General features: G+C 34.0%; 11 protein-coding genes across 14 annotated transcripts in view; 6 read left to right on the top strand and 5 right to left on the bottom strand.

The window, feature by feature from the left end:
• Nucleotides 1-4,481, bottom strand: part of LOC133305424 (CRM-domain containing factor CFM3, chloroplastic/mitochondrial) — a 4,807-nt gene extending 326 nt beyond the window's left edge. The window contains exons 1-9 of the mRNA XM_061505646.1: nucleotides 3,657-4,481; nucleotides 2,998-3,478; nucleotides 2,787-2,917; nucleotides 1,286-1,636; nucleotides 1,046-1,202; nucleotides 649-944; nucleotides 505-564; nucleotides 317-412; nucleotides 1-144 (exon numbers count right to left, since the gene is read on the bottom strand). The exon at nucleotides 1-144 is cut by the window's left edge and continues 326 nt beyond it. Of these exons, the coding sequence (XP_061361630.1) occupies nucleotides 82-144; nucleotides 317-412; nucleotides 505-564; nucleotides 649-944; nucleotides 1,046-1,202; nucleotides 1,286-1,636; nucleotides 2,787-2,917; nucleotides 2,998-3,478; nucleotides 3,657-4,481 (2,460 nt within the window). The 3' untranslated portion in view covers nucleotides 1-81. The remainder of the gene's footprint in view (nucleotides 145-316; nucleotides 413-504; nucleotides 565-648; nucleotides 945-1,045; nucleotides 1,203-1,285; nucleotides 1,637-2,786; nucleotides 2,918-2,997; nucleotides 3,479-3,656) is intronic.
• A 25,640-nt stretch (nucleotides 4,482-30,121) lies between these two features.
• Nucleotides 30,122-33,966, top strand: LOC133305508 (cytokinin dehydrogenase 3-like). The gene is made up of 5 exons (XM_061505747.1): nucleotides 30,122-30,758; nucleotides 31,793-31,920; nucleotides 32,595-32,870; nucleotides 33,124-33,392; nucleotides 33,556-33,966. The coding sequence occupies exons 1-5, from the start codon at nucleotides 30,122-30,124 to the stop codon at nucleotides 33,866-33,868; spliced, it is 1,623 nt and encodes a 540-aa protein (XP_061361731.1). The 3' UTR covers nucleotides 33,869-33,966.
• Nucleotides 33,967-37,658: 3,692 nt separating this feature from the next.
• Nucleotides 37,659-41,379, bottom strand: LOC133305525 (cytokinin dehydrogenase 3-like). Its single transcript, XM_061505772.1, has 5 exons — nucleotides 40,767-41,379; nucleotides 39,126-39,253; nucleotides 38,562-38,828; nucleotides 38,053-38,321; nucleotides 37,659-37,947 (listed from the first exon to the last, which is right to left on the bottom strand). The coding sequence occupies exons 1-5, from the start codon at nucleotides 41,377-41,379 to the stop codon at nucleotides 37,659-37,661; spliced, it is 1,566 nt and encodes a 521-aa protein (XP_061361756.1).
• A 6,749-nt stretch (nucleotides 41,380-48,128) lies between these two features.
• On the top strand, nucleotides 48,129-50,514 carry LOC133305469 (translation machinery-associated protein 22-like). Its single transcript, XM_061505698.1, has 5 exons — nucleotides 48,129-48,203; nucleotides 48,317-48,398; nucleotides 48,507-48,574; nucleotides 49,425-49,508; nucleotides 50,458-50,514. The coding sequence occupies exons 1-5, from the start codon at nucleotides 48,129-48,131 to the stop codon at nucleotides 50,512-50,514; spliced, it is 366 nt and encodes a 121-aa protein (XP_061361682.1).
• Nucleotides 50,515-53,779: 3,265 nt separating this feature from the next.
• LOC133305523 (pathogen-associated molecular patterns-induced protein A70-like) lies at nucleotides 53,780-54,745 on the bottom strand. 2 transcript variants are annotated; one of them, XM_061505770.1, is made up of 2 exons: nucleotides 54,553-54,745; nucleotides 53,780-54,441 (listed from the first exon to the last, which is right to left on the bottom strand). In XM_061505770.1, the coding sequence occupies exons 1-2, from the start codon at nucleotides 54,726-54,728 to the stop codon at nucleotides 53,976-53,978; spliced, it is 642 nt and encodes a 213-aa protein (XP_061361754.1). In that variant the 5' UTR covers nucleotides 54,729-54,745; the 3' UTR covers nucleotides 53,780-53,975. The 2 variants fall into 2 exon arrangements, with proteins under 2 accessions (XP_061361754.1, XP_061361752.1); XM_061505768.1 differs by having other exon boundaries at nucleotides 53,780-54,745.
• Nucleotides 54,746-68,815: 14,070 nt separating this feature from the next.
• Nucleotides 68,816-69,926, bottom strand: LOC133305492 (pathogen-associated molecular patterns-induced protein A70-like). The gene has a single exon (XM_061505728.1). It carries the CDS (start codon nucleotides 69,886-69,888, stop codon nucleotides 69,253-69,255), a length of 636 nt encoding a protein of 211 aa, XP_061361712.1. The 5' UTR covers nucleotides 69,889-69,926; the 3' UTR covers nucleotides 68,816-69,252.
• A 10,101-nt stretch (nucleotides 69,927-80,027) lies between these two features.
• LOC133305346 (zinc finger CCCH domain-containing protein 64) lies at nucleotides 80,028-85,753 on the top strand. Of its 3 annotated transcripts, XM_061505541.1 has the most exons (13): nucleotides 80,028-80,170; nucleotides 80,268-80,541; nucleotides 80,654-80,783; nucleotides 80,908-81,027; nucleotides 81,568-81,685; nucleotides 82,194-82,645; nucleotides 82,845-83,130; nucleotides 83,466-83,559; nucleotides 83,829-83,974; nucleotides 84,138-84,380; nucleotides 84,485-84,542; nucleotides 84,658-84,786; nucleotides 85,136-85,753. In XM_061505541.1, the coding sequence occupies exons 1-10, from the start codon at nucleotides 80,099-80,101 to the stop codon at nucleotides 84,264-84,266; spliced, it is 1,821 nt and encodes a 606-aa protein (XP_061361525.1). In that variant the 5' UTR covers nucleotides 80,028-80,098; the 3' UTR covers nucleotides 84,267-84,380; nucleotides 84,485-84,542; nucleotides 84,658-84,786; nucleotides 85,136-85,753. The 3 variants fall into 3 exon arrangements, with proteins under 3 accessions (XP_061361525.1, XP_061361524.1, XP_061361526.1); XM_061505540.1 differs by lacking the exon at nucleotides 84,485-84,542; XM_061505542.1 differs by lacking the exons at nucleotides 84,485-84,542; nucleotides 84,658-84,786; nucleotides 85,136-85,753 and having other exon boundaries at nucleotides 83,829-84,054; nucleotides 84,138-84,258.
• A 4,715-nt stretch (nucleotides 85,754-90,468) lies between these two features.
• LOC133305524 (uncharacterized) lies at nucleotides 90,469-92,316 on the top strand. Its single transcript, XM_061505771.1, has 4 exons — nucleotides 90,469-90,624; nucleotides 90,726-90,826; nucleotides 91,947-92,025; nucleotides 92,127-92,316. Exons 1-4 carry the CDS (start codon nucleotides 90,622-90,624, stop codon nucleotides 92,172-92,174), a joined length of 231 nt encoding a protein of 76 aa, XP_061361755.1. The 5' UTR covers nucleotides 90,469-90,621; the 3' UTR covers nucleotides 92,175-92,316.
• An 8,223-nt stretch (nucleotides 92,317-100,539) lies between these two features.
• Nucleotides 100,540-100,884, top strand: LOC133305468 (uncharacterized). The gene has a single exon (XM_061505696.1). It carries the CDS (start codon nucleotides 100,540-100,542, stop codon nucleotides 100,882-100,884), a length of 345 nt encoding a protein of 114 aa, XP_061361680.1.
• Nucleotides 100,885-107,719: 6,835 nt separating this feature from the next.
• On the top strand, nucleotides 107,720-109,608 carry LOC133305487 (probable polyamine oxidase 5). Its single transcript, XM_061505722.1, has one exon. The coding sequence runs from the start codon at nucleotides 107,826-107,828 to the stop codon at nucleotides 109,518-109,520; it is 1,695 nt and encodes a 564-aa protein (XP_061361706.1). The 5' UTR covers nucleotides 107,720-107,825; the 3' UTR covers nucleotides 109,521-109,608.
• A 14,036-nt stretch (nucleotides 109,609-123,644) lies between these two features.
• On the bottom strand, nucleotides 123,645-129,745 carry LOC133305327 (beta-galactosidase). Its single transcript, XM_061505507.1, has 19 exons — nucleotides 129,445-129,745; nucleotides 129,215-129,310; nucleotides 128,985-129,097; nucleotides 128,794-128,860; nucleotides 128,590-128,682; nucleotides 128,301-128,444; nucleotides 128,025-128,113; nucleotides 127,843-127,948; nucleotides 127,631-127,718; nucleotides 127,271-127,389; nucleotides 127,011-127,175; nucleotides 126,481-126,656; nucleotides 126,251-126,360; nucleotides 126,047-126,156; nucleotides 125,840-125,950; nucleotides 125,282-125,392; nucleotides 124,992-125,197; nucleotides 124,581-124,908; nucleotides 123,645-123,972 (listed from the first exon to the last, which is right to left on the bottom strand). The coding sequence occupies exons 1-19, from the start codon at nucleotides 129,628-129,630 to the stop codon at nucleotides 123,862-123,864; spliced, it is 2,529 nt and encodes an 842-aa protein (XP_061361491.1). The 5' UTR covers nucleotides 129,631-129,745; the 3' UTR covers nucleotides 123,645-123,861.
• Nucleotides 129,746-144,179: the final 14,434 nt, after the last annotated feature.

Below are 144,179 nucleotides of genomic sequence, written 5' to 3'. Positions count from 1 at the left end.
CTTCTCAGTCATCCAACGATGCTCAACCTCCGCAGCTATTGCAAATGCAATGCTTTACTATACCAAGTCAAGTAGCTTATTTTAATGTTTCTCGTCCTCATCACCATTGTCATCTTTGTCAAAATAAATCTTGCTCCATTCATTCTAGTTCACCAAAGAAAATAAAGGGCCAAGAAAATAAGAGGAAAAAGGAGAGCAATGTTAACAACCATTTCCTGAAAGTACTTTTAAAAATTGTTATCATATACTATAATTGGCAAAGTTAACGTTTAAACTACAAGCATTTGGAATTTGTTTACGGAAGGAGAATATATACCTCTTCCAAGTCATCATCATCTGAAAAAACGGGGTTATCCAGAGTTGAGTAAAGAGTTTCGTCACCATCAATCTCTTTTCCGTTCTTCATATCCTCCTGAAATCAACAACAAAATCTTACAAAAGAACTTATAAACTATCCAAAATAACTAACAGCAGATCATATATAAAACTGATAAAATATCATACTAGCTCAGATTTCAGCAACTCAATTCTCTCCTCTAAGTCTGAGATATGATGTTTTAGTGCCTGGAAAAAATTATAAACAAAAGCTTCATGAGATAAAAGAACAAGTATAAGTTCTCAGTTTAGCCTAAGTCATTGCTTTATTACCTCTCGTCTTTGAAGCTCAATAGAACGAGCCAATGCCTGTCTTTTTGTCAACAAGTTTTTGGGTCTCAGAGCACGTGGACGAAAATAGTTCTTGCCGCGATAAACAATAATTATATAGCTTTTGGTAGTATCCTTATCTACAGATACTAGCACCCCACCACTCTCAGCTTCCAAAGATATTGCAATATGTTTAACTTGGGCTAAATTTCTGCCTTTTACAATTATCTTCACCAACTCGCGATATTTCCAGTGTAGATGCATGTTTTCTATGGTGCCAGCATAAACATCTCGTCTCCCTGAAATAAAAGTATTATTCTTCTAACATTTTTAATACAAAACATTAAGCCCTATACAAACGCAGCTATTCATAAAGCTATAATAAATGTGTTGTTCTTACCTAGACATAAGAATGGCTTCATACTCAGACCAATCTTCCTATATAAAAATCTCTCTTCATTAGTTAACGTTTCCAAATCAGTTGGAAGATTTGATGGGTCCAGACCACGTTGCACTTTTGCTAAAGCCTTCTCAGCCTTCCTGATCTTTGCTTTTGCCTGTGACCATCAAAAGTTAGATAGATGTGGTAACAACAAATAATTTTTAGGAAGTTATTTCACTTTGTCCTTTTGTAACTTACTAGATCTAGTCTCTTCTCAAGGTTTCTGATGAAAGAAGTAAGTTTATTCAAGGCAGAATCTCTCATCATTTTCTCAACTTCTTGTTTACTTGGTTGGTGTCCCCAGTTGGTGGTTGCTGCCAGAGTCTCAGTAAGGGTGCCAGCAAATAAAGGCAGTTGATATTCTTTGCTATTTGATACAGTAATAGATGAAGCCATTTGTCGTGCTTTCTCTTCCTCATCTTGTTGGAGGAGGGTTAGTTTCTGTCTCTCAGTCAGTGTATTGGTGACAGCAGGAGGCAAGAAGTCATTGCCCCTGTAAAATACAATATATTCCTTATTTCTGGAAAGTAGAGTTCCCCCAGTCAATTTCTGCAAGCATGATATGCAACCACCATTAGTCTGAAGAAAGGAATATTTTATTCACTTTAATATGCCACGGAAAAAAATTAGGAACAAAAACAGCTGTCAAAGTATATATGTGTCAAGTGCCAACAGTCTTCAGAATCTTACAATGCTGAAACAAATATCTCCAGAAAGTGTAAGCCAAGAGCATTACAAAGGTCTAAATGCAGGCAGTCTTTAGGGTGTTAAGTACATGAATATTTTTTCTAGAACCCAAAAGTCATTAAAAAATGTAGAATAATAATGGGAAAAAATTCAAGGAACCCCCTTCAACTATAGGTCAATTGTAGCAAATCCCTTGTGGTACAAAACATAGCAACTCGATTCCTTGAATTTACCAAACTGAGTATATTGACTACCTATAGGGGGATTTTCTACACATGCACGGGGTTTAATTTATGCTCCTATGCTTAGTTTGATTAGTTCAAGGAGCTGAGTTAAAAAGTTTTGAACCACAGGGGAGTTTTCTACATTTTAGTTGGAAGGGGTTACACACATTTTAGCCCTAATAATGGTAATAAAAACACAATAGTTTCTATTTATTTGCGATCCAAAACAATGGCAAATGGCATGAAAGTCACACATGTTCAGTTGTTGACAGTCTGCATTAATCTTAATCATCTGACTTTAGTAAGTTAAATGAAGAAAATAAATAACTAAAGCATGTTTAAGCATTAACAACAAAATGCAGAAACATGGTACTTATTCCGGTGTTTTAGATTTCACCCAATACTTTCAAACGCAGTTGCTGGTTGAGCAAAGATTAAAAACAAAAGAGGCATTTAACATAAAATGCAATGGTTGTTTGACCCTTCTTATTTAGGGATGAAAATAATAAAGTGCAGATACACTTTGTGACACTGACACTAGACAGACCTCATTTTTATTGTTTCCTCTTTCCCTATGCTCACAGCCTCACACTTCAATCGATACATAAGATAAGGATTTAATGGGTTTAGAAACCCAATCTCATCCAAATGTTTTCATTTATAAGAGATGAAGGTCTCATTAGACTCAAAAGGCCAAGCAGATGGGTAGATTTTAACATGGTAAAATTTCAATAAGTTAAATTAAACAATGCTTTTGTTGAAATTCCAGGTGTGTTTATGAAAAATACCCTGAGTTCTTCAGCCATCCTGTCATTACATGTATGGGGAACACCACGTTTGATGGCTATTTTTGCAATAGCACTTGTTTCCCACAGCTTCACCATAGCACTAGCCAGACCTTGCAGTTCTCTGTTTCTACCTGCAGTAGTAAACACATAGTATCTTTTTGGAAAGAGGCATTCGCAATACATGACTGTAACTAGATAGTTTTTTGCATACCAAGGGCAAATTGGGGAGCCATTGTTCTTGCGATTCTACGGAAGTTAGTCATTTCCTTGTTGATTAAACAATGCTTTACCCCATAAGGAAGAAGTCTGAATGGGGTTTTATATCCCGGAACCACAGCAGGTAATAAGTCTGCATCAACAGGTAATGGCTCACGGCCTGTCCAATCTTTGAAGCGTGGGCCCAACTCATCTAACAAATGGTTAAGGTCACTCAATTCCATCAATTCTTCTTCAGTCATGTCCTTCAAATACTTTTCAGAGTCTCGGATAAATGATTCTGTAGTTCTAACTGTTTCTTTTACGCTTACTTGACCATCACTTCCACTTCCAACATGCTCTGAGCGGTGCACAACATTCTCCTTAGCATGAATTGTTTTTGTATACAATTCTACGCAGGGAAGTTTGTAACTCATTCCTCTATATAACACTATGGAACTGCCTGATCGCCATATCACTATACCTCCAGTTTTACTCTGAGTAAGCATGAGGATAATAAGGTGAATAATACTCCAGCAGTTCAAAAATTCTATGAAAAAGGACAAGTCATAAAAAATGACTACATTGAAAATGAAGGCTGCATTTCTATCTTTGAACTATCAGTTAGAACATTTATTCAAGCCTAGAAAACTAAAGGAATGTGTTAACACTGACCTCTAGAATGTGATGAGCCTTTTTCATGTTAACAGAAAGAGGAGCTTCAAACTTGAACTTGACAACTTCATTATCCCTCCACTTTTGATGAATGGAAGACACCAATTCCTGAGTGATGCCGGCCACTCCAACATTGAACCTCTCCATCGTCCTCAAGGCAATCTTTCTGAGCCTCCGCAACTCATGTTCAGGAATCAACCTCTCCGCCAACAACTCTATGTTGCTTCTCCTTTTCCTCTCTCTATTCACTCTTTCCCTCGAACTTGCTGATTCAGCAACGATTCCCTCTCTTTCAATAACAGAATCACCAAACCTGTATTGTAGCGGTTTGCCTTTGCCTTTGCCATTGTTATCGTCCTTAGCAGCATCAGATTCAGAATCAAACCGTGGATTTCTCGGGTTGGTTGCCTCGGGCCAAGGAGATAAACGCTTTGGAAACTGAAAATCCAAAGGAGAGCTCGTTGAAGACTTGTTCTGGAACTGGTCAGACTCATGTTCTTCTACTTTTTTTTCTTCTTCTTGTTCTTGCTGTTCTTCTGGTTCTTGCCATGGGAATTTTTCTCTTTGGGAACCCAATTTGAGGGACCATTTACCTCGAATTTTTTCAAAGAAGCTTGGTCTGGGGCTGTTCTTCTTCTTCTTTTTCTTCTTTGCTGATTCTAAAGTTACCTTCACTCGTTGGGTGTCAACTTGAGCTGTCTGGTTCGAACAGGAAACTTGGAATTTGAGAGTGACGTGGCTTTGGGGTTGGAAAACCAGAAAATGCAGAGAAGAGGAGCGACAAAATGTAGAAGATGAATTCAATGGAATTGGATGAAGCCCCATAGCACAGCATAACAACAACCTCTACCCTTTACTTTCACAGAGGTACTGTAAGTAAGACAGACACCCTCGGAACAGAGGTTTTTTGTTTTGTCTTTACGAAAACATGGCCCATGATTGCAATCAATTAGAACTTGGCCCATTTATTACTAAAACGTGAGAAGAACCCAACAATATAAATCCATATTATTACGAGAACTTGGGCCAAGCCTGTTTAGAATCTGACCCGTAGTTATTACTGGTTACAGGATTTGTGGAGCCATACCATAACATTTGTTTGCTTCGTTAATGCATATCAATTATGCATAAAATAATATATGATTACCTCATTGACAATAAAGACCATTTGGAGTGATAAAAAAAAAGGGTCATATTTGAGAATTTACTTTTTTTTAGTATTTTTTATGATCACTACATTTGTTAATTATGGTCAACATAATAATAATAATCATAACTATATTTGTTTTGATTATTATTTATTAAAATACTTAAAATATTATTATCAATTTACTTATATATTCTCTCACTTATTAATACAAAGGTAAAAAAACAATAGATTCATCAATTTTTTAAAACAACAAATAAAAAAGTGAATTAATATTTAACAATTTAAAATGAGCTTGTCTTTGTAATATATAAATAAAAGTATATTAATATTTACTTTTTTTTAGCCGAAATTAACATTTAATTTAATTTAAAGTAAATCACGATCTTATCCAAATAAAATTTGAAAGTAAATATACTTATATTTAGTACTAGAATTTTTTATTTTTTATTTTTTGCTTCATTTATTCCATGAACACAAAGAAGTCCTTTTTTAACAAGATTACAATGCATTACATTACACAGAATAAATTAAGACAAAAAAACTCCAGATAGATTTTATTTTTATTTTTCTTTAGATATAAATTTCTTGTTTATCAATTTACATTAAACCTTTTCTTAATGGGATATATTTTTCTTATGTTGTAGGAAAAGAATTATCTTATGTTGTAGAAACAAAAGTATAAGTGGGACCCACATGTAAGAGGAGAGAGGAAAAAAGTGGTGGGACCCAACCCTTTTTTTGTGTGTGTAAGAGAGATGTTTATCTCATGTAAAATGAGATAAACATAACCCTTTCTTAATAGGACGCTACTGATTCAATGATTTTGACTGATATATGATTTTTACGATGACTGCTAGAATTTCGTTGTGAAAAGTACCTAGAAATTACTCTCCACGTACAGCTGTTTATTCCTTTTCATTGTGAGCAAGCTTTTCAGATATACGATTCCATTGTAACAAGCTTATCAATTTCAATCGTTGCATTGTCTATTTATTATTTACATTTTGTATCTTTTGAGAGCTGCAAGCGCATTATGTTGCCTTAGATGGAACGTGGATCACTATATGAGTTCTGCCGATAATAGAGATAGAGATCAAGTTAAACGGCAGCGTCCCAAGGTCTGGATCAATAAAATGGGTTGAGAAAATAGTAGAGTAACAAGATAAATCCCCTTATCCGGTGATAGAGGGGTATTTATAGGTGGAAAAGATGTCCTGCTCACATAGGAGAGTGAGCCAGGTCAACTCTCCTTGGGGGATGCCATGGGTGTCTGACATTGCTGCAGTGGCAACAATGTAGTCTCTGATATGTTGATACTGCTGCTATATCTGGATAAGGGGAACTTCTATTTAATCCGAGGAAGTGAGTAGATATTTTGGTGTCTTACTTTGGAGATACTGTCCCGTGAGAGACAGGAGGATTGATAGCCTCTAATCAACAAGACTGACGTAAAGAAGAACAGAAGAGGATTTGGGCCTGTCTTAATGGGCCAGACGGTTGCGGGCCATCCAGAAAACATTCGAAATGTAAAATTACGGGAGGGATGATAGAAAGCAAAAATGAAGAGACTCTGCAAAGAGGTTTCTTCCACCGTACAAAAGTCAAAGAAATACTAGGCAAAGAATTTCGACCTATTTATATTGTTAATTAATAATTTAATAAACCAGTTAAATAGTCTTACGTGAATGATTTAATTTAATATATTTCCATGCATAGGAACACTTTGGATTTAAAGATTAGTTAATAACTCACTTTATTTTGCATCAAAGATTTTTTTAATGATAAGGAAGACAATGTTGGGCCACAGAAAGACAGTCAATTATGGATCAAGTGAGCAGTAATATTAAGTGGACTCAAAATATCATAATTAAACCCAAAATCTTGAGGCATTAGATATATGAATTCTTTCACCTATACGATGCTCACTTAGTTCATTCTTAACTAATATAAGATTTCACACACTCACACTTCTCAATAGACAATATAAGAAGTTAACTGTTGATAACTTGATAGTATGATTTTTAATAATTTTAGAGAAAAAAATCAACTCAACTCAAAATTCAAAAATGATTTTATCTATCAATGCAATTAATCTTTGAAAAATACTAATCTCATTTTACATGAGGTAATTATCTCATGTTATCTCACTTCGAAAATCTCATTCATTTTTGTTCATTTTTTTTATCCTTTAATGATAAACTCCACATGACTTCTCTTTGTAACATGTGAGAACTACTCTCATATAAAATGAGAGTTGCAATCCCCTTAATCTTTATATATAATTGTACAATGGAAGTTTCTTAAGAATTTTCAAAGTACGAAAAAAAATCCAATATTTAGTGTACACCAATTAATTAATAATATAAGAATATTAAAAAAATTAAAACCCATCTGTCAAAAAAAAAAAAAAAACCCACGTGCCTAAAATGATATATATTAAAATAATTTTGACAAGCACTAAAGAAGTTTCGCTGAATTCACCAAATAAAAAGAAGTTTCGCTGGGTAATGTGTACGGCAGTGCTAAATAATTATATAGGCACATGACATTTGTATTTGGTGGTAAAGAAATTTGCTGGCAAGCGGTGCCAAATGTCATGCTGTTGTGCCGTAACAGTTCTACTTATGGTTCAGTGAGTACGTCATTGTCGGGGCTTGGGCCTTGACCTTGGAAATCTATTATCTTTCATATATTCTATACTCAAAATTACATATTTGTCCAAATTGTAAAATTAGATTCACATATGTTATTAATTAAAGCATTAGAAAGTGTAATGTAAATGTTAACGCCTAGCGTAAGTAAAAGAAATTCTATTTTTAATGTACAAAAATAAATAAATAAATTTATTTTCGTGATTAACAACTTTTTAAAAATTTAATTTATTACATAAAAGTTTGTTGAAGAATTTACTATATCTCTAATTGGTAAAGAATTTTTTTTAAAATGGAAAATAAAGTCATTCGATTGAACCATTGGCAAATTAACGACAATTTACTTTTATCATATATTGTCCATCACGTGCTCGATAAAGATTGATCACTATTGACACTGGACCCGAGGCTATGTCTTTCACGATATTATCTCGCTGTTTGTTTCTTTATGACACATGAGTCATGTCATGTTCATATTATTTCAAACTTACATCGTTTTGTAAGTTATGGAAATTATTGAAGGTAGTTTTGATATTTGTATTTATTTATTTATCATATAAATTTCATCAAAATATCATTCATTAATTTTTTAATTCTCAAAATGATGTAATCTTAGGATGACATGATATATCTTTATGTCATGTGAAAAGATAAAAGATAAACCCTATGTTTATACTAATAATTGTAGAGAATTGTTTAAAAAAAAAATTGATTGTAGAGAATCACCACCGTAAGCCATCATCTCTAGATTTTTTTTTTATACATATTCACTTATTTAGTAATTGTTTGATTAATTCGATTCAAGTATTGTGTTCCAATATCATATTCTCGAATTATCACATAAATCAATGGTTGATGGTGGTCATTTTTAATGCTATTGTAGTACCGAGTCTTCAATTTACTGCCATATACCTACACTTGTAATAAATATCTTATAGGTGTTGAAATAAATAATTGTAGCTCATGTCAACAACTCAATCAGGTAGAATTTAGCTAGTGTTAAAATTATACTATTTTTTAAAACTCAGCTATAATATTAAGATTGTATCATAATATTTAAAGAAAATATGTATTATTTTTAAAAACCAACCAATGATAATATCCCGGCTGATCTCAGAGTGTTGGTGATACATGTATTTTTTTCTCATTCCCAAGACGATTAAATAATATATATGTATGCTTTTAAAGAATTTTTCTTAACAATGTATGTTGAGATATATAAAATCATTAATATAGTCTCACCCAATAACTTAAATTTTTGAGTTAAATTAATTCTTTAAGTGGTATCAGAATCTCAGTGTTCCGGGTTCGATATACATAACAGGATGTACCGATTTAATAGTGAGATGGTAGCATTGAAAATATTTTCCATCGAGTTAACTTTCAAAGATATGCAAGTCATATCATTTCATTAACTTCAAAAATATAGGGAGTAAAAAGTTATTTTATAGATTAAATTAAATTTGTGTTAAATATATTAATATAAATTTATTAATGTAATTTTATTTACAAATTTAAATTTTAAGATTAAATTAATCTTTTACATGATACCGAAGTTTAGTTTATGAAGAGATAGTCTCGAGTTCAAACCTAACCATTCCTATTTTCTATTAAAATTTCTTTATCAAAATTAGAAAAAATAAGTTAAAATGAGAAATCACCCATTTTGACATATGAAGACAAATGGAGATCGAAAGGATTTGTTTGCACCAACTAGCTGTCATCCACTGTAATTTTTTTCAAGCGGAATCCTAGCTAACACGATATGTAGCGTGGTCCAGAGTCCAGTCCTACTAGAATCCACCATTTTATTTCTGAAAATCTTGTTTTGTGAAGTATGTCGTAAATGTGAACGCACCCCCCAGCATTATCATTAGCTTTTTGATTTAAAATGCTTCATGTATGTGGTTCAGGTCCACACGTGAAACGTGGTTCCTCATAAAAGGCAGACATTGCTAAAGCATAAAATGAAATTCAAGCAAACAAAATAGCAAGCGAGTGCTCTCTTATGACACTTCATGTTTTTTCCTCTGCTCCTTGCTAATTATTATAGCGTCAAATTTGTATCTTTCTTCACTCGTACATGCGGATCATCTTTAGAATCTTTAGATATCATTACCATATTCTCATGCCATTTTTTTCTACACCACAACCCAATATTATAAATGATATCCACGACAAAATAATTACTATGAACTGAAAAATGTGATGTGATATGTCCAACTTTAATAGCCTTAAGTTTAAGTTTGTAAAAAATAAAATAAAATTGCACCTATGTATGAAGTGAACAGAAAGGCACGTTCTACAATCACCTACAGAGAATTGCCTCTCTTATGGGTGTATTTTTTGTTTTAATTCTTCAGTCACTTTTATTAGTTTGAGATTTGTTGCTAAAGTTCTGAAATTTGATTTTTAAAGTGGGTGGAATGTACGTCTTGTTAAAGTGACAAGCAGCTTTGTTAAAATTGGTAAGAAATTGTTTCAGATTAATCAGTAATTTTGAGTTTGAATTCCTAAATGTGGGTTGTATTAAAACTTGATAAAGAGAAATTTATCATTTATATGATCTTATCTAATTTGAAATAGACTAATCGAATAATTGATAAATAAATAAATAAATAAGAGTAACAATGCTGCTCTTTATATTCATTGAAACTTTGTGGAGGACATAAGTTCGATACCCATAAATTTTAATTTACTGTGGAAAATAAATTCCTATGGATATCAAACAAGAAATTTGACCAAGGATCAAATAGCCCATATTCGATCCATCTATAAAGCTGTCATGTCACTTCGTAATCGCAAGAGATCTCTTGCTCGATACTACAAGGAAATTTCATCTGTCACCCTCTTGTCGTTAGAAAGAGAGTACCCAGGCGACTGGGAAGTAGAAACACTACGGTCTTAGCTATTAGTCTTTACCTTAGAATTGACAATGACGACACACCCTTGTAAATAATTTATAAGTTAGACCAATATAGGTCAATTTTAGGTGGATAAGAATGCGAATGAAAATGGTAATTTTATTTTTATAAAATGACGGCACTTATATTTAAATTTATAATTTCATACAAATTATTTAAGTCTCGCCTCTTATTACTAATTCACCCCTAATGATAATTTTAAATTGGAATGTAAAAAGAATTCGGATTTTTTCGTAATGTGGACATTTTACCGGTCTTTTTGACCCGTTAATATGAACCTTCATGATGTGGCTTTTGGACATTGAGCAGAGTGAGATAAAAGTTTTCCAACGGAAACCGTACGTTTCTGCTATAAAATTCCAATTAATTTTATATTGGTGGGTAATGGACTAATCAATTGATATGATGGTATAACTTATTCGATTAGTAGTGGTCTCTATCACGAATTCTCCGTGGACTCAATGACAATGGTATTACAGTTGGGTTGGACTTTGGATAGCCAGTTTTGATTAGAAGATGACTTGAGTATTTTGGGCCTAAGATACTCGAAGAGAGGCGGAACATATCGAAGGAAGTACTGACTAGCAATATTTTTTAAAAAATGCGTGTCGGACACTGACACACGGTTAACATTTTTTGACACGCATTTTTTTTTTAGAATCCAAATTTTACTTTATTTTATCTTTTTAACTAAATATGAAAAATTAATTTATAATTCAAATATTTCCTGTTATGTAATTTGACAAAAATTAACAGACATGAAAATTTATTTTGCTTTATATTCATGTTATGGAATTTGAATATTTGATTAGTTATATAACTTATTATAGACTGCTATATGTATTAAATATAAATTATATTATATATATATTAATGTTATTTAATATCAAAATGTGTCTTAACGTGTCAAAATCTAATATTTTTTAGAATTAACGTGTCGGAGTGTCGTGTCCCGTGTCGGTGCAACATAGAGCATATTAATGGTGGGTTTTATCAGTGGCGGAGCCAGCATGGCAGGTTAGCAAGTGCCAAAAAATTCAGCTAGTGCCCAAATAGCTACGGTTCTAAGGCTACGACCAAAACGTGGCTAATTTTCAAATAAAATGAAACAGAATTTGCTACGTTTGAAATGTAGCTAAATAAACGTGGCTAAATAAGCCAGTGCCAAGACAACTGCTGGCTCTAACGTGGCTCTGCCACTGGGTTTTATACCATTGTTGAGTTATTAAAGTGTGATAAGTTGTGATTACAAAAAAAAAAGTGTGATGAGTTATTGGGTAGAAGAAACATATGTGATAAACAAAAAATTACAGGGGCAGACGATTCTGAAGCAAACCACAAGAGTATTAGTGAACTTTTCTCAAAAAATTAATATACTCTCCTAATATCTACATCCACCCAATACATATTTTTTAAAATGATAATTTTTTTTTAAGAAGTAGGATCCTTTGACACAGGTGTCAAATTTTAATTTTGACACTTTATCTGAGAGTCGTTAAATCAAAAAAGATCAACGACTCTGATTTGCAAGCATGTGATACTTTTGATCTTTTTTTATCTAACGGCTCTCAGATGATGTGTCAAAATTAAAATTTGACACCAGTGTCAAAGAATCTTACCTCTTTTTTTAATATTATGCTTATGTAATACCCATCGGGGGTGATCCTCTGCTATGAGTTTTTCTTGGACTCGCACAAGGAAGTGATTGATTATTATTTTTTTCAAATCTTTTTTTCCCAAAAATTTTACTGAATGTCCAAGGCTCATATAAAGGAAAAAAAATTGGTATACTCTAGTAATACCTACATCCACCCAATAATAAAAGAACATACGTGCTGATATATTTTCTAAAATGAGAATTTTTTTTTAAATATTATGTTTGTGTATTTTCAGAAATAAATAATTTATAATTTTATTTTAAATAAGAGTAATACACACTACTCAATGCGACTGGAATACTAAAAATATTCTCCACAAGAAGGGTAGTTCAGACGTCGGAGAAATCTTCTGGTGTGGAATTAATTTATATAATAATTTAGGTAAATTTAATTAATAAATGATCGATATACTATTACAATTATTTATGTATTTAATATATAATAATGATAAAAAAACATTAATTCGTCTACCAAATAATTTTGTTTTACTAATTCAAGTAACACAAACTACATAAATTAATATTGTGTGTTCATTCATTGTATTTAAAAAATATATATATTCATTGCAGTAGTGTTAATCAGAACTAGATCCGATCAGTTCAATAAGAAATTAAGGGCGGTTTGAATACTATTTTAAAAAAAAATTAATTTTTCAGAATAAATAAAAACCTCTTTGATAAGATCTGTTTCGTAAAATTAATTCTGAAAATTATAACTATTTCTTTTTAAATCAAATTTACAGAACATGTTTGAGTTATTTTTTTTTTATGTTTAGATTTTTAACTTTCAAATAAAAAACATAGAAATTATATATTTTTAATTAAGTTTTAAAAACAAAAAAACACATAATACAATTAGACTGACCCTAAATCATCAATTGATCCGGTCCAAGTTATTTAACTAATTGTGCATACGAATTCGTTCAAAATCAGAAAATTGCAAGTTCAATCAGGTCCGACCCGTATATGTAGTAAAATCATTTTTTGATTTTACTTTTGGGTTTAATGTTTCTCCCATGATTGAATATAAAGTTATTTCTAATAAATCAAAAATAACGTCGTTTTGAGTTTGGAAGATTAAAAAATTATAATAATAAAGACTAATATTATTCTAGAATAAATTAAAATTATAAAAATATTTTTTTCAACCTCAAAACAATATTATTTTGGTTTCACAATAAGTTATTTTCATGAAATTCATTAAACCGCTTTTATTTTTTTGGTAAAATGATTGAAGCTCTTGCAGACCAAACCTGCAACTTGATTGTGAATATGTCATATGTTTTTTTTTTTTTTTTTTATATTCTAATATGTCATATGTTTAGCACTAAGCCAACACTCTGTTAATTATAATACTTCAATTATTATATTTATTAACAGATTTGTAGAAATTCAATTTAACCAATTTAATGAACAATATAATGATTCAATATTTCAATCGAATTGATTATTGGTGCAAGTTTAATATTGGGTTTATTGAACGAGACAAGATATATTTAATAAATAAGAAAGGTTATTTTATTTACTTTTTTTTGCCTATTTTTACCTATCATTCTGCAACACTGTTAGATCAGAATCTCAATTATCTTTATCATTTTTTTCTTCTATTAAGATTTTAATCTAATGATGTTGGAGAGTGATAGACAAAAAAAAGGTAGAATAACCTATTCATTAATAAATTAAACATAATTTGATTAGGTCAATTTCATAAATTGAAACCCTGTCGTCTTATAACTAGCTAATAATTAAGTTAGTATCGCCACCACTTTCATAGTTAAAATTGTGACTTAATAAATAAGTAGAATTTTTCACATAACATCTGTTTCACATAATGAATCTTTTTATATTAAAATTTTATATAATCTGGTTTTACAAACATTTTATATTTATCTATTTCTTCATCAATAATAATTAAATTTTATCTATTTAATATATATAAAAAGAGAAATAAACATGGCTATAAAAAAACAAAAAAGAGAGAAATAAACATAAAATTTTTGCATGACCTACTAATATAAAATTTTAACATGGCTCCCCATCGTGAACACAATGTTGAAATGAGTAGATCGGTAAAGAACATAAATCACGGTATAAATTACACGCTAGCAAGATCTGTATTACTGACTAGTCTTGTAGCTTCTGCGACAGACAAAGTTGCATGCTACGAACTAGGAAGAGGGACAGTTCCCTACGTGAGGACGAGAGAGAAGAGAATTCAGACCGAAATCATAGTAACCAATTAAGTACTTGCAATCTGCTTCCGATCAACTTGAGACATCATGTCCTAGGATGGGATCACTTTAATTTATTTTTATTATTTAATATTTATAATTCAATCTATTATATTTATGTACTACCCACGTATTGTAATTTTAGTTCGTTAAATGCAATCCTCCTCTCCGGCTACAATTACACATCGCATCCGTACATGTTAATATATATATATAGAGGGTTATGTTTATCTCATTTTACATGAGATAAACAACTTTCCTACACACATAAAAAGAGATTGGGTCCCACCACTTTTTTTTTTCTTTCCTCTTATCTGTAGGTCTCACTTGTACTTTTATTTCTACAACATGAGATAACTTTTATTCTACAACATAAAAAAAATATATCTCATATATATATATATATATATATATATATATATATATATATATATATATATATATATCAGCATATTAATCAACGTCCACATATATAATTTTTTTTCATATTTTTGATTAAACTATATGATTCATTATCTACTGATTCTATATCAGCATATTAATCAAAGTCCACATATATAATTTTTTTTTTCATATTTTTGATTAAATTATATGATTCATTATCTATTGAAAGAATCAGGATAAATTTTTAAAAAGGTATTCAATATTTTTCAAAAAATAAATTATTAACATTTCTTAATCTATTTAAAATTTAACTAAATATTGCACAGAGTGGCTTGCCATCTGAAGGCTCAAGCTTCATTCATGAATTTAACTTCAAAGTCTGGGAGAGTCCCATACTCATTATCATCCCAAAGCTTTCTATGCCCCGCAGTTGATCTAAAGTTATTTAATTTCTTCTTAAGGGCCTTATAAACCTTATTTTAAATTGTAAAATACTTATTTAAATTCGCATGGATAATTTTTCTTTTTTATTTATATGGCGTACTTTTCTAGATTTAAGTAAGAGTTTAATTTTAATTTATTATTACTGTAAACAAATTTATTTTAATTATGTGTAGTTATATTATTAAAAAGTTTGACTTCTCATATTTAAAGAGTTTTTACATAACGTGATAGCACAGAATTTATTTGTTACAATTTTTCCTTTAATAATGTATTTAAATTAAGTTGTATATTTGCACACAACAAACACTTGTCTTAAAAAAAAAGAAAGCATAACGATCTTTGTAAGTCGCCCTATATTGAATTCCAAGGCCCGTATGGATTGAAAACTGTCGCCTTATTAATTTGCCGTCATGTATCTTATTAATATCCGATTGCAAAGAGTAAGTTCGAAGCATATTAATTGTCAGTGTAAAGTCGATGCTTGCTTAATTGAAGAGACACCAATGGTCCCTGATAATCATAGTGCTCAAAACATTAGAAAGTGAAACTGAGCACTAATGATTACATTAGGTGTATCATCTAACATGCTGAAGCAAATTTAATGTATCCCTACATTTTTTTTTATTTTTTTGGGATACCTGATATCAAATTTAATGTATCCCTACATTTTTATTTTTTATTTTTTTGGATACCTGATATCCTACAAACAGGTATAAAATATAGTTATTTTTTTTCGACTTCTGACAATTATCAATTTAACACAAGTTTTTATTATATCCGATTGCTGTAAGAATAAGATCGACGCTACATCGATCAATGCCTTATCAACAAAATATTTCTGCAGATAAGTTATATGTATTTATTTTCAAAACGACGTTGTTTTGAGATTGAAAGATTAAAAAATTATAATTATAAAGACTATAATAAACTCAGAATAAATTAAAATTATAAAAATACCATGATTTATCCGCTCAAAACGATGTCGTATTGGACTAACGGCAGATAACTTATATGCAGTAACTGCAGAAAAAATGAACCCTTATTTTATTATATGAGTCTTGGGTCTACTTGGAAAAAAATTCGTCGAAAAAATGTTGGGATACATAGGCTCTACTTGGAAAAACTCTCATCTTGTCAGTAATACCACCCCTCGAGATCTCTCATGTTGGGATATTCAAGTGTGATGAGTCTCATATTGAATAGTAATGTGCTATGTGAAGTGTATATAAGTGGGGGCCCATGAAGCCAAAGCCTTAAGGTTTTGGGCTGAAATGTGGTGTCAGACACCCTTGTTACGGTTGGTCTAGCTTAGGCCTTTGATGGTGATCCCCCGTCATGGACTGCTCTTGGACTCGTCTTATAGTGGTAAGAAAGCTGGCCTGGCCTCGAGTTAGCCGATTAGGGACCAAATTTGGCTAGAGGCGGGTTAAGTGCCTAGACCATTGGGTACTTGTGTAAAGAACCTTGGGATACACCACCCCAAAAGTTAGCTCAAAGGATGGGAGTGCCCAAGGCCTTATAAACTCCACATTAGTTGCACATACAACCAATGTGAGACTATATATCTCAACACGCCCCTCACACGAGAGCCCATTGGGCTTGAAGAGTGGACAATGCAACAGGCCCAGCCTACCTGTGCTAAGAAACGCCACAATAGAAAGTGAGGGACGGCGAGGCTCTGATACCATGTAAAGAACCTTGGGATACACCACCCCAAAAGCTAGCTCAAAGGATGGGAGTGCCCAAGGCCTTATAAACTCCACATTAGTTGCACATACAACCAATGTGGGACTATATATCTCAACAACTTGGTTGAGAGAGAGAATCCAATGGTAGATTTCACATTTGAGGAGGAGATTGTTGGAATTTTCAAATATGATGAGTCCCACATTGATTGGTAATAGACGAAGTGGATATAATTGGATGGACCTATAAACCCAATGCTTTAAAGTTTTGAGTTGTGACATAGTATCAAACTCACTTGATATAATGGTGTAGCAATATAGCTTTAGTCCATTAACGATGGTTTCCGTCACAAACTCCTCTAAACTCACCTGACATCTCAACCTTAACACACTTCTTTAATTATTTAATCCAAGTTCAATCTTTCAAAACCCCACATTATAGACAGTCTAAAGTTGTGATCATGGTAACAGTACATATAAAACTAATGAGCAAGTGGCTAGAAGCTCATGTTGTCGAAATAAATGAAAGAATACTTGCAACTGTTCCATGATGCGCATCATTGACGACCTTTGAACAAATAACATTTTTTTTGTGGGAGTACAGCAAATAACTTAAACATTTTGTGCGAGTTAAATCAAACTACACGTAAGACTTAACTGTTGTCTATGCATTAGACAATGTGCTGATATGATGTCTGATTTTCCCCCGGGCTAAGAAAATGAATTTACGGATTATGAGCATCTTTGACACTATTTTTTAAAGCAAAAAATTATTTTTAAATTAAAATTAAAAATAAAGTTACAACTTATTTAATAATTATAGACAAATTTTAGCTAAAAGTTACTTAAAAGCTATTCATTTAAGAAAAAATACACATTTCAAAAAAAAGGTGATACAACTTAATTTTTTTTTCTTCTAGGAGTTTTTGATTTTTGACTTTTTTTATTATAAAAAAAAACTTTTTTATTAAAAGAGTTTTTATAAAAACCGGTGTACCTGACTTTTTTATATATATCGGGTTACATTAATTAATTAATTATTAATTTTTAATTAATCATAATCGTTAAATATACAAAAATTAACTATTAAAATTTGGTGTAAAATTTATTATTCTTATACCAGTGTAAATTGATCATATATATATATATATATATATAAATTAACTTACATATATTTAAAATGGTTTACACTAAAACATATGAAGAAAGCTTACAAAAATTTATATTTTTTAAAAATCAAATAAATTCAAACATAATGTCACGTTGAAAAAAATTAATTTCCCTACACGATAATCCAAAGTTAAAACATCAACGTACACACCACAGCTATAACGTACTATATGCCTAACCATCTTGACCATTAACAAATATATGCAAGAAATTTTCAAAATACGATTATATGAATTTAGAACACAAAAGGTTTAAGTTTATTTGTTGAAGACATAATTTTTAATTTCGTGAGAGGCTCTTACTTCTTGCTTGCTCTGATGCTCCTGTAAGGTTGAAAAAAGCATGATCTTTCTTCACAATTCACATCACTTCCTGATCACAATCATCGATGGGGTGAATTGTGGAGTGACGATTTTTCAACATACTGTGAATACAGAGGGAACCTATCGAAACTTATTAACCTCAGTCCTCTTCCCATCATGGGCCTATGGATTTGGCCTACACTGTTACCCACACTAATCAATTTACAGATATCCAAATCCAAACCAAAGGATCACTTAATTAAAGGGGTTTTATACAGTGCACCCATGAATCATGACTTAGCCCGTTATTATCAAAATAAGAAAAATTACAATTGATTGAAGCCCATAGGCAGTAAGACCTGCAATTCTATATAGAGCTGAATGTTGGCCAGCATATAGGCAACATGAGCATAAAAAGAGAGTAGCAGAGATGAGGATGTTAAGGTGGATGTGTGGTTATACGAGGATTGATAAGATAAGAAATGAAGATATTCGACGAAAGGTAGGAGTACTACCAGTGGCTGAGAGGATGAGAGAACATAGATTGAAGTGGTTTGGGCACGTAATGAGAAGACCACTGGATGCTCCCGTAAGAACAGAAGCTTGTTACCAAGAGCTCAACACAAAAAAAGTAGAGGTAGACCAAAACTTACTTGGGGAAAGGTAGTAAAACAAGATTTAATGGAGTGAGATATAGATTGGCGGACGGTATGCCTTAGAACGGAATGGAGAAAATCTATAAGCATGGTGAAGGGTTAGACTCATTATTATTCCTATGTTCCAGATGATCCCTTTTTAGTCATTTCCCCTTCATTTCCCCCTCTTCTTCTTTTATATATATATATATATATATATATATATATATATATATATATATATATATATATATATATATATATATTTTTACTATTCTATTTATTCATTTTTATTTTTACTTTTCTTTTTCTTTTTTCAACCTTTTTGTATTTTTTTTATAGACACCTTTTTGTATATTTTATATGGGTTCATCTACCTCCGACCCCAATTAATTTGGAATAAAGGTGTTGTTGATGCTGATGTTGATTGAAGCCCACAATGATTATACAAAATTCTAACATTCTTCCACTTTGGCAAAATCAATTGTAAAATTTTAATTAAAAAAAAGGTAAAAGGAAAACAAGTTATTTGAGAATGACGCTCAGGTTAAGGATTAATTTGTATAATGCGGCCATATTTTAATAAAAAACACATTATTCAAGGTACTATATCTGTATATGACTCCATCAAAAAAGTCAAACAACAAGGAATCATGCGGTAATTACATCTTTCATTGATATAAGACCTTCCATGTTCACAATGTCATTTGACTCGTCGACTAGTCATAAGTGTGGAGTGTAGCAAAAAAATAGCATGCCAATGTGATCCAACAATAGCCAAATTGCCATTTTCTCTGTCAGTCCTCAAATTTCTCTCAAATGCCTTAAAGACAGAGAAATTTCATAGTTTATTAAAAAACCATCATATAATCAAATATGGTATTTACCACAGGTCCTGTAGTTCTAACAACAACAACATTATATCTCAAACTCCCATATAGTGTCAACCACAGACATGATGGTTCCAACGACACTGAGTTTTAAAATCATGCCTCAAACTCCAATATAGTGTCAACCACAAGCATGATGGACCCAACGACACTGAGTTCAAAAATTATGCCTCAAAGTCCAATATATATAGTGTCAACCACATACATAGTGGTCCCAACGACACTGAGTTCCAAAATCTCTCAAAATTGATAAACATAAATACATGTACTTAATATATACAATAATAAAAATCAAATCCTTATCAATTGTTCAAAATAAAATTTGTCTGCCAACCAAACATCAACTGTATTCAAAATGAATGGTTCAGCACAACAAAAAAATAATAAATAATTCAAACTCCCACTAGTCAACTAAACAAAAGGAACTCGCTATACCCATCTTCTTCACAAGCATTTCAAATACCATGGGCCTAAGTCCTTTGGTTAGAGAGTCGGTCAAAATGCTCAACAACAAAGTCATCCACAAAAATAAATAAATAAAATTCAAAGCCAAATAATAACAGGAAAGTTTAACATTATTTTTCCATCATCAAAATAAAAAATAAAATTCAAGGTGGCCAAAGCAGGACATAAAATTCAAAAATCCTTTTTATGAGGCCTTATAGATAGTTTATTTCAAAACAAACTCATATCCTGATGTAAAAAAAAACTAAGCAATATCTCCCACCGACTCCACAATAACTTCAAGATCACATAAAATCAATCATATCTCTCCCACTAAAAAAAATGTAAAGCATGCTCTTTATGTTAAATATACGCTAAAATCTAGATCTCATATTCATTCATTTTGATTCAATTCAGTCCACGTTTCAACAATATTAGCTTTGTTATTTTGTTTTTCAAAAGTATGTTTATCATATAAATGCAATTATATTAATTATGAGAAATAAAATAACTTTATGGAAATAATTAACATATTATAAACTCTCTTTTGGGCAGAGTATACCAATACACAATTATTTCACATTATTTAAAATTCAATCTCCATGTAAGTTTCAAAAATTTGCGGCATACAATAACCGCTTTAGACAGGTAATTGCAAACAATAAAATTATTATTATTTTATCAAAAAAGAACTCTGACAATTTACAAATAATGTTCCAAAAATCATGTCCAAATAATATGAAAAACCTTATAACCTATGCTTCCAAAATTCATATTGCATTTACTAAACTACAATTAATGCCACTAATTCTCATGCCCAACATCGATAATTATACATCTTAACTCACTAATCAAACTTAATAGATAAAATACATAAAATCAATGCTAAATTAGGGAGAGTAAGTAGTGACGTTATAATCACCATAATCTATAATAAAAAATTTTATTCATTACATTTTTTTTAAAAAAATAACAACATTAGGATTCATTTTTTCTGCAATTACTGCAGATAAGTTATCTGCAGTAAGCCCAATACGATGTCGTTTTGGAGCGAAAATCATGGTGTTTTTATAATTTTAATTTATTTCAGGGTTATGATAGTCTTTATAATTATAATTTTCTAATCTTTCAATCCCAAAACGATGTCGTTTTGGAAGTAAATGAAGATAACTTATCTGCACTAATTGCAGAAATATTTTTCTGTATATTATTTTTATATGTGTCAAAATTAAAATAAGTATTTTAAGAACTTTGAACAAGGAATTATAATTGATTTAAAGAAAAAAATAATATACATCTTTAATTAAGATATAATAAGGCAAAAAAGAAATGCATCAGAATATATTATAGGGCAATATACACCTTTAATTAAACAAGATATCATAATGAGGCCAACATAATAGTACATTCCCTTTTGGTAGAATGCACTAACCAAGGTTGTCACCAAGGTCAAAAACTCGGATGAGTTAATCAATGAGCACAACAGGTTGTCATAGAAGGCGAACATAATAGTATATTTCCCTTTGAGCAGAATGCACAAATTAACCAAGATTTAAACCAAGGTCAGTACCTCATATGAGCTAATCAATAAGAATAATATTGGGTTCAAAAATTCATCCCTTTTGGGCAGATAGATCCCTAGCCCAAATTGAGCCTACAATAACGTCATCTACAACCTTAAAGAAAAGTTGCTCAGTGAGCATACATTGGATTCACAGATTTGTCCCCTTTGAGCAGACATATCCTCTAGACTAATACACATTCATTAACTTCATCCCAAATAAGTTCACAGTTATAACACATATTTACCCCTTTGGGCCGGTAATTGCATGAAATAACCAAAATTATTTCTCAAATTTTCCAAAGAAATTTTCACAAATCAATATAAGTAATCCCGCTTTGGTGGTAATTACATATAGTAATTCATAAAAATCTAGCACAAGAATATGTTTAAATATAGTAATATTTTGTTGCCCAAAATCATGATCCAATCCACAAGAAGGTGAAACATCTCTATTGATCATGAATTCAAAATAATAGCATTCTTAAACAAGTTTTGCACTTAACCAATTCAAGCGGAAGCATACACCTTAATAAACAAAATATTAGAGAAAACATTACAGACAGAAATATGAAACATCATAATACTTGTCTCAATAGAATGAGCATAATGCAAATATTATAATTTAATTTTTTAATATCTTTTTCTTTAAAATGTATCTCTAGCCATCAAAATTTTAAGTCAAATATTGATAATAACAAAATTTGTCTATATATAAACACATAAATTTCATATGCATTATTCAACAAATTTATAACTACTTTTTTAAAAAAAAATAGCCAACGTCCAACAATAAAAATTTTTGACCGAAAATCCAGAAAAATAAATAGAGAAACACAATTAACAAACCCCCCTAAGCATTCAAGTATCAATTTTAATTTATTTTTTTTAAATAAAGGATCAACAATCATTCAAAAAAATAATAAAGCCACATATATTTTCATCCAATTGCCAAAGGCATAGTGCAACAATACACACGTTAACACCTCACGGTAATAGTTTTGTATTTGCATTTCTTCAATTTCTGTCATACTGAACAAGACATAAGTGGCTCATAGCATTAACATTCAAATCGATGGATACTGATAAGTGTCTAAGACACTATGTTTTTATGGCTAAAAAGAGTTTAAATAATTATTAAAATAGTTAAAAATATAGTATTAAAACAATAAAACAGTAAAACAGAATGAATTGCCAACAAATAAACAAATTCTAAATATTTGTTGTTGTTTCAGGTTGTTGAGATTGGAATACTGGAATAACAAAGTAACAAAATGAGGCAACGAATACGCGGAGCAACGGGGAAATCAGAGATTAAATAATAAATAAAATAAAATTGGTAACGCTCGCTCCACTGCTCGCTAAAGCGAGCAAATGGGCGAGCAGCTCGCAAAGTTCTTAGCTAAAGCGAGCAAATGGGCGAGTATCTCGAAAGATTCCTCGCACCAGCGAGTAAGGGAGCGACCAGTAACAAGTGCTCGCTGAGTTGCTCGCTTCAGCGAGCTCCTCAGCGAGCGGATTCAGGAAATTATAGCCAATGTTTTTCCTTTAAATACAACGCGAAGGAAGCCGTAAAAATTCATTCTGGAACACGGAGAAAGACGAAGTCAGAGACAAAGACGAAGGCAGGAGCGAAGAGGAATGCTGGAGCATTGCAGAGGAGAAGGAACGAATGCAATTTGCATCATCATTTGTCTCCATTAATCAAGTTTTACGATGAACCTTATTTCTTTTACTGTTTATTTCAATTCTGCATTTATAATTATGTCTAGCTAAATTACTTTCAGTAGTTAGGAAGATACAGAACCAATGGGTTCTTAGTTGATGTTTGTTTATTCTTATGAATTACATTCTTGTTTCTAAATTATGCAATCAATATGATATTTATGCTTAGTATTATTTATGACTTGATCACTCGTAGATAAACACATGAGTCATATATGACAACAGGGATCTTGGTATATGATTCTGATTGGTTGATTGCTAGAATTCGCATGATCTAGGGATAGACTTGTGAATTTTATAACTGTGAGTTCTGGCGTTAATGCTTGTTTTATGAAAAAGTACTAAGGGATTAGGCTTTGGATTAGAATAAAGAATTAAATTACCAAGGGATTGAGATTTAGTTAATTATAGAAAGAGCTATTAATAATTTAATCTTGAATGTAATCGTAAGAGTAAGCAAACTCGTTAAGAAACCATTGGGGAAGTTGAATCCTAACTACGCCTTTTTATTAAAAACTCAAAAACCAATTTTTAGCTTAATCAATTCTGAATTTAATTTCTTAAATATAAAAAAAAAACCAAAAATAGTTTACAAATTCTGTTTTTAATTTAATCCCAACATTCTCAAAAACACCTTTAATGATCGATCCAACTTTAGTTAAATAATTAGATTATTGCTTGGTCATCAGTCCTCGTGGGATCGACAACTCTACTTTATCACTTTATTACTTGTACGACCGGTGCACTTGCCGAGTTCGTCAACAGATACCCAATCCTTTTTGTTTTTTGGGAACAAACAAGTCTAAAAGCTCGAACAGCAATGTACACCAATCAGATTACATAGTGAGAATGCTAACATTGTACTTTTCATTTTCAGCAATAAGAATTTTAATTTTAATAACACACCACCATGATATGTGAGAAAAAATTTTCCTGCGCCTTTATTCTTTGTTCATACCTACAAATAGAATTTAAAATTTTCGTCGAATTACAACTCAGAATCCTTCAAATAACAAGACAATTAAAATGACACATAACCGATTCGAACGAATTCACACTCTAGTCATCCACGCTAAATTGCAAGACACAATGATAATTTAACTTGTTGGCTTCAATTTCTTAAAAATATAATAATTTAAAAAATCAAATCAAATAGTTAGCAAGAAACCCCAACGAATTCAATCCTGAAATTTTAATAACAAAAATTGGGTCCTATGATTAAAAGATGAAATTGCATTCACAAAATTCAAATAACTTTGAAAACCTTAGGTTTGAAACTAAAATTCAATAAAAAGGAAAAAACTTTTTTTTATTGACATATGCATTCACTATCTCTATTAATGGAAATTAAAAGAGACAAAAACCAGCTTCACACTTGCTAAGACTTGATCGACATTAGATAGCAATTTCGTTATGGTTATTTTTTTTTAAAAAGGAAAATTATAAAATAACGATATTAATAAATGCATTATCCTCTATTATATATTTGATTCAAATATTAATAAGTGCATTATCCGTCGCTACACGAGTTTTTTTAGTAGTGACAATCAAGAATCAAGAGCGAAAAGACTAAATAAATTAAGGAAAAAGTGTGTGTCATTTTAAAGGATGTAAAATTGTATCATTTTAAGTGAGAGAAAGAGATAGATCATTGAGGGGGAGAGAGTAGACAAAAAAATTGAAGATGTGGGTCTCACTTCTTTGTGAGAGTGAAATGACATAAGTTGTGTCATTTAAAAGGATAAACACTTTTTCCATAAATTAAATACTAAAACTATCATATCTGATAACTTCATATAATTTAAGCTCTGATACCAAATGTAAGAAATTTTTAAAATAGGATTATATGATTTTAGAACACATAAAGGTTTAGGCTTAGTTGTTGAAGACATAATTATTGATTTCTTGAAAGGCTCTTGCTTCTTGCTTGCTTTGATGTTCCTGAAAGATTGGAAAGACCAGAGTCTTCTTTGCAATTCACATCACTCCCTAAATACAATCGTCGATGGAGCTAGTTGTGGTGTGACGATTTTTCAACACACTGTGAATATAGAGGAGAACTAGCCAAATTTATTAACCCTAGTCCCCTTCCATCATGAGCCCTATTGGTTCGGCAGCTACACTGTTACCCACACTAATCAGTCTATAAATATCAAAACTCAAATGAAAAGATCACTTAATTAAATGAGCTTTATACTGCACCCCATATGGATCATGTCTTTGCTCGTTTTTATCAAAACAAGAAAAAATACAATTCATTGAAGCCCACAATGATTATAAAAAATTCTAACAATAAATCTATTGTAGCTCCCAAATATTTAAATATATGAATAATAAAAATATAAAATGCACATCGATCCTTAATAACATATAAGCTCTTCGATTATGCAGCTGGTTATAATGTATATGAGTTTACTCTCAAAATAATTTCTTACCCTTGAATATAAATTTTTGCTGTTGAGTCAACTCATAAATTAATCATGCATATGAATATTTCACCTTAAGTGAAGAAAAATAACTAGCTATTTGTTCACAAATATCATATTTTGTTTCTTAATATGTAAAAAGCAGCAAATCCTTGAATATATAAGCAAAAATATTTCCGAAAATTTGTCATAATGCATCATCAAGTTTATAGAAATTAGTGGCGGGGGACACCGTTAATGGGCTAAACTACACAAACCGTAGAAAGTCAGGCGGATCTAGAGGGGAAGCCCGTGGCGAGGGACACCACTAATGGGTTAAGCTACACCACTAATGGGCTAAGTTACACCAACCATAGCAGGCGGGTCCGACACCATGTCTCAATCCAAAATCTTAAGGCATTGAATTTATGGGTCCATTCTATTATATTCACTTCACTAAGTTCATTATCAACCAATGTGTGATTCATCACCCTTGAATAACCCAACAGATATGAATATTGCAAAACATAATGATTTCTTTTATTTTATTTTTGGAAAGCCATAATGATTTATTTTAAAAGATAAACCAATGATCTAATTGATCAAACTTTTGTAGGTCATAGTTTGATTAGTTGTTAAATTGGTTAATTTGTAATAAAAATGAATCAAACTAAAAACATAACCGGTTACCAAACAATCTAATCTGAATTTTAGAAAATTGTTGACAAACAAGTGATCATTGTATAAATAAAACAAAATAAAAGGGTAATCATATCTATCCTATATTCTATATGAGGGTAACTTGTACCTAGGACCGATTATATAGTGTTTAAGAATCCCTATGTTAATATGAAGAGGAGACACAAAACAGACACACATATAAAACAATTAGGTCCTCTCTCACGTAGTACTTCCGCAAATTCCGTGCACATAGCATGGATATTATTTAACCTATATGGTAATTGTATATTAAATTTTAAACGTATTTTTTTCACCTAAAATTTTATAACGTAAATTTTGTATCATAAAAAAAAGTTTAAATTTTACGTACTATTATTTGATTATTTTTTTATTTTTTTTTTAAATTTTAGTGATTTGGCTTTTACAATAACAAAAGCATTATAAAGCAATTATTAGTAAATAAATTGTAAGAAAATATATATTCAAGTTAAAAATATATATATATAAGAAAATATCCACCAATGATCACTATTGCACCTTACGTCATATATTAACAAAATTCGACACGGATAAGTGTTAACCGTAAGAAATTGTTGTTTCTTTGTAATATGTGATTTGAATGTTGGGATTAATATTTATTATGACGTAGACTATACACATAAAGTATAAGGGCTCCGTGGAGCCATGTAAAGAGAAGTGAAAAAAAAAATATGAACTTTTATAAATATTTATGTATATATTATAAGAGATAAAATTATCTTATAGAAGTTAAGAATTTTTGCGCTGACTGGCTTGGATCTCCACGAAGATCTCCAATATCTAAGAAACAGTCCCCACGTACCACCGCAGTACTGCTTGGTAACTGTCTTGTTTTCATTCCTTCTATTAGCATTAACTACAGCACGCGGAAACTAATGTGTTTACACTCAACCCTGTAAACTATTAGTAAAATCGATCTCTAGTACCACTTTGAACAAAAGGACCCCCCACTACTTCTTCTTTGTATTTTAGCGAAGATTTATATGTGCATCCAAAACTAAGTGTGTTAAGTGACGGTCTTTTTAATATTTTATATTATTTTCTAACAAAATAAATGAGGATATGACACAAGTTTCGTCTTGTGCTTTTCTTAATTTCAGTTAAAAGTTGGGGACGGTGAGGATCGAACTCACCTCATGATCACTGAAGCTTTGATACCATGTTAAAGAACCACTTCAACCCAAAATCTTAAGGTGTTAAGTGATGACCTTTTTAATGCTTTTTATTTTTATTCTCTAAACACACCCCCTCACGCAAGAACCCTTTAGACTTGGAGCATGGATATGGCACAAGTCCAATTTTTGGTCTACCTTGTGCTGCACAAGCCCATTTTTTTGGTCCGAGGATGGTGAGAATCGAACTCGCAATCTCGTGGTCCCTGAAACTTTGTTTGATACCATGTTAAGAACCACTTCAATCTAAAATCTTAAGATGTTAGATAATGGTCTTTTTAATAATTTATATTATTCTCTAACAGCGAATGTGACTTTTGATTTACTATAGGCCATTTACAAAGATTCATCAGAAATAATAGCAGGATAGTTTAAGTTGATTGTATTCTCATCATATATAATTCTTGAAAAAGTGTGTCAAAGACATATTGCATTTTTCTTCGGTACATAAGTTGAATTTGAATCCACCAAACATTTCCAAGATACAAATGATGATGGCACTACTTATCCAGATATTAAATTTTGAACAAGAGAATTTATTATACGAAGATCAACCCGTTTCCCTTTCTTGTAACATCTTTCAATTTCCATTGGCTCTATCCGATTTTAGCCGCGTAAAGTTTTCTTTTTTTCTTTTTTGGCATTTGTTATTAGTCATGCATGGAGCACAGTTGTCGTCAAAGATTACAATCTTCAATTGGAAGCATTAGTAGAATATGGTTCCACAGAGCCATGCATGGTGGAGGGTCTTGTTATCTGATAGCTCCCCCTACCTGCGAGATCTATAGGTCAAAGATTGTTCTTTGAACACCCATTGTTATTAGTCAAATTCGTATATGCACAGCTTAGGACCTGAGATCACTTATTTGTCTTTGGCTAATTTGTTTAATTTAGCTAGTAATCCACAAAAGAACAATTTGATTTATTCATTTAATATATATATGGTTCAAAATATCCTGACATTCTGTATACGCTATATATAAATATATATATATATATATATTTTGTACCTTTGCTAGCGTATATGAACTCTATCACCAACAAGAAGACCCCGGAAGCTAGCCAGAGCCAAATTAAATTGCTATCAACGATTATTGCGTGTGCATGGCATGCCGTTGTTTTCTTCCCATATTTTTATATATAGGATGCATACCAGGTGCTTGTGATATTTATGTACTCACATATACCATGAGACTTGGAAAGAACAATTGGTCAATTAGGTATACTTGAACCGGGAGCCAACTAATTATTAATGATAATGAACCTTCTCCTTATTAGCAATATAATAATGCCACGGAATCGAACATCTTCATTTTCTTTGGCTTTGAACAATTTAAATCTGAAGAAAAAAAAAATCATATCTTGGAAACGTGTCAAGTAATTTATAAACTGTAGTGAGACAGACACATTGGTGGGTATAATTATGGTTTCATTTCCCGCTTGACTTTTCATTGATTACATGTTGCCTTAGATGCTCACAGACAAAATCTTGGCCTGAAGAAAATCCGGTCTCATGTCTCCCTCAGTTCCCATTGATATTTACCCTTACATGAACAAGAAAAAAGTTGAGTGCAATCTAGTTTGATGAATGAGAAGTCCTCTGATCCCAAAACCAAATCTTTAGAGATCCTTTTGATAATTATCTAATTTTGACTCTCCTTCATCCTTAAAATAGGAAATACCAATACCAAGTGGAAGTGGTAATAAAAAATGACTGGGGGGTTATGTATTTTACTTGACAAAACTTGACCAATATTGTTGACCCTGAGATGATAACAATCAACGGCCAGAGTTCAATCCCATTTTGGTCCATGCAAAGGCCCACAACATTAATGGTAGAAATCTGTGGGTTCAAATGTTCAGATCAATTGCTGGGAATCTTCGTGATCATGATGGTGCATACACAATCACAAGAAACACGTACACAAAATATTACTTAATGTCTTTTTAATAGTTCCTTCACATGAAACTTCATGGCGTATTGGAAGGGGAAAAAAGAAATATAATCTATCATTCGGTTCCATCGTATCTTTGAATTTGGCGTTTAGCCACCCTATATCTTTGCCCAATGTACGATGTCGTTTATCCCTTTTCCCCAAAAGACAAGATTACCCACCCGCTTTTTGCATCCCAATATTTCCAATTCCAACCCTCTCTCTTTCTCATGCAAGCTCCTTCATTTCTATTTATAGCCCCTGGCTCCCTCCAACACCCTTCACCCACCACCAAGCCATAACACTAAAGTTTTCCTCTTACTCTCTTCAACTTCAACATATATAACTAGCTATTTCCAACTCTCTTTATCTCTCTTCAAAATGGCTGAAAATCACCCGTTTTCTACTCACTTCATACTAGTACTAATAACCATAACCCGTTTGATATCCACTGTGTGTGAAACCGAGCAATGGAAAAAAACTCTGCTGCCACCAGAGCTTGTCATCACTGTTGGTGATATATCCCACAAGCTCTATAACGATCCTGAAACTATTCAATTGGCTTCCAGTGACTATGGAAATATGGTGCGGGAATTCCCTGCAGCAGTGTTTCATCCATCTTCTATACACGATATAGCGAGCTTGATAAAATGCTCATACAATAGCTCTGTCCCTTTCAATATAGCTGCGAGGGGACAAGGTCACTCCACTCGAGGACAGGCCATGGCACGTGATGGGGTTGTGGTTGACATGGCAAGCTTCAGAAAACAAAGACATGGGATTGCAATTAATGTCTCTGAGGACCCTCTGAATGGTAATTATTATGCTGATGTTGGAGGTGAGCAACTCTGGATTGATGTGCTATATGCCACGCTTGAACATGGACTTGCACCGGTTTCTTGGACTGATTATCTGTACTTGACGGTGGGAGGGACGCTTTCCAACGCTGGGGTTAGTGGTCAGGCATTTCGCTATGGACCTCAAATCAGCAACGTTCATGAAATGGATGTGGTCACTGGTATGATGTTTTCTCTCTCTCTCTCTGTTTCACATAAGTTTTTTTTTTTTTTTTTTTATCTCGTTTTTCTTTGAGCTAGAACGTGTTCATGTTGAAAGAGAAGGATACAAAATTTTCTTAAACAGCAATCCACCGGTACTTATGTACAAAAAGGAGTTTTTGTTTTCTCTTTCATGACATGACACAGTGTGTCAAGAATGTTGTGCTTAATATTTTCATGATTTTAAAATGAGATTAATGTTTCTGCCACAGGCCAAGCCAAATCACAGGAGGTAACTATATATTTTCTCTATTTATATGGGAGTGGATGGGTGATAAATCCTGAGTTCATGATGTTTTGAATGCAAAAAATGGAATTTTAAAATTACTAAATTAAGGACCAAAATATAAATTTAATATCTTAAATTATTAATATTGAAATCATCAGATGGATTGTTACTGAGTTATCTTTTATATGTTTAATTAATTTAATTAAGTTAAGGGTTTAGTGTGTGTTATTAAAAAGGACACAAGTTGTGTCCTTTTAGTGATTTACACAGAGTACGACCAGTCGTACTCTGTGTAATTCTGAAAAGTTACTTTTTTTTTCACTTTACACGTCAGCAATGTAACTGGGGAGAGAAAAAAAAAAAATTTCAGTTTTACACAATCGTATTTTGTGTAAAACACTTAAAATGACATAAGCTTGTGTCATTCAAAACATACTTCTTTTTCCCTTAACTTAATTAGTTGTTGTTAATATGAGTATAGAAGATGAAGTTATCTTCTCCTTCTAAAGTTCTTGTTACATGTTTTATTTTATATACCTATGGATGAATAATGCAAATGTTTCCACACTTTGGAACCAATTATTCTTGGTTGACTTGTAAGTTGGTCCAAGTCTTACATATTTGGTCAATTCTTCTATGTAAAAAAAACTGAAATAGCTAGGAAGATGGAAAATTTTAATTACTGTTATTGATGCATGCAGTAATCTAAGTTATTTAATTAATAAATAGTTTTTTTTTTCATCTAATATAATTGGTTCGGTTCAGGAAAAGGAGATTTCGTTACCTGCTCTTCACGGAAGAATTTGGAGTTATTTCACGCCGTTCTTGGAGGTTTAGGACAATTTGGGATTATAGCAAGGGCAAGAATTGCGCTTGAGCCAGCACCCAAAAGGGTATGTTAACAGAGAATTGACTAGGAGTTTGTCTCGTCTCCTTTTCTCTCCAACAATTCATAGTGACGCCAAATCGAGTAGTCATTATTCAACCATCACGTTTTATGAGAGAAGCTAAATGTCCTTGTCAAAAATCCACTGTGTTATCAATTTTATTTACAGTTATAGCACCCACGTATCATATATTTCACAGTGTGTCGGTGCACTAGTCATCCATTAAAGACAAATTCACAAATAAGAATATGATGAGTTATACGTACGTAAGAGTTTGAACCACTGAATGTGGAATTTCGAAATTGAAAGCATAATACTAGTTTGAAAAAAACGCAGCCAATAGAAGGGCTCATACATATTATTAATGATCATATACTTTCTCGTCAATGACTCAGAATCTTTCTGTTCTATCTAACTCAAGAATCAACTCTATTTACATGCATTATGCAAATATATATATTCTTACATACTTGTGAGACTTCTAACACGTGTAGCATGAGAAGATTTGAAGTTTAGACATACAAGGGATTCAGCACGAAGTATTATAGTGCCATGTTATCTTTATCCTTCCAATTTTGATGGGACTCGTTGCATATGGAGAACGCATGCATTATATTCCATTTCATTAGTAAGTTAACTAGTATAAGACATTAGTAATGATACATTTTGTTGGCATGCAGGTTAAGTGGGTCAGACTGCTTTATAGTGACTTTTCTGCTTTTACCAAAGACCAGGAACGATTAATCTCAATCAATGGAAGGAAACAAAAAACAGCATTGGATTTTTTGGAGGGGATGCTGCTAAAGCACCAAGGCCCCATAAATAATTGGAGATCCTCTTTCTTCGCTCTATCTGACCATCCCAGAATAGCTTCTTTAATAACTAAACATAGCATCCTCTACTGCCTTGAAGTTGCTAAATATTATGATGACCAATCCGAAAAAAAGGTCGACAAGGTACCCTCTAGTCATATCTATTCTAAGATAATATATACTTTTTTTTAAGTAAAAAACCTCAACTATCCCATCTCTAGACAAGAGCAATTAGCTAGATGATGTGGGGTTTTTTTTTTTTTTTTTGGATTACACTTTAATAACCCTAGCTAGATTTTGAATCTTTGCTAGCTATAGCAAAAGATAAAAGATAGTATTTACAAATTGTAACTAATAATGGCAATAATGTTTTTTTTATTTTTCTTTGTGTGTATAGGATATTCAAGTTTTGCTCCAAGGACTAGACTATATCCCTGGATTTTATTATGAGAAAAATGTCTCATATGTTGAATTCTTGAATAGAGTCCGAAGTGAAGAGTTGAAGCTTGACTCACAAGGACTGTGGGATGTTCCTCACCCATGGCTTAATTTGTTTATACCAAAATCTCAAATCTTTGATTTTGATTTAGGCGTATTCAAGGATATTATTCTTAAAAGGAACATCACCAGTGGACCTGTCTTGGTTTACCCCATGAATAGAAGCAAGTAAGCCCTGAACGGGTCACACTCTCTGTCATTAATTATATGTATACAGTATGTTTTTTTTTTTTTTTTTTTAACCATTCCAATACAACTTTTTTATTTTTCTTCAATAATTAAAATTCAGAAAAGAATATATAATCAATAATTATATGAAATTTAATTCCAGGTGGGACGATAAGATGTCAGCATCTATACCAGATGAGGATGTCTTCTACGCAGTTGGATTTTTGCACTCCAGTGGTTTTGAAAATTGGAAGGCATATGATGCTCAAAACAGAGAAATTTTGGAGTTTTGTAGTGATGCTGGCATTAAGGTTAAGCAATATCTTCCCAACCACAGCACACAGGAAGATTGGGCAAATCATTTCGGCAATAAATGGAGGAGTTTCCTAGAAAGAAAACATCAGTTTGATCCAAGAATGATTCTATCACCAGGACAAAAAATCTTTCACAACAATTATAACCATAGTTTTAATTAAACATTTTACCCAATGAAAAATAAGAATGTTTATGGTGGGACTACCTCAATTAGCTGGCTAGCTGGGCCCAGGCGTAAATACTATGACCCAGACTCGGATGATAGCTTTTGTGTTTTTTTGTCAGAGAATGCATGGTAGGGTTATAGTGGCTGCACTACTTATATTCCTGTTTTATTAATAAGTAATTAAATATTATAAAGTTTGTTAATATAAATATGTTTGAGGAAATTCATTTTGGTGGTCTCTACGCCTTAAAAAAATTAGTCTTTGACTGTGGACAGAAGGATATCTTGTGAACAGAAGGATATCTTGAGGAAATTTAAAAATATGTAAACTTGTGTATTGTCCGTGCTTTAAATTTAATATAATATAAAACGAGTTATGTTGCCTTCGTTTAACATTTTAAGTTTGTGTGGTTCACAAAATCGTATGTACAAGGAGCACATGTCTCTCTGTGTCCCTCACATTGTTTGTCTCACAGATCAGTAGTCTTCGAACCTTGTGTAGAGAAAACGATTATAATGAGGATTTTTAAGGAGTTCTAGTCCTCCATTTTTTTATTTGGAAAGATAGTCCTCCATTCTTTATTTAATAATTTTGTTTTGCTTTCCTTTCATTTAGGGGCAAACCTATCAATTTAGGTATAGGTTAACAAAGATAATAATTGTGCCCCCAGCTGTACGCCATAATCAATTATTCGTAGGTTGCTAGATAGATAATGATAGCCTCAAATGCCATCAAATACTATAATCTTAACTGCAAGATTTTTCTTTGTAATATATGCAGAGAAGAAAACTCGTGCTGCTCAGAGAATACTAGAAACCACGTTACTCGACAAAGAGGCTAAACTATTAAAATAGGGAGTGTATTTTCTTACGTGGAAAAATGGTTATGTGATTATGTTATTTGATCACGATTACTTATTTAAAAATTATACATTTTTTTCTCTCTTATCTCATCATCAATAAGTGATTGTGATCAAATAACATGATCATTTTTCCACATAATAGAATCCACTTCCATTAAAACACAAGGTATTGTAGTCCCTTTTGAGACTTCATAATAGTTAAATAAATGAGTCTAGATATTAATTAGGTTACGTCTGAATAGAGAACCTATCTCTCTCACTTTTTTGTGGGGACTTAAAGTTTCACTACGGCAAATTAAAGCACTAATGAATACTTTAAATTGAAGTTTCAAATTCTGAAGACATTTTTCATCTTTCCAGCGAAGATAAAAATTATTGAATAAGTCAAAAAACAGCTTAGGAGTTGGTTTAAAAATAGAAAAAGTTCTATATGAAGGTGTAATAACCCCATTCAAAGGGGCGATTTTCATAGGAAGTTGGTATGTTAGATTTATGTAAGAATAACAAGACATAAAATCCATTTTTTGCTCAATCATATCAACTATCAATTAGGTAGCTTTATATAGTACTTATACACACACACACACACACGAGTGCTTTTGTTGTCACATGCAAAGTATAAAGTAATGAGTTCATCTACAAATCAAAATGATCATTGAAATAAAGTAAACCGCATTTAGCTGTCATTCTTGTCATTATATATTAAAACGATAGAAGAGTAGTATGTTACTTTTTTGTTATACTATATTGATAATTAACTCAGAAGATTTGATAATAGAGCATGTCGATCGGCTCCAATCACATGACTGCCTTTTGCCCCATTAGATATGTGAACACGAGAAATTAATGAATAAAACAAGTTGATTAATTAACTAGAGGTAATGTACTTTGCGGCCTCCACTGGGATCAGAGACAGCCTATTTAAAGGAGTGCATAATTTTGTTGCAACTCTTAATTCCAGCTTGCAGGCAATCAGGAGACAGATAAAGTTAGCAGCCCCCATTAATACTTTTTTTTTCTTTTTTTCTTTTTTTGTAATACAATACTTTTTTTTTCGTGTCTACATTGTAGATATGCTTTACGGATCGATATGTCTGATTGTTGTGGAAAATCCAAGACATGATCCCAACATTCACACACTGTGAATTATACTAATGTTGACAATAGATAGAAAAAAGGAATGAATTGAATAATGTAGCATGGAATCATAATTAACCCTAATTCTATTCTTCTTTTCCAAAATATGGCAAGATATGTCTCATTGCTAAAAATCATTTTGTCCCCTTTCTCTTTTCTACCTAACCTCCAAATCTAATTCAAGGGAAGAAAAAGAACTTACCTTATTTATAACATAAGTTTTAATGCGTCTTCTTAGTCTATGGTACGAGATATTATAAACTAATTCATGTGGCTTCAGCCAATGGTTTAATTTTTTGAGAGAGTAGGTTGCGTGACATGATATCAAAACATATAATCAAGTGGTCTAGAATATAATTCTTATTGCACTCATTCATCAAATAAAAAATTAAATTTAAGCATAAGGTAACAAAAAAAATATGTGAATCTTTGTGTTATATGCGCGCTTCGAAATCCAACAAAAAAAATGAATCTATGCGTTATACGCGCGCTTCAAAATCGAAAATTTATTTGTGTGATGAGATCTGTTAAGAGATATACTAAACCAAAGCATTTTAAAAGACTTGTGTGACAGCCAAAAACTATCAAATTGTGGTGAGAGTATTCTAGTGGCCAAATGATTCAATTTACATTGGAATATATCTGGGTGTGTATGCGTGTGTAATTAAGATTGTGTGTAAAATTTATTATTTTTATCCGATTGTAAATTGATGTGCCCTATATATGTGTTTGTGTTTGTGTTTATGTGCAGGGTTATACAAAATTATAATTTCTATTGAATTTTCAGTTCCATTGTAAATTTAAGAAGAATTATCTCAACAAGCCAAATCAATTTTGATATCAAAATTAATGTTGAACCGATTAGCAACTCATTTAGAGTATTGCGTGCATCAATAATTAAGTCACTGCTTCAATCGGTAAGTTATTAATTAAACTAGCTAGTGGAACTAAATTTATATAAAAATATATAATAAATATTATCAGAGAATTTTTTTGACAAACAAGTGGTTGTAGGTTGTGATAAGCTATACAGGCAATTCGACCTACAAATTATTTATAAAAAAATTCAAAAGCTGTTCTACGCAATTGAACCTTGATTTATAAGCGGTTCATCAATTTTATACCGATTCACTTGCATATTCAATCTAATGACTGGACTGGACCAATAATCATCCAATTCCCAATTGAACTGATCAGACGGACAAACCCAGTTTGATTTTAATAACATTCATCAAAATTGAAAAGTATAGGAATATATGCATTATATGTAAATTACTTTTTTAGTACATAAAGTTTAGAACTAGTTAAATAAATTGGGTTACAGACGTTCAAATATTTATGACAAAATTAAATACATAACGGGAAACATCTTAGTTAATTACTGTAGAACAAATGACTATAAAAAAGATTACAAATAAAAGACAGGAAAATGAAACCGAGCTTATTTTTTATTTAATTGAAAATCCCTTGTCCAGGAGACAATATTCTTTATTTAATTGAAACCGAGCTTATTTTTTAGAGCAAAGCATATTTTGTTCCCTACCAAAAAATATGGTTCCTACTTCAGTCTCTTACAAAAAATAATTAGTCTGGAAGTCCTTAAAAATTCAAAGTGGACCCATTTAGTTGAAATCATGGTTCCTTACAAATTCAAAAAAGACTCACGTTAGTCTCTCAAAAAGACTAAAATGGGTCCACTTTGAATTTCATAAAATCCATGCGACTAATCTTTTTTGTAAAAGACTAAAGTGATAACCATATTTTTTGTCATACTCTATTCTTTATTTAATTGAAAATCCCTTGTCCTGGAGACAATATTCTTTTCGGATCAAAATGACCTTTTCTTTCTTTGAAAACTTCCCATTTGGGGCCAAACTGTTCCACCCATTCTTCATGAGTTTTGTTTTGGGGAAGATATTCTTTGATCCCAATATCAGCATCCGCACAGAACTGTAATATCTGTTGGTTTTGAGCCTGAAATGCTTCCACCTTGTCAAACCCAGTTGAATGCAGGAGAGACACTATGTAGAAAACATCTTCATCAGGTGTAACTGCTGACATCTTATCATCCCACCTGTGAGTAGTTAATGCATTTTAAAAATGTACTTCTTGTTACGATACGTACGATTGTAATTATATTTATATTCTTACTTTCATTAACCAAACTCATAAAACTTACTTTGTTCGGTTCGTGGGGTAGATTATCACAAGTCCTGCAGTAATATTTTGCTCAAGAATAATTCCCTTGAACACACCTTCATCGAAATCCGAGATTCGAGATCCTGGAACAAAGAGGTTTAACCAAGGATGAGGGACATCCCAAAGTCCTTGTGATCTAAGTACAAGTTCTTGAGCGTGAACTCTGTTCAGAAACTCTTCGTACGACACATCTTTTTCGAACATAAACGTAGGAACAAACTTTAACCCCTTGACCAAAAGTTCAACTTCCTATTCAAGAAACAACAACATAACTACGTTAGATCTTTTCATAGATAAATAAACTTTTGGGTTGAGTGGCTCAGGTATCACATAAAGAAATAATTCTCTCAAAAGCTTAGGCTATTATGTAAAGGTACATTATCGATCTTATATTTAATTTATATCATATTTATGTGACATTAATCATAAAAAAAAATCGGATATATATCCTAATTAAGAATTGAAAAGAACATAACTAAAGTTAATTACCTCGTCCACATGCTCTTGAGAATTATTGTCGTAATATTTGACAAGCTCTAGGATGTAGATGATGCTATTTTGGGTTACCAGGGAAGTTATGCGAGGTTGATCAAGTGGTGGATAAAACGAAAGGTCCAGTGGTGGCTGATTTAGCAGGAGCTCACCTTCTACATAATCAGCTGCATTAGTTTCGTTTCTTCCATTAAATGAGATTAAATGTTCTTGGTCTCCAGAAAATGCAGAGAAGTCGTTGTAAAGCAAACGGAGCCACTTCACCTGCAAGCAATTAAGCAAACCATTTTTTTTATATTAGTTAATTAATGGAAATAATGAAGAATGATTATCATTTGTAAACATTTTTCTAAGTTTGACATGTAATAAATTAATATGAATTACTGGCAAGCAACTAATTTTGATTGTGACTTACTAACGACAAAGATGTATGCATATGGAATTGTTTTTTCCTTTTTCAACTGATTAATTATTGGTAGTTTTGAAAATTGAACAAGCTAGACCTGCATGTGTTGAAAAATAAATAAATAAATAAATAAAATAAGATAAGATGATACTTGCCCTCGTGGGTGCAGGTCCTAGAGCTATTCTTGCTCTGGTTATAATCCCAAATTGACCTAAACCTCCTAGAACGGCGTAAAATAACTCTGAGTTCTTCTCCGCAGAACAAGTAACTAGGTCTCCTTTCCCTGTGGAAGCCATGTATAAAAATGTATGTACAGTATGCCCAAAGAAAATGTGTATAGAAAGAGATGTATGTTCAAAGATTAAAAATATCAAAACCGTGCCTAACATCTTATTTGATATTTTTTGGAAATATTCCAATCGGTTCATCGCTTCGCAACTAATCCGATTCGGGGTGGGTTCAGGATTAAGACTTTAAACCCCTCTTATTTGATATTTGATACTTCTGTTTTTAATTATTGTTATTATTATTATTATTACGCATCTAAATATCCACTTCGTATTCATATTTGTATTTACTCTAACATCAAGGTTAAATGCGCACCAAACTCGCTTAAACTTTAATTACATTCAATTAATTTTTTAGTTATACCAATCTTTATTATCTTTTGACCACTTCAAAATCTTTTCTCAATTGTCTTACCACAGCCATTAAATATGTAATACATTTAATAAATAAATAGCATACTCAGCAAACCAGCTAGACTATATCAAATGGCAAAAATAGAATGCAGGAGTATATCACTCCTTAGACCTAAAAACATCTTGACTTCTATGTTTTTTATAAAATAAACTTCAATTGTTAATTTTGAAGAGATAATTTTCATTAAAATGGAGAATATATTAAGATACTATAAAAAAAAAAAAAAAAGCATGAATGCGTGCTGAATATTTGTTGGCTGACTTAACGACATAAATTATTAGCGTATCCAATCCAAGCCGGTCGAACAGGATAATAAACAGGTGTAGTATTTCATGTCGCACTCTATTGATTTAATCATTCATTATGGAATCTTGGCAAATATACGATGATGTCACGTGACAATTACATTCATTCTAATAATATAGTTTTCTTGTCTTTGCGTAGATTCGATTTTTTTAAGATTTTTAAAGGACCGACCATAAACAAAGTACATCACCAAAATAAAGAATCAATACTAGTCTAAACTCTTATTTTTTAATGCTAAAATTCTTAGCAAAAGACTACCTAGAAAACAAACGGGACTAAATTTATTCTTTTCTGTTAGATAAAATATATTACAGTACAAATATTTTAATCCACTATAGCGATAAACATTACGTTGTAAATCAAGAGATAAACCTGAACTAGCTAGTAGACATCATTAGATTTTAAACCTAGCAAGTGACGAAGAAATACTAAATCTTATAATTAAGCAGGTACATAACCCTAAATCAATTTTTAATGACATGGTCAATTTTCACTTCATAAAGAGACAAATTTAAAATCTTCAATAAAGATATGATGTGACTTATCAAGTTAGCTTAATCAAATTGTTACATCATATCTATCAAAATTCTCTCTTTCTCTCTATCTCTATATCTTGACTCTCAAAATTCTCTCTTTCTCTCTATCTCTATATCTTGACTCTCGAAAAATTTTGACCTAAATTGCTAAAGGGGTGTAAGTCATAAAGAACTTCAATAATCATGGAACTTAATATAAAAATTTAAAGGATTTCATCTGGAAAAGTTATTAAGGAAATGAATAATACATACCCGTAACAACATCCAATTCATGAACATTGGAGATTTGAGGACCAAACCGGAAGCCTTGGCCACTGATCCCAGCATTGGAGAGAGTTCCACCAACAGATAAAAACAAATAATCAGTCCAAGAGAGGGGTGTAAGTCCACGTTGAAGGGTTGCATTCAACACATCAATCCAAATCTGCTCACCACCCACATCAGCATAATAACCAAATAATGGAGTCTTCTCATCAGACACTATAATCCCAGTCCCATTTCTAAAACCGTTTAACTCAGTCATATTCACCACAACCCCATCATGTGCCATGGCTTGTCCATGAACCGAGTGGCCTTGCCCTCTGGCAGCTATAGTGAAAGGGATGGGAAGACAATTTGAGAATTTTATCAAATTCGAGATGTCACTAATGGACGATGGTTCAAAAACTGCCACCGGGTTTACGTGAATTATGTGGCCGAAATCGGTTGAGGCTAGTGAAAGGGTCAAAGGGTCACGACTAAGATTCTGGATTAGTTCTTTGGGTGCTTGTAGTGCTGACCATGGCTGTGATTGTGCTTGTGTGACAACGATGCTGGTTAGACATAGCATAACCAAAACTTTTGGTACTATGAAATACCTTGCCATTTCGGATTTAATTTTGTAATGCTATTGCTTTGAATAGGTTATGAGAGTTTTCTAGTTTATGTCTCAACTCTCAATGGCTAGTTACATATATATAGCAAACATGAGGAAGAGGCAGAGTTTTTTTTTTAGGCGTGTGTAATGACGTCTTAGTCTACTATTGTATATGGTGCTTTGATTTGTACGCCTTGTAAGTTGTAATCTTGGATCTGTAAATTTCATTTTTCATTTGTACGCTTTGGGAAGAAATTTTTTTCTTTTACTTGTTTAGTTGCCTTAATTATCATTCTCGCCGATCATAACATTAATTAGTCCTTGGACGACGGAGTTTAAAAATTCAAGTCAAATGTTACGTTGAAGAGTGTACATTATTTTTTCTTTTGTAATGGGAAGACTTCATATTAATTTAATGTAGGGTTTTATAATTCTCAAAGTTACATAAGAATTGAAATCTTATGTTGTAGAGACAAAAGACATATGAGACCCATGTGTTAGAAAAAAAATTATGTACGTCAGCACAGAAATCAAATAATTTGTAGAAAGATTTCAATTTTCACGTTGGACGAGAATTGTAAAACATATGGTGTTATTTGTGACAATTTGTCAAACTCAATAGTTGATTTGCTAATCATTTGACACAGTGTGTATCTATATGATACGCGAGGAGGTTTCTATATACAAATTAGTTTCTCAACGGAAAACATTTCTGACACACAATTATTATGAATATATTTGGTCAGAAAATTTCGTGTATAGAACGATGTTTATATGTGAAATACAAACATGCTCAATTATATTAGCATTTATGTGAAATTTATTAGATATCCACCAATGTTGTGAGTGTCCCTCCATGAACACTTTGTACGTATATACGTGGTTCCTTGACTTTTTTTTTTAAAAAAAAATGTATATATAAAATATAGTTTTATATTAATCTTTCTTAACTAAATGTTGCTTATTTTGTAGTTTAAGTAGTCATTTATATGTTTTGCTTCTTTTTCTTTGTCCTGCAACGTGAAGCCTTACATTCAGGAAGATTTTATACAACCAAGTCCAGTCTAATTAGACGGCTTTACACTTCATCACGTATATATGCGGTAAATGTGATATATTTAAGTATAGTTGAGATGTGTTTGAAGAATAGAATTAATAAATGATTTTGCACATGATGAAAGGGTTGATTTAAGTTGTATATGCTTAATTCCGCTTAAGTAAGTTCTTAGATTCAAGTAGTCCTACCATAATGTGGATATTCCCGGTTCGAACAGTATTGCTTCCCATGAAGGATACCTGTGATTTTTTCAAAAAATAAAGAAAAATGTAAAGTCAAAAAAGTAAAGTCATTTTTTATTTTAAGGGAAATAATAAAGTGAAAGTTGTTAAAAGAAAAATATATGGGAAAAATGTTTCTGCAGAGATAAATTATCTGCATTTATTCTCAAAACGACGTCATTTTGGTATTGAAATTTTAAAAAATTATAAATATAAATATTATTATAACCCTGAAATAAATTAAAATTATAAAAACACCATGATTTTCGCCTCAAAACGACGTCGTATTGGGCTTACTGCAGATAACTTATCTGCAGTAACAGTAGAAAAAGCGAATCCAAAATATATATATATATATATATATATATATAAAGGTTGATAATTTTAAACATTAAAAGAATATATATATATATATATATATATATATATATATATATATATATATAGTTGGCATGATTCATGATTGAAGGAGGGGATGAAAATTGAGGGGTTTCTTGACTATAGATACATGTCTCCATTAGTTTATCATTCAATTTTCAAGGGATGGTATAATATATTTTTTCTATATAATTTTATATATATTCACGTTAAATATTGTGCTTCACTTCCTAATTTTTCTCAACTCTAATTTAGCGTGTGATACGTAACGTAACGAACAAAACCAATATATGATAAATCTACCCAATATATATATATATATATATATATATATATATATATATATATAGGAAGAAGTTGTGTCATTACATTCATTCACTCTCACAAAGAGGTGAGACCCACATCTTTAAAACTTTTTTCCTGCACTCTCTCCCATGATTTATTTCTTTCTCTCACTTAAAATGACACAACTTTATATCTTTATCGTTTAAGATGATACACATTTTTCTATATATATATATATATATATATGATAAAAGTATCTTGTATTGAACTGCATAGCTCCTCGGCAAGTGCGGATAGTGTCTTCTAACCTTGTAAAGAAAGAGGAGTTTCCCGTGAGAAACAACAAAGCCTACTGGGAAACCAGATAGTGATTTTTGGTGTTACACTTATGTTGGAAATTCACAATCGCACAATACACACAAACAGAAAACAAAACAAAAAAGAGAGAAAAAAAAAATTGACAAAATGATTTATCCTATTCATCCAACGTAGTTTACGTTCATTTTGTTTGTATTATATTCCCGTAACTATCACTCGTTACAAGTCTAGCTTGCTTTTTTGGTGATCCTACCAACAAGGAGCCTCGTAAGTATACGAAGAGCTATAACCATGTGTTTATTGAGGCATGATTTAGATACATACTAAACTTAATTTAAAATCTTTGATCATTTGTAGCTGTTGCCAACAACCGCTGATATGTCGAGATATATGACACAACCAATTAAGAAAGATTTGATATATTAAAAAGTTTGACCAGTATTTGTGGTTATCTGCTGTCTCATGTGTAGACAAACAAGAGGGAATTTCTCATAGATGAACTAATCTTCGGACTGGGACCATCACTCTAGAAAGTGTACATACAGTTGCCAAACCATTTACGTAGGCCTTTGCTGACCTGTACACTATTGCTCAAAATGTTTCAAGTGAAATGATCCAACCGATTTAGCGCTCATTAAATCTCCACTGGACTAAAAAAAAGTAGAATGTTTAAAAGGAATTTAATTTGAAACTTGATGTATAGTTAAATATTCTTGGACCATGTGGAATAGAATTTCTGAGGAAAAGAATACTCCTTTCTTTGTGTAAATTAAATTTTGATAGACGAAAACAAAAACAAAAAAGGAAGTGTCGAATATGGTAGTCATGTTGGAGATAATGAATTTGAGAGAGAAAGATTCACAGGAAGTGTTTGAAGTATTACACTAAGAAACATCAAATTTTAGAATGCTTAACTAGAGATAATGTAAGTTATTGGGTTCTAGCTCATATAAATCCAAATAAATATGTTTTCACCTATTGAGCATGTAAGTGAACATATTATTGGACTATATAATTAATATATCCAACATATGCCTTTCAATTTTCAAGACAAACATACCAAAATAAATATTTAGAATTTTAGATTCAATCTAAACTCATCTAAATCTTCACATCCAAAATAAGTCTCAAAATCAGTTCACAATCGACAATGTTTATAAAATAAAGATAGCAAAATGTAAGTCTCAAATAAATTAACTTCATCAAAATGGGCAATAGCGGATGAACGGTCAAGTCTCCACATACTCTAAATGATATATTCACTCATTTATCCTTTTCTTAAAAACTAACATTCAAGGGTCTGTTTGGATGGATTTTTTTTCTCCAAAAGCTGATTTTTTTAAAAAAAAAAATAATATTTCTCAAACAAAGTTTATTGACGTGCTTTTAAAAAAAGTAGAAGACATAAAAAAAATTAAAAAACCTATTTTTATGGAAATTAAAATTTTAAACTTTTAAAAAAAGTAGAAGTGAAAAGTAAAATATTTTTTTTAAAAAACATTTTTTAAAAAAAATCTAAATAGATCTAGCTTTTATAAAAAAAACACTTTTAAAATAGCTTTTATGGACATTTTTGAGAAGGCAGGGGCTCCAAATAGCAGAAAAATTTCAAAAGCCATTGAAAAAAAATAAATTAACTTTTAGCAGTGTTATTAAACTCGGACCGACCTTGCCGGGTCGACCCGGGTTCCGGTGACCCGGTGGGGTGACCGGTTGGAGTCACCATTCAGACCGGACATGCATTCAGCCCGTGAAGACCCGCACGACCCACCCGGTTTTTTCCCGGGTTCCGGTGACCAAAAAGAAAAGGCAGCGAAAAGGCCTCCCTGAAAGGAAACAGACAAGCTCACTAGAAGCTTCGCCACCTAGGGGGAAGGGGTCTTCAGTCATGGTCGTCAGCAATCCACAAATTGGGACCGTTTCGGCACCATTGGGGTTGTGGAATTTGTAGAGTGTGGGAGAAGAGGAGATGAGAATCGACGGAGAAAAAGTGTTTCCTTAGCGAGCTCATATCCTTAGCACCATTATAGGACATTAGGACCTTACAAAAAGTTCCAAACTTTGCCTCATATTGCTTTCCTTGTAAGGGTTTCATCCCCCAAATGCATAAAATTCTGAGGTTTTCTCATGTAGATCAAGTGATTGCCAAATGGGTACACTCCAGATTCAGCCTTCCATAGAAACATTGAGTGAAAAGCGCTCTTGGTTGTAGGATTTGAGAGAGAGAGTACAAAAAAAGGAGAGAAGAAAAAGTCATATGAAAAGCAGAGAGTTTTGGCCAACCAAAAAGCATCACACGGATCTGTGTTTTCTATTCTCCTAATTCAAGTGAATTGATCAGCATCGTTCTTTCTTAAGCCAAAATACAATCTGGTCCGTCCATTATTAAATGCTCATTATATATATTTATATATATATATATATATATATATATATATATATATATATATATATATATATATATATATGTATATATATATATAATATATATCCGGGTCAACCGGTTCGACCGGTGACCCACCGGTCCGACCAGTGACCCAGTACCCTGACTGGTTCGATGTCCGGGCCGAGTTTAATAACACTGACTTTTAGAATGGAAGAAGCCCAATTTCTCTTACCTAATATATTTCTCCCCTTAGCATGTAGTGACATGAGCAAACTACCCACCCCCTCTTTCTTTATGTTGCAATTTTACGGTATTGTAAGTATGTTTATTCTTAACAACTAAAAATTTGATTAAAAATTTATTAAATTATATTTTAAAATTGTTTTGTTTTTATTGAATTCAACACATAACTTTGAGAACATTTAAGAATGTTTTAAGGCACTAAAGATGGAGCTTGAAGACCGTACCCGATCCGTCATGTACGCAACAAATAACAATTTGTAGAGCTAAATTATAACGTCGTATGGGTTTTTAATTGTGATTCTTGCAAATTGCAATTGATATAAATTGCAATTGATATAACAACACATCCTTATGATTCAATAATAGCTTGCCAGGGTTTAATCTCTTCTAATTATATCGGAAGATTATTATTTGAATATTGTATGGATTTGAGTATATTCTAAGCAGTCTTGGCCTGTTTGGATCAACTTTTGAAAAATAAAAATAAAAATTATGATTTACTTCTTTTAAAAGAACTTCTTTTAAAAGTTAAAATTATTTTGCTTTTGAAGGTAATATTAACAAGTATTTTTAAGTAAAAATATCATTTGAATGTTAAAATGATAAAGGACTTTTTAAATATAAAACCACTTGGATTCAGCTTCCTTTCAACTAGGCAAAAAATTTGTGCGAAACTGAAACAGAAACTATAAACTTTGGTTCTTCAAGGTTGAATATTTTCAGAGAGGAAGTGGGAAACAGGCCGGCGGCAGCAATGAGTGGCGGCAGGGGTTATTATGTGATTGTTGAATTAAAACCAAAAATCAATAGCATAAAAGGTACACAATAGAAGATATCATAAACAACTTTCTTGGTAAAATTCAAATGCACCGTTACTTTCCTTTGTAATCCTCAGTCGTGAACCAAGCAAACCAATAAGAACTGTTCATAGCCAAACCTGAAGCTATTTTTCTGGAAAGTGGCTTCACGATGGGGATGGGGTACCGTCGAGGTCGCCGTCTCCGCCAAACAATGTGGATGTTAGTATTGAGAAGTCTGATACGAGTGGATTAGGGGTTGCTTAGAGGATGACGGCGAAGATGTATTTGAAGGAAGGGCAAGGGATTTGAAACAAGAAGGCGTAAAATTGCTTTTGACTTTTGCTTCTTTTAAAAGTTAAAATTTTTAGCTGAAAAGAAGAAATTTAACTTTTTATTAGATTTTGCTTTTTTAAAAAGTTTCCATCCAAACATCACATAAATTCCAGAAGCACTTTTTTTATTAAGAAAAAGCCCATCAAAACATCACCGGTTCATTTTTTTTTTTCTACGTAGTTTTTTCTTTTATGGCATTGATGAAGTTCAAGATTCCACAAATTTCAAAGCTGATCTGTCAATGTCATCATGAATTTGGATAGTTTGTTTGGCTGTCATCCATCGTATGAATTCTTTTTTTTTTTGGATAGAGAAAGGAAAGCAAAATAAACAAATTACATTCTAATCATTCTGGGATACGAGGATCCCATCCTATCGTTGTCTAGCAATAAAACACATCCCTGATGTGGAGACTCGAAGACCTGCATGCTCCAAACTCCAGGCATATGGTTGAAGGCTAACCAATCAGCCACTCCATTGGCTTCCCTGTATATATGGTTTACTTTGACAGTCCAGTCTTTACAACCAGCCTAGCATAACTTTGATACTCTTCACACCCTTTTTGGATAATGTCCACCGTTGTCATGGAATCAGACTCTAGCCATCGTATGAATTCTAATTGTGATAGATGTTTAGTAGTGATTTGATTACAAACTGAATATTGTTTTTTCAGTGCCAGTGTTACGTTGCTAACTCCTTGCCACTAGATTAGTACAAAAATATTTGAAGTCTCCATCATGGTATCTTTTGATGTTTTAGCACCTAAGCGAGAAGAGGTCAAACGTCTTCCTGGTGGGAAGATAAAGAAAAAGGCATGTCTTGGAATTCTTCTAGGCTCTCAAATTATACATACTCATCATTTGATACTCAATATGATAATCCCAATATTTTGATATAATCAGAAGTGGCATCTTTTTTATTTCAGGAGAAGCAAGAAGTTGTAATTGAAAAGGTCATACGCAACAAACGAAAATGTATCACCACTGTGAAAGGCCTGGACCTTTTTGGTGAGCTATACGTAAATCATAAAAAATTTCATTGTCTTTGGGTTATTATTTCATTAGTGCCGTTGATATTAAACTGACAATAACTGGGTCTCTTGTACTGCATTTCAGGAATTAAGCTTAGTGAAGCTTCAAAGAAACTTGGGAAAAAGTTCGCCACAGGAGCTTCTATTGTCAAGGTTTTTTACCTTTTAAGTTGTGGGCATATAATTAGTTTTTAACAGATGTATCTAATGTCTTATACTATTTTGGTTTGATTTGGAGCGGGGGACTCTTATTGAAAACAGTGGGTGATATTACATCACTAATAGATTTGAATCCGTGTATAAACAGAGGAGGTAGATGATCAGAATTATCACTGTGCAATTATAATAATTAAAACAAACTTACTTGAAGAGTGTGATAAAGCAGACAAAATCAGAGGAAGGAATATATGCAGTAGAGGAATAAAATCAGAGGAAGGAATATATGCAGTGGAGGAATTTAAAATCCGAGCCCACAGAACGTGCCTCCTTAAGACAATTTTCCCCCTCACAGATGCCAAAGGTTGAAGGACACTTGTCTCCCAGGATAGAACGGATTTCGTCTGAAGAATGGTGGCACTACCAATCAACAGCCCAAACGAACACAACAATTGCCAGAGGAAAGTACACCGGAGGATGAAAGGCAGTATGCAAAAACCGGAAGGAGAAAAATTCCGGCAGAGTTTCAGTGCATAGAAAACTAGATCAATTTCTGAAGGTGTCTGTCTATTTATTACACACATATGAACCGAACCGCGACGCGCGTGTGGTGAACCAAAGCCCACCTAGCTCCTCCCCTACATAAAATATGTAGTGACCCAAGGGTCAAACTATGAGAGTGAGGTGGGAGCTTCTATGCTCTCTCACTTCCTACTAATTGTCCAATGTGGGACTTGTTAAACCCACACACCTCTTCATCTTCTTTTTTTCTTTTTTCTTTATTTACCCACTTCTTATTCATAACCAATGCATCATTGTACATTAATTCTTTCATTAATTCCAACAGGGACCAACTGAGAAAGAGCAAATTTATGTTCAAGGGGATATAGCTTATAATATCGTGGAGTTCTTAACAGAAACATGGCCTGATGTAAGTCATTTTCATTTTCAGTTGTTTGATATTATAACTAGTCCTTTCACCATGCAATGCTCAGATTGTTATAGTTTTGTCTTGTTGATATTTGTTGAATTAATCTTAATAATTTTTAGTGCTTAATTTTTCGTATGGAAGAATAGGAAGAACAATTTAACAATATTGAAATTATAGAAGACCAAGTGGACTATACTATGATTCAAAGATGTATTTTCAGTTTTCATCAAAAGAAGCAATGAAAACAGCTTGAGAGTGTTACCCACATTTTAGTGATATCATCTCTGTGCTTAAATTGCTTAATCATTTGTAGATGATACTTCCAAATAAAATGAGCTCGGTCTCACACCATCCGCATCAGCCATCAGGTCGGTTGAGGACTAGTCATAATTTTTTGGGCTTTCCAGTCCAGTTTTTGTCAAGCGGTGAAAAATTCAGACCGAAAAGCTAAATGACCCGGCCCAATGGGCGGGCGTATTTTGACACCTCTAGCTAACTGGTGAATGTTATACTAGAATTTTGGAAAATATGGATGTTTGACTTATAAAATAAGGAAAAAATATTTGTCATTCTAAATGACACAAAATTATGTCATTTTGGTAAGTTTTAACATTTTCTCTCCTCCATTTTCTTTTTATTTTTAATTTTATAAATTAGAAAAAATAACAAAACACTCCAAAACGATGTAGTTTTATTAAAATAACACAAAGTTGTGTCATTTAAAATGACAAATACTAAACCCATAAAATAATAATAATAATAAAAAAAGCAGTGAGTTGTCTTATTTTAGGTTGTGTGACCAATCTTTACGCTTTATCTATGCCATTCATATCTCATCCTTTTATTTTATTTTTTGGATAACATATCTCATCCTTTTTAAATTCGTTACTTCCTTTCCTCCAAGAATTTGGATCTTTTAAATGATTGAAAGACTATTTTCCGCCTGTAGATCCCAGAAACTGCAATTTTCTTTATAGAGGATGGAAGAAAGGTTCCAGCTGCTTGACTTTGAAACCTTGGCATAAATAACGTTTTGACCTGATGGCTAGACCAGCAATATTATTGTACTTTTGAGGTAAAGGGCTGGTGAGCTTAATGATAACTGTTTAAACACTATCTCTGGCCAAATCAGGTCCCTTGCCATTTTATCTCATTACTAATACGGCATGACCCTTTAAAAATATATTGTTAAGCCTTTTTTATCCTCCCCATTCCCCAACCCCCAAAAAATTTATATCCTAATCAATGTACGAAATGGTTTACTGTAGATATACAATGTGTCTTGACACTTTGACTTGCATATGCAATTCTGCATATGCTCTGTGTACCACTTTTATTTGAGGAATAAATTTTCACTATTGATGACTCGGTCAATATTTATCTTGCACCGATATCGACACGGGACACGAGATACGACATGATTTTTCGACACATTAATTTTAAAAAATGTTAAATTTTGACATGTTAGGACACGTTTTGATATTATATAATATTTTTAATTTATGTAGTATATATTATATTTAGTATTCAATAATTTAACAAAAAAATAAAGTTAAACTTGTAATACCTATCAATTTTGCAAAGAAACATAATATATCCCAAATATTTATATTAAACTCAATAAAATCGTAATCGTAATTTAACAAATATAATAATTGAAACTCAAAAGGCAACGCAACGTAACCTTTGAACCTTTTTTGAGTCTTTACGACGCGTATTGGAGTGTCAGAAAGTGTCGGTGAGTGTCGAAAAGTGTCGGACACGATACGTCAAGATTTTTTAAGTGTCGGTACTTCATAGGCCAATACTAGAGCTGGCAAAACGGACTCGGCTCGGCGGGCCAATCCGCCCAATCTGCCAAATGGGGGGGACGGGCTGAGTTTTTCAACCCATCTTAAAAGCAGGGCAGGGCGGGGCAGGCTCATTTTTTGGCGAGTTGATGGCGGGTCGAGGCGGGTCAGAGTAAAATAGGCTCGGGCTGGCGGGCCATCTCGCCCAACCTGCCAAACGGGACGGGGCAGGCTGAGTTTTTCAGCTCACTTCCAAAAGCGGAGCGGGACAGGCTCACTTATTTTTTGGCGGGTTGATGGCGGGCAGGGCAGGCAGGCCGCCCACTTTGCCACCTCTAGCCAATACTACAGCTATTAAAATTAGAAACAAAAGATTCTTCTAATTACATTTATTTTATTCAGTTTTTATTTTTAATACCACATCAATTCCCATATTTTTAAATGGGGTTAATGTTTTTCTTGTAAATATAAGATAAATTTATGTTCTGCACACATATTAGTGTTTTTATTTCCTATATTAGAGATAAACATAGAATATAAAAAAAAGTGATAAACATTAAACTTTTTTTTTAATTTTATTCTAGATCATGTAAAATCCAAGTTAAACGTACCTGCGTTAAGCACTTAAAAATATTTTATCAATTGGGACCAATTCTTTTATCAATTTATCAGTTTTAATATTTAATAAATATTTCTTATAGAGTTATGAGTCTTATGACTTTTAGGCTTGGTGGATAAGATATGATAAACATAAGCATGATAAAAAGGTTGGATAGAAGCAGGAAGCGATAAAGGAATGATAAATACATATCATATCCTGCACTAAATAAGCAGAACTATAGAATTATATAATCTTATCATATATTTAATCTGAATCAAAGAGTATTGGAATATGATATAAATGGATAAAAATATTATTTGTAACGTAATTTGACTAATTTCATAAAATTTAAAAAATTATTTTTTTATTAACTTGTTTATAGATTAGTTCTTGTTTTATTTTTAAAAATTGAAAAGTCAGTATTTTAAATAGAATTATAAGATTATAAAAATTTACAAAATAAATAAAATGATATTTTTATTCAAATAAATTCTTAAAAATAAATTTCAAATTAATTGTTCATATTTATATATGAGGTAGGATATTCATACTACCAAATTTTTCTACTACCACTTCACTACCACTTTAATTACCATTGGATTAGAAGAAAAGTGAATGAAAAGAGAGAAAGAAAAATAACTTTTGAATCCAATGATGATTAGAGCGGTAATGAAATGGTAGTAGAAAAATTTAGTAGTATGAATATCCTACCTCTTTATATATATATAGCACGAAAAAAATAAGAAGAAGTCACATCAAACACAAAATAATTAAATGTAGATTATAATTCGAGCTAATTTATTTAGTTGATAATATAATTATGGGCTTTATTAATCTCGTGCAACAGGAGAGAAATTCTCTTATGTTATAGAGATAATTGTATGTGGGACCCACTCATTTATAAATTTTTTTTTACAGAAATCGATATATGTATATGAGAGAAAAACAGTCTCCTGCAACATAAGAATATATTTTTCATATAATTATTCACTATGTTAAGCAGACGTGTTATGGTGGCAGTAGCAGCTGGTGAGAGTGACAGGACTAAAAGCTTCAAGGAGGCACCGAGCTATTTTCAGAATAAAAATTTGTATCATATTCTTATGAATTCTAATTCAGTTTCCCTTTTATGATAGTTTGTCGCTTTTTTAGTACAAAGATAGTTTATTGTTTTTTTAGTACAAAGATAGTTTATCGTTTTATTCATGAGGATATAGTGTTATTATTATTTATCTATTTTATTTATTTATTTATTTATTTAGTAGAAAGATAGTTTATCGCTTTATTTGTATCATAGCATTTTGACGGACATATCCTTCAATTCGCATTTAAAAATTTATAATTACAAAATAAGAAGAAAAAAAATGTTTTTAAACTATTATGGTTATATACATACGAGGGAGGTCACGCCTTTTTTTGGACGTGTCTCTCTCTTCAGTCACGCCTTATATAGGGGTGTCTCTCTCTTTGGTCATGCTCATATTAACGTATTTGAGTGCAATATTTTCGTAAATAATTTCAAAAAAAAAATTATTAAAAAACAATAAATTAATTTTTTTTTGCCAATCTCAAAATAGTAAAGAAAATCAGTCCGGTTCAATTTTTGCCAAAAATGGATCAAGTTAAACCGAAACCACACCGGTCTGTCTATCCGCTAACTAGCAGAGTTTATTGGTAACACTGTAACAGTGTATAAAAGTGCATGGAAATGGAATTGCTTTTTCTTTTTCTCTCTCCTCCAGCATTGCAACAACCTCAAATAAATCCCATGTTTATGTCTATGTTTATCAGTAAAAAACTTTAAACCCACATGCATTTTATATACCATTGACAGTGAAGAAATAAGTAGCAGTAGCTGGAAATCTTTATTCCATGACTTCACAAAACCAATTAATCCATGCATCTATTGTTATTTTTCAAGCACTAATACAACAAACTTAACCAGTTTTTTTTCTGGTTTGGTACAATAATAACATCACCTAACTACGAAGAGACACACATACACACACGCACTGACGATCTGTTCTGTGCTTTTCCTTATTCACCTTCCATGAACAGTGATGACTTCTTCTCTTCTCAATTTCCTCTGAGCATATCTCTGTAACGGAGAAGAGAATCAACCCTCTGTAACCTCAGTTGCTTCTTAAACCTGTTTATAAAATCATCAGCTTTCGCGTCTACCTCTTCGTCTTCTCTTAACGACGTCGTCTCACCTCTCGCCGTCGCCGGCCTCCGCCGCTCCACCGCTTCTTCATCCTCCTCCCGCTCACACTTCATTGACCCCGCCCTCTCGCTCGCCGATTTCCTCATCTCCGCATTACCCGAATCACGACCCGGTTTTGGATCCGGACCCTCACTTTCGGGTTCTTGCTCTCGACGCGAGAAGCTCATGGACCGAAGCCGCTGCAAGAGAGAGGGAGTTCGAACCAGTTGCGGGTTGTCCGGGTTCGGGCACGGGTTTTCGGATTCGGGTTGGTGGGTTGGGGCATACTCTGTTTCTGCGTGTGTTGGTTCGTATTTGTTGAAGGAGAAATTGAAGGACCTGACTCGCTCTAACAGGGAGGGTGTTCGAACGAGTTGTTGGGGCTGAGTGAACTCGGGTTCTGCAGCAAATGTTGGTTCGTGATGGTTATAGTGACCGAGACTAAAGGACCTGACTCGTTCTAACAGGGAGGGTGAGCGAACGAGTTGGGGTTCGTGGTCGTGGATTTCCCTTTTGGGTGCACCAAAGCGAGAAGTGATTGCTATGGTTCCGATGACGAGGTTTACGATAATAAAAAGGGAAGAGGGTGTGAACCAGCTAGCTATAATAGCTGTTGGGTCAGCCATTGTCTCGCTTGTTTTGGAGTCTCTCTCTCTCTCTCTCTCTAAGGTTATGGTGTCTATGGATTAATATATAGATACGAGACTCTAGCCGCACTATTGTTGAGCATTGACGTTTACTTTTTAGCGGTTTGTCGTTTTCTTTCCTTTTGTTTGTGCTTTAAGGGCACCGGAGGGACTCCACCAGTTTATTCTTTACTCTTAATTAAGCGTGAGTTTTGTGAGTGTTATGTTACATAACTTAAGTTTTGTTTTTAACACATATAATACAAAACAGAGAGAAAGTAAAATGGTGAAAAAAAAAAAAATATGTGAATTCTATCTTTTAATGTGTGTGTAAGAAAATGAAATTGTGTTACATTACATAATAAACATAAAACTCATTAAGCATACTTAAAATATCTTCTCGTCGTTTTATATTATATAATCTTTATCTTTTATTTATAGTTTTAGGGAAAACTCATATTTATAAATTTTTATTTATAAGCACACAATAAATTATTTCTAGTATATAACATAATTTGTAAGAATTTGTAAAAAAAAAAAAAAAATTAAATATAAGCTTCCCTATAATTTTATACTGATTTTGTTTTATTTTATGTATTTTTATTCTGATTTTGTCATCCATAATAATGCAAGGAAACGTGACTCATTCATGGGTAATATGTGTAGGGTATGATTAAGAAAAACATGTTTTGTCCAATTCACATTTGCAAGTTAGATTCGCTATTTGTTGCTATTTGGGTGAAGCCCTACTTGAGCCTCTCTCTTTTTTAATAATTAGAACGATAACACTTGAATGAAAAGATAATATTAAAATGACGTCCTTTTTGTCATAAAAGAGAAAGCAATATATTGGGTTAATTTTGTACAGGTTGTCAGAATTTAACATGCAACGACTGGTTTATTGTAGGTTTGTGTGATTTCAATTTAACTCGCATATCAGAAAATTAGCGGAATGCTGTTGGCAATGTATATATGCTCCTCCTGAGAGAGAGTAGACTTTAATTAAAATTGGAAAGGTCTGGTACCATCCTCTGAAAGGAAATAGACAAAACAACTGGATAATCTCTTAATTGGGAAAAACAAGAATTTAAATTGTGTTTGTCTTTAGAATTAATAAGTAAAAATATATTTATTTTAAATTTTAGTGAGTTAAACTATATGTACTTTAAATTAAACAAAAAGTGATATTCTTACTACAACAAACACTCACTACTTATCTAATTACTGTTGGATCAGTATTTTCTTTTTCTTCAGAATTTTTTTAACATTCTTTTTTTTGATTCAATGATAATTAGATAGGTAGTGAGTTGATAGTAAGAATATTCTTCTCAATAAAAAATACACCTTCATATATTCATTTTTAAAAACAAGTCAAATTTAAAAGCGTCTTACCCCTTAATTATTGCTAGTTACTCCAATTATTAGATAGTAATAGTGATCCAGAAACAGGGATATTTTGCATCATTATTTTCCATGGGAATCTGCTGGCTTAGAAAAGAATTTCGTTATGTTTTTGTGCAATGAATTTATGTATGGGAATATACCACTTTTCTGCTTTTAACCTATTAGTTTAGGCGATACTTTTAATTTAAAAAACATAACTCCTCGTCTCCACATGTCGGTTTGGTTCGCATTTGGAATAGGTACACGTAAGTAAAGTATGTGACGCAATCACCGGGGTAACGCATGGGTCATTCTACGGTGCGTCACATGTTCTTGAATTTATTAGAAAATAAATTGTTCATTATTTATGTTGACCATATAACAACCCCTCGTTAGAGTCTACTCTGAGAAGTCCCTTTAATTCAATTCTACCGAGCATTGTACACGAGTATGTCTTATTTACTATTGAACTTTCTTTCATCATTAACATGCCCTATTGCCCTTAATGTAATTTTCTTGTATCATAGACTACAATATGAGTGATTTTGCACATTAGGTGTGCAGTGAACTAGCCAAAACACTTAGAATTTGTGCAGAAACTTTTTGAGCCGCACTCGTCGCAAAACACTTACTCAAGTAGCTAGCTTATGGAGGTATGCATGCATCTGCAATTCTGCATACATGCATGAAGCATGCTTTTGGTATTATGTAATTGACAGCGCTATAAATTTTACCAATTAGATTCAGCAATTTGTATTTATATTTTACACACAAACTATAGGCAAGTTACGACAGCAAAATATGGTTTCGGAAAAAATCTTAGAAAATTTGAGAATAATAATGATCAGTAGATAATTAAGAGTTACTGTAGATTTTATATCATACTTCAAATTTGATCTAATAACATATATGAGTAAAGTGTTCATATTATAACCTGAACGTAATATTAGAATTTAGGGACACTTTGGCTCGGCCTTTTGCACATAACCTAAATTAAAATTAAAAACGTTATCTGCAGAGGAATAGATGTTGTGGTTCTTTCTTATTTTGTAAGTTAAGTTGATAATACTAAAACACAGAAACTTTGGCATTCGAGCTTCCGCTTTTGTTACGTGGGACCTCCACTGATCATAGGCTCATAGCGGTTCTGTACACGTGAAACGAGACACACTAAACCCGTTAATTCTCAGTATAGTCCTTGAAACGTGGCATATTAATATTTGTCTCCTAACCTAACGATGATATTTCGATAATTAATTTCAAAAACCGTGACACTTGGGTCGTTACCACATAACTAGGCACATGCCCGTACCACCTACTCAGCCAGCAAAGTCAGTGTTTTCACATTCATTCATTTCAGTTCAGACCAGTACCGTATAAAGCTGAAACTTTTCCTATTATTATTACGATACAGGTAAGAATGAGGGTAAAATGAAAGCAGCTTAAAAAATTATTAATGCGCTGGTAAACGCGTGACCAATCAGAAGTTTCCAGTGAATTAACTGCATGCATAAATGATATCCACTGTGGTTTGTGAACAAAACACTATCAAATTATTTTTTTAGATTTTCTTTTTTTTAAAAAAACTATTTTTATAGAATTCTAGTAAATGGTCGGATCGCCTACGGTTTTAAAAATTATAATCTCAATCTTTAATTATGAAAAAAAATCTAAATATAATTAAAATATTATCTACCATGAAATTAAAAGAAACTTAATACATAGTTCATCGATACAATAGCACTATATAATATGGGTTTTATAATTCTCATTTAACATGAGAATTTGAATTTTTCTACACACACTTCGATTTCCGTATCAACGTGGGTCCTACATATAATTTTTTCTAACATACAGATCCCACATACTTTTTATCTCTACAACATGAAAATTCAATTCTCATGTTGAATAAGAAATATAAAACCCATATAATATTTAGACATAATAAAGTTTAATGACCCAGCGACCAGAAGAAAAAGTATGAGTAATTCAACTTTTTTAAAAGAATGATATAATATTCCAAACATTTTAAATATATTTTGATGATGTCACACATACTTATCTTTAACTATGAAAATTTATATTAAAGAGAACATGTGTTTGTTAAACGAAACAAAGTTGATGCTAATCACTTTTAAAAAATGCAAGGTGAAACCAAGCCGCTGTTAGTAGTAATTAGTATGGGCGGAAAATTCCACCAACTATATCAATCCCAGTTGGCGATCGGTATTTTCTTAAGAAAATAGATAAACAGTTCGACGCAACCAATGTATTCCATCTCAATGGATGCTAAAAAATTTGGTAATTAATACGCTATTATAATTGAGTAGAGTTATATTGATAAAAAAAAATTATAAACTTATAAATTATATGATGTCTTATCGATAAGATTTCATTCAAGAATATCTTACCGATAAGACATAATGTAATTGGTAAGAATTTATAAACAAAAAATTTATAAATATAACATTTTCCATTATAATCAAGAAAAATAAAGTCTTCTATTGCTCAAGTCAACAAAAAAAAACTGCGCGCACAATCAAAAGTTGTGCAACTCCTTTTTTTTGTTTTTTTAACTATGGTGGGTCTTATTGTTTTTGTGTCAGTTGAACATAAAAAGTATCTCTTATAACAAGAGAGACATAAAATCCTTATAACTATATTCATTATGCTAAAATCATGTAATCTAAATGTAAAGTTGCATCGATCTAGAAAAGGGATATCCGACAAAACCTTCACTTTCTATTTGGCTCTCTTCAAAATTGTAAGATAAATGTTATATTAATGGTTTCAAAGAATGAATAATGTATGGAAAAAATATTTGTCCTTTTAAATGATATAATTTGTATTATTTTACTCTCACAGAGATATGAGATTCATACCTTTTTTTGTCTACTCTCTCTTCTCTATAATTTATCTCTTTCTCTCATTTAAAATGACACAACTTTACATCATTTAAAACGACATATACTTTTCCTATAATGTATTAGGTTCCACTTATGTTAAAAAAAATTATAATATTTTTTTAATAGAACGAGCGTGATGAATATCAAATTTTTGGTTAAGTGGCTAAAGAGACTCTAATATCATATAAAAAATTATTTTACCTTAAATGCTTATACTTATTTAGGTAAATGTCATTTATATTATATTTTTCTAATAATAATTACAAAAAATTACTATTAAGGATGTGATTGGATTAGAATTTAAAGATTTGATTTTAAGTGAATTTACTTTTTGATAAAAAAAAAATAGAATTTCAAATGAATAATTTGTAGTTGACTATTTTTCTTTCAAACATAAATTTTAAAACATCAATGTTATTTGAATTATATTCATGAAAATTTATTTTTTTAATATGTAATTACTTCAAACTATATAAATTCTTTGTTACTTTTTCTAAATTATCGTTTTATTTGATTTAATAATTTTTATACATGCCTTAACAAATGACATAAATAATTTTATAAATATTTATTTTTAATAATCGGTGAAGTTATCAAATTAAAAATACTGGCAAAACTAGCAATATATATGAGTTTAACTTTTTTTGTAGTTGCTGCTGAAAATTGTCTACTGTACTCACAAAAAAGAGTGGATCTCTACAATACAGGGTAATACAAAAGTGTAACAGATAAAAACTTTTGCAATAATTGTAAAAATATTTTTTCATATATATACATAGAGGTAGGATTTTTTGACACCAGTATCAAATTTGAAATTTGACCCATTAGATTAAAAAAGATCAACGACTCTGATTTGTAAGCATGTGATACCATTGATCTTTTTTGATCTAATGGCTCTCAGATGAGTTGTCAAATAAATTTGACACATAATTTGAAAGTCATTAGATAAAAAAAGATCAACGACTCTGATTTGTAAGCATCTAACATAACATGTATTTCTTAAACGAAATTCTTCAAATTTCCAATCAAATTTTCTAAAAATTTAGCAATTCAACCAAGACTCAAAATGGAAAACTATAATTAATTAGCGGGGGGGGGAACACAAATATAGTGATAAATTTCATTAATATCAAACCAGCTGTCACTTACAAGAATATACTAGAGGATTGAAATTTTCATTTCTGTCGAAGAGAAATGATAACTTATCGGACCAAACGGATGTTTATGGATGGAATCGATTTGGAAAGGTGGTTTTTTTTTTTTTTTTTTTGGAGGTTGGAAAGGTGGTTTTAACATGAAATAAAATAAGAATATTGTTTTACGGCAAAATTTTGTTTTAGTGGACGAATCACGTTTGAATCGGTCAAACGCCCACCCGTCATTAAGGTAAGATCTGGCTCTTCTAAAATACTTAATTATGCACTTTAAAAATTAAAGCATGCATGGTCACACCTCAAAGTTCAAACCACATATACCACTTGACCAATTCAAAGATAGCGAAAAATAAAATCGTGCTGATCACATCCATCCTCGTCATCAGACCATAATTGAATTTTTATGTAGCTCAAATAAGCTCCCAATGGTTTGCTTTTGTTACGCGTTCAAATTTTGATTGAAGCAAATTTTTGAAAAAAAATTAGGGGTCAGACAACATGGCCTCTCATCCTTTTTCTAGTGGCAAAATCTAATGTACTCACTCTTATAATAAAAAGGTAATATATTGAGCCGTACTCTAAAAATAAGATGGCCAGAACAGATTGAATGGAGATACCTCTATATTAATTAATAATTTGGTATCGAACTGACTTTTATTTGAATCAATTGAGTTGCCTTTATAGGCATTACAATAGCTGTTATACATTTGAATACAAACTTATCTACAACTATACTATCTTATCTTTTACTTAACAAACTCATCAGAGAAAACAAACTAAACAAATAAAATATTCTGCAACAGCTAACAACTACTAAATATCTAACGGCTAGATGACTGTTACAAACAGCCTACTAATTGCAATAGTTAAGCTAACGACTTGATGACTTTGATGACTGTTACAATCCTTGCTAACAGCTTGAGCCTACTAGTCCAATATCCTTGCTAACACTCCCCCTCAAGTTGGAGCATGGAGACAAGAAATGCCCAACTTGGGAAGAAATGTAAGAAATGATGTCTTGCCCAATGCTTTAGTGAAAATGTCAGCAAGTTGTGAATGAGATCGAATGTAAGCAGTGCGGATGGTGTTGGCTAGGAGATGCTCACGCACAAAGTGACAATCTAACTCAATATGTTTGGTCCTTTCATGGAAGACAGGATTGGCAGCTATATGCATTGCTGCTTGATTATCACAAAATAATTCCATTGGTTCAGTTTGATCAACACCCAAGGAGGCGAGGAAAGACTTTAACCATATGAGCTCTGCTGTAGTTGCAGTCATTGACCTATACTCTGCCTCTGCGGAAGAGCGTGACACAGTCAATTGTTTCTTTGTCTTCCACGATATAGGTGAGGTGCCTAGCATAATAAAAAAACCAGATACAGATCGGCGCGTCAAAGGACAACTTGCCCAATCTGAATCACAATATGCATGAATTTTGAGATCACTCGCACTAGGTAAAAGAATTCCTTGGCTGGGGTTAAGCTTGAGATACCGTAATACCCGTATAGCTGCATTATAGTGTGCTTCCTTTGGCGACTGCATGAACTGGGATAGAATGTGGACGACGTAACTGAGATCCGGACGGGTTATAGTGAGATAAACAAGTTTCCCAACAATCCTGCGATAACGCGCAGGGTCACCAAATTCAGGACCATCATCAAGAGCAAGGCGATGGTTTTGTTCCATAGGAGAATGAGCTGGTCGACAATCAGTCAAACCTGTGTCACGCAAAATATCTAATGCATACTTCCTTTGGCATAGAAATATCCCATCCTTGTTCCTTGCTATTTATATTCCCAAAAAATACTTTAACGTGCCTAGGTCCTTGATTTTGAAGCAATGATTAAGGTAGGTCTTTACCTCTTGGCAAGCTTGGTGGTCATTCCCGGCAAGAACGATATCATCAACATAGATAAGTAAGGCAAGAAAAGTAGAGCCACGTTGTAATGTAAACAAGGTGTAATCCGCATGTGATTGAACAAATCCATAAGCTTGAAGTGATGAACTCAGCTTTGCGAACCAGTTCCTTGGGGATTGTCGTAGCCCGTATAATGATTTCTGAAGACGACAAACTTTATTCTCATAACCTGAACTGAAGCCTGGCGGAAGTCGCATATAGACTTCCTCGTCAAGATCACCATTAAGGAATGCATTGTGTACATCCATTTGATGAAGCTCCCACCCTTTTGCGACAGCAACAGCCAAGAGAGTTCTAACGCTCACCATTTTTGCTACAGGAGCGAAAGTTTCAGTGAAATCCTCACCTGGAATTTGACGATTCCCAGCAATAACTAGCCGTGCCTTATACCTCTCAATACTGCCATTAGAATGGTACTTGATCTTATAGACCCACTTACATGGAAGTGCATGTTTTCCAAACGGCAAGTCGGTAATACGCCAAGTTTTATTTTCCTCAAGAGCACGTATTTCAGTACTCATGGCATCCATCCATTCCTTACTCTTCATTGCCTCCTTAAAAGAACAGGGTTCAGATCTTGCATCAATAGCTGCAACAAAGGCTTGATGTTGATTAGAGAATTTAGTTAACGTGACATAATTATGTATTGGATATTGCATACCTGAGATGGGAGTAGGTGAGGTGATATCGTGACTTTGTGCATGTGTTTCCGCCAAGTTACATTGATATTCACTAAGATATTGAGGCAGCTTACGGACACGTGTAGGACGTGATGCTCCCCTTTCCTCATGAGCTGCAAGTATTGGTGTTGTTGGAATTACATCAAGAGGACTAGGCTCTGGTGTGCTCCCCCTTTCCTGCAATGGTTCTTGGTCTGTCTCTGTGGTACCTTCAAGAGAAATGGTAGCTTCATCATCCTCATTGTCAGCAAAAAAACCAGCCACTGGTCTTTCATCAAAAGGCATTGTCAAAGGAAGTTGAGGAGGAGAGGAAGTGACTGATGTTATAGCAAAAGGGAATTCTGTTTCGCAAAACTGCACATCTCTTGACACAAAATATTCATTTGTCTCAAGATCATAAACTTTCCACCCCTTTTGTCCATAAGGATACCCTACAAAGACACATCTCCTTGAGCGCGGACTAAACTTATCTGTGGGTTTGGGTTGTGTAGTGGCGTAGCACAAACACCCAAATACTTTTAAATTGCAATAGTTGGCTGCATTGCCATGAATGAGCTCATGTGGAGTCTTTCCACCAAGGACCTTAGAAGGCGTTCTGTTGATGAGGTGTGCCGCAGTTAATACACTTTCTCCCCAAAATTCGATTGGCATATGAGCTTGGAACAACAAAGCTCGTGACACATTCAATATATGTCTATGTTTGCGTTCGACTCTCCCATTTTGCTGTGGAGTATACACACACGAAGTCTGATGGAGAATACCTTTCTCACGGAAAAGCTCAAGCATATTTTTAGACTTAAACTCAGTTCCATTGTTTGAACGAATGATTTTTACTGATTTACCAAATTGATTGTGCACCATAAGAAGGAACCTGCGCATTTTCTCATAAGTTTCACTCTTCTCGCTCATTAGACAAACCCACACTGAACGGCTAAAATCATCAACTATCGTTAAAAAATAATGAGCACCAGAATGAGAAGAAGTACGATAAGGTCCCCATATATCACAATGAAGAAGTTCAAAACAATCATTGCTATGATGATTACTGACAGAAAACATAGTTCTAGTTTGCTTGGCCCGACATCACACATCACAGGCCTTATTATCTACACTATCAAATTTAAATTTTGCAACAAAAGGAATCATTGAAACAGCTTCAAGAGAGGCATGACCCATCCGTTTATGCCATAGCTCTAGAGATTCATGGGATCGAACTGCAAACGCTGTTGTTTGGTTCTGGCGAAACACATACACTCCGTCTTTGAGATCACCCAACCCAATCACCATCTTCAGCTTGCGGTCCTGCAAAACACAGTTCTCATTAGTAAACAACACATCTTCTTCTTGTTGTTGCACCAATTGAGACACAGAAATCAGATTGCATCTCAGATTGGGTACAAATAATACATCAGATAAAAGAAAATGTGGATTGAGTGCAACAGTTCCTTTCTTTATGGCATGTGTTACAGCTCCATTAGGTAGCCCTACTGCAAGTGATTCAATATTTTTAACATTCTCCAACAGTTCAAGTGAGCCAGTCATGTGACGAGACGCACCACTATCAATGAGCCAATCATAAGAAACAACGTTACCAGATAATTTTTCAGCAGGAGGATGAGGTTTATCCACCAATGAAAGCAAGCGCGTCACCACGTCTGTCACAACTTCTGGAGTTAGAGCAGAAAAGGCAGCAACATGTTCCTGTGACTCCTTAGTTGTTGCAGCATTTGCACTATTCTGTGCAGTGTGAAAGTTGTTAGAGTTTGGATGACTTCGTCCTCCTGCAAAGCGCCCACGTCCTCGCCCCCTGCCACCTCCACGATTGGGATAGCCAAAAGTTTGCCAACATTTAGATGATTCATGGTTAGTCTTTCCACAATGGCGGCAAGGTACACGCTCAGCGAACTTCTCCATCCCTGTAGGTGCTACAGTTTGTGCAGCACAACCTATGACATCAGCTCTTTCATTTTGTGTACGAATTATGGAACGATGTGTTTCCTCCTGTGTGACAATGGCATAAATCTTGTTCAGTGATGGGAGTGGTGTGGTATTCAATATCTGTGTGCGTAGGTGCCCGAATGTGGCTTCATCGAGTCCCATAAGAAACTGGTATACTCTATCGTTTTCCTTCTCTTCCTCTACTTCTTTTGCATATGCGCATGTATCTCCACAAGTACAAGACTTGTACACTTTACTCCCTTCAAGCTCGTCCCATACGGCTCGCATTTTTGTGTAATACGCTCCCACACTGCTACCTTGTTGTTTAATTGCAGACAAACTTGCTTTAAGCCGATATACTCTTGGAGCATTTGCAACTGAGTAACGCTCTTTTAAGTCGTCCCAGAGGTCCTTGACATTATCAAAACACTTGATGAATGGCTGAAGCGTAGGATCAATAGTGTTGTGTATCCAACCATTAATCATTGAGTTACACATCTCCCATGCATTCCACTCTTCAGTGTCATTCTTTTCTGGCGTCTTCACAGACCCTGTAATGAACCCCAATTTGTTTTTGGCCTTGAGTGCGTTTTTCATGAGCTTAGCCCAATTCTCGTAATTGGCTTCACCTTTTAGCATCACTGTTGTCAACAAAATCCCGGGATTATCAGACCCTCCCAGATAGAAAGGAGAGCCATGATCCGAGATTATTTTTGTTTTGCTACTTCCCTCCTTAGCCATTCTCAACTGACCAAGCTTTCGCACTTGACGTAAGGCACTCACTCAGAGTTTCAATTTTGCGGAAGTGTTTAACAGAGATCGTGCTCTGATACCATAATAATTTGGTATCGAACTGACTTTCATTTGAATCAATTGAGTTGCCTTTATAGGCATTACAATAGCTGTTATACATTTGAATACAAACTTATCTACAACTATACTATCTTATCTTTTACTTAACAAACTCATCAGAGAAAACAAACTAAACAAATAAAATATTCTGCAACAGCTAACAACTACTAAATATCTAACGGCTAGATGACTGTTACAAACAGCCTACTAATTGCAATAGTTAAGCTAACGACTTGATGACTTTGATGACGGTTACAATCCTTGCTAACAGCTTGAGCCTACTAGTCCAATATCCTTGCTAACATTAATAATTAAAAAAAAATTGTATGTGTTTATTTATGAACCTAGTCAGAAACTTGAAATTCTCACTTGGAACTTGAACACGTGATGATCCTGATAAAGACTAAGACTCAAGGTAAATCTGCTTGTTTTATTAAGTTTGGTTGTTGAGAAATAAAAGAAGAAGAAAAATAGACGGCATTTCACTTCTTTTTAGCGAGATCTTTTTAATTAATATACATGTTGTCCGGTTTATGAAAAGATTAGAAAAAAAGAATAGTAAAAGAATAGACAATTCATCACGACTTTCATACACCAAATGATGACTGATTAGGATTGATAAGCGACTAAAAACAACTAGCTTGGCACCATATATAGCATATAGATCCAGTGGAAGACCATGACTCAAGGCAAATCTGTTTATTATATTAAGTTTGGTTGTTGAAATGAAGACTATGGCTACAGGCAAATCTGTTTATTATATTAATTTTGGTTAATTGTTGAACTGTTTATAAATATGTAATAGAATTACATTTTTATGATAGTTTAAAAATGTATATTTTTATAATAAAGTATGTATCTGTTATGGACCCGTATAAGGGGCCCATTAAGTGACAGGCCTAATAAGGGGCTATCTAAGATGTAAATCTAATCTAATCACTGATAGATATCCATCAAGAATACTAATGCTAATACGTCAGCATAACAAGTAGGCCTGGGCCCTTATCAAAGGCATCAAAGACCCATCCACACTACCCACAGGTAACCTCTACAAATATAAGATAAACTCTAAAGGTACGTTACGCTCTTTCTCTTACTATTATGTTGTCACTGTGCGCACACACACCCAATTGGCTAACCCCGTTAACAGTATTATGTGCACAGTGATCTGCTTGACTCAAGGATATCTCTTCCATAAACACCTTGGAGATGGCACTAGATCCAAGAGTAACATACCAGCCTATTGGGCTGGACATCTCTGTAACAAGGACAGAACATTGGCGCCGTCTGTGAAAAACTCCTGAACTTGGAGTTTGATATTCCTACGAATCTGACTAAGGATGGTAGTCCACGTAAGGATATAGTGTTATTATTTGTATCATAGCATTTTGACGGACATATCCTTCAATTCGTATTTAAAAAATTAATTACGAAATAAGAAGAAAAAAATGTTTTTAAACTATTATGGTTATATATACTTTTATTTACTATATTTCTATTATTTGAGTTTGATTAATTAATGATAATATTTGGAAAAAAAAATGTGACCAAATAAAATAAAAGAATCTCTTTTAAAATTAATTTTTTTAATAGTTTAAATAATTAGTTTAATATTAAAAATAGTAAGAAAAAAATATGACCAAATATAAAAATTTTCCCATTATCTCAAAATAGTAAAGTAAATCAGTCCGGTTTCAATTTTTGCCAAAAATGGATCACCGGTCTGGTCTGTCGATCCGTTAACCCGCTCAAACTCCGATTCTCGGTTCAATCCGACGGATTCAAGCAGAGTTTATTAACAGCGTATAAAAGTGCATGGATTTGCTTTTTCTTTTCCCTGTACTCCTGCAATGAGCTCACATGAATCCCGTTTTTATGTATACACAAGTGATAACGATAATGATGATAGTTTGCTTGGTATAAAAAAGCTGAGAAGATAAAAGTAACAATATGTATTTAATCTTCTTTAGTATTATTTTCAATAATATTTTAAAATAAATTTAAAATCTTAATCCTACACTTATTCCAAATAAAATTGGTTTTTTTTGACCCTTATAACCTTTTATTAATAATTAATTATCAAATTGACCTTTATCGTAAACTATTTCAAAAATTTAACTTCCTAAAGAAACATAACACCAATTTGTCTCTTTTGACCGTTGATCACCAAGTCTACTCGGGTACTCCCTCCCTACCCGGGTATTTTTTGAAAATTTATGCCTACCTGGTTATGGAGGGGTGTACCCGGTATATTTCTTGATATCTCGAAAATTGTTTGAATTATTTACCCGGGCAGGTAGGGGTGTGTACCCGGATAAATCTCGACGGTAGGCCATTGTTGAGGAAGAAGAAGCACAAACAACACAAATAACAGAAATGAGGGAAATTGTTGAAGAGGAAGAAGCACCAATAGCACAAGTAACAAATTTATATCTGTTATGCTACTTCTGCACAACATAGACCCCTCAGCAATTGCTATTTGAGTTTTGTGCAAGCAAAGGTTTTTTTTTCTTTCCCCATTGGGTTGCTTCTTATAAAAGATCTTATCCTACCCTACCCTCTTCCACCCATCTTTAGAAAGTTTCTTTGTTTCTTTCTTTTCTCTCGGAATTTTTCATATTGATTCACCAGCTTTATCACCTATCACCTTGACTTTTTTATTTTAATATTTCAAAGTGCACAAAGACAGAATCAACCAGAAAAAAGCATTTAACAATGGATTCGAATTCGCGTTATCATGTCCAACAACACCAACCAAATTCTGGGCTACTTCGCTTTCGTTCTGCACCTAGTCCAGTTCTTGCAAATTTCAAACAAGGTGAAGGTGCTTCTGATAAGGTTAACTCCTGGGAGGACTCTGAACCAGAGAGGTTGGTTTTGAGGTTCTTGAATTCCGGTGACAGCAGCAACGATACAGCTTCAGCTTCAATACTAAATCTCAACGGTAGGCATCCCTTCAAAGGCTTGGGTCGAGATTTACTTTTTCAGATCTCAAGAACTATATCCGGGTACACCCCTCCTTACCCAGATAAACATAAATTTTCAAAATATACCCGAGTAGAGAGGGGTGTACCCGGATAAGCTTGGTGGTCAACGGTCAAATATATGCATTGGTGTTATGGTTTTTTTGGAGGTTAAATTTTTGAAATAATTTAAAAATAAAATCAATTTGATAATTTATTATTAATAAAGGATTACAGGGATCAAAAAGCCAAATAAAATTACTTCTCATGAAACATTTTGAAAGGGGTTTAACTTTAAACTCACCCCAAACAAAATTATCTTCAGTTAAAAATATCTGTGTTTAAAAAAAAAAATGATAACTTTCTAAGTAAAAAAATTTAAACCCACATATTTTCCATATACCATTGACAGTGAAGAAATAAGTAGATGGAAACCTTTATTCCATCACTTTACGAAACCAATCCACGCATCTACTGTTATTTTCCAAGCACTGATACAACAAACTTAGCCAGTTTTTTTTCTTGTTTGGTAAAAGAACATCACCTAATTACGAAGAGACGCACACGCATATTCCATATACCATGATGATGATGACGGACGACGAGCCGACGACGACGACGACCTTTTTAACGTTTTACAAGAGACGTTAAGCCTGCCTTGTTTTGTGCTTTTCCTTCTTCACCGTCAATGATGACTTTAAAGTGAAGAAGGGTTTCTCTTCTCTTCTCAATTTCCTCTGAGCATATCTCTGTAACGGAGAAGAGAATCAACCCTCTGTAACCTCAGTTGCTTCTTAAACCTGTTTATAAAATCATCAGCTTTCGCGTCTACCTCTTCGTCTTCTCTTAACGACGTCGTCTCACCTCTCGCCGTCGCCGGCCTCCGCCGCTCCACCGCTTCTTCATCCTCCTCCCACTCACACTTCATTGACCCCGCCCTCTCGCTCGCCGATTTCCTCATCTCCGCATTACCCGAATCACGACCCGGTTTTGGATCCGGACCATCACTTTCGGGTTCTTGCTCTCGACGCGAGAAGCTCAAGGACCGAAGCCGCTGCAAGAGGGAGGGAGTTCGAACCAGTTGCGGGTTGTCCGGGTTCGGGCACGGGTTTTCGGATTCGGGTTGGTGGGTTGGGGCATACTCTGTTTCTGCGTGTGTTGGTTCGTATTTGTTGAAGGAGAAATTGAAGGACCTGACTCGTTCTAACAGGGAGGGTGAGCGAACGAGTTGGGGTTCGTGGATTTCCCTTTTGGGGGCACCAAAGCGAGAAGTGATTGCTATGGTTCCGATGACGAGGTTTACGATAATGAAAAGGGAAGAGGGTGTGAACCAGCTAGCTATGATAGCAGCCGGATCAGCCATTGTGTTGCTCTCTCTCTCTCTCTCTCTCTCTAAGGTTGTGGAGTTGTGGTGTGCATATCGTACAGACTGATATATAGATACGAAGCACTGTAGCGGAACTACTGTTGAGTGTTGACGTTTAATTCTTCTTGCGGTTTGTCGTTTTCTTTCCTTTTGTTTGTACTTTAAGGGCACCGGACTCCACCAGTTTATTCTTTACTCTTAAAATATCTTCGCGTCGTTTTATATTTATATAATCTTTATCGTTTAATTATACTTATTTTGTTTCGTTTTTATGTATTTTTATACTGATTTTGTCATCCATAATAAGGGTTATATGTTTATCCTTTTAAAAAAAAAAAATCTTTCCCCCACACATAATGTCTTCCGCAATTTTTATTTTAATTTTAAATATGAGTAGATCTCACACTTCAACAAAAGGTTTTGTTTTTATCTACCAAAAAAAAAAAAAGGTTTTGTTTTTCCTGTAAAAGGATAAACATATAACCCCCGTAATAATAGTTGGAAACCTGACTTATTGATGTGTAATATGTGTTAGGTTTGATTAAGAAAAAATGTTTTGTCCAATTCGCATTTGCAAGTTAGATTCGCTATTTGTTGCTATTTGGGTGAAGCCCTACTTGAGCCTTTTGTTTTTTTTTTTTAATAATTAGAACGATAACACTTGAATGAAAATATAATATTAAAATGACGTCCTTTTTGTCATAAAAGAGAAAGCAATATATTGGGTTAATTTTGTACAGGTTGTCAGAATTTAACATGCAACGACTGGTTTATTGTAGGTTTGTGTGATTTCAATTTAACTCGCATATCAGAAAATTAGCGGAATGCTGTTCGCTATGTACAAATGTATATGTTAATTAAAATCTCGATTTAATTTTTTGTTTTTATAAAAAAAATTAATCAAAATAATTTTATCAAAATTCAAAATGCTTTTATATTTTTACAATTTTTTATATTAAAATTTTGTGTTTTATAATTTTTATCCTCTTTTTGATTTTAAATAATATACCAATTTTAACTACCATGACAATGTATGGTCCTCCCAAGAGAGAGTAGATTTTAATTAAATATGGAAAGGTCTGGTACCATCCTCTTAAAGGAAATAGACAAAATAACAGGATAATCTATTAATTGGGAAAATAATAATTTAAATTGTGTTTGTCTTTAAAGTTAATAAGTAAAAATATATTATTTTAAATTTTAGTAAGTTAAAACTATTATTTATACTTTAAATTCAATAAAAAATATACCTTTATGTATTCATTTTAAAAAACAAGTCAATTTAAAAGAGTCTTACCCCTTAATTATTGCTAGTTGCTAGTTGGTTCATTATCTTCCATAAGAGTCTGCTGACGCAGAAAAGCATTTCGTTATGTTTTTTAGCAACAAATTAACGTATGGGAATATACCACTTTTCTCCTTTTATCCTTTTAGTTTAGGCAATGCTTTAAATTTTAAAAACATAATTCCCCGTCTCCACATGTCTGTTTGGTTCGCATTTGGAGTGGGTACACGTAAGTATGAGACGCAATCACCGGGGTAATGCATGGGTCATGCTAGTCCCATGTGTCACATGTTATTGTTTTTATTAGAAACTAGGGTAATGTATTTTCGATGTGTTGAATGAAGAAAAAAAAATTAATTTATTTGTTTCGTACAAGTTAATGTAAATTATAAAAATATATCGCTGTATTTTATTTTGTCCTTTAGTCATTCAAAAATTATAAAATTTAACTCTACTTCTTTCAATATTAAGCCAGGATGCAAGACGAGATAATGGAGAACCTGGATCTGAACAAAAATGGCTGAGATGATAAAATAAAACTCAAGTGAGGGAAGAGGAATAAATCGAGGTTAAAGGTGATTGCTCTCATGGCGGAGGAGAGTGTGAGACCTGGTTTGGTGATGAGTTTTGCACAGATTAATTTTGTAAATTTAGTCCACATTCCCAGTAATATTTTACAATCAATTAAATATAGCATTAGGAAAATTAACATAACATTTCGAGTAATATTTTAGCTTATCAAATGATTTTGGTAACATTATCGGAAAACTCACTTTTCCACTATATTTTAGGATAAAATTTTGTTTTCTTTACCAAACACTCCCATGAGAAACTAGAAGTTTCTAGTGAAATTGCATGCTCATCCGATGTAGTTTGTGAACAAAACTATGGGCGTTTTGTGGAGGAATTTTTTTTTTATTAGAGAATTATGATTTTCGAGAATATAATGAAAAAATAAGTTTTTTTTTGGAATGTTCCCAAAAAATTGTTTGGTAGGTCAAAATATTTTTGAAAATGGATAAATTTTTCTGATATTATGTTTGATTATTTTTATTTAAAAATTTAATCCATATTTTCTTATCATCTAGATTCATAAAATACCACATCGGGATGATATTTTTCGGTGATATTTTGGTTTAGAAAATACATATAAAAAGAAATCCTGAGAAAATAACTTTCTTGGTGAAAATTTCTCCAATATGCTATCAAACATGAGATTCTAAGAAATCTTCCCCACATTCTCGAGGCATTTAAAAATATTCCTCTTATCAAACATCCAATATAGAACTCTAGAAACGGTCGGATCATCTACGTTTTTTCAAAATTATAATCTCAATCTTTAAAATTATTTTATTTAATGAAAAAAAATCTAAATATAATTAACACATTATCTATCATGAAATTAAAAGCTGCATAATACATAGTTTCATCGATACAATAGCACTATATAATATTTAGATATAATAAAGTTTGAATGATCCACCGACCATAAGAAAAAGTATGAGTAATTTAACTTTTTTAAAAGAATAATATAATATTCCAAACATTTTAAATATATTTTGATGATGTCACACATACTTATCCTTAACTATAAAAATTTATATTAAAGAGAACGTATATTTGTTAAAATGAACAAAGTTGCTGCTGATTACTTTTATAAAAATGCAAGGTTGAAATAGAACCAAGCCACTATAGGTATTAGTATGGGCGGAAAATAGAAAAAGAGTTCGACGCAACCAATGTATTCCACCCCAAAGGATGCTCAAAAAATCAGGTAATTAATACGCTATTATAATTACATTCACTATACTAAAATTATATTTCAATTATATAATGTAAATGCAAAGGTCTATCAATCTGAAAAGGGGATAAGCGAGGAATAAAGTGAATGTCATATTAATTGTATGAAAGGTGAATAATGTATTAAGTCCTGTTTATCGTTTATGTTAAAAAAATTCATAATATTTTTTTAAAATATAATGCGGGCGATAAGTAATTGAATTTCCAACCAAGTGGTTAGAGAGACTCTAAGGTGGTGTTTGGTTCATGGTTTTTGGAAATTTTCCTATGCAAATGAAGCAAGCATTTCAGTTTGCACTTGTTTGGTTCAAGGGATTCACTCAAAATTCTCATCCATCCAATTTGCATTGCTTTTTCAGTTTTTTCAATTTGCATAGCTTTCTGCACTATTTGGAAAGACAAAAGATAGATGGTTTTATTTGGAAAGCAGGCTAAGCCACTTTCTTCCAGACCATTATACCCTTGCGTGGGTTGAAGGTTGAACTATGCATGACACACGTTTATTCTTTAAAAACATGGTTAACAGTGGAAAAGCTTTACAAAAAGAAATCTCCATTGAAGTAACGACCAAATTATGAGCTCTAAGGTGGCTTACATGAGACCTCATGAATATATGATATATATATATTCACATGAATTGGTACCCTGGTTTAAAGGGAAATAATATGCATGAGGGATTGTGTTTGAATCCTCCATTATTGTTCGAATCTCTTAACATGTTTATTATCTGGGTCACAAGGGTCTCTGCCCTTCCCTCGCTTAAAGAACAAACTATAACATTCTGAAACACAACATGCAATAGGAAAGCATAACAAACACAACCAGGCACCATTCATTGATCATATATATTATACAATAAGCTCGAAACATTTAAACTTTGTGAGTAATGGATGACCCGTGTTGTTGTTCTCCGTTGGTACTTACAAGAGCACGATACTTAGCAATAAAGAATCCCAAGGTATGGCCAGCCACAGCAGCTATGAAGATTCCAAGGTTGAAGGACATGACAGCAAGCATCACCAAGTAAAGGAAACTAATGCGAAAGACATAGAAGATAGCCTGAATCAACCCTCCAATTATGGGACTTGTCCCTCTTTTGATGATGGGTTGGTTTGACATAACCTCAGCAATCAAGGCAAGGAAAAACACAAACAAGATAGCTAATATGTACATGCCAACACTGTGGTTAGGCCACCCAGGGGAAAACAATGGGGCTGTCAACGACGGCTACTCTTTAAAACAATTGGGTTGATTTAAAGGTAAAAAACACATAGATTAAAAAAATAAAAAATAACAATAAAACGAGGTTATTTTCGTAAAAACAACTTTTTTTCCCATCTATATTTTACCTACCCCCAAACATAGACTTTATAAAAGTTACTTAATTTTCCCATCAAAATTTTATCTAACCAAACAACTTTTTTTACATTTTCCTATCAAACTCACATTCCAACTATTTTCCTAGTAATCACATTTCCCTATTATTCATAAAATTTTCTCCTCAACCAAACGCCCCTTAAAAATAACCCAAAGACTTAAGTTTATTAAGAGAATGTCACATTAATAATTTTATTATATTTTTCTAGCATAAAACAAAGAATTATGATTAAGAGTGTGGTTAGATTAGACTTTATAGATTTAATTTTTTATATTTGACTATTTTTCTTTCAAAAATAGTTTTGAAAACATTAATGATATTTGAATATTATTCATAAAATTTTCTTCTTTAATATACAGTTACTTCAAAATGTGTGAATTTTATGTTACTTTCTCTAAATTATCTTTTTATTTAATTTACATTTTTTTTGATACATGCCTTAACAAATGACATAAATAATTTTATAAAAAATTATTTTTAATAATTAGTGCTTTTATTAAATTAAAAATACTGGCATAATTATTAAACCCGAAGCAGTGATCGACCTGGTAGGGGTACCGGATCACTGGTTCATCGCATGAACCAGATATGTATATAAATTTATATTCTATACTTAATTATATAATAAATATTTTAAATGGTGCAAGTGAACCAATAATTAAATATAGCTCAGTGGTAATTATTATAATTTATATCTTCATAACAAGGGTTTCATCCCCACTAGATTCAATTTTGAAATAATTATATTAAATGATATAATATATATTAAATGATACATATTAACTAACAAACAAACTCAGCCCAATAATAAATTATTGTTGGGCATCTTCATAAAACTCGAGTTCGAATTTCAAAATGGTCGAACCGGTCGGGCCGGACCGGTTCTGACATTATTGGGCCGAACTAGCAATATATATATATATATATATATATTATTAGAAAGAATATGTTTTGTATATCAGTAATATATAGATACATCACCCCTCCATTTTTATCAAAAAATAAAATAAAATATAAACCTATAAAAAAGTAAAAATCATAAATTCTTAAGATCATTATTCATGTTCTGAATATGAAATTATAAATGATTTATTATTTCTTATGTTATAAAAAATAATTTAATTTCCTACACATATAAAAATATTCGTGGCTTGCAATTTTTTTTCTCATATGGATCTATATAGATCCCACATATTTTTATATATATATAAAAATAAATTTATCTCATAGAAATAATAAACCCAATTATAAAATAACGTACAGTCCGGTTTATAAAAATATTAATTAAAGAAAGAGAAATAGTAAAAGAGACAGCTCTTAGCTACTTTCATACACCAAATTATGACTCATTAGGATTGATAAGCAAATCATATATAAAAGCTACTTCCGTTGGCGTCATAAAATTAAGTAGTTAGGGGTAAAAATATTATTTTTTGAAGAGATTTAAAATTTCGTAATTCATGTCGAATCAAAATAACATAAAATAATAAACTGATTGAAATATTCACTAAATATTAATAAACGACCAATAAAAACTAGCTTTGTGTGTATAAAAAAAAAATAGCTTCGTACCACGTAGCATATAGGTCCAGTGGAAGACTATGACTCACGCATTTAAAGAAATGTTTATAATAGAATTATGGCATAGGAGAAATTTTCTTGTGTTTCGTTATTTAAAGAAACGTCAATATAGAGACGTATGTATAAAGGATAGAGTCTAATCTTAAATTGCAACTTCGAGAAGTATATCGGTGGTATAAAGTAATTAAATAATAAAAGTAAGGTTGTCGATTTTATGATGATTGATTATCAAGCAACAATTTATCTAAGTGATTAAAGTTGAATTGATCTTAAAATGAATTTGTTGAATATATGAATTTAACTGTAAAAAAGGAATTTTAAAGAACTTATTTTTTTTACTTTCAATATTTAAGAAATCAAGAACTGAATTCAATAATGAATAATGCGAACAGAACAATTTTTAACTTTTAATTAATAAAAGGCATAGTTAAGAACTCGATTTTTCCGGTAGTTTCTCAACGAGTTCAACTTTCATGCATTTAAATTTTGTAATTAATTATTGACAATTCTTTCTAATATAACTAACTTTCTATCCCTTGGTGGGTTTAGTTCTTTACTTTATTCTAAGGTTCTAATCTCTTGTCTTTTTTCTAAAGTTTAAAGGTCAAGAATTATGCATAGTAGCCTTGATTAAATCCTGGTTATAATTAAACGAGTTACTAGGGGAGTTAACGGGCTGAGTCGAGCAGAGCTTTGGTCTTAAAAGGCTAAGTCTGTGTTTAAATATGTCAGCCTGTTACCTGTTAGAAATATAATTATCGGCATGTGGTCTCACTTCTTTACAAAAAATAAAAGTCTGATTTGTAATCAGCCTGTTTAAAAAAAATAAGACAACAACAATTTATCCAAACAAAATAACAATCAACAACACTAGTAATTTCATTAATATTCATAAATTAAATCTATATCAAAACAACATAATATAGAACAAAATCATTCAAAAGGTCTGTTTAACCAATAAAATAGGGCGAAATGGATTAAGGAGAAAGATAGGGCTTTTGACCCTTATAACCCTTTAGGTATAATTAATTACCAAATTGATCTTCATTATAAACTATTTCAAAAATTTAACCTCCCAAAAAACATAACACCAATTTGCCCCTGTTTGACCGTTGACCACCAAGCCTACCCGGGTATTCCGGGTAGGGAGGGGTGTACCCAGGTATATTTCTTGACATTTGGAAAATTGCTTGAATTATTTACCTGGGTAGAGAGGGGTGTACCCGGGTAAATTCTTGACATCAGATGAATCTATGTTGAATAGGAAAAAGAAAGCTGGTGTAAGTTCCACTGTTTTTGCAGTATGCCCTATTTGTAGTTTGAAAGAGTCATTAAGAATACATTATAATTTTTCCTGATGGAAGCATATTATGATCATGTGGTAGACCTTAAAGCCCAAATTATCTACTAAAGCCAAGTGATGACGCCCTGCGGGCAATCCTTTTCCAAAATCATGTAGGCTCTGAGAAAGATTCGTAAATAAAATTACATTTGAATAATACTTTAGTTCCATAGAATGATCTGATCAGAAAATACACTTGCTGTCATTGCATGATAAGACATGAAATGTTACTCGATTTACTACCCTGATAACTGATTACTATTTTTCAATTTCTGTAAAGCTCCAGTTGGTGTCTAGTCTACTGTGTGGCTTGATGAACTAAATTTAAGTTTTGCAGGGAAATGAACTTTGTAAAGAACCTTGGGATACACCACCCCAAAAGCTAGCTCAAAGGGTGGGAGTGCCCAAAGCCTTATAAAGGCCACATTAGTTGCACATACAACCAATGTGGGACTATATATCTCAACACGCCCACCCTTAAAGCCCAATCAAGTTTAGTTGCACATGTCAGTGGCTGTCTAGTCTACTGGCCTGTTGCATTGTCTACTCTTAAAGCCCAATGGGCTTTTGAGTGAGGGGACATGTTGAGATATATAGTCCCACATTGGTTGTATGTGCAACTAATGTGGCCTTTATAAGGCTTTGGGCACTCCCACCCTTTGAGCTAGCTTTTGGGGTGGTGACCCCAAGGTTCTTTACATGGTATCAGAGCGTCGCCGTCCCCCACGTTCTCTTGTGGCGTTTCTTAGCACAGGTATGCTGAGCCTGTTGCATTGTCCACTTTAAAGTCCAATGGGCTCTTGTGTGAGGGGGCGTGTTGAGATATATAGTCCCACATTGGTTGTATGTGCAACTAATGTGGCATTTATAAGGCTTTGGGCACTCCCACCCTTTGAGCTAGCTTTTGGGGTGGTGACCTCAAGGTTTTTTACAAACTTCATAATCAAGGAAGGTTCAATGATGCTTTACAGAAGTATATGCTTGCAAGTGTTTGTGACTTCTTAACTGTCTTCCCCACACCTTTTTATCTTGTTTATCCCTATTTTGGAGACTCTAAGGAAATTATCAGTTTTTTGGTCTGTTTTCATTTTTTTATATTATAGGCAATGGAAAACATAAAAGATATTCCATCTTCTCAAAGTAGGAAACTTCTTTTGGCATGCTCACTTAACTTGATGTCCTGTTACTTGAAGACAAGGAAGTATAATGAATGCATAAATGAAGGTTCTGAGGTATTCGTGATTCTTTTTATTTTGCCATTTCAACTTGATGTTAATTGTTAATTTTAATAGCCAAATGCTATATTTAAGTAGTGGTATTTTGGGAAAATTTACCAGCTGAGAAGATTAGAAAGAACACTACATTGTAATTGTAATATTTAAGAATTTAGTTACTCCCAGTTGTGCTGCTTATGTAACAATATGAATATTGTCTTAGATTTATCCGGGTAAATAATTCAAGCAATTTTTCAGATGTCAATAAGTATATCCGGGTACACCCCTCCCTACCCGAGTAGGCAAAAAATTTCAAAAAATACTCGGGTAGGGAGGGGTGTACCCGGGTAGGCTTGGTGGTCAACGGTCAAACATGGATAGATTGGTGTTATGTTTTTTGAGGAGATTAAATTTTCAAAATAATTTATAAGGAAGGGCAATTGGTAATTAATTATACCTAAAGGGTTATAAGAGTCAAAAAGCCAGAAAGAGAGGGCTATTACAAGTAGCATAAAAAATATAAAATAAAAAAATAATATACTATGTCAGCCTAAAGGTTCTAAGGCCGGGCTTTTGAATTGGTGTCTGAGGCCTTTTTATTAAATGAATCTTTATACAAGTTTAAGTCTGGTGTCAACAACCAATTTTAGACATGTAAATTCAAATCTTTACGAGTCGAGGCAAATACGCCTAATTTAGTACCCATAGGAGTCACGTTGAAATTGGGCCAGCCCAATCGATGGGTTGTTTTATTAAATAAATAACTTTAAATTCTGTACCAAAAGAAATTGATTTTAAATTTCATGAACTTAACGTTAAAATTTTGTTCACATGTGTTTATATTGAAATTCTATACAAAAAATTATAATTAGTAAGTTTTTAATTTAAAAATTCTTTTATTATTTTACTTTCCAATTGAAAACATTTATTAAATATCAAATTAATAGATGCAAAATGTAGTTCAAGAAAAAATCCGTTAAAGAAAAATAATAAACAATAAATAAATTTAACGATATAAATTCAAGTTTCGCATTTTTAAATAAGTAAATTCAAAATTTTTAATTAATTCATTTAAATGAATAAGTTAAGGGATATATTATGCTTATTGTCTTCTTTTTTTTTTAAATATTTCAATCGCTTTATTGCTTCGCAATTAAACAGATTCGGACGGATCCAAGATTAAGACTTTAAATTCCGGCCAAAAATGATATTATAGAGATTGGAACACAATTTGATATCGTCTTTTTATTCTTACCGCCTTTTACAATTAGTTTGTTGATCAAAATAATAAAATTTAATAGAATTAATTCTATGATAATGAAAGTAATGATAAGAAAAAAAAATTAATAAATATAACCTGCTTGATTTTGATTTTTCTTCGTAATGATCAAGCGTGTGTTTAAACTTTAAAGTGTTGAGCTTGAATATACTCGTTTTGTATTTCCTCCGAAGTGTAAGCGACATCTCGTTTAAAGTGCGTCACATTTAAAATATCAATGTCGTTTAACGCGGGGTCTGCTAAGCTAAGAGTGAAGAAGAGCTGCACGTAAGTTGAGTGTGGTCTTCGTCTGTATCAAAGCTCCTTTTCTCTATTCCTAGTTCTGTTAATGGCTCCTAGAATCCTACTATGCGGCGACGTTTTGGGCCATCTGAACCAGCTCTTTAAGCGCGTGTCATCGGTCTCTCTCTCTCTCTCTCTCTCTCTCTCTCTCTCTCTAGGGTTTTGTTTTTTATTATGAGTTGCACTTAAATCGAGTGATTGTTGTTTTATTTTAGGTGAACAAATCTGCGGGTCCATTCGACGCGGTGTTGTGCGTGGGTCAGTTCTTCCCTGAGTCACCAGAACAGGTCGATGAGATGATGGCTTACATTGAAGGTGGGTCCCAGATTCCCCTCCCAACTTACTTCATCGGCGACTACGGCGTCGCTGCCCCTAAAATTTTATTGTCAGCTTCCAAAGACATCGCCAACCGTGGTTTCAAGATGGATGGCTTGAAGGTTTGCGATAATTTGTATTGGTTGAAAGGCAGTGGCAAGTTCTCTCTCTTCGGTACGCTTCCTATACTTAGCTTCTGCATATTGCACTTTTATTCAATTTGAATTTCATTCTCCCTCAAAATGCTTCGCTGAAAATATACTTTTGCTATCGCTCTTATATACAGGGTTATCCGTGGCCTATTTATCTGGTAGGAAATCACCAGGTATTCAACAGTTTGGAACATTCAGTCAGGATGATGTTGATGCTTTGCGAGCAATAGCTGAGGAACCTGAGATTGTTGATTTGTTCTTGACATATCCTTGAATTGATGTGCACTAAGTTTTTCCTATTCTCATTTATGCTGTTTCCTGGCCTCAATACCACTTGCTAGTTTTATAGGAATTAATCTATTTGTTAACTTCCTTGATTCATTGTTACTAACGAATGGCCAAGTGGGGTCACAAATAGAGCAGCTACTTCAGACATTCCTGCTGGGCTCTCGGATTCTACAGGCAGCGATTCAACCATATCAGAGTTAGTAGAAGAGATTAAACCGCGGTAATTGTTATATAGAAATAAAGAAAAGAGCATCGGATACAATTTCTTGCTAAAAGTTTCACGTGCAATCATAGTAGTGTTAAAGGACTTGAGCATTTTCTATTTAACATATGGAATTGTATGCATAAGCCTTATTTCATGATTTTTGGTGGGATTGTGCACTTTAACCTTTGACAGGATAGGGCATCAGGTGCCTTTGTGACTTTTGTGTTCTATCATATTTATTATATCTGTAATAGGATAGAATTTTTGTTATTATATTTGTAATCCTTCTCACAAATTGTAAAAAGAAAATGGGATTTGGTTGGACTGATGGCCAGAAGATTAATTAAAATTATAAGACTTGGAGAGAACTTCATGACGATCTTGCTCATAGGAGTTTAAATCCTATTCACTAGATCAGGATTTGTGTCTTGTTTTCTGGAAGATGTGTTATGCCAAATGTGCCTTTTGTGGATTCTCTTGTGGACTTTGTAAAAACAGGCCTGACTTTGATCATTGTATTTATTTTTCTTATGATATTTTGTTTTTTTTTGGTAGCTATCACATTGCAGGCACTAAAGGTATATACTATGTGCGTGAACCATATTCCAACGTTGATGCTGTGCACATCACTCGTTTCATAGGACTTGCATCTGTTGGAAATAGAGATAAGCAGGTTTGGCTATTCTTATTTATCATACATATTTCTGTTATTGTTTTTATTTAATTGAAACTTACAAATTCTTTAACATTGGTGATAGTGATTACTGATTAGTTGTTCATCGACATCATGATTCTTCTTTTGGTGGTGCTTTTGATATTTCCTGCATAGGAAATGGGTTATTCTTTAAAGGAATGCCCATGAGCTGCTATGCGCAAGTGTCTTCTCCCTCTATATGTGTGTGTGTCACCAGTTGCTGTTTATTATATATACATATATCTTTGTTTAGACTTTCTGGAGAGTGGATAGCTTCTTCTTTTTTTGGGGGGGGTGGGGGGAGACGAAGAGGTAGGAACTGGGAGACGAAGAGGTAGGAACTAATCTAGTAAATAATTAGATATGGTATTGTTATTTCAGATAGTACTGTATTTTTCTGATGGAGAAAATAAACTAGCCCTTTTATCTCTCTCTAAATGGTTAATAGCTTTTCAAAGCTGTAAAAATTTTCGCTTCTGCATTCCAGAAATTTATTCATGCAATTTCTCCCACACCTGCATCCACCATGTCTTCAGCTGAGATTGCCATGAAAACCACAAATACCACCTTATCGCCATACACATTTGTGGATAAAAAATCTTCTCCAAAGGATTCCACAAAGAGATCCAGCGAAAGTATATCTGATTCTCAATATTGGAGATATGATGTTTCTCAAAAGCGACAGAAACACAAATCTGGAGATGGTGATAAGATGTGTTTCAAATTTGTATCTTCTGGCTCTTGTCCAAGAGGAGAGGAGTGCAATTTTCGACACGACACAGATGCTAGAGAGCAGTGTATGAGAGGTGTTTGTTTTGATTTTTTGAACAAGGGAAAATGTGAAAGGGGTCCAGATTGCAACTTTATGCACAGCTTGCAGGATGAAGGTGATAGGCTTCCTTCCAGGATGCCTGGATCTGAAAATACTAGGTCTAGCAGGTATGTCTTTTGACTTTATTTATTCTATAATTAATGTGCATCATGTTACATAGTGATACTTGATTTGTGAATTTCTAGGTTATACTGATACTAATAGACTAAAATTCGATTTTTTATTCTCCATCTCTGTTTATTTGATTTTTTCTTGCTCACTCAATCTTTTTGTTATTGACAAATCTATCCTACAATACAACTGCAGATCAAAAGAATGTTGGTTTTGCTTGTCAAGCCCCAATGTGGAGTCGCATTTAATCATAAGCATTGGGGAAAATTACTACTTGGCACTGGCTAAAGGTCCACTCGTTGAAGACCATGTGCTGATAATACCAGTTGAGCATATGCCAAATACCTTATCGCTGTCTTCTGAATCTGAACTTGAGCTCTTTAGGTTTCAGAACAGTCTCAAAAGGTACTGCAAGAACCAAGGAAAGGAAGTCATCTTTTTTGAGTGGGTTTCCATACGTGGCACTCATGCCAATCTTCAGGTAAAGGAAGTTTCTGTTGCTAATAGCAAAGCTTGTTGAAATCCTGACAAGTACATGCTCTTTGCACTTCAATTATTTAATGAGCTTGCTTGCCTCCCCGTCCTCCCTACCTTTCATGCCTGTCCACTTTCCTGTTTTATATAATTTGCTTAATTCCACTTTGGATATCCAATCTGTTCTCCGTTTTGCTGGTTTGCTAATTTCAGCTCTAACAGTAGTGATTTGTTAATTAAGTTTCATTTTTTCCCTCCTTGATGACTATATTAGTTTAAGTTTTATTTGGTTGACTATAGTTTTATATTGTCTCTCTCATTGACTTTCTATCCTTTGTGTAGGCCATTCCCATTCCATCTTCCAAAGCAGTTATTGTTGAAAAAGTATTCAATTTAGCTGCCCAAAAGTTGGGATTTAAATTCGTGGCAAAGAAATGTAAGTATTAATCTTCAGGGCATGCTTCATATTTCATTGTTTATATTGCTCACTTCTGACCTGAATCCATTCAGTTCTTCTTAACCCTGCTTCCCCCTTTACGTTCTTCTTTTTCAGTGCATTGTTACCAATCCTCACTTACTGTTTATCTGACTTGAAAAAAACCAACTTCAATTTATTTATTTGGGAAAATGCTCTACATTTTGAATATATTTTTTTTGGTGTTTTTGGGCTTTTGCTGCATCCTTATGTTCAATTTTGCGACTCAGTTGATAGTATTTCTGATGGAAGAAAGTTTTTGAAGACACAAATCGATGGGAACTCAAGCTTGTTCTATGCTGAAGTCCCAGGAGACACAATTCTGCTGCATCATGTTGAGGAGAAAGAAAGATTTCCTGCCCAATTTGGACGTGAGGTAGCCTTCTAAACGCGATGTACTGAGTAAATACAGAATCACATCAACATATTTCTTATCAATTTCTTTTTCAGGAAGAGGTATCAATGGTTAGCATGCTTTTGTTATAAGCTTACGACTCTTTTACCTATCCATAAGAGTTAAAACTTGTGATATGAATCAGGTTCTGGCGGGGTTGCTTAATATGGCAGATAATGCAGATTGGAGGATTAACAAACATAGCAAAGATGAAGAAATGAAAATAGTTGAAGATTTCAAGAGCCGGTTTCAAGAATATGATCCAAACTGTTGATTGTTCATGCATTAAATTCTCATTTTACAGCGATGCCATCATTATTATGGTGATTCCAAGTGCAACTTTGGGTTATATGTCCAATTGCTTGGGTGCTGAATACCAAACTGAAAGGTGCACACTTGTTTAATTTTGTATTCATCAAATTCCAGTTTGCTTGATTATTGGAACAAACTGATTTTGCTATTTTTCTTTTTTACTAATTAATTGGTTCTTAGGAGACTTAATAGTCTTTCTGCTTTCCAATTTGTCACTTTTTTATCAGCAGTTCCTATGGTGAGCTTCACTTTCCGTTAGCTTGTAACTCTTTAAACCTGGGTGGCAATTTTTGTGTGACTATAATACGCAACATTATATAGACGCCTCAACCTTGCTGTTCTATATATTTCAGGCTAAGAATCACCAAGCTGAAGTGGCTATTCCATCACTTAGGCGATATGCATCTGTTGACGAGCAGCCGTAGCAGCCAAGTTTGGAAACAGGCTGGATTTCCACCTTCTTTATATAAGAAATTGAGAAGGTATTTGTATTTGTTTTGAGAGGCAGGGAGGTTGAGGGTGAGAGGAGATTTGTTTTGACTTTCAACTAGTGAATTAATGTCCTTTTATTCAATGTTTGATCTTAAAATGTTTGTACTTGCATTTGCCTAGAGTTAAAGTTTGTATTTGTTGACAAATAATTTGTGTATTTTCTCATCGGCTTCAACCCATTTATGGATATTCAATTCTGTAGATGCTAGTGGTTTTGGTATATGTAGTCTGATTTATGTTCTTGTTATTGTTCTTATGAAATTAATTGTGCCTTTTCATTCGTATTTTTCTAGTCATATGATATAATCAGAGACTAAAATAATCCTAATGTTTGCCCAGTGGCCCTGAAGGGACCATATTCAGCCACTCTACTAAGCTTCGATGGACCCGCTAATTCGAATGACTAGAGTCAAGAGACCACTAGACTGCTGGAGGCCCAATTTTCTTCAATGTTCGGCCTTGTTGGATGGAGTTAACGACTATAGGAAAGAGCATAAATGTATCTGTGTAATATAAAACTATATTGGAAAAGGAGGTGGCAATTCATTTGGATCTTGCAAGTGGTTTGAATCATTGGATGAAACTCTTTTACCCTATGGGCTATTCCATGAAAGTTGTTAAGCATTATTTTCTGAAACAGTAAGGAGCGGTACCAAAGGACAAAGATAAGAAAGGGTGGAGTAAGTGGAAAGAGAACAAAGGGATGCCCAGGTCTTTGGTGCCATGTATACACTGGTCGTCGTAATTTGCTCCTTTGGGTTCATTGTCCAGGCTTCTTTTATTTTTTTGGTCTCAATGTGGAAAATATTTAATTCTGTGGGGTTTGGACTTTAAAAACCAAAGAGAGTATTTTCATAGATTGAGTGGACTTGTCTATATGGGGTGTATTCTTCGTTCTTTGCATTGATGTGGAGTGGACTTTTAGAATGCCGAAAAGAAAAAGATAATGGTCTTTAACGGCCTGTGCTTTATAAAATATTTATTCCTCTTTGTGCGTTGTGAGCCTAGACATATGTTTTATAAAGGGACAGGAGAATTTTTTTATACCTTAAGAATCATGATTTCTAGGAATATATTGAAAAAATAAATTTTTCAAAAATGTTATTAAAAAGCTGTGGTCAAAATTTTATCAGAAATATTATCAAAAAGTTGTGTGAAATTTTTTCATGTCATTGGAATCCAAGAATATTACCCTCTGGTGGTATTTTTGGATAATATTTTGGTTCAAAAAGCTTTAAAAAAAGTTATTTAATTTTTTTTTTTTTTGGGAATCTGATTTTTTTTGTAATTTTTTTAATAATTCTTATATCAAATGTGAGTATATAAGATTACCAATATCAATTTTCTGGAATTCAAAATTTCTCCTTTACTAAATGTGATGAGATTAATGAGCTTGCAAACCAAACTTGCTGACTGGATGGCGGTGAAGCTGTTGGTGGATTTCACGAATATTTCTTAGCTTTCGCAAACTTGGGCTTTGTTTGATTACTGTTTTTAAAAATAGTTTTTTAGTTTTCAGAACAAAAAAACTCGTTTGGTAAGCCTGTCTTGTAAAAAAAGTTTTAAAAACTGTAATTATTTTTTTGTTTTTAGAATCAAATTTAGAGAACATGTCTGAGTTGTTTTAGTTTTCTGCTTTGATTTTTAACTTTCAAAACAAAAAAACAACTGTTTTCATAATTATTGAACAAAACAGTTTTAAGAACAAAAAAATCAAAACACAATGAAACACTTCTAGTTTTGGAAGCCCATCAGCAATTTTCATAAGGTTAGTTTCTATTGTCAATATCTTACACCGCAATTCCGTAAATATCAAGCTCAAACATCTGCAATTTTTTTTGTTGAAGTGGCCCAGTCGTATGAGATAAAATTAAATCTCACTCCAAAACTGCCTTTTTTTTTTGGTTTCATTTGAGGTATGGGCTAAAATTAATTTATGTGAGGTACTATAAAATGCTGTCTTTGTCCTACCTCCATTTTCAATATTTCATCCTGCCTGAAACTGGAAACAGCATCTGAGCAATGGAGTCCACTAATATAATAATGCTTGGTGAGACAACTCTCTTAATGAAGGTTATTCTAAATATGTTGGCTTAGGACCCCATACGACCAATCCTGTTATGTTGCAATGATGCATGTGGACCGCAAAGCTTCCAGTGTACCACACTAGCACTTCAGGATCAGCACCTTGAGGCTGGTGCCTTTCACTACAATCCAAGAAAACAATCACGGAGATATTTTGTTAGTGGGGAAACTAAATACTAGCCGTCAAAATCTGCACCGCCCTTGTTTCATGTTATGTTTGGTATTTCTTGTCTCTCTATGTCTCATGTACAAGTTTCTTTCCTCCATCAATGACCCTGCTTTTGTCTTCTTTTGGTCCTCATTTTTTGTTTTGCCGGTTTTCATATGCACACGAACCTATCAGTGTTCAGGACTAACGATTCTTGTGACATTGTGAATCTTAGCATAAGCTTCCGTGGGATGGAATCATTGAATTTCATAGTATAGTCCTAGTCGAATTTTAGCCTCTTCAATTGCCCGTGTCCCAACTCTCGGTTGTGCCAAGAAAGTTTTGTGGATCATTATTTAATAATTGCAGTGTTCGTCAAAATTCACTGACTAATTGTTGGGCAATAATGAACCTGAAAATATCATTGGATGCAGCAACCTAAACTGCCATAAGAACTCTTGGTTTAAGGAGGACAGGGTCATTATCTAATTCCTCACAATCTTTGATTTTGATATTTCCTTTGCTGACTGATTAAAAACATATACCGAAGTTTTGCTTCGTGTCTAAGGAGTGCCACGGGCTCACATTTTTCATTTATGTGTCGCAGTGGATTCTTCTCACCAACTTCCATTTATACAATTTTAAAATCCTTTTTTCCCCTCCCGTTTCAAACGGTTGGGAGTGAATTAATTGGCACATTGACCATACTACCATGTTTCTTTATAAAATATACTTGAATGTCTAGAGATTCTAAATATTTTTTCAAACTGTCATGATACCACAATGGCTGAGTGATGTAGCGACTATAAACGGGGCACATGCCACATTTTCAATAGAGTGAAAAGCCTGAGAGGTCTGAGTAGACCAAAGTCGTTATATGATGTAGCAATTTTATTGTGTATGTGACAAGTGTAGTCCATTTGACCATAATCATTGAGTAATGTAGCGATTTAGGCCATCTGCAAAATTATTTTTTATTCCTTGCACCATAGTTGCTCGATAAGACTTTGGCCTATTTTTTGTCTAGCAACTATGGTCCGTGGACGAGCAATTCCCTTCATTTCTTTTTATTTGGGTAATCATGCGTGTTTTCTTCTTCACTCTTTCTCAAGGTTCCATCTCTCCAATCTCCACACCAATCAATGCCTTTTTTCTGTCCTTCTCTCTGTTCTAGCTTGGATTCGTTATCTGAACTTGACTGATTTAATAGTGTACATGACTCTGCAAAACTACCCACATACTTCCCTACCTTTCTCTAAATATATTCTGTTGTATATGTTAAAAATGTAACCTTTCTTTTGAGTAGGGAGACATTCTTGTGTTGGAACCTCGGCCATAGAAGTCATATGAAAGCAATCATAATGCCTTGGAGGTAATAATTTGCTTGACTTCTTTTTAGTGATTATCAATTTTATATTTCACGGGAAGTTTTACATAATATGACAAATGTCATTTATGGACCAGACAAAAAATAGGCCAAAGTTGATTCCTTGTCTAGCGACTATGGTGCAAGGAATAAAAAATAATTTCGCAGACAAAGTCGCTACATCACTCAATGACTATGGCCAAATGGATACTTGTCACATACACACCAAAGTCGCTACACCATGTAGCAACTTTGGTCCACTTAAGCTTCACACGTCATTGAGAATGTGGCACGTGTCCCGTTCATAGTAGCTATATCACTCAAGGACTATGGTACCATGACAGTTTAGAAAAATATTTGGTATCCGTAATTTATGTAAAATGACGTCAATATAATCAATGTCCCGAAGTAATTAGTCACTTAACTCCCTTCTTCTGAATACTGAGTCCTTTTATTTAAATCTTTATCTTTACCGAGACATATGATTGGATCCTTTCTTTTTTCCTTAACTATCTATCTCTCTAATTTAAAACATCACTTTTTTTAGGACAATTTATTATGTGTCACAGAAGTCACATTAACGATTAATAATCTGAAAACACGTGAGGTGATTAATGATGTTCCAGAATGTTTTTTTTTTTCACATGAAAAACACTTTATTATCCATAAATCACTATCTGAAGAAGATGGCCAGCAGATGCTACCAAAAATGGAGAAAAGCAACTAGGCAACCTCCATTGAACTGAAGCATTTCACATGAAAAACACTTTATTATCAATTTTGATTTTTAAGTTTTTGTTCATGATTATAAAATTCAAATTTTTTTGTGAGACAAAATATGCCAAATGAGGTGTCATTACGTAGATCTCGAAAAGTTATATGGAATAAAAAAAAATCTAATTCGAATACCCGAGTCAAAAGTTATTGACTTTCAAAGTTTTATGATCAAATTATTGACTTTTGTGACACGTGACAGCACCTAGTAAAACATGCCCAAATAGGGCATGTCTCCCTCCAACTTGGTCACGCCCCATGTGAGCGTGACTCACGCTTAGGTCACGCCCCACATAGGCGTGTTTCTCTTTATTGGAACACGCTCATGTTGACGTGTTTGACTGCTATATTTTCATAATTAATTTCAAAACGACTACATTTTCGTGATTTTTTATTAAAAAAACAATAAATTAATTTTTTTGCCGTGTGCTTTGCTGCTAACTTGCAAATTATTCTGTAAGTGGTACCAACTCTGAAGAGGGGAAGCAATGCGACTTGGCCTTGATGGTAAAAGATGACTGAAGGAGGGATTCTTACTTCCTCATGAAAGAAATGCTCCCCCTTCCTCTTACGTCCAATTAATATAAGTAGTTAATCCAAAATAGAAGTGGATAATTGGACTGAAATTTATCCATAATTTGGTTAAAAGGTGATTTGTCATGTTTAAATTGGTATGAAGGAAAGAGGAGAATTTCCTCTCGGGAACCAATAATTTCTTTAACTACTGAAGTTGTGTTTTTACTTGATTGGGACGAGCGAAGCTACACTGCTCTCGGACAAAAAGGTTAGGTGGGATTGAGGTGAGAGAAAGAAAGAAAAAGTTGAGGAGAGAGAAGAGAATTTTTTTTATATGTGTCAATTTTTAAATGGAAGAACTACGATGGTCCTGGAGCACATTATAAAATTCAGACCAGGACTTCCATTGTCCAATACAACACACAAAATTAAACCAAAGAGGTACGATACAAGAATCTAATGTAATTGCTAAATTAAACCTCCAGCCAGGAATTATAACTTCGTCATATACGTTTTCATAAGTTGGTGACATAGTATTAAAATTACCTAAGATCTTAGAGAAATAGCTTCGTACACAACACGTCGTCTAACTAAATTGCCCTTTTATCTTAACTGATTAAATCAATATTTGATATTTCAAATATAAATCATAGTCATGAATTAATATTTTTCATTTTAGAGTGAGTAAACCACTTTGAAGTCACTCTCTTAAGTTATCATCATGGAATGAGATAGAATAGAATTTAATTTGTTAACCCGGTTTGGGCCTTGTAAGTTGGGCTTATAGCTGCTCTTGAAGGCGAGGAGAGGAAACAGTAAATATACGTAGAGACCGAGAGTCAGCGAGTGTGGAGGGTTTATTTATTCTTTGTACTCACTCTGCAGCAGTTGTTGAAGGTTAGATCCGAGGCTGTAATCTCCACATTGTCTCATCTCATGGTAATCCTCACAATTTCAATTTCGTTTCTAGGGTTTTTTTTTTTTTTTTTTTTTTTATTTCAATTTCATTTCTCTATCTAATTTTGGGCATTTTCTGGAAGGCTCCAAAAGCGATCACTAGTCCCGTCCCTGATTCCTGGTACCCCACCCTCTCCGTGTTCACGCTCGCCATCGGCCTCGTCTTAACTGCTTCTTTCTTCATGTAAGTTCCCATCTCGATCTGATCCCTATTTTTCTTATTCCGAATTTAAAGAGGATTTGTATGTATCATATCAATTAGGGAAATTAACCTGCAAATTGTAAAAGGATTTGGATGGATTTATGAATATTAGGAATTTTACTGAACATAATAAGGAACACTGGATTTGATTTACCTAGCGATCTTATAACTATTACGTGCGTATCAGTGAAAATGTTATCAGTTTGTTGCTTCGGTGGTCCAAGTTAGTGGTAGCGAATACCAAGTCAAATTTTGGTTGCGAGATGGAGGGGGAATTGTTAGTTATGGAGGAGTTTTTTGAGAAATGCATTTCACTAGTGGGATGCAGATTTTACTCGTTGGTTCCCAAACGAGGAACAATCTTAAATCTGTTGGCTGCATGGGGTGAGAGATTTTGCATGTATAGGATGTAATTCATCAAGTTTGAACAAAAGTGCTTAGAGAAGAACATTCTTCTATGCCAAGGGTAATCCTATAGGTATCCTTTTCAGGATGCTTAAGTAGTTTATTTGAAGCAAAATTGTCTTCAACTTTTGGTCGTTCGCATATAAACCCCTTCAACTGAATCGGCCCCTTTTGTCCATCTGTTGTTAATCAGTTAATGCACAAGCACCTGATTGCTTATACACGTCATGAGCTGATTGGATCTTGCAATTTTTTTAAACTCCCATCTGTCTTAAACATGCCCCATTTTCTCTCTGTAACAACAACAAATTGTACTTCAAAAATCCAAAAATAAAATAAAATCTTTGTGTGGGTTTATCATCCTCTGTTGATTGGTTTTGTGTAATCTCATGAGGCAGAGGTGATTGTCGTGAAAGGGTAAACTTTTGTAGTTGAGGTAGGCATATATATATATATGTCTCTCTCTCTCTGTGTGTGTGTGACCCCGGAAATGAATGTTATTATTGGTTTTGTGACGTATTAGTGATAGGTAGGTATGTGTTTTGGCTTGGACTTTGTCGTATGTTTTTTGTGAAATATTAGTGATGCAGTGTGATCCTTGAAGCTTTAATCATATCAATGAATGTTCAGGTGACAGCTTATCATTGTATCTTACTTCCTCTTTATTCATTCAAACAAATGGATGTATTATTTGCAGTTATGAAGCAACCTCTTCTCGTAAAACCCGTTCCCTTGTGCAGGAGCTGATAACTGGAGCAGTGGCATCAGTCTTCTTGGTATGGGATGTATTATTTGCATTTCCTTTTTTACAGTCATTTTTGTCATGAAACTGGTATTATATTGTAAACTTATGCTTATGTGTCTATCTTCTTGGCAGGGATTTGGGTCCTTGTTCCTCCTACTTGCCTGTGGCGTTTATGTCTAATCATTGAACATTGAATTCAATGAAATTTTTGCTAAGCAGATAGCTTTAAATGAAAATTACACTGGACGTTTTAGTTTTAATATCTGACTCAAACTTATGTTGTTCTTAATCTATCAATGACAGTGTTGGTTGTGTCTGCTAAGATAGTTTTTAAGCATGATTCTCTGGGGAAAAAAACTGCATTTCTATGAGCTGATGAAGATCATGGTTGATAAAATACCTAGCAATTTTTGGGGCTCCCTGAATGAATGGATTGGGTGTGGATTTTATGTGTACATTTTTTATCCCGTCCGGTAGATATGCATGTTTTTGTATCTTTCGGAAATGTCGAAGGGGTTGATCATTATTATTATTTTAATTAAAAAAAATAAAAAGAAAGAAAAATGAGCTTCGGATCTATTTGTTGCGTAAAATTTGGGTAGAAATAAAGGGAAGATAGGAAATGAAAGGTCAAACGCCCATTATTATCAAAAGGCATAGAAGAAGTTATCAATTTTTAGTTCCTTGCTTGGGAGGAAGTGTTTGAAACGCATTATTACTAGAGATTTCTGGGGAGAAAAGAATGGATATATATACATGCACACTCTGTACACACAAAGAGAAGAAGGATTATATATTGACGCGTGCTATATACACGAAAATTTCCTACACCTTTTGCATTTTTGAAGCTGACCTAGAACTATATATTTCTGAAGATGAAATATCATTACCAAGGATCTTGTCAGTAGTCTATGTTTGATTTATAAAATAGGTGTCAGGTTATTTACGGCAATTTCATTTGTTTTTTCCTTCATTCTACTTCGATTCGGCAGTATATTCAAATAAACGCTGTTAATTGCATACATACCAGTCATCTTCTCCATGTCGTTTCTTTCATTAATTTTTTGTAATTGCATATAATATTATGATAGGGATCGAGAACGGCCTTTTGTGTATAATAGATGTAATGAGCTCCCCACAACTTATTGTCGCAAAGTCCTTCGTAAAAGCATAATAGTAAATACCGTTGCAAAATCCACTGCAATTTACGACGGATAAATCCTCACCACTGTCGCAAAATGGGCTCCCTAGTTTTGCGCATGATTATATCGTCGAAACAAAATCTGTCGCTCACACCTGTCGTAGATTTTTTGTTTTTGCGACAAAATGTGTGTCCATTTCTTCGCAACTAAAAAATGAACAGACTTTCGTCGCAAAACAGCTGCTATTTGGTCATTTTCTATTAGTGATATATATATATATATATATATATATATATATATATATATATATATAATGTAGAATAAAATTATAAAAATAATAATATAAGTGACGAGTAAATAATATTGTTATGATAACATAAAAAGAATATAACTATAGTCTCTAAAGCACAGACACGAAGTTTTTTAAAAAATTTGCGTGTCGGATGGACACGTCCCGACACGTTCGGACACGCGTCCGACACGTAGTCAACATTTGAGGACACGTTGACTAGTGGGACACGCAAATTTGACTGAATCCGACACGCGGTCAATGATGTGGACACGTTTTGATTTTTTTTAAAATAAAATAAAATTATAATTAAAAACTGTAGAAGGTACAGGACGTGGTGTACTTGTAAGCTGAATCTAATTATATTGACCACTGGTTTATTGAACGCTGGTTTATGTACCACTATCGTTTGAACGCTGGTTTATTTCCGTCATCGGCTGCTGGTTCTGGTTTGGGAAATTGAAGAGAGAGAGAAGGGTAGGAGGAAGACAACTTTATAAAGTTGATCCTTTTGTGTTTGTATCCATTTTCAGAAAGACAATAATACCCTCCCTCCCTCTCTTCTGCAATTAAGAAAGCTAGGTGACATTAAAATTTAGTAAATATATGTTCCCTTATTTTATTTTTATTTTATTTTATTTGTAATCAAAAGTTTTTTTTAAAGAATATATGTAATTGATCTGTGTGTTATCATAACTGAAATAATTTTTTTATTTTTCTATACTCTACACTCTTGGGATGTTCTATTTTTTTTAATAATTATGTTATGAAATTTGTATGTTTGATTAGTATATGAGTTATTATGAGTTGTTATATGTATTAAATGTAAAATATATTATATATATTAAAAATATTATTTAATATCAAAACGTGTCCCAACGTGTCAAAATTTAACATTTTTTAGAATTAACGTATCGGGGTGTCGTGTCGTGTCGTGTCTCGTGTCCCATGTCCGTGTCCGTGCATCATAGATTATAGTCGCTTGCCAAGCAATGTGGGATTGGTTTAGGAATAATAAAAGAAGGATAATTTTGATTAAAAGTGATTATGTTCAAATTTTCAAATGTTAATTTTTTTTTTTTTGGTGATGTTTTGTGAAACCTTTGAAGGAGATAGCACACATTATTAATTTTTATGTCTTTGTGAAGAAAATAAATAGTTGTTGGTGCCCCAAATCTTTATATTAGATTAATTAGTAATTTTTTATACAAGTAAAATAGGAATAAAATGGCCAAATTAATTCAATTACTAACAAATTTAAAAGTAGACTTGGATAAAAAAATTCACAAGAGTAACTAATAAGAAAAAAAATAGGGATGTAAATGATAAAAAATAAATTACAAGGAATTTATGAACTTTAACTTCTTTTTTTTCTTTTTTTTGGTATGGACTTTTACCTTTTTATAATAATCATGCAAGGTGTTACGGAAACCAATTCGTGATTTTTGCATGAATGGTTTTGGTTGCAACGGTTTCCTTTGATTTCTATCTCTCCTACCTTTTTTTCTCACCTCCTGGTTTTTGTTTTTTGTAGATCGGTACATTTCGTATCACAAAATAGCACCACTTTTTTTATAAATGAAACTACTCAATATCAAATGCAAACTCAGATAATTTTTTTAAAAAAATAAATAAATCAAATGCAAGTATATGTCGCAACGGTACAGGTACGGTACTGGCATTCGGTATGGATACAAGTACAGGATACGACATTTTAAAATAAAATAAAATACGGGTATGCCAATATAAATTTCAAAGAATAAATACGCATGCGGTATATACGAGATATATTCAAAGCGTACTCGTATCCGATACGTATCAAGAATGTCAACGGCTCAACACCTTGTGTTTAAACGTAAGATTTGGATGTTCTCATATTACAAAAAATGATTTTAAAAGATTCTTAAATAGTTGCTGGAATAATGAAAAGGATACAAGAACAAATCTGCAAGACCTGACGCCAAGGCTCAAGAATTGGAATAAGACAGTCTTCGGTAACATCTTCAGCAGGAAAACTAACCTGCTGAACAGTATCGAAGAAATTCAGAAGCATGTTGACTATCATTCTGATCTGTCTCTTCATTCCAAAGAAAAAGAGTTTAGGAGGGATCTCGATACAGTTTTTATTCAAGAAGAAATCCTTTGGTTTCAAAAGTCCAGAATAAAGTGGATAAATGATGGGGATAGAAATACAAAATTCTATCACATTAAGACAGCATCCAGAAGAAGTTGTAATAAGATTCTTGAGCTCAAGAATTCTGATGGAATTTGGGTTAGGGATGTTCGACAACTGCAGAACCTGGCAACAGATTTCTACAGTAATTTATTTTGTGAAGATATACATATTCGAGACTGGGTGAAAACAAAGAATACTTGACCTTCTCTTAATGTGGATCTCTTGCCAAATATGTCTCATAATCTTGCTGATGAAGAAACTTCAAAAGCTGTTTTTAGCATCAATGGCTCAAAAGCTCCAGGAGAGGATGGGTTCCCTGCTGTTTTCTATCAAAGGAAATGGAATCTTATTAAGGCTCATATTCTTCATGATATTCACATGATGTTTCAGAATCCTAATCTAATCCATCTTGTCAATACTACTCTTTTAGTTCTCATTCCTAAAGTCAAGAGACCTAAAAGTGTGAAGCAGCTTCGACCAATCTCTTTATGCAATGTATCCTACAAAATTCTCAGCAAAATTCTGGTTAACAGACTGAAGCCTTTAATGGAAGAGATGGTGTCTCCTTTCCAAGCTAGTTTTGTTCCTAAGCGGCATATCCAGGATAATATTATCATCACCCAAGAGCTGATCTATTCAATGAGACGGATGAGAGGTAAGAGATGTTTCATGGCAATTAAAATTGACTTGGAAAAGGCATATGACAAGTTAAGCTGGGATTTTGTGCACAAAGTTTTGGAGGAAATCCAAATCCCACAGTGGCTTATAATCCTTATCATGAATTGCATCAAGTCTGATAAGGTATCAGTTTTGTGGAATGGAGCTATCGCTGGAGATTACCTTCCTTCTAGAGGAGTTCGGCAAGGAAATCCTCTATCACCATATATTTTTGTTCTAGCCATGGAAAAATCATCCCATATCATCCAGGATGTTGTTGATAATAAAAGCTGGAAGCCAATTTCAGCCGAATCTAAAGGCCCTACAATTGCTCATCTCATGTTCGCTGATGACTTGATGCTGTTTGCAGAAGCCTCTCTAGATCAAATCAATATTATCTTGGATTATTTGAGGACTTTCAGCTCCATGTCTGGGTTACAGGTTAGTATCCCAAAATCCAATATTTTTTTCTAAAAATAGGGATCCTCATATTGCTAATGAAATTATGCAAGTGTGTGGTTTCAAGAAAACTCACAATATTGGGAGATATCTTGGATCCATGATGAAGCATGGCCGCGTTTCTAAAGTCCATTATGCGGATGTTGTTGAGAGAATTCGGCATAAGCTGGCTGGGTGGAGTAACCAGGTCTTATCTTTTGCCGGTCGTGTTACTTTATCCAATTCTGTTATTTCAGCCACTCCCATCTTCCAGATGCAGAACAGCCTGCTACCTGTAGCTATTTGTGATGAAATTGAGAAGCTGCAAAGAGGTTTTATATGGGATGACACACATGATCAAAGGAGGACTCATCTTGTTGCTTGGGATAATCTTTATAAGCCTAAGTGCATGGGTGGTTTAGGGGTGATCAATCTTAGAATCCAAAATAGAGCTTTCTTTCATAAGCTTGCTTGGAATTTGATTAATTCGCCTCACTCATTGTGGGCTCGTGTTATATCCAGCAAATATAGGCGAGGGGTGGATCTTCGAAGGGAGGTGATTCACAAAACCTATGATTCATATTTCTGGAAAAACCTGTGTAGTGTGTGGCCTTCGTTTCTTCAAGCAACTCGTTGGCACATTGATGATGGTATTGATACGATATTCTGGAAAGATAATTGGCATGGTCTATCAGATAGTCTCATATCTCTTGCTACATCAATGCCTACGTTGAATGATATGCATCTTCCTGCTAGCCATTTTGTGAGTAATGATGGTCAATGGAATTATTCGTACATGCATCAATATTTCACTGACCATGTTATTGCTAGAATTTCTGCAATCCCTACTCCTTGCGAGTCAGCTGGACCTGATCGAGTTATTTGGAAGAATAAGAAGGTAGGTTTTTCATTGGTAAAAATTGCTTATTATTCTATGCTTAATTTCCCTCTTGAGAAGGTGCAAAATACTTGGTCTAGCTTGTGGAAATGGAATGGTCCTCCGAGAGTTAAAGCATGCATGTGGATAATTATGCATGGGCGGCTTCTCACTAAGGATCGCACAACTACTTGGAGTGGTGCTCACAGTTTTTGTTTGTGTTGTCTTGGTGAGTTGGAAACGAATCTCCATGTCTTGCGTGATTGTAAGCATGCTCGTGGAATCTGGGACTATCTAGTATTACCTCATCATATGATCTCATTCTATAGCGTCGACTTGAGAGGTAGGGTTGAGAAGAATATTACAATGTCATGGGGTCATGAGAGCCTAGATGATTGGCATGATTTATTCTTCATCTCTTGTTGGTTTTTATGGGGTTGGAGAAATAAAATTGTCCATGATTCTAGCTTCACTCATCCCACTCATGGGTTGAAATTGATTCGTATGTATATTGAGGAGATGTACAACAGTAGGGGCAGGAAGCTTTTGCAGACTGGTAGCTCCAGTAATACCCGATCTGTTAAGTGGATACCACCGAGAGTAAATTGGGTGAAGATCAATGTTGATGGAGCGATCGAAAGGATTGGCGAAAGGGCTGCTTGTGGCGGGTTAATCCTTTCTGTTGATGGTTTATGGCTTGGTGGTTTTGAGTATCATATTGGTGCTTGTACTCCAGTTATGGCAGAATTGTGGGGAACCCTTAAAGGTTTGGAGATATGCTGGCAATTGGGGTTTAGGAAGGTGGAACTAGAAGGAGATTCTTCTAAAGTTTTCTCTATTCTTGCAGATTGCAATGCAGCTTGTCAGCCGCGCATCGTGGCTAAGATACAAGCACTTATTGCTCAAGACTGGGAGGTTACTCTTACTCATATTCCTAGAGATGCAAATTCATGTGCAGATTGGTTAGCTAAGTCTGCTCTTCAGAAAGGATCTGGATTTTGGCATCATCAAATCATGCCAAATCAGCTTGCTCATCTTTTTGATCAAGATCTCCATGGGATTATTGACCCTGGATAGTTTATAGTTTTTGTTTGTTTTCTGTTGGTTTTTGTTTGGGGCTATGCCCCTTATTGTTATAAAAAAAATGATAATAAAAGAAAAGAGAAAAAATATTAAAATAAATAATTACATAATCTTTGTATAGTTATAATCTTTTTATGACCATATCCTTTTTTTTTACATAATAGGATCCATTTCCATTAACATATCCTTATTTCATATATACAAATTATAAAATACAAATGGTAGCACGTTATAATGAGTAACGCTGGGTCCCAAACCATGAGACAGTGAATGCATTGTTTGTGGGTAATAGGAACCGTTTTTAGTTGTGTGTCTGGATGTTCAAAATATCCAAAAGAACCAAATCAATTTATAATCAAATTGCTTCATATTTTTTTTTTTAAATCAGTTTTATATAAAACTGCAAACTGGTTATTAACCAAACCATACAAATAAATGGTTATCCATAATCAAACCAAGCTGCTTATCTCAAACTTGAACTCAACACGAAGAATTCCATGGCGTTGGAGATTTTAAGCACCTCAATTTTGTCATGTTAGGGGAAGTTGGACAACATTTCTGATAAAGCATATAAATTAGCGTATATGTACAGTACAAGTCGTATCTTGTGTCTCTTGATTTGATGCCGACTAAAACAAACACCATGGATTTCATTCCATACCTCTAATTCGCAAATTTTTTATATCATCATCATGTGCGCAAGGCTGAAAGATTGAGAATGAAATTTGTTGCCATTGAATTAGTGGTTCTTCTCATCAAGCGTCGATGACAAATGCAAGTTGTGCTTGTACAAAATCCCTTGATCATATAAAATAGCACAATTCATAAAAAAAATGATTTTGAATTTGTTGTAAAATCAATTTTTAACTTGATAACCGGTTTATAGTTCATAACTGGTTTTGATTTAAAATCGGTTTTGAATTAAAACCAGTTTTAAACTGGTTTTAAATCAAAACCGGTTTTTAACCATAAATCGATTTTGAAACCGTTTCAAACCGGTTTGAAAAATTGAAAACCGATTTTTTAAAAAAATCAGTTTGATTTTAAAACCAAATTGTTTAACATCGATTCGGTTCGATCTTTGTCAAAATCGATTATGAACCGCTCCATGCACACTCCTACCTGTGCAGTATCGATTGTTGCCCAAAATGTGATTTGCAAATAAGATAGGTAAATTTCAAATGTGTTAAAAATGATAAAATTTGAAGAAAGTTTATACTTATAATCTATTTTTATTTATAATTTTTTATAATCATATTTTAACCGTTGATTTTCGTCCATCAATAATTATTATTTATTATGAATTAATAATTAATCAATGTGTTTAATTTACAAAAACAATAATTATAACAAAAATCAATAATTAAAATATATTTACAAGATATTATAAACGAAAAAAATTATAAATACAACTTTACCTAAAATTTATATAAAAAAATGATAAAATTTAAAGTACGGCGTTTGTTTGGAGGTGGAGGTTACTGTGGTGTGGTGTGGTCCACACCCTCGACAGTCCACACATTCAAAAAAGATGGGCGTTACGTTTACGTACGTACTGCACGGACACGATGCCGTGACCTTTTCCTTTTTATTCGTTACATGTCCCTTCGCGTCGCGCCTTTTTACTCGGCGGAGAGTTTATCTACTCTCCGACGCGCCACATCAACCTTCATGGTCGTTCCCACGTGGCACATCAAAGCGTCCATTGATCTTTTAAATCAAATAGTATAATAATAATTAGGGTGGGATCCATCGAAAGACGTTGGGTCTGGAATCATCTAGATACTTCATTTTCATTTCTCTTTCACTCCCCCATTCTTATTCTTATTCTTATTATAACGCCATTCATTCCTCCTTTGCTCTCTGCTAACTGATATACTGAAATGAACATCCACACCAACGACGAAAATTGGGGATTCGAAGAAGATGACGACGATCTTTTCAGTCTATTAGAGAACGATAATCTTACCTTGGAAGTAGCGGTGACATTCATTGATAATCCCTACTCTTCCCTCCTGGTTTTTCAATCCTCCTCGTCGTATATCACCATAAACGGCAATGAGGAGAGTTGTGGCTCGTCGTTTTCCGATTCCGGCACCTCCGTCATGGCCAGCGTTGACATGAGCGGTTTGAGGTTGAGTCCCAAAGGCAAAGCGGTGGAGGACGATGACGATGACGATGAGGTACTAGCAACATTTCTAGGGATCGGTGAGGATCTTTTACTTTGAAGTTTGAACGGCTGGGCGATTTCACTTTATTCCGTTTTGGTTGTAGGAATGCTAATGGTTGTGAATATCTGATAGTTAATGCCAATGACTGTGAGTCAATTACAGGGTTTGTTTGTTTGTTTGTTTTGACACTGTGAATAGAAGAATACAAAAGAAAAATGAAAATGGAAATCTGCTTGTCTTTCATTTCGATATTGCTCCATCACTATCAGTTTCTTCTTCCTCTTTCTTGTATGATACATTGCTTTCTACTTTCCTTTTCACATTCTTGCGTGCAGCTTTTTTTCTCACATACTGATATAATTACAGACTAGCATTTATCTTATTTAAAAAAAAAAAAAAAAAAAACCGTTCCTACTGTTTATGTTGACCAAAAGGAATCGCTCTTTTCAATATTTCCTCACATTCTCCATCACTGTCAGTTTTATTTTTTATTTTTCAACCGGAGAGTTTATTTTAGGGGGGAAAGGTTGTGTTGTTTCATGCAACAGGTTTCAATAAAAGTGATACTTATAAAATGTAAGTACTAATTATATGTAATCAAATAGCTAAGTAAATTATTTAAAAAGTATTTATTGATATTTAATTCCTGACAAAAAAAATATTTATGATTTTTAATTTTATTGAAATTTGTTTCGTATTGTGTAACATGAAACAAGATTCAATAATTTAAAAGATAGACAGTCGTGAGACAGCACTTGGTGAAGAATGTAACCGAACCTTAGTCTTGGACCCATATGAATGGTTCCAAAATTTTGCCAACAACCATTTATTAATATAGATTTGTATAGTAATAGTATTCCTCGTTCCCCATGTTTTGTCATGGACCCATATGAATGGTTCCAAAATTTTGCTGTCAAACCTCATGTCTTTCTCGGCCTTTGGGCTGAACAACCTATAATTGGGCCTCGAAGTGCTCTCTGTTTCCGTGTTCCTGTGTTTTGCCATAAATTCTGATATTTGATTTTTTTTTCATAATGTCTGAAAGTCTTACTGCAAACACAAGTTTCGAAATAGTTAAATATTTATACGGTTTTAGTGAGGAGTGCCCTTATTGCACTTGTTAAAGAGCATTTGGTATTGAGTTGGTTAGATTGAATTGGTTAAAGAGCACTTGTTAAAGGCCAACTCAATTCAATGAACTGACCCCAATTAACATTTGTCTGAATTGGTTAGATTCGATTTTCTTAAACAAGTTTGCTTGACTACTGAAGAAAACAACTATTTTTGTTGTTGTTGCTAAAACCGAGTTTGTATTTAAATCAATTTTAACTTCTTTTTCCCCCCCAAAACTCCGCTCATTTATATGCTCAACCATTTTCTGCTTAACAAAAGGACTCTAAGGAACGAATAATGTGTGTAAAAAATATTATTTTGATTGTGTTTTGAGATGATAGCGTGACTTGGACTCGGGGTTTTTTTTTTGGTATTATAAGAGTAATCAACTCGGGGCATTTTTTTTTTAAATGAGCAAAGTTTTATACTATTTGAATCCATCTTTTTTTTGGCTTTAAATCCTAATTTTTTTATTCTTGTTTGGAAATAATGTTGGTACTATCCGAAAAAGCACTTCTTGGATTAGGGGTGACAATTTGGGTTGGCCCATCCCGATCCGCTAAAAATGAGGAGGGACGGGTTGGCCCACCATTAAATATGGGTTGAAAAAATGAACTCATTCCGTTTTATGGTGAGTTGACAGGTCAACCCATAAATTAAAAACAAATTTAATTAAAATTCAAAAATAAATTATATTTTATGAATTTTTATAATATTATTTTATTTTATTTTACACTAATCTTAATTTTTTCAGTCTCAATTTTAAATGTATACTAATATTCAGTTAAATATTCTTTAGAAAATCATTTGTCTCCATATATAGATAACGTTTGTCATAAATAAAATTGTTCTTCTTTATTTTTTCTAGAAAGTACTAAGATAATTTTTTTTTGGATATTACAAAAGCTTAATGACAAATGAAATACTACTTAATTGTAAAAAAATAAAAAAATATAACTCGACGGGTTGAACCCGTTTTGACTCACTTTTAGGCGGAGCGAATTGAAGTGAGTTGGTAGGTTGAAAACTTCAACCCAACCTGTCCCTTTTTGACGAGTTGGCGGATCGGGCTCAACCCATATTGCATGCACATGGCAACATAGGAGGTTGTACACATGCACAAAAGCATTAGTCTAACTCAAGGGAGCTCAAAGAGTTAAAATTTGTGGAAATATGTAAACGACTAGCTCACTTTAATGAGATAATTAAAGTTGGTATAAAAAAATATATATTAGTTTATCATCTTCTAATAAAATTCATCTTATATAAAATCGACCAAATAAAATAATTAGTAATGTTCAACGACTAAAGTATCCATTACGAATGAAACAAAGTTATATTATACATTAATAAAGCTTCACCATTTTTATATGTGATTGCGAAATTCACGTGAAAAAGTTCACACTAAATTAACTTATTTATTTATTGTCATTTTTATCTTTCTATTTATCTTTTTAATATTTTATTGATTTTTATTTAAACTTATCTACCTCAATTATTTTGGATAAATATAATATTAAGAGAGTTTAATATTTTTATTTTTACTCCATACGACACTTACATAAAAGTAATTGGATTTCATCAAAATTTTCACACTTTTCTCTTTATAACGGATCCATTCATTTTATACGATGTTATATTGACTCGATTAGGTATCGGTGATCACTGATTGAATTACTTAAATTGAATTTATGTAAAAATATATTATAAATATATAAATAGAACTAATAGGACAATCAAATGATTTGACTTAGTGGTTACCTGCTAATCTACCACTTTTAATGATTAAACTCTTCTAATTTGTAGACTCATTCCACACAGTCTCTAAGCTGTGTCTAGATTGCATACTCAATACCGCTTGGTTGTTGTAGGAATCGGGATGAAGACACCTTTCATATGGATTATCATATGTAATCAATAATAAATAATAATTTAATATTTATTTATAAATTAATCATCACTGTTTATTAATTACAACAACTAATATGTTCTAATCACTAAATCCTAAATAGCAATCCTAACCAAAATAATTCACACATAATTATTTTAAAAAATACTAATTAAATATTGAAATAAAAAAATATCACTATTCACTAATTATAACAATTAATAAATATTAATCACTACTAAAAATTACAAATTACACTACAAACATATAGTAAATAATTAAATTTATAGTCACTAATTACAAATTACAAGCTCCTACAGATATTAATGACTGTATAAAATCATAATTTAATCACCTATTCCTTATTATTCTCATTTGAAAATAAAAGAAAAATTAAAAATGAGTTTCGTGGGAGAAGGGTCGCGAGATTGACCACCCCCGAGAGTTATATTTCCACCAACACCAAACGGGAAAATAGGTTATGGTTTAATCCTAAATGGGTCAAATAGCCAAGATAGGAGAGTCTTTGATTTAGGGTTAGGATTTTATTTTTTATTACATACAATATAATTTTTATGTTATAGAAAAAGCCGATCCAAACAAATCGAATAAGAAAGTAAATGGCTCAAGAATCTTATGCCTTGGGTTTACTTTTTTACGAATAATTTTACAGGGCGTTTGTTACAGGAAATTTTTTTTTGTATCCTGGAATCACGATTACTTGGAATATAGCTGGAACAAAAATTGTCTGGAAATTTTATGAAAAAATGTTTGGTAGGACAAAATATTACCAAGAATATAGATTAGTTTTAGTGAATGAGTATTTGGTTGAAAACATAATATTGCTGGGAATATGATAAAATTTGACAAAAGTACCCTTGTCAAGAATAAGTAACAAAACACAATTATTTATACAAATTAAAAACTATTTATGTTGTTTTAAAGGAAAATATTAGTTTTGAACACAAACAACTGATATAGGCAGCAACTATAAAATAAAATATCATCCTCACAAAATAATATACCATGTGCTGCCTTGTCTGATAGTAGTCCACTCTTTCACGCATTGACAAGTTATATTTGTCAAGGTTCTTAATTAAGAGGGTAATATAGTCTGAGAAATTGCATCCAAAATATTCAAAAACTGAGAACTTAGGATTACCATCTTCTAAAGGGGAATCAGAAATCAGAAATAATAGTGTAAAATAGATGTCAGGAATTAAACTATATCCGATCATATTTTCTGATTTCCTTCTACCAAATGTGTGCATAAATAATTCCAACTTCATAATTCCTGGACATTCACTATATTACCCCATACCAAACAGCCTCTTAGGGTATTATTTTTTTCATGTTATGTGAGAAAGAAATTTTCTCATGCACACAGCACACAAAAAATACAATGCGAGTCTCACTTTAATAGTAATAAATAATAACTTTTGAATTGTGAACCAGTACCCGTGAATTTAACTCTTTATTTATAAAAATATATTTACCTAAAAGTGTAAGAGTTTCGGCAGAATCCAACTCCAAAGTGAATAAAGTCGTTGTTTATGATTTGTATTTTGAATCAGAATTGATTTGGGCTCTTTTAGAACATACACTAGTCCCTCCCTAAGCTGATTTGTTTAACAACGGGACAGAGCTTTTAAATCCCACGAAAAGATAAGGAAGGAAAAACTGCTCTTCTGGAATGTCTGATAAATTTCGCGACCATTGTATATGTATGTGTAAGGATACTTCAGTGGTGTAAGCCACATGGAAGTGAGACCCCACAACAATCGATATATGTGATTGCAATCCTTTGCCACTTTTGTTGCCATTCCATGTCCAACACGATCGTTCTCAAATGAATCACTGCCTGTCAAATTGAGGTGAGACATGCATCTCAATCATTTGTCTCTTACTCAACAAAAGCAGAAATAAGGGAAAAATTTAATGTCATCCTGACCCATGGTGTTCCTTTCACTAAAAATGTGATACTCATGGAAAAAATATTTTTCTCTCTCCTCACTCCTCACTCATTGAAATGTGCATCGGGAGCACAAAATTAAAGCTAAGAAATCAGGCAAACATATTGTACATAGCTTAAAATTGAGGTGAGACGTTGATAAAGAATAATATAAATCATTAAAAAAATTATCATCTAATAGTTTAAGCTTTTGGGTTGAATTAATTTTTTATATAGTATCAGACCTTCAATCACTATTTCAATTCTCGTCGCCTCCACTTTCTAGTAGAATTAAATAAGATTGTTTTTTTTTTTTTGAAGATATAAGATTGATTTTTGTAATATACATGTTTCAAGCTCAAAAGTCTATTGTGTAAAGGGATATGTTAGAGAAAAATATAAACTATTCAAAATATCATCAGTCAATAACTTAAAAATATCAAGCCAAATTACAATATTCCATATAGAATTAGGTTTGGATGGGGAAGAATAATGAGAAATCTATTTATATTCGATTTTAAAAAGAATTACTCAGTTACTTTTCTGGACTTAATTTCCTTTCGCTTAATAAGAAAAAAAAAGAATTATCTTCTATTACCTGTTCTATTTTATTTTATTCTCTCTAGAAAAGATAAAAAAAAACAAAGGAAAATCCTATATATGTATGCGCAATTGCGCAGGATCCATGACAAATCATAATTGACAATCGACACGAGTTACAATAATAATATAATAAAGATGCGTCACGCTATTATAGTTAAATAGATACAAAAAATTTAACAAAAATAAAAATAAAAATATCATTGTTTTGTTTGTTTTCCCCATTGTAACTGCCTCTGAATTATTACTCACTCTTTGACATTTATTGCAGTGGGGCTTGGTTGAAGATGAAGAGGATCTTTCAGACATAGCAAATTCAAAGTGAGAATAATGTTTGAGCTTCTTTGTTTGTAGTGTAGAGAGATAAAAGCAGAGCAGACATTGAGCTTCTTATCATTAGGCTTAATTGCACTTTTTTTTTTTTTTTTTTTACTAACGTGTGATTTTGGTCCTGCAACAATCTTTTTGTTTATCTTACGCTACCTAAAACCCTAAATCCTCATTTTCTACTCAAATAATTGAAGGTTTAAAATAATTGAGATAGGAAATGATTTAAATGATTCAGACTTTTAAATTTTGACAAAATTAAAAGGATTTTTTTTTTTTTTTTATAGAAAAAAAGCGAGACTAGGATTTCAAAGAAGGAAAATATTTTGAATTTCTGAATTTTGGGTGAATCTTGATATTTTGATTGATAGGTTATTTAAACAGAAGATATTTAAAGTTGAGATTCAAGTGTGAGTAGTAAAATTTTACATTAGTTAAAAACATGTTAAGTAAGAATCATATAAATAGAAAGATTCATAAAACTAATATTTTAAAATTTTGAATTGAGACATGTTATTTGAGCCCATTTATTACTCTGAGTTTGTAGCTTAATTCATTTTGACCATGTATCTGACGTTATAATGGGCTCTTCTGTTATTGTGATCTAAATGCTAAAAAAATATCTAAAATAGACATGGAAAAGAAAGATAGCGATGATATGCTATCTTATGATTATAACGTGTGAAAAGATATAGAAAAAGACAAACGAAGTCCTTTAATTAAGTGATTGCGTATCTGTTCTTAGAACTTGATTTTGAAACTTAGTAATAATAGCCTACTTCGAATTTTTTTTTGTTTAATAACTTTCTTTCAAAAAAAAACAAACAAACATAAACATCTGAATTTTATAACGAAACAACAAAGTCAGTCACCTAGTCACCTGTCTGCTTAATTGATTGTACAAAAAAAAAAATTGTGGTACTAAATAGCCCATTCGGTGACGCAGCACAGAGCCTAGTTATAAATTCAACATTATTAACTCAAATTTCACCTTCATACCAGTATCCTTTGTATTGTAACACTCAGTTTACATTTTTTTCCTTCCCTGTGATTGTTTTTATTATTATTTTTGTTCCCAAGCCCGTGTGATAGAGTAACAAGCAGAGCAAGGTAGCAACAATGGTGGTCAAGAAACCACGGATTGTGATAGTAGGAGCAGGAATGGCAGGCCTTGCAGCTGCCAACAAGCTCTATACTGTGACTGGCTCCAAAGACTTGTTTGAGCTGTGTGTTGTGGAAGGTGGAAGCAGGATTGGTGGTAGAATCAACACATCAGAGTTTGGTGGTGACAGGATTGAGATGGGTGCTACTTGGATCCATGGAATTGGAGGCAGCCCAATTCACAAAATTGCTCAACAAATCCATTCATTGGAGTCTGAGCAGCCTTGGGAGTGCATGGATGGGAATGGAAACTGGGTTGAACCCACCTCCATTGCTGAAGGTGGCTTTGTGCTGAACCCTTCCCTTGTTAACCCCATCACAAAGCTTTTCAAGAATTTGATGGATCATGCTCAGGGGAAGATGACTGAAGACTACGCAAAAAGTGAACTTCACAGTTATTATAAGCTCCTTGCTAAAGCTGCTTCCAAGATGTCAACAACTAACGGTGACTCTAGAAACCATAGTGTTGGCTCTTTTCTCAGACAAGGCCTTGGTGCTTATTTGGTTTCAGCAAAAGAGGAAGAGGAGCTCAAAGGGTATGGAAAATGGAGCAGGAAGTTACTTGATGAAGCAATCTTTGCAATGCATGAGAACACCCTGAGGACGTATACATCTTCTGGTGACCTGTTAACTCTAGATTATAGCGCTGAGAGTGAATACCAAATGTTTCCAGGTGAAGAAATTACTATTGCAAAAGGTTACATGAGCATAATTGAATCCTTAGCATCTGTGCTACCACCTGGGTTAGTTCAGTTAGGTAGAAAAGTCACAAGAATTGAATGGCAGCCCGAAAGACATGAGAATATGAATATGAAAAATGGTTACTGTTCTAGGCCAGTGAAGCTACATTTCTGTGATGGCTCTGTCATGTCTGCGGATCATGTCATTGTCACGGTTTCACTGGGAGTACTTAAAGCTGCTATTCGTGATGATTCAGGTATGTTCTTCCCCCCTCTGCCCCCTTTCAAGGCTGAGGCAATTTCAAGGCTTGGTTTTGGTGTTGTTAATAAGTTGTTTATGCAATTGAGTTCAACACATGAAAGAAAAGATGAACACTCGGAAGGGTTCCCCTTCCTGCAAATGGTTTTTCACTCACCACACTCTGAGTTGAGGCTTAAGAAAATACCCTGGTGGATGAGGAGGACACCTACCCTTTGTCCCATATACAACAATTCTAGTGTCCTCCTATGTTGGCTTGCCGGGGAAGAAGCACTAGCACTTGAGTCAGTCAAAGATGACGAGATCATTAGTGGGGTTTCAACGACAGTTTCATGCTTTCTGTCGCATTCCCCCAGGCAAAGGGGTTCTGGTTCTCGTAAGTTTTGCAATGGGAATGTGAATTCTGAGGAGAACTCTCACGAAAATAAAGTAAAATTCAGTAAAGTCTTGAAGAGTCAATGGGGAACAGATCCGTTATTTTTAGGCTCATACAGTTATGTGGCAGTTGGATCAAGTGGTGATGATTTAGATACAATGGCGGAGCCATTGCCAAAAGATCACCCTTTTGCTTCACCACCTCTTCAAATTTTGTTTGCAGGGGAAGCAACTCACAGAACCCAGTATTCTACAACCCATGGAGCTTACCTCAGTGGTCTTAGGGAAGCCAATAGGCTTCTTCAACATTATCATTGTGTTGAGATTTATAACAACTAGTATTTATTTTTTTCACCCTTTTTTAAATTTTTGTACATTAATTTTTATGATATTATTCTCAATTTTCTCTTTAAGTGGAAATTATTAAGTGATCTCTATGAAGCAATTTTCTCCCATATTTCTTTCATTTTATCATTTGGGTGTAGTTTATTTTCGTTTGATCTCTTATAGATGAGGTTTTCATTTATATTAAGAAAATGATGCAGAACTAAAGCTTTGGATGCTACCACTTATGTGTATTTTATGGCTTTAAATATAGCTTTTCAGGTGCCAAGGCCAATTAGTTCTTTATTCATTCTAAACATAACCCAATACACCCTTAATAAGTTCGAGGCGGATTAGAGTTTAGACAAATTGGGAGTTGGGGAGACATTAATCACTGTGCCACCCGTTTAATAAAAGTTTACTTGATTGTCATATCTGGAAAAAAAAATTGTTAAAATGGCACGTCACAATCCTGCTGGTCTGACAAGCGAGAATGAACTGGACATGTGTTAGCGTGTGAATGGTCAACCATTCTCGCTGGGCTGACCAGTTAGAATGACAGAATGCTGACACGTGACAAAAGTATAAGCATCTAGATAATGTCTGTACTTTTGCCACGTGTCAGCATTCTGTCATTCTAGCTGAGCAGCCCAGCGAGAATGGTTGACCATTCAGACACTAACACGTGTCCAGTCCATTTTCGTTTGTCAGACTAGTGAGATTGTGATGTGTCATTTTGACAAAATAAATTTTAAACGTGACAATCAAATAAATTTTTGCCGAAAAAGTAATAATATGATCATTGTCCCAGAGTTGGGACACTAAATGGCTTAGCTTAAGTGTACGTGACTCACATGAAAACAGATGAAGGCACCAATGCTAGGGTCCTATCTGGTACATCTTCTGCTCAAAGGATCAAGTAGTGGTCAATCAGACCAGGAATCAAAATGTCCTTAACAATGAGACAGAATTATATATGCTTATGGCCATCTGATTGCGGTGATCTTTTGTGCAGAAGCTTGCTTGCTTGGTCAGTATTTATGAAAATGACACGTCCAATCCCGTCCCTTCCACTTCCAGTAGGGTGACTACGTGTATAGGTGATAAGCCAGGCATCCCTGCGGACGGAGATTTTTTTTATTGCTACGCGGTATTCGGGTATTCCATTTACTAAAAAGATTTTTTTTTTTTTCATTTTTATCCATTGTTTTTTTATAATTTCTTTTAAGTCAAATTTTTTTTTTCCCTTTTAATATAGATGTATCTAAAGTTTTTGCAGCGAAAGTTTTCGGCGCATGGAAGTTAGTTATTAGTGATTACATTCACATGTTAAGTGTTTTTTACACGAGAAATACTTTTCTTATGCTGTAGGTAAGTAGTTACTTCACATTGTAAAAGTAAAATTACAAATGAGACTCACAAATAAGAAGACAGAAAAAAAAATGATGGAACACAATTTTTTTATGTGTGTAAAAAAGTTATTTATCTCGTGTGAAATAAGATAAATATAACATTTTTACATATAATATCTATTGTAACCTGCCTTCGAGGTTTCTTTCCAGTAAAATATTAGAAAAATATAAAATTATTAATATAAGAAACTTAAATTTTTGTTTTAGAATTAGTTGTTTACAAATAATACCTACCAATAGGTATCTGTGTTACTGTTGGATTTCTATACAGAGCAAATCAACCGAGCTTTATACTCGCTTGGCTTTTGCTTTGACAGATATAAAAAGCTGTCCACAAGCAGCACCAACATAACAACCCAAGTTACAAAGATACTTCCGTCGTAATGTGCCAAATGTCAATCACTCCACGGACTGTTTTATGTTTAATCCGATCCGTCTGGTCATCTTGTACTACAAAGTATAAAGCAATTCGATGGCTGTAAAAACGCTTTAAGTGGGTTTTGTTTGTTAAAGCTGAAAACTAAAGAGTTTAATCTCATTTATATTTATATTATAAGAGATAATTTTATTTTGTATACATATACATATATAAAAAGTATGTGAAATTTATATTTTTTTTTTCTTTTTTTTCCCTCATATATATAGAATTCATATATATATATATATATATATATATATATATATATATATATAATTTCATATATTTTTATGTAGTGTTATAAAACCGGATCGATCCGACCAATCCAACCGGTTGGCCCGAAAATCATTCTAGTTCCAGCATTGAACCGTTTAAGCATTCGATCCAATATCGACAAGTGACCTAGTCCTTTGGAGTGAAAGGCGCCACCTTCTGTCACTAGCCTATTTTCATTTGTTGAATAATGTGCATTACTTAATATGTTTATTATATAAGTATAAGTATTAAGTTAATACAACTATTATAAAAATTACATGTAGTAGGGATCAATCAGACTGTTGTTAGAATTCCACTATTTAAAATATTTATTATATAATTATGTATAATATATATATATATATATATGATTTTATTAATCTCATGTTAAAGGTGATAAGATATTTCATGTCACAGAGATAAATTTATGGGCTCCACCACCTAAAAAACAAAAAGAAAAGAAAAATGTGGCACAGTTATCGAAATGTGTGTATGAGAAATTTGTCACATGTAACATAAGAGTAGTCCCCCCCCACACACACACATAGGGGTGTTCGCGGTCTGGATTGGATCGGTTTTGGAAGCAAAATTCATCTGATCCAATCCCTTCGGTTTGATCATATAATCATCCATTCGGTTTTGATTTGTTTTCAAATCCGATCCGATCAAATCCAATTTTTTTCGGTTTGGATTGGATCGGTTTTCGGTTTTTTAAAAATCCTAAAATTTATTTCATGATTATTGTGCAAATAATATCTTTTGTATATATTGGCTTTGTAAATTAATTTTTTTTGAAATACAAAAGCATTAATAAACTATAATATAGTTTTTTTTTGTTGGTAATGAGATATGAAGCTCTACAAAGATAAAATTTTGTTGATGAGATGTGACTAAATTTTTTTTTGAGTTTAGTGAATGGGCTAATGGGTCTTAGGTTTAGAAATTTTTAGGCTATGATTAGGGAAAGACCAATAGGTAGAGAGGAATTAATATATTGGATCGATTTTCATCAACCCATCCAAAAACCGATCCAATCCAATTAAAATTTGTGGTTTTTAATCGGTTTTTGGTTTTTCGATTTTCAGTTTATTCGGTTATCGGTTTTTCAGTTCGGTCACCGCGATTTGAATCGGTTTGGATCGGTTGATGAACACACACACACATATTCGAATCATACAGTTCAATCAGTGACCTATCAGTTAAATCATTGACACAAGACCCAGTACTCTGACCAGGTCAATAACCAACTCAGTTCTGATAACATTGTTTTTATATGTGTATAGAAATAAAATTATTTACTGCAATACGAGAAATATAAAAAAAATTAACCTCAAAATGTTGTGTAGACCTAAAATGACCGCACCATTTCTACACCTGTAAAGTTGGTTGATAATGACTTAATTAGATTAATCAATTTACTAATAACAAGCTCATATTTTAAATATTGATTAACTAAAAAGTATAATAATAATGTAGAATTTCTGATGAATTAAGTCACAAAGTTGTAATTGATAACTGTTTGTCTAAGAAATGTCTTTGTAATTGTGTTTCTCAAGTGCTGCAGAGTGACTCTTACCGTAAGATTTCCCAGCCCCCTAGGTCCGGAAATTTTTTTCGGTGATCCAGATTCATTAACCATTGGGTGGTTTAAGATTACTAATTATTGAGTGATCCTTTTAAAAAATTTGGAATATAAAAAAAAAGAATAAGCGAATTATTTTTTCACATTTTCACATTTTCACAAAAGGACCGTCCAATAATTAATGTCCTAGAGTCCTAGACCATCGAAAAATTTCTAGCTTGCTCCGCTCCCCATTTTTAAGTCTACCCCACTCCTCCTTTATATCATAATGATAATAATAATAAGTAAGGAAAAGAGAGAAAACAAAAAAAATCTGAAAGGGCCCACTAGCTGTCTCTTGTGGGATTAGTCACCCTCTGATGATCGCAAATCCAGACCGATCTGCAAATAAGTCTCTGTCCTATGCATACACGAACGAATGAAAATCTATTTTGCGGAAATTTTTTGGTGCTACAGATCTTACGTGGTCCTTTCTTTCAGTGAGTGATACTTGTATAAAAATTTATTTTTTATTTTTCCTCTTTTTCCTCTTTTCAATAATTGTCTCATTTTAATTGGTTTGGACCACTAAATTAATGATGGTTCGGGACTATCAATTTTATTTTTTTTGTAAATAAAGAGGGGCTAAGCCCTAGAAACAGAAAGAAATTACAATTCAGAAACTAATAAGCTAGACATATTTCTAGCATCAGCAACTATAAGTTCCATCAATTGAGGAGGAGGATCTTTAAAAATCTTGAAACGAAGATTATCAGTCTGTCCAGCTTTAGCTAACCAATGAGCACATTTGTTGTTTTCTCTCTTGGTATGAACAAGATGAATAGTCCAATATGCTTTTAACCATAATCTCAATCTACTAGTGACTTGAGAGTCCTTAGGATCTTCATGCTGCTCCTTTAACATTTGGATGGCTTGGCTAGAATCACATTCTAGCTCTATTCTTTTTAATCCTGTACCCCAAATCAGTTCCAAACCTTTCAGTAATCCCTATAATTCTGCATCAAGAGAATTGCATGAACCTAAATTACAATAGAAGCTTCCCAAAAAGGATCCATTGTGATCTCTTAATATACCACCACAACTAGCTTTTTTCTTGCCACTAGAAGAAGCTCCATCACAATTCAACTTAACCCACCCTTGCTTGGGGACTATCCAAACGCTATCCTTGGAATCACCACGGCGCTGATAAATTCAGGCTTGCAGAATTTGTTGGACAAACATCCAAATTGAAGCCTGCGATTGCTCATCATGACAGAAATGATCTTCATGGATCTCCAAATTTCTCCACTTTCACAAAAACCAACAAGTAGTAAAGAAAATATCCCCCAATCCTTCACTTTATTAGAGGACCACATGTTATCAATATTTAAAGTCAACTAATCCTGCAAATTCGAATTCATAAAAGATTGAGTATCGAACCTGTAAACTAAGATTGCCAAATTTTCCTAAAGAACATGAATAATAGTTTCCTCATGATTTGGTCAACTGGGACAGACATTTGAACCTCCGCTCCACTTACTAGTTCTGCTGTGCACTGAAAGTTTAGCAAGCAAAGTCATCCACATAAACACTTTCACCCGTTCTGGTCCATTCCACGACCAAACTTTTTTCCATAAGCTAGTGTGAACATCTGCTGGGAAGTTCATAAGATTACAGTAAGCGACCTTAACCAAAGAACAAACTATAAATATTAAGCATAATAAATATTTTGTTCTTTAAGAAAATTTATTTTATTTTTGCTTGCTTTGAATTAGAATTTTCTAATCCAACAGATTAATTACTAAAACATGACCCATTTTTGCCTCTAATCATTGTTATGTCCACCTATAAATTCAAAAAACTCCCTGCTCACAATATATGTGGGCTATTATGCATAAATCAAGGTGATGTGTCAACCATCCGATTAGAAGTTACAGCATTCAAAATAATCAGATAATCTTTCAATTTAAGCATAACAATTCCACACAAACCTGCTCGAGCTTTAGGTGTTTTTTACTTTTTTTCTTCGATTTGGTTGAACTTGACTGGTAGGACCATCGAATGGACGACACGTGCAAATTGGACAAATTGTATTGCAAGGTGTTATATCCAACTCATCGATGTTGTAAGCAGCATGTTTGTTTGTTCCAATCAAAGTTACGGATAATAAATGATGATATTTTAGTTGATATTAAAAAATTGAACAGACGAGAGTGAGAATATCTGTTCGATCTTTCTAGTATTATTTTTTAGAAGGAGTTTAAAATTTTAATATCAGGACTCGCTCCAAATCAAATTAGTAATGAACCGATTAGAATATTTCAAAAAAAAAAAATCAAAGTTAAGTGTGCGGTGTATTTGCTCGCATAATTTCCTTCTCATTTAACCCAAACTAATAATACAAGGTTGAACCATTATTTCCTTCTTCCTTTTTTGCAATAGATTATTTCTTATTATTTGACTCCTAGTCCTACCATGCACTTAGTAGCAAGGGAACTGTCTGATTTGTTTACCAATTGAAATAAAACCTTAACATATTATTAGTTGATATTGAATGTGAATTACGTCGTGGTTCTCTTGCTTTTCTCCTTTTAGCAATGGATGTTGTGGACAATCCCTCAGTTTATTTTCTTTCTTTATTCAGCGACTAACAAATGTTCATAAAATAAACGTTATCACTCAACCCCACAGCTTTATCGATTTTCTGTTTGTGTTGGATGTACTTAAATCATTCTCTTTCTCAAAAAGTATTACCTATCACCTTCACCTTTGGACAAATTAACATTTCTTTAACTTTACGTGTCCAACTTCTTTATCATAATGATCCTGCTTTTCCTTTTCTGCAAAATTAAAAGTTTAATGATAGATGATTAAGAGGTCTCTATGAGAATAACTTTATTCATTTTGGAGAGCTAATGATGACAGATTTAAGTAAGTTATCAAACTGGGGATCTGGAATTTGCTTTGGGAAGGCCTTGGTGATGATAGGGGCTGTAGTTATTAATAAAGAAAGATCAAGTGGTAGGGCACTTAAATCTTGAGAATGGAATCTAGAGGTGTAGTCCTAGTCGTAGCCTAATAGGGTGCTTTGAAATTTCTCATGTTGTTTTTAAGACCAACCATCACACTTGAAGTTATCAATACACGTACTATGTTTCGCCCGCATAAACTTTCAACATGCTTGATGGATAGACAGTCTTTTTGAAAATCTGGTCTTCTGACTAGCAATAATCCACACAATGTTAGAATAGACTATGTATTGTTTATATTGGGGAAAAGAATTATGAACTAAAGTTCTTTTCTTTTTCCTCTTTATTTTGTTAAGGAGGAAGAGTGAGTAATCCTGTGTTTGAGGCTTAATGGAAGGTGGGCCTCCTTGGCTAATTGTTAAATTAAACTTTATATGCACAGAGGTTGTTTTCTTTTCCAAATAAGTAAAAGGAATTGAGCTATGGGAGTAATTAATTTATAATTCCTGGATTGATTGGCCTCTATTCTGGGGGGGAAATTTAATAAAAGAAAAAAGACCAATAAATGGTTATTATCACTTATATCACCTGAGTCTCAGAGGTTCATCAGAGGTTGTATCTGAAATGATTGTCTTAATAATGCCTACAATTCAATCTATGATGTTAACTATGACCAGTCCAGGTGCTGCCTATTTTGTCCTCCTTCTCCTTTACTTAGTATTAGCTAGTCAGCTACATCCCAGAACACTCTTTTGTTCATTTTAATCTTCTGGGAATCTTCTTTTACTTTTTTTTTTTTTTTTTTTTTTTTTTGATAAACTGGAGGGCCAAGCCCAGAGACAAACTAAACATTCATCTTACACAAGTTCAAACATAAATGCTCCACCATCAAATTGGAGCTAAACTCTAACCAAGAAGGAAAGATATTAACAGGGGGGAGGGATAAAACCTCAACTCCTCACCCTTGAGCTTAAAACCTAATTTTGCTAACTCATCAGCACAAACATTAAGGTCTCTTGGAACAAAATCCAATTGTAGCTGGTCCACATCCTGGCCAGCTTTTCTGATCCTGCAGATTAAGGAATAGAACCCATAGTTCTCAGTTTCTTCTTCAAGACAAAGGATAGCTTCTTTGCTATCACACCCCAACCAAGCCTTGTTGAAACTCAAGTCACCTGCCAACTTTAGACCATGATAAATGCCCCATAATTCAGCTTCCAAAACCGTGCACCTTCCTATGTTATAAGAGAAACCACCTAACCAATCACCACTAGCAGAACAAATAAACCCTCCACAGGCTCCCACCCCAGTATGCAGACTACAAGCACCATCAACATAAATTCGAATTGGAAAACCATCACTAGAATTCCTATTTGAAGCAGAAGCAATGTCCCCATCTACTTCTGACCAAAAGGGCCCAGCAATATTACATTTCTTCATATCAGCCAGGAACAACAGAATTGCATGGATAGGATCATAAGGGATAACAAATGACTCCTCATGAATAGAAAGATTCCTCCATTTCCAAAGAAACCAACAGGTCACAAAAAAGACCTCTTTCCAAGAGTTCCAAAGTTTACTAACATAAGGCTGAAACAGGTTAAGTCTAAACCACTCTAATCCTTCAGCAGAAAAAAATTCAGAAGGAATACTACCTGAGAACCACCTCTCCCATACCAGCCTTGCCACCTTGCAGTCCCTCAAAGTATGCAGAACAGTTTCTTGACCAGCAGAGCAGTTTGGGCAAGCTAAGTTCCCTCCATACCACTGCCCAGTCATCATCCGAACTTGAAGCTTATCCAAACAAGCAAGCCACAAAAAAACAGCAATCATGTAGGGTCCCCTCCACTTCCAAATAGCAGACCATACCTTATCCTTTCCTGCATTTGCATCAAATAAAGAGCAGTAAGCATTCCTTACAAAGGATTTACCTGGCCTACTCCTTATCCATCGCATGCTGTCTACTGGCCTATCCTTTGATGGAGGCTTAATGACTTTCAGTCTTGAAATAGCAAGGTCATCGAGCCAAATACTGAGACAAGCCCAGTTCCAATCCCCAGTAATAGGGTCTACAAATTCACAAATTTTAGAGCCAAGAATGGAATCAGGAGGTTTAATAGCAGCTTGGTCATATAAGCTGCTCTTCCAATCACCCCACACATCAGTCCAGAAGAAAATATCTTCACCATTACCAACCTCCCACTCAAGATGTTGGATCAACTTATCTCTAGTTGTGCAAATGTACTTCCACAACATAGAATCAGCAGCTTTTGAAGTTAAACCACGATTTGGGTTAAGATTCCTACCATATTTCCCTAACATAACCTGAACCCAAAGGCTATTTTGTTCATGCATGACCTTCCAGGCTAGCTTCTGCATAAAAGCCTCATTTTGTCTTCTTAGATTAATGATGCCTAGGCCACCACACTCCCTAGGCAAACACAATTGATCCCAAGACACATAATGAGCCCTTCTTTTAGTATCTGAATCCCCCCAAATGAAATTTCTCTGTAATCTCTCAACCTCTTGACATACATGCACTGGCAGCATGTTATTCTGCATATGGTAAGATGGAATGGCTGAAATAACACTCTTAGCTAGAGTGATCCTACCAGCCATAGAAAGGCACTTTGATTTCCACCCTTGAAGCCTTCCTTGCACTCTAGAAATAACATCTGCATAGTGATCCCTCTTGATTCTTCCATGTCTCAATAAAGACCCCAGATAGCAGCCCAGATTACTCACTTTTTTAAACCCACTAGCCGCAGTAATAACATTCACTGTTTCTGGAGGCACATTCTTGGAGAAATAGATGCAGGATTTCTCCACACTCACACTTTGCCCAGACATCTTGGAAAAAAGCTTCAAACAACGATTGATAGACTCCAATTGAGAAGAAGAAGCCTCAGCAAACATCACAACATCATCTGCAAACATTAAATGTGAGATAGGAGGACCTGACTTGCCAGCCCTTATTGGGATCCACTTCCCAGACTCCACCTCATCCAAAATTAGATGTGTCAACTTTTCCATACACAAGACAAAAAGATAAGGGGATAATGGGTCCCCTTGTCTAATTCCTCGTTGAGTATGAAACCCAGGAGTCCTAGCTCCATTCCACAACACCTCCATGTAAGGGCTAGTCACACAACCCATAATGACCTCCACCAACGCTCCTGGGATCTTCACTTCCTCCAGAACAGCCCTAATGAAGCTCCAATTCAACTTATCATAAGCCTTCTCTAGATCAATTTTGATAGAAAAGAAACTTTTTCTACCCTTCATTCTATGCATAGCATGAACGAGCTCTTGAGCAATGATGATATTGTCTTGAATATGTCTTTTGGGCACGAAACTAACCTGGTTAGGGGATATAAGGCTACCTAAGATAGGCTTAATCTTATTTGCAATGATCTTGCTGAGTCCTTTGTATAGAGTATTACAAAGGGCTATGGGCCTGAACTGTTTCATAAGACAAGGCCTATCCACCTTAGGTATAAGAGCTAGGAGAGTATGATTAACTTCCTTGATTAGCCCCGGCTGAGAAAAGAAATTCTGCATATTTTCAAACACTTGGTCTTTAAGGAACTCCCAATTCTTCTGGTAAAATAAAGCCGGAAAACCATCCGGTCCAGGAGCTTTCAAGGGAGCCATCTGAAAGAAAGCAGCTTTCACCTCCTCCATAACAATACCCTGAGCAAGGAAAGCCAAATGATCTTCCCCTAAGTCTGGCCAAGAGTTATGAGTATGATAAAATCCAGTATTTACAACCTCTTCTTTGAAGAGATCAATAAAAAAATTTCTGGCCATATCAATAAGAGCTTCCTCCCCATTTATCCAATGACCAGCCGCATCTTGAAGCTTAATAATCTTGTTCCTTTTCCTCCGGATAAGGGTACTAGTATGATAAAATCTAGTATTTCTGTCACCATCCCTTATCCACTCTCCCCTGGATTTTTGGAACCAAAGCTGCTCTTCTTGATCAAGGATACCAGCAAGTTCTTTTCTCAAATTGGCTTCTAACTTTTCTAAATTCCTGGAATTGTTACAACTACTCAGCTTCTGAATCCCATCCAGTCTAGCTATGATTCTGTTTTTTTTGTATTGAATAAAGCCAAACACATTTTTATTCCAATCCTTAAGAGCAGGAACAAAGGATTTCAAGCTGTCACACATGTTATTACCCTTCTTCCAGTTATCTCTAAAAAAACTATTGAACCTAGGATCACACTGCCAAGAGGCAAGGAACCTAAAAGGCCTTTCCCTCCAAACATAATCCTCCTTCCCCAATCTGACCAGAATAGGGCAGTGGTCAGAAAACAATCTAGGAAGAGTTAGAACATCAGCATCTTCAAAAGAGGTTCTCCAACACTCATTAGCCACTGCCCTGTCCAACCTCTTAAAAATCCTATTCAAATGCAAGAACTTAGGGCCCCTCCAAGTGTATATGTTACCACCTCCCCCCAAATCCAGCACACCACAAGCATTCAAAACATTTGAGAATTGATTACATCTATTATAATCAACTGGACCACCTCCTCTCTTCTCCTGAGCACAAGCAATTTCGTTGAAATCTCCTGACACCAACCATGGATCATCCATAGTCCTCCCAATCAATTTTAAGTCTTCCCACAAGCATCTGCGTTTCCCCTCAAGAGGGCTAGCATAAACTGTCGTCCAGTAAAACCCTTTCATCTCAGCAAACTCAATCCAACAATGGATGAATTGGTCTTGCTTGGAAATAAGAGAAACCTTAACTTCATTAGAATTCCACAACAGCCAAATACCCCCAGAAAAACCATGAGCATCAACTACAATATGGTTAGAAAAACCCAATTTATTGATTACTCTAATAGCTTTTTTCCCACTCACTCTTGGCTCCAAAATAGCAGCCACCCCAACCTTATGCTTTATTCTGAATCTACTAAAGGTACTCCTAAACTGCCTCTTAGCAGCCCCTCTACAGTTCCATATGAAGACATTCATGATAAAAATTGATTTTTTTGCAAGATCACAAAGCTCTTGCTGCTTTCATCTTGATTTCCAAAACCAGAATTCTGGTTTTCAAAACAACTATCACCACCAGTAACATAATTACCAGACATTATGCTATCTGAAATAACAGTATTAGGTAAGACTACCTCCATACATGCAGTTTCCTCCACCAGCTTAACAGGCTCTCCCATGTATTGATCCGGAGGTTCAGGTTCTTTCTGAGAGTCAGCAGCCACCATATCATCAACTGCAAACTTGTCCGCAATAAGATCAGACCCATTCAAAACTGGGTACAACACCCCTGCTCCGTTTTCTGCTCCCTCCAGGCCAACCTTGCTCTGAGTTAGAGAGCTACTGCCTGATCCAAGGCTGATAGTAGGGTCCCAGCCAACTCCTTTGCCTTTTTGGGAAGAAGACTTAACCACATACTTCTTGGAGCCCACCACCAAGGACTTGTTCCCAACATTTTTTTTAACAGAGCTATTAGCCGCAGCTGAGAAAAGCATTCCCAGAACTGGAGATTCTGATTTGGAAGTCGAGGAGACATTTTCCTTGTTCACCATGGGGCTTGAAGGTCCAGGCTTAGATTGCTTAACACTCACCCCTTTAGAGAGACTCTTTTCCTTATTAACTCCAGCCTTCTGACCCACCATGCTCCTCTTATTAGAAATATCCTCACCAAAAGCTCTGATTAGTCCAGATTCCTGCTTCTGAAGGGCTTGCTGATTTTTCTTTCTACGTTGAACTACCATCCAAGGCCCTACGCCCTGAGGACTATTACTCTCCATAGGCTGTGCAATAGGCTCCTCTGGCTTGTTCTCAGGTGGAGACTTGACATAATCTGGACATGAATCAGAGTTGTGTCCATATCTCCCACACCTTAGACAAATCAAGAAAAGCCCTTCATACTCCACCCTCTTTCTGCGTCCATCCAAAATATACTCACCTCTTAAAGGCTGAGCAAGATCAAGCTCAATGCAGACCCTAGCAAATCTTGCTCTATCACCGGTAGATGTTGTCTTATCCACCTTAATAACTTTCCCTATCACCGAACCCAAATGATTCAAGAAGGGGAATTCACAGTATTCCTGCGGTATCCCTGGGAGACGGATCCAAGCAGCTACTTTATGGATGTTGGCCTTATCAGGGTCAAAACACGGTTCCCACTTCCTAGTTGCAAGGTAATGCCCAAGGATGACCCAAGGTCCACCCGTGATTGCCAGATTCATGTCCTCCAAACTGCTAAATCTGACCGAGAAGAACTCATTTCCAAGATCTGCAACCGTAATACTTCCAGCCTTCGCCCACATCGCCTCCAGCCTCTTCTTCATGAAGCCGACGCCAATCTTCCTTCCCAACAATTTCACAATCAAAGCATTCTTCCATCGTTGACACATGCGAGCTCTAGCCTCCTTATTGCTCCGAATTTCAACAGCACCATCCTCCCTAATTATGGTCTGAAACCCCCACTCAGAAATCGCACCCAAATTGGGATCCAGAGGCTCCAAGTCTGGTTCCTCCTCTTCAATCAACCATGGAGCGTTGTCGCCTGACACACCATGCTCCACTCCAGTCACCTCTGCAAAGGATCGCGCCTTTTCCTTCATGGATGATCCAGCTTGAAAATCCTTGATCGCTTCACGCATCACCACCTCCGTTGGAATTGCCTCACCATTCTTAGTTCTTTTCATACTCTTCCTTGCCGTAAGCAAAACCTCATTCTCACAATCATTCATCGTTTACCGAAGATCAGATTCAAAGAGAAGAAAAACAAAAGGAGCAAAAAAACCCTAACAGACAGAAAAAATATCGCACGCGTAGTCACACGCGCCTAACCCATTTTTTCTGTGCGTTTCTTTTACTTTCTTTTAGGATCACTTAAGTTCATGATTTTTTGCAGTCCCACAACCTTATGTAACAGGTCATCTAGGAAGTGTGAGATGAAAGAAAGGAAAACATTTGAAAAGTAGTTTATAAGGTTCAGAATATGAGGAAAAAATGGGAATCAATAATCGCACAAGGAACATGATGTGAAAGCTGTCGTAACAGAAGCAACAAGCCAAAGACAATTTCAACAGATTTAATCAGGATTGTCAGATTGATAATTGGCCTAGAATAACAGAATCTTGAACTCAAAAAATAGTTTGGGTCACCTATGGCAGAGGATGCAGCATGTGCCCACCTTATTTTAGGTTCGAATACACAGTTAATCATTTATCTGAGAAGGTTTGGTGTGGGCTGGCAGGTATTTAATCATGTATATCTACAAAGTCAATTCAACTTCAATGAAGGTTTGTTGACACGTGCACAGTGTACATCACTCATTTTGACCAAAAAAATCTAATATTAAGTAGGGCCAAAATTCTGTTACTATGGAATGGGCTAAATATTCCAAATGCCACTTGGAATAAACTATTTATTACTTTCACTTTGTTCATACATGAAATTTCTTAATAGAAAAACAAAGAAATTGCCTTCTGGTTGAATAATGGTGTATTGGTGTAAGACCTTTTTATAGAAATGTGTATGTGGGGGCTCAATGCTTCATTATTGAAAGCCCCGTAATGTATGGAGTAATATTCAGTAGAATAGCTTGACTATGTACATAGCCATTTGCAAGATTGGGCCTTTGCAATCGGGAGGCGTAAAAATCAACAGCCCGAAGTGATGGGACATCACTTTTGGACTTAGATACTTTCTATAATAAGATCCGCACCACGTCTAGCAAATTGTTGGATCACAGGATCTAGCCGCATAGGGCCTCAACTGAGAGCTTCTTTGGAATTCCTGGACATGGGTCTCCCCCAAAAACTTCTGGAGCAACAGTTACCAAGCATGATTGCTTGCCAATGCAGTTCTAAAAAAGAAAAAAGAAAAAAAGAAGAGGACAATAAGCAGAGAATAAAAAGATAATACTAATAATAAGCAAGAAAGAGATGCATTATGCATAACATTTTAAAGCTAATCAGAAAGGATGAAATCATTCACAAGCAAATGATGTATCCGGTAATTCCTGTTTGTTGCTGCCATAAGAGTTTAGGAAGCATAGAAAACAAGAATTATGAGAGAAAGGGTGCGAATTAATACAAAATATCACGATTATTAATTATTATCATAGTTTGTAAATCATTAGAAAATCCGGGGACTAGTTAGTTAAGCGAGGCCTTTAAGATAACTGAGTGAAATTGTGTGACTGAAACAGCAGCATGTATTAGAAGATATATAAATTGTCAAAGGTTCTAGGTGATGATTTTATTAGGATTCATCATGGACAGGTTCCATCCATGTAATTAGTCTCTTGCAAATGCACCTAAAGGCAACCCTATTGTAGCCTTTCCTTAGACCCTGCGCAGACTGGGAATTTTATGGGACTGAGATTGCTTTTTTCTTCTTTTTTTTAATCATGGAATGGAGCAAATAACTAAGGGGAGGGTAGCACTAAATGGATTGAAATGGTGGGGATACCCTTTCAGGAGCATCATATGATTTATGAGCATGACAACTCCCCTCTCGAAAGTTTCCACAAGTTCCCTGTGGCAATCCGTAACTAGCAAATTTAATCTGGGATATCTTTTGCCCAGGTGGACACCACAAGTGAGCTTTGGGTCTATTAAGTTTTCCAGAGTCTAGCATCTGCCTGTTCTTTAGGGTTGGCTGCCCTTCATATATATCAGCACACACACTTTCTATGGTTCTTTTCACCAAAGAAATTCCAGTAGGGTCACCTCCCCATTCTTCTAACACAACCAGATAGTTCCCACTTGGGTTCAGCCACGACCGAGGAACATGGTACCTGTCCAATGCCAAAAGTAGGTTGTCATCATATTCACATAACACCATTCACTGTTTGTAAAATAAATTGTATAAACTTTTTACCATCTCTGGGAGGGTTCTCCACAATTTGTCCGGCATTTTTTATCCGTATAAGTTCCAGCATAATAACAATCCCCACAACCACCTCGTGCTATATATCCAGGCCAATGGCGTCCAATGCTCCGACCATTTATCCATACTTGACCTTTTCCCATGCTAATCATATCTAGAGCCAATGGATCATTGCCTGCTGGTGTGCTAAAAGTTGTCTAATGACATTAAATCATAAAATGACTCAGAATTCATTCAGATGCAGGACAGAAATACAACATTTGTTGAAAATTTAATCTTACCTTGTACCATGTCAAAGGTTGTTTTTGAGCCAATAATGATCCTTGTTCCCATTCAACGGAAGTACTCCCACTTACAGTGTGAAGGTTTAAGGCTTCACCTTCGAGACCAATCTGTACAACAACATGCAAATGTGCAAATCTCTTACTACTGCTATTCCCGGAAAGCAAAAGTACATAAAAAAGGAATAACATTATTTTCTCTTTTGCTTCTCTTCTTGGAAAAGTTTGTACCAAAATCTGCTCAACAACCTACATAATGCTCAACCAAAATTAAATATAAAAAAATAAAAAAAAGTACATAATGCTTAAACTATTTCTTAGTGCCTGCACAAGTTAGTTTAACAGCATTTCAATTTTGAATAACATTATGCATTTCTTATCCATCCTACAATTTCTCTGCTAATTGAGTGAATCCTAAAATGGCATAGATGCTTATTTTTCTACGATTTTATGCCTCATTAGTAATCAAGTTTCAACATATATTAACACTCAGTATCTCACTGCTTAGTCTTCACCTTTCAATGTTGCTATTAAGCAAAGCAATACTATATAACAAACCTTGTAAGACCATTTCTGTCTAGATAAGTCTCTGGTTCCCTCATTTAGACCCTCAAGTGTGACTGGGCCTAAGACCCCTGCATTCCAGGTCTCAAAGTGCACGCCAACATTCTGGTATTAATTGAACATACAATAAGATTAAAAATGTAAAAAAATTATGAAAATTTGAAGTTAGAGAAATCACATTAGAAATACGAGGGAACTAACCGGGAGACCCACGGCAACACTAAGTAAAGAAATCTTGTTATTGCCAACCCCCAGCTTAACTCTGTCACTAAATGTTAATTTAGGAAACCCCAATGCCGCGTACACAGTTCCTTCATTCATACAGGAGATGCGTGAGTAAAACTAGAGTTTATTATATCAAAATACTAAACCAAAAAAAAGAAGAAAAATATTAATTTTATTCACCTGAAAGTTGACCATTGATGAAAACATGCAAAGCATGGCCTGCTGACATTACAGTAAGAAGAGGAGATTGTCCATTCTTAATAAAACCTTCACTCGGATCAATGTTGACACTGAAACAAGGGATCTAACATTTATTAGATAGAGAAAGGATATAAAAAGTAATATCAAGAAATGAGCATTCCAATTATTAGTCTTTTATAAGTCAAATGCATCAAATGAAAGATACTTACTCTGTCATATACCACAAATAATCTGTAGAATCTCGGGTGATATTAATCTGCTCCCACAGTGCATATGCTGTAATGGAACCATCTTCACTGGACGATGCAGGTTCTTCATTGTATGACTGCCAAGCAAATGCACTGTTTACAGCAGTCATCTTCATGAGGGAGCTTTGGGCACCAATCTGTATAAAATTGGTAAAATCAATATGAATGTTCATACTAAAAAATCTCAATAAAGCAAATGCCAAATTTGCACAAAATACTATATAATGTTTTTCTGTCCTTGAATAACAGCTCAAGTGTTGAACTTTACAGTTTTTATGAGAAACATGTCAGTGACAGATTCATTCTGCATAAATGATTTCAGCTTACTCTCCATCATTAAATAATTGGGATGAAAATCAAGCTAACCAATTTCGCCTGACGCCTTCAGGCTGAAATTTGGCAAGCTCGATCACCTTTGTTAAATTTAAAGCATAAAACACACACACACTCACACACACTCTTATTTAACATGGACAGAGGTATTGTCTTACCCTTGCAGTGTTGAAAACTGCTGTTTTGCAGTCAGGAAGAATGCTGATAGACCAAGGTGGTAGGTCATATTGCCCATTTCCAAATGTAACATTTGCGGAAGATGTGGTGTCATAATTTGCAAGGAATGCAGCACAAGCACCTGATTCTGTCTTGAAAACGTGTGCCTATGATAATATTAACAAAAATAAACAAATAAATTTTCAACACAGAAGTCAGAAGCCCGTTGGGTATCTTCATAAATCATCTTTAGGGACTTCACCTCCAGGTTATTTCCAGGCCATGTCACCGTGGGATCTACAGAAATTAAAGCTTGCTCACATAGCTTTATTGCTTTGTGCAAATCTCTCAAATGCCCCCATTTTGGTTCATTTAGTAGTCCTGGTATAATTGAACAAGCTTCAGACTACTGTGAAAATATATCTCACTCAACGTTACCCATGTGGTGCCTAAAGTGATTATGTGCAATTTGCTAAACATAATGATCACTTTCCCCCTCCCCCCTCCTAATATCACTCTAGGCAAGTTAAATAAACTTCTATACGTTTTTAAGAGATTTAAACGTGTATGCTGTCATCATCTCCAGCATGCTAACAAATTTAAGCTTATATAATATGCGTACCGTATTCATCAATGGGAGCATCATAGTCATAGCTTGTGGCAATGAAGAGACCGCCAGATGTCCGGTCAAAGTTAGTACCTCCATGGAACTGGACCCAAAAATGACATATTAGACTCAAATTAAACTTTCCACAGCATGAATATGTATAGTGCATAAAAAGGTGGGGAAAATATTGTCAATGGATAAATCATAATTGCAATGGACCAACCTACCATATAGTAGTTAACAAATGAACCACCATTCTGTACGAATCTCGCAACTGAGAATGCCAAGTCTTCTGCTGGTCTTCGAGGGACCGCACCACCAAACTCAGTGTACCTAGAGAACAGGAAACATAAAACTAAATACAGGGTCCAGATAAGGTACTTTTGGCATTTATTTGTATGAGACTTACCAGCCAGTCCAATTCTCTGTCCACATTTTGGGTTTGTAATTTTTGTTGGGAGTGAAGTTTTCGCAGTAGAACCCATTGCAGGTATCAATCTATTGCACAGGGTAAACACATATCGGAGAAAGAAAGAGGCAAGGGAGTAGAATCAATTTACCATTGAAAAACACGACAATATGAGTGTGCCACACAAATTTATTCGAAGAAAATAAGATTTCATTGAGGAAAAAGAGAGCTCCAAATGGGGAACAAAAAAAAAGGGGTTTAGCAAGAGTTGCTTACAACAGGATCAGGAGCATCTTCTTGCTTGCACATAATCCATGGGACGCCAGTATCTAAACCAACAGCCATTTGAGCAGCCCATTTTGTGTAAGCTTTTCCAGGAGCACCAATTTCCCACTCTACTGGTCCAAACTCGTTCTCTATCTGTCATTCAATTGAGAACAGAAAAAGAAAAAGAAAAATACTATTAATTGGTTGGTCTGAAACTTTATAGTAATAAATAAAACATAACAAAATGCAAAAAAATGAAAATAAGAATAATAATCGTATTTAAATCCCATTTCCTTGCCTGAGATAGAATTATTGGACCTCCCTGCACCTGAAACAATTTCTCTGCCTTCATCATGCTGACAATCTTCTCAGTAAATTTTTGCATTGCTGCCTACATCATTACAAAATTGGATGGTTGCTTAGGAAACTGACACAATTTCATGATCAAATAATAGTAATAATAATGAAATTAATTATGATGCCCAAAATTGAAAATTCCAACCTTGAAAGGCTCATTGTCTGTTCTGAAAGCAATATTCGGAACATATTTGAGCCAAACAGGAAATCCCCTGAGTGTCAAACAGAAAGGAATGAAGACCTTTAATTATTGGTTAAGCATTAATGTCGTTTAGCAATACGAATTATCTCCTCCATTTTATATAGAATCATAAAGCAGGTTATCAAAATCATTACCCAAAGTTCCATTCAGCACATATGTAGGGACCAATGCGGAGATGAACATAAAGGCCAGCTTGCTGAACCAGCTTGATGAACTTAACCAAGTCGTACCTATCCTCAAAATAATACTGTTTTTTTTTTTTTTTTCAAAATATATGTATAAAAAAATGGGTGAGCTTTCTATTTAACTTCTTCACAAGTGGAAAAATAATAAAGTAAATAAAATAAATAAGCATTTGCATTACATTTCCAGGAGAAGGCTCGTGTCCATTCCAAAACACATAGGTTTGTATAACATCTAAGCCTCCATCTTTGGCCTTCTGAATAAGGTCTGGCCACATCTGCAGTCACTCAGAGGCAATGAGAAACATAAAGCTGTTTACTTTGTACACCAGAGAAGTGAAAAATCTTTGGTGAATGAATGAAAAACGGGAAGAATAACAGCATATATTGAAAGGAGTGAGTGAGTGAGTACCTCAGGTGTGCTTCTTGGATAATGGATGGACCCGGAGATCAAAATTCTTCTATGCCCATTAACAAGAATGGCTTTGTGATCATAAGTCACAGAGGCTGTGACTGCGGAAACCCACAAAAATAACGTCACGACAAAAAACTTTCCCCTCAGTAAATTCTCCATCAGAACTTGTGAACCCATAACCATCTCTGTTTCTCAAAACAATGGACTTTTGTATGCTTTACACATTTAAAAAAAAAAAAAAAAAAAAACCTCGAAACGAGTTTCTATTTTTGTTTCTTCACAACGCCTTTTTGATTCTTTTGAGATTGAAAAGAGATGGCAGAGACTTTAATTCAATTGTGGCAGTTGAGGTGTGTGTGGTTCTGGTGACAAATATAACTGGTGAGAACTGAGAAGTCTGAAACTAGTTTATATACATTTGAAAAACCAAGGATAGAGCTTCAAGTGTAGGACTGGGACCCATTCTCTCTTTCCTTCCACGGCACTGACCCCACACGGGACTACAATAAACAATCTTTAGGCTTTGCTTTGGCCTTTGGTAAATGTATCTACATTTACTTTACTTTCTTATGATGCGTATACATTTATTAAGACAAAAAAATGTGGTGTTTGGGCGGCCTAAAAAGTGACATATTTCATGGTTGCTCTCACTGCAAGATGTTGCTCCCCTTCCTCGTAAAGAAAGATTCCACGCATGCCCCTACGTTATTTTTATGGGACTTGTGGCCGGAAACAAAAGAGTTCCTGCTCTTTTTTTGGGTTCCACCCATTTGTGAATGTATATGGCCGGAAGCAATTTTGGGTCAGTATAATACTATAATGCAAGTGTCACATCAAATATTTAACTTGAAAAATTCTTTCGATTAAGTTATTATTATTATTTTTTGAACTTTTTACGAAGTACAAAAGTTTAGGGCCTTGGAGTTGGAAGCTTATTATGATTTATATTTCGTTCATATTTTTTTAGAGAAATCATTTTTTCATTTTACATGAATTTTTTTTTTCAAGTTACGCTCACAATACATGAGTGAGTCCCATTTTGATTTTTTTTGTCTTTTTATCTTTTTGTGGACTCAACTCATATATTGTGAGATAACATGAGAAAATTTTTTCATGTAAAATGAAAAAATTAATTCCCATATTTTTAATATATAACTTTTAAATGATTGTAAAAGTGAGTGGCCAATCAGCTTTGTGAAAATTTTAATAGGCGAGAACATTGGTCAATTTCTTCGAGAAGAAAAATAGGCCGAGATTCCATTTTTTTAGTGTAGTAACTAATTAGAATATTCATTTTGGTAGTAACTAATTAGTAAGTTGATTTTTATCTGCCACATATTTTATACTCTTCAAAATATATAGATACTTTTTTTGACACAAACTGAATTATAGGAGATCCATTCTTTTTTTATGAAATGACAGATAAATTTTTATGCAGCAATTGCATACAAGTTAAACTCGTATATATATATATATATATATATATATATATATATATATATATATATATATATATATATATAGAGAGAGAGAGAGTAGGATACTTTGACACCAGTGTCAAATTTAAAGTTTGACACCTCATCTGAGAGTCATTAGATCAAAAAAGATCAACGACTCTGATTTGTAAGCATGTGACACCATTGATCTTTTTTGATCTAATGGCTCTCAGATGAGGTGTCAAATTTTAAATTTGACACTGGTGTCAAAGGATCCTACCTCATATATATATATATATATATATATATATATATATATATATATATATATATATATATAAAGAGTATTATACTAGGGGTGACAATTTGGGTTGACCCGCCTCGCCACCAACTCGCCAAAAACGGGGCAGGGCGGGTTGACCCGCCAAAAAATATGAGTTGAAAAAATGAACCCACTCCGTTTTATGGTGGGTTGACGGGTTGGTGGGTCAACCCACCAACCCGCCAATTAAAAAAAATTAATTAAAATTTAAAAATAAATTATATTTTATGAATTATTCTAATATTATTTTATTTTATTTCACACTTCTCTATATTTTTTTAGTCTCAATCTTAAATATATAATAATATTTGTCAAACATTCTTTAGAAATTTATATATAGATAACATTTGTCATAAATAAAATTGTTATTTTTTATTTTTCTAGGAAGTACTAAGATAAAAAAAAAATTGAATATCACAAAAATTTAAGGACTAATGAAATACTACCTAATTGTAAAAAAAAAATAAAAAAATTATAACCCGGCGGGTCAACCCGTCCCGCGGCGGGTTGAACCCGTTTTGACTCACTTCTAGGCGGGGCGGGTTGAGGTGGGTTGGTGGATTGAAAACCTCAACGCAACTCGCCCCATTTTGGCGGGTTGGCAGGTTGACCCGCCGGGCTCAACCCATATTGCCACCCCTATATTAAACTACTAGGGGACGTTTGGTTCAGGAAATTTTTTTGGAATAATAGGGAAATGAGATAGCTAGAAAAATGATTGGAAAGATAGATAAAGTGAGATAGGTAGAAAAATGTAAAAAAAAAAAGTTGTTTGGTGTGGAAAAACTTTACTGGGAAAATTATGTAACTTTATGAAATCAATAGTGTATTAAAAGCCAGATAACCGGTTTTTCGAAAAATCCCACCTTCAAATTGAGTTTATAAACAGTGCGGATATCTATCTTTCTTATAAATCTAGACAAATTGGATAGATGGGTTTTTGGTGAAAAACGTTGAAACAAACATGGTATTTTTAAAAGCCATACTTGAGAAACATAGATATCTTCTAAAAAATTTCCAACCAAACACCACCCTAAGGGTGTGTTTGGTACAGGAGAAATTTTTTGGTGACCGGGAATCATGATTAATGGGAACTCAGTAGAAATTGAGTTTACTTGGAATCTTACGAAAGAGGTGTTTGATTCGTCAAAATATTACCGGGAATATTGGGTAAAAATTACTGATTCCATATTTGGTTTAGAACGAAATATGACTTGGAATATGAGGTTATTTTACAAAAATAACCCCAAACTATTTTTACTTTTGTAATTGATAGATTGGGTCTAGATTTTTATGTGTATTGGGGTATTTTTGTCTCAAAATTTATTATTGTGCTCTCCCTTTTGTTTGGTATTCTGATTGGTATTCCGAATTACCATATTATTTTTGGTAATCTGAATAGTGACTTTTCTTTATAAATTAAATTAACGGTAATCCTTGGATATCCGGGAATCGTAATTTATTCCTTCTACCAAACGTGGTAATTACATTTACCAAAGAAGAATTACCGATAATCCTCTTCAAAAACTTGAAACAAACACCCCTTAATGATTTCTCTTGCGAAAAATCTATTAAAGAGGTAAAGAAACAAGTGGCGAGGATTTTCTGAATTTGCTCCTTCAATTGGAATTGAAAGGATTGGTTCGTATAATCGTGTACCAAAAAAAAAGAGAAAGTAAAAAAGAAAGGATTGGTTCGTGAACGGAAGTCAAGTTGCCGCATCTGAAAGGCTGAAACAACCCTCCTACTGACTGTGGCTGATTGGTTTGCTAACCAAGCTCATCTTCATAGTTGGGATACTTTAATCTTCAACAACCCTCCTACTGACTGTGTGCAGAGGCTAAAGAATGACTTCCAGGCTATCTCTTGGCCTAGGACCATAGCTGTTAGCTAGTTGTTTTTATTTTCCTGTATCTCCAAAAAAAAAAAAAAAAAAGGCTGAAACACGTGTACCGATGAGGCAAATCCTTTGACTGCAAGCATTTTCCGTTTTTGAATTTGGATCCTGGATCCCGGATCCTTCATTCTCACAAACCAGTCATAACATGCCACATGTTCACAAAAAGGTTGTGCCATAATGCATAAACTCATGAATACCGAGGAATGAACAAGTATTTTAAATTTCTTCTTTCGATCTGTTTCGGGAGAAGTTTTTAGAAAAAATTTATAACACCAAACTCCTTTGGCACAGGTGGTAAGGAGTCTGGGTCCCTTAATCAGAGGTCTTGAGTTTGAATTCTGAAAATGAAAAAAAAAAAGATTTGAGAGAGTCGCCCCCGAAAGAGTCCGACAGTGCTCGATTGAGGATTAGTCTTCAATTACGGCCGGAGGATACCCTTCAGATTACTGAAAAAATTTATAACTATATGCATGTACTTTTTTAATAAATAAAAATTTAAATTAGGGGAAGGTATTTCCCCTTACAAGGTCAATGATAGATTACCAATGATAATATTGTTGAGACTTGAGATATCAGTTATGAAATTTAATAGGTGTTTTAATGAATTTTTGTTGATATAATTAAGTCGGTCTCTTCATTAGTTGTTATTACTGATATAATGAGTTTTTATTAGAGTAATGAGACTATGAGTTCATGTGCCTTTTTATTTTTTCTTTCAACTTTTTGTATAATCTATAATAGACTTATATTATTTGCTTTATGAAATACACAACAACGTTACCATATTCTAACAAATATACTAGGTGTGCTAACCCTATGTAACTTTTAACATGTATAAAGTTTTACTAATACAAACATATATTTTTAATGTGACTCGTGTAAAGCAACTATCTCAATTTAAAGCGGTTAGGTGAATGCTTTTTTAAATAATTTATTATACATTAACATGCTTTCTCACAAAAAAAAGTCATTTTTTTTTTTATAGATCACAAAAGAGTCATTGAATTTGAAAGGTGAATGATATACTAGACCCAGTTTATATGTGTTGAGAAAATTCACAAAAAAATAGGAGACGAGGATTGAACCGGAGACACTAAGATTATGATACATGTAAAGCAATCATCTCTCGTAAAAACTTAAGCTATTAGATGAAGACCTTTTTAATAATTTATATTATACTTTAACAACTTGTATAAATGCACATACTTCATATTGTGATTTGCAAGTTAAAGTAGACAATTCTCATTTGCGTACATTTGAATACAATACAATTTCACGACCATTGAAAGCAAAATGCAAAGGATACAGGGCCACGCCCTTTTCTAATTTCAGCTTAACAAACTACGATTCTGGGATAGATTTTGTTCCGGCGTAGTTACCCACGACTATGACCCCAACATTAAGTTCAGTTCTTCAATAATAGAAATAACAAATATTTTTTGTTCCAATTGAATTCGTCGTTTAAAACAACAATAATTGTCACGGATTATTGCAATGATTGCCAATTTGTCATATTGAATTCATACACTGCTTAAAGACAAATATGAACTGATCAGTTATGGCCCATGATTTGTACTAATCAATATGAACGCGGCCACGTTCTGGCAAATATAGTGTTAATTATAATCAAACTAGAAAATGCTAGTTGTACTATTATTATTATATTCAAAATTACAAATTTTCACATGTTTTTATGTAGCAGAATTTGAACTTAAATAGAAGACAAATAAAAAATATATTTAACTATTTGAAGTTACAAGCATTTTAAAAATTATAATACTAGTCTAGTTCAACTGTTATTTACTAAGGAGCTGTGCTTTGGGTGGAGGATATTCAACCTCCAACGTTCCTATTTTTTACTCCCTTTAGGTTCGGTTCAATAAGGGGTTCTTCCACACAGGGATGTTCGCAGTCTGGATTGGATTGATTTTAAAAGCAAAAATCATCTGATCTAATTCCTTCGGTTTGATCATGTAATCATCTATTCGGTTTGGATTTTTTTTCAAATGTGATCCGATCCAATCCAATTTTTTCGGTTTGGATTGGATTGGTTTTCGATTTTTTGAAAATCCTAAAATTTATTTCATGATTATTGTGCAAATAACATCTTTTGTATATATTGACTTGTAATTTTTTTTTTGAAATATAAAATCATCAATAAACGATAATATAGTTTTTTTTTTTTTAGCAATGAGATATGAAACTCTACATAGATAAAATTTTATTGATGAGATGTGATTAAGCTTTTTCTTGGGTTTAGTTGATGGGTTAATGGATTTTGAGTTTAGAAATTTTTGGGCTATGATTGGGGAAAGACCCAAGTAGGTAAAGGAAAATTAATATATTTGATCGGTTTGGATTGGATCGGTTTTCATCAACCAATCCGAAAACCGATCCAATCCAATAAAAATTTGCGATTTTTTTTCGGTTTTCGATTTTTCGGTTTTCGATTTATTCGATTATCGATTTTTTAGTTTGGTCACCGCAGTTTGAATTAGTTGATAAACACCCCTAGTCTTACCACTCATGGGCAAATAAGGGAAATTAACTTAATGGCAAATGATCTTCTTCTTTTTTGGTAGTTTGTCAAATGATCTTTCAATTAAAGTGTGAAGTACACTTTAAAATAGATTATTATGTATGAAAACTTGTATGAGAAAAAAGTTATTTAAGACTTCACAAAGTCCAAACAATTTAACACAATTGATTTTTTTTAATTGAATAATAATCGACTATACAAATTACTTTTCACAAAAATATATACGAAAAAATTGATATTTATATATAATTTTTACGAGTTATATTTAAAAGTTTGACCGTTTATATATAATTATCAAATAGATGATTAATTACAATTAATCCATAACAATTGTTATAAAAAAAATTTAATACAAAATAATTTTAATTTTCATAATTTACAAAATAGTGCTTTTAGTCTTCATCCATATAATCAGAATTTACAAAAGATTTGGCATCCTTAAGGCTTTTTGACCTATCTAATTTAAATTCATAAAACTTTGACCAAAATAAGCTTATGGTCAAACTATTGCCCGGAGTAATGCATCAGGACACGGTGGGTCAGTCACCGGAATAAGACGCGGAAGAGAGGCTATCGTTTTAGAAAACGTTCGAACATGTGCCGTTTGTGTCTTGAACATAACGCGTCACGTTGAATCACATTTCTTGTGGTGTCAGATACCAAGAAAACGTCACTGCAGCAGACGTGTTGTACTTGAAAAAAAAACGTTAGGGAAGCTAACGTGTTCAGGAACAATCTATCACGTCTTCCAACACCTCATTTGCAACAATATATCATGCCCCACACGGGACTACACTATCACATACAAAAGTGGGAAGACCAACGTGGTGGCTGACAGTCTTTCTCGACTTCCTGATGGGGGTGTCACACCTATAAACCCCCAAATTATGGCCATTTCATGCCCAATTCTACATCATACAAAAATATTACAGTCCGAATACATGTCTGATCCCTATTCTAAGCTGATCATTAATGAAATTACAAAGCATCCTACTGATCTACCCGATTGGCGCTATAGAAGTGGCATTCTCCTTCACCGTTCCAGGATTTTCATCCCAGTAGGGTCCTCCCTGATCCCACATATTCTTCATGATTTCCATAGCTCCATTCAAGGCGGCCATTCGGGAATCCAAGCTACAATCCACAGAATCACAAGAAATTTCACATGAAGGGATTACGAAAGGACGTTAAGACCTTCATACTCAACTGTGACAAATGTCAAAAGCTCAAATCCCCTAATCACCTACCCCTGTACCTACTACAACCTTTGCAAGTACCATACACATTATGAACAAACTTAAGTATGGATTTCATGACCCACTTACCTCAATCCTCAGGCCATACGTCCATACTGGTAGTGGTTGATCGATTTTCAAAAGCAGCCTATTTTATTGCCCTTCGGGGTCAATATTCCGCTGCTAAAGTTGCTCAACTATTCTGGGATTTTGTAGGAAAACTCCATGGCATGCTTGAGTCGATCATTTCGGATCGTGATCCTATTTTCCTCAGTGATTTCTGGCGCTCCATGTTCAAACTGCAGGGGACTACATTAAAATACAGGTCAAGTTATCATCCACAGACAGATGGACAAACAGAGCGGGTTAACAGATGTCTCGAAAGTTACCTGCGAGCTTTTTCACATTTCCATCCTTCTTCCTAGTCCAAATTCCTGAGTTTGGCTGAGTACCATAATACTTCGTTTCATTCTTCAACGGGTACACTCCTTACCAAGCCATGTTCGGTCGCCTCCCCAATCTCTTGGCTTACTGTCTGGGATCAATGAAGCAGTCGATTCCACTTTGTCTGAGCGGATAACCTCATCAATACATTAAAGGAAAATTTATTCAAATCCCAACAAGTAATGAAATCCCAAGAAGATAAAAAAAAGAAAAGAATGGGTTTTTACCTCTGGAAACTTGGTTTTACTTCATCTACAACTGTATCGACAACTCTTTGTTGAGCGACGCTCTTCCCAGAAGTTAGCACTACGGTACTACTGCCCATTTGAGGTAGAAGAGCGTATTGGCTCGGTGGCTTACATACTGAAACCTCCCCCTACATCACGCATTCACCTGGTATTTCACGTTTCATTGTTGAAACCCTACCGTTCGGACCGTACTTTCCAGAGCCACCTTCTTCCCGCTATAGTTTCAGATAATCCTATGGTTCACACACCATGTGCAGTGGTTGGCGAGCAACAAATATGGCATCGGGGAGAGCTAATCCCACAGGTCTTGGTCCAATGGGAGGGCTTTCCTCCAGAAGACTCCACTTGGGAGGATAAAGATGCCATTTTGACGATCATTAAAGGGAAGAACCAAAAGACAAGGCTGGAGACAGGGGAAAATTCACATATGGGGGTGATTGATGATACAAAAGGAACTAAAGAGGATAAAGTTGAGAACTTTGAACCGGACAACATAGAGAAGGAAGAACTGAAGGCAAACACACCAGTAACATAAGCGGAAGATGGAACAATGGAACTCAATAATGCTGCTCAGATTAGTTCCACATTTTTAATGCCACCCACTTTTCACTCATCTACATCAACGGCTCAGAATACGCTTCAGATGTCGGCTAAATCTCCAACGCACGTTCCTTGCAGTGGTTCTCAACTGGAAGCCATCTGTCACAGATTATGTTGCAGGAAGTAATTTGCCAAAGTACAGATTACAACTGGCAAAAATTCCACTCATATCAACACACCTTAATTAGTAAAATTATTATTTTTCTTTTCTTATCTCTCTTTTTTAATTAAAAATAAAGTCTAAGTCCCACCTTATAAATTTAGCTGAAGGGCTTTTGGAAATAAGGATAATGAGGGAAAAGAAACAAGATAGAGACAGTATTAGGGGATTGAGTTACTGCTACTTTCACTTACACAACAAATGTCTGGTATCTGTACTTAAAATTTAACTCATGTCATTCTCACGTGTACATATTATTGTCTAGTGTCATTACTCTAAGAACTATATGTGTCACATACTGAATATATAAATACTAGATGTATTATAAATCGATTATTTTCAAAAATCATAAAAGGATGTTGTGCACATATGTGGACTGCAGGAACAAGACCCTTCCCCTCCTACTCTCCCACGATAACTCTGATCTTTGTTTTTATATATCGCAGTTCTTAAGTTATTTAACCCTATAACCTAATAGACATGTATACATAGTGATGCTTCTCACAACGTACCCAGAAAGCTTCCCGACAAGAAACAAATAATTTTTTTTACGAAAAATAACTGGAACCGTTACTAATTTTTTATTTTAGAAAAAAAAAACTTTTTTGTTCTTTGAAAATTGGCATCAGTACCCGTCATTTGACTAACCTTATCGAGAACATTTTTGGTAGCCCATTAGAAGGTAAAAGAGAGAAAAGGAAAAATATTAATTTCATTGATTGGTGGTCATTAATTTGTACAATGAGACTCTTATATAATAGAGCAAGAGAAGATTCTAGAGTATCATTGAAATACTAAACTACCCTTATACCTAATATCTAATACTCCCCCTCAAGATGGAGAGTGAACAAAGAGAACTTCCATCTTGAAGAAGAAAAATCAAGAAAATATAATAGGAAAAAAAAAATCCTGAACGAGGAACCAAAAACTTTAGTGTGCTGGAATGAGCTTCAGCAAAATCACCAAAATCTTTAGTGTGCTAGAATGAGCTTCAGCAAAATTAATACTGCCGGTATGGACATCGACAAATGACATGGTGCCGGAATGGACATCGGCAAATGATATGGTTAAACTAGCTAGAATACAAGCGAACAACAATACATCAAAAAAAAAAATCAAAAAACCAAAAATAATAACAGTGTTGCAAAAACATCCATGAGCTCCATGAATCTTCACGAACCTGCAAAATGATAAGAGAAAGAAAACAAATAGACAGATCTGGAACAGATCAGAAAAATATTAGAAAATAAACACGGCCGAGGAGCGGTCGGAGAGGAAGAAAACACAGATCAGAAAACTTCAACTTCAACGATCTGAAATGGCGGAGAAGGAGACTGTGACCGGAAGAAGAAAAAAAATGCGGCCGAAAATGATGACCGGAGAAGGAGACACGATGAAGAAGAGAAACATTGCCGGAGGAGATAAAAAAATCTAAAATGTGAATCGATCTGGAATAACTCTGAAACGATCTAAAAAAAAAAGGTAGACATGAAAGAAAAAAAAATGAGAGGGATGATATCTGAAACGATATGAGAACAGGGATGATGGAAAATGAAAAATGCAAAAAATAAAAATCAAATTAAACAGATCTGAAAGGAAAAAAAATGCAGCAAACGGTTTGAAGATCCACCATTGTTTTGATGTTCACAAACTCACAGAGTTAAGAGAGAAACCCAAAATAGAAAGAGAAAAGATAAGAGACACGGATCCGGATGAAAACCCACTAGATCTGGAAAATTCAAAAAAAATCTATTGGAGAAAGGAGGATGCTAGATGGACGGTGCTTGTAGGGATCCATGATAACTGTAGAGAGTGAGAGAGATGAAAGAAGACGATGATACCATTTGCCATATTAGAAGGTGATGAGATATGAATGAGACAGAGAGGGGCAAAGCTATTTTCGGGAAAGTCATTGAAGAAGACGACCCGAAATCAAAATTAAAAATAAAATAAAATGGACATAGAAAAATGAAGGAGAAAGAGTAGCTATGATGATAAAAAAAAATTCACAGATCGGGATCAGATCCAGAAGAAAGGAAACAAAGAAAAAAAATAGTGATTGTAGCGGAATCTCCATTCATAGAGGATAAAAATGCTCTGATACCATATTAGAAGGTAAAAGAGAGAAAAGGAAAAATATTAATTTCATTGATTGGTGGTCAATAATTTGTACAATGAGGCTCTTATATAAAAGAGCAAGAGAAGTGTTGGGCTTCCTCCTTCAATGTTAAGCTCAAGCCCATTTGAGGGGTTTCCTAAAAATCCTAACCCTAATTTTCACCTCCTCGATATATACTCATTAGTTGTGGGTGGAGGCTAGGTCATATGAGATAATTTTATTTGACAGATATTTGAGAGAAAATTATTTGAGCAAAGCTTTATGCTTTGCATTTGAGAGATCTCTAGAGAGAGTTTGAGTGAAACATCTCTAGGGTAGTTTGATTATCACCATTGTTGGAGAGGTTGAGTTAACCACCACATTGGTGTATTCTGATTATTTTGTAACCATTATTTTCATAGTGGATTTTTGATCTGGACTAGGTCCCGTGGGTTTTTACTTCTTCATTGAAGAAGGTTTTCCCATGTTAAATCTGGTTGTGTTCTTCTTCTTCTCTATCTCTCTCTCTCTCTCTCTCTCTCTCTCCTGTTTTGTGATTTTTTCGTTTTGATATTTCCGCTGCGCTACCCGACCTGGTGAAGTTCGGGCCGAGGTATTTCCGAGATCCGAGATTAGGATCTTGTTGATTGACTTCCGCAAAAAGGCCCCTGAGCCAATCTGAGGGAACCGAGTTTCCCAACAATGGTATCAGAGCCCGAGTTCGACGGGTTCTGAGGGAGACGAAATGGAGACCAGTGGCATAACCAATGATGGAGACATGTTCAAGTTGACCGCAGACAACTTCACTTATTGGAGACCGATGATGGAAGATCATCTCTACTGCAAAGATCTACATGAGCCCATTACCCTTGATGAGAGACCGACAGGCAAGACAGATAAGGAGTGGGAGATCCTGAGTCGGAAGGCGGTAGCCACGATCAGGAAATATATTGATAAAAGCCTCTTTGAGAACGTGTTCGAGTTCACGAACGCGTATGATTTGTGGACGAAGCTGGAGTCCATGATTCAGAAGAAGACTCCTAGGAATAAAGCATATCTGGTTCATCGACTTGTGAAGCTTGAATACAAGGACAGAATGAGCATGATTGAACACCTCAACACCTATAAAGGTATTGTGAATCAGCTGTCAAAAGCTGAGATGAAAATTGATAATGAGATGCAGGCTTTGTTGTTGCGGAGCTCGCTGCCAGAAAGCTGGGATACTCTGGTGGTGACTTTGAGTAATTCAGCTCCAGAAGAAAAGTTGAAGATGGATGTCGTGACAGACAGCCTCTTGAGCGAAGAAGTCAGGAGAAGAGAACGAGGTGTTTCGAGCACGTCTGAGGCCAACGTTGCTGAAAACAAAGGAAAATCCGACTCCCGGGGTAGAAGCAAAAGTAGGGGTAGAGGTCGTGACAGACGAGAAAAGTCCAGAGGTCGGTCAAAGCCGAAATATGAGTTGAAGTGCTTTTACTATGGAAAGACAGGCCATAAGAAGCCAGACTGCTGGACCCTGCAGAATGATGAGAAGAACGGCTCTGTGAAGCCGGATCAGATTATTCCCAAGAAGAGGGAAGACAAGAGCACCACTGCGGTGGCTGCCAACCCGGATGCCGAGATATTCCTCCTTGGTGAGGATAATTATTTGAATGTTGCATATGATGACTGCACCTAGATTGTTGACTCCGGTGCCTCCTTCCACGTTACTCCACACAAAGGTTTTTTCTCCTTTTACCGAGGTGGTGATTTTGGAGTCGTGAAGATGGGAAATCAAGTGACCAGCAAGATTGTTGGTGTCGGTGATGTAACTCTGACCACGGATGTCGGATGCCGACTTGTGTTGAAATATGTAAGGCATGTTCTTGACATGCGTTTGAACCTAATCTCAGTAGGCAAACTTGATGATGCCGGGTTAGTGAACTACTTCGGTAGTGTTAGATGGAAGCTGGCCAAGGGAAACTTGGTCGTGGCCCGAGGTAAGAAGGAAGGCTCCTTGTACGTGATGCAAGGAAAGATCAATGGCAGAGAAGCCAACTCTGTCCGAGATGAACTAGCTTGGAGCTATGGCACAAACGCCTCGGCCACATGAGCGAGAAAGGGCTCCAGATCCTGAACAAAAAAGGATTACTGACTGGGTTGAAATGTCAAGCGTTGGAGAGTTGCACGCATTTTCTAGCTGGAAAGCAGCACCGGGTTTCTTTTGTGAGATCGGATCAACCAAGAAGACGAAGGAATATTCTTGACCTCGTCCATACTGATGTTTGCTCCATGTTAGAGAAATCTCTTGGAGGAGCTCAGTACTTTGTTTCATTTATTGATGACCATTCCCGCAAAGTGTGGGTATATTTGTTGAAGTCTAAAGACCAGGTACTCCAATCCTTTAAAGAATTCCATGCGATGGTTGAAAGGGAGACTGGCAAGAAATTGAAGGTGGCCCGATCTGATAATGATGGTGAGTATTGCGGCCCTTTTGATGCATATTGCAGAGCGGCCAGGATCCGACTTGAGAAGACGCCCCCCAAGACTCCACAGCTGAATGGACTTGCTGAGAGGATGAATAGAACTATTGAAGAGAAGGTCCGAAGTATGTTGTCTAATGCTGGATTGCCGAAATCATTCTGGGGAGAAGCCGTCAAAACAACTGTTGACTTGATCAACCTCTCACCATCACGGCCACTTGAAGGAAAAATTCCAGAAGAAGTCTGGACAGGTCAGAAAGCGGACTATAATCAATTGAAAGTGTTTGGATGCCGAGCTTTCGTGCATATCCCTAAAGATGAAAGGGCAAAACTTGATGCGAAGACAAAAGAATGCATCTATCTTGGTTCACCGAGATGTGAGTTCGGATTCCGACTTTGGGATCCAATCAATAAGAAGATAGTGAGAAGCAGAGATGTGATCTTTCATGAGCATGAGAACATATATGACATCTCGAAGCCCAAAGTCCGAGTTACTGTCAGACGTGAAGAACCCGTTCCTCCTGTCCGAGCTGAAGCAGGGGGAGAAAATGAAGAAAATGATGATCAGCAACATGCTGATGATGACCAAGACACTGAGGTCCGAGTTGATGATGAGATCCGGGATGAGAATGATGAACTGGGTCCTCAAGCTGAAGAACAACCGAGATATCCAACTCGAGAAAGAAGACCCTCTACGAGATACCCATATGATGAATACACCTTTGTTGCTGAAGACGGTGAGCCTCAGAGTTATGATGAGGCTGTGACGAGCTCGGAGAAAGAAGAATGGGAAAAGGAAGTGCAAGACGAGATGAAGTCTTTGCACGAGAATTAGACTTATGAGCTGACCGAGTTGCCTAAAGGAAAACGAGTTTTGAAAAATAAATGGGTCTACAAGATTAAGAATGAAGAGAACGGGCAAAAGGCGAGATACAAAGCCCGGATTGTAGTGAAAGGCTGCAATCAGAAGAAAGGAGTAGACTTTGAGGAGATTTTTTCTCCTGTGGTGAAAATGACCTCGGTCCGAACCGGGTTAGCCATGGCGGCTTCGATGGACCTCGAGGTAGAACAAATGGATGTGAAGACGACATTTCTTCACGGTGATTTAGAAGAAGAAATATATATGGAGCAACCTGAAGGATTCCAAGCTCCAGACCAAGAAGACTTTGTATGTCGGTTGAAGAAGAGTCTCTATGGCTTGAAGCAAGCACCTCGACAGTGGTACAAGAAGTTTGAAACATTCATGACTGATCATAAGTTTGAGAAGACAGAAGCCGACCACTGCGTATTT

The sequence above is a fragment of the Gastrolobium bilobum genome, unplaced genomic scaffold (genome assembly GCF_033153095.1).
Source record: "Gastrolobium bilobum isolate Gb01-03AN ecotype WA unplaced genomic scaffold, APGP_CSIRO_Gbil_v1 utg1221, whole genome shotgun sequence".
NCBI classification, from domain to species: Eukaryota; Viridiplantae; Streptophyta; class Magnoliopsida; order Fabales; family Fabaceae; genus Gastrolobium; species Gastrolobium bilobum.
The sequence above is the reverse complement of the archived record's forward strand: the minus strand, read 5'-3'. Positions and strand labels throughout refer to the sequence as shown.

Bases quoted from the DNA above. Each gene is read 5' to 3' on its own strand.
- LOC133305508 (XM_061505747.1), top strand. From the start codon at position 30,122: ATGGCTGAAAATCACCCGTTTTCTACTCACTTCATACTAGTACTAATA. The intron at 30,759-31,792 runs GTATGATGTTTT...GGTTCGGTTCAG, and splicing joins TGAAATGGATGTGGTCACTG to GAAAAGGAGATTTCGTTACC. The intron at 33,393-33,555 runs GTAAGCCCTGAA...ATTTAATTCCAG, and splicing joins TACCCCATGAATAGAAGCAA to GTGGGACGATAAGATGTCAG.
- LOC133305487 (XM_061505722.1), top strand. From the start codon at position 107,826: ATGGTGGTCAAGAAACCACGGATTGTGATAGTAGGAGCAGGAATGGCA.
- LOC133305492 (XM_061505728.1), bottom strand. From the start codon at position 69,888: ATGGCTGATCCGGCTGCTATCATAGCTAGCTGGTTCACACCCTCTTCC.
- LOC133305327 (XM_061505507.1), bottom strand. From the start codon at position 129,630: ATGGTTATGGGTTCACAAGTTCTGATGGAGAATTTACTGAGGGGAAAG. The intron at 128,114-128,300 runs GTAAGCAACTCT...CCTGTGCAATAG, and splicing joins AAGATGCTCCTGATCCTGTT to ATTGATACCTGCAATGGGTT. The intron at 123,973-124,580 runs GTATCCCCACCA...TTTCTTTTTTAG, and splicing joins CATATGATGCTCCTGAAAGG to AACTGCATTGGCAAGCAATC.
- LOC133305346 (XM_061505540.1), top strand. From the start codon at position 80,099: ATGGCTCCTAGAATCCTACTATGCGGCGACGTTTTGGGCCATCTGAAC. The intron at 80,784-80,907 runs ATATCCTTGAAT...ATTCATTGTTAC, and splicing joins ATTGTTGATTTGTTCTTGAC to TAACGAATGGCCAAGTGGGG. The intron at 82,646-82,844 runs GTATGTCTTTTG...ATACAACTGCAG, and splicing joins GAAAATACTAGGTCTAGCAG to ATCAAAAGAATGTTGGTTTT.
- LOC133305523 (XM_061505768.1), bottom strand. From the start codon at position 54,728: ATGGCTGACCCAACAGCTATTATAGCTAGCTGGTTCACACCCTCTTCC.
- LOC133305469 (XM_061505698.1), top strand. From the start codon at position 48,129: ATGGTATCTTTTGATGTTTTAGCACCTAAGCGAGAAGAGGTCAAACGT. The intron at 48,575-49,424 runs GTTTTTTACCTT...TAATTCCAACAG, and splicing joins CAGGAGCTTCTATTGTCAAG to GGACCAACTGAGAAAGAGCA. The intron at 49,509-50,457 runs GTAAGTCATTTT...TTCCGCCTGTAG, and splicing joins TAACAGAAACATGGCCTGAT to ATCCCAGAAACTGCAATTTT.
- LOC133305524 (XM_061505771.1), top strand. The intron at 90,827-91,946 runs GTAAGTTCCCAT...TATTATTTGCAG, and splicing joins TTAACTGCTTCTTTCTTCAT to TTATGAAGCAACCTCTTCTC. The intron at 92,026-92,126 runs GTATGGGATGTA...TCTTCTTGGCAG, and splicing joins CAGTGGCATCAGTCTTCTTG to GGATTTGGGTCCTTGTTCCT.
- LOC133305525 (XM_061505772.1), bottom strand. From the start codon at position 41,379: ATGGCAAGGTATTTCATAGTACCAAAAGTTTTGGTTATGCTATGTCTA. The intron at 39,254-40,766 runs GTATGTATTATT...TGGCTTCCACAG, and splicing joins TGAATTGGATGTTGTTACGG to GGAAAGGAGACCTAGTTACT. The intron at 38,829-39,125 runs GCAAGTATCATC...AATTGCTTGCAG, and splicing joins TAGGACCTGCACCCACGAGG to GTGAAGTGGCTCCGTTTGCT.
- LOC133305468 (XM_061505696.1), top strand. From the start codon at position 100,540: ATGAACATCCACACCAACGACGAAAATTGGGGATTCGAAGAAGATGAC.